We start from the raw sequence: 144,179 nt of genomic DNA, 5'->3' as shown, positions 1-144,179 counted from the left end.
TGAAGCTCAGACTTCATCCCACTGTAGGACCTGATCCAAATGTCAGAGCAGAAGAGCAGGATTTCTCTTGCAGCAAATGAAGACGGATGTGCTCTGCCTTCATTACTGAGCTGAGCAGAGCTCCACTGAGGCATGGAGATCAGTCTGCTGTTGCAACTCTGCCCTCAGTCAAGGTGAGACAGCATTCTTCCCTTCAGCTCCTCACTTAAATCATTATTTATATTCACATACTTGTACACGATTGCACAGACCACAGAGTACCATATTTCATACCAATGCCCCAAATCTCTTGGCTGCTCATTGTGAAATACCTCTACCTCTGCTATCGCTACAGACTGATGTCTTGCTGATGTATTAAAGGACTGTCTGTTCTGTGACATGACTCAGTTCCTGACATTTTTCCTCCATCTGTAAACGGAGCTAATAATAGTTTCATCAACAGCTTGTTGTGCATTTTAATTGCTTAATGTCTGAGAAATGCTTTAGGTTTCTAGAGTGCAAAACATATGATAAACTTTATTTTATTTTAATGGTTTTTATGCTGATGTTTGCTTCAGTGACATCCCCATAACTATCTCAGTTGTCTTAGTTTGGAAGCCAAACAGCTAAAGTGCAAACTTGGAAAATCCTTTTCCTAATTGGTGCACTGTTTATATCATGAGTAATAACTTCTGTGGCTTGGCTGGAAGAAATTAAGAAGGCAATAAAAATGTCAAGCAAAGTTGTAATGAATTTAGAAATAATCACTCATAATTTAGAGTTCATCATCCCAAAGCGTTATTTCATTTGATAGGTTTAGGTCATTATAAAGAATGTGCTCCTTCTTACATCTGAAACTACATAAAAAGGGACAGTAGTTTATGGCTGCTATATACTTGATGAGATATTAAAATTTTGCAGCACAGCAGAAGATGAGCAGGGGGGTGGGGGAGGGTGACTACCCATTTGAAGGTTGTATTTCCCCTGGGCTTTTGTGGTCTCTGCTCTAAGTAGGCACAAGTCTCGGGCTTTCTTCTTTCTTTTTTTTTCCTCCTTTTTTTTTTCTTTTATAGCTTGCTTTATGTGCCTGTGTGTGCTTTGTACATAATTAACTTGGACAATATTATGGAAGATGCAGTTAATTGATTTTTAAACTTCAGTTCACATAGATCTCTGTGTTAAGATGCTACCAAGGAAAGGGACGCTCTATGTATCTTTTCACAGATATCTCTCACCTATGTTTTCTTTTCCAAACAGCTAACAGACCACTATCCTCTCTGCTAAATATACCACCTTCAAAAATCTTTCACGGTCTGCTAAGATAGCGCTTACTACAAGAACAAATCCTCCAGAGGTCAGCCCTTCCCTTCTTTCCCTTTCTCTTCTTTTTCCTATCTCTTCCCCATCAACAGAAAAGGGGAATAATACTTTCCCCTTTCCCTTTCCCTTTCCTTCCACAATTCTTTTTCTTTGCTAATTCTGAAAAGGCAGTGGATATGTTTCAGTAGTCATAGATTTTAAATATTGCAGTCAAACAGAACAAAACAAACTCTTCTGTCCCAGCAGGAAGCATGCTTTTCAGCTAATCATTTATTGTGAATGTCATTCAGGTGCTTCCATTAATGTGTAACTGCCAAGTGCACTGATTCTGTCACGAAAGATTATCAGGTTTCTTTTAGTTGAAAATTCTCAGGGTTATGTTTTCTAAGTATTTTTTAAGTTTAGAGTTGAAGTATATATATGAAATTAATTGGATTTTCCCTGCTGGAAAGTAATGACTTACTCTTTATTTTTCAGTCACTTTATGTCCATGAGGTTTTTTTTTTTCATTTTCCCCTCAGTGATTCTCCCCCATTATCTCTCTATTAATGTGTCTCTTTAGGAAGCCTGTGATCTGATGCAAAATGTAGTTTTATAAAGACTTCATGTAAATATCCAATGTAAGTCTTCAAAACTCTTCATTTTTAAATTATGTGCAGAATCCTAAGAGCAGCTTATGATTCTGTTTCATTCTGCAGGGTGAACCTCCAGAGGGTCTTGGAAGAATCTCTTCTTTATTAAGGTTTTTGGGCCAGTTCCCACATGGGTAATCTGGTCAAACCCTTGAGCTCACTTCAAGGGCTAGTTAGGAACTTGGAAAAGATTTATTAAAGTTTTGCTTTTGCAGCCAAAGTTCTGATTGTCCAGCATAATAAAATACAGGTGTACCTGTGGAAGAGTATTCTCTTGCACCATTATCAGGTGTTGAAAAGACATCTGGTTCTTCCTTCATTAAAAAAAAATAAAGCCTGCAATTGATTTTAACAGTAGCCAGAGATGGTCTTGGGTAAGCCCAGAGCTTGCACTTCTACCAATCACATAATTGGAGGGTTTTCACCACAGGGATCCTAGGAAATCTTTTCTAAGGATTAGATGCCTGTAACATCACTGCTTAAATCTGTAATTTATTTAGTTTGTCCTCAGCCCGGTTATGAAGCACATTTTCTTTCAGAAGCTGGTCCAATATTTTCCTGTGGTTTACTGAAGCTTAACTGCTGGCACTGTTAAAAAGTATAATCAGTTTTCCCCTGTCAATGACAGCAATTTTACTTTTATGATCTTCCTAAATCCTGTATCTAAACTTTAAGTAAGTCAGGATGATATTCTGCAATATGGGAGAAGCAAACCATGTCATTCTCACCTGTGGTTTTCCATTGGCTTCCTCTGCTTATCTGAAACTATTTTTAAATCACCTACCCTGTCTTATCCTTACCCCGTGCAAGCCACTACAACCACCTGCTTGCCTTCTCCTTGAAGGTCAGTCAATTATTTTTCCTACCAGGCAATCAATCTGTGCAAGTAGGGACATTTTTGGCCTAAGTCTACCGGGCTAAGAAAGCTCAGTGAAATACAGACCAGGCTCAACTCAAGTGGTTTCAGATGCCATCACAAATGTCTTCTCAGAGCACCTTCCCTGACATTCTGAAAACAGTTTTTGTTATGACACACCATCATCTTTTTGTCCATCCATAGATATTCCTGCTAAGTGTAGGCCGATGTGCTCATTAGTCAGTTTCCAGCTCTTGTTTATGTCACCATATTTTTTGAGGCTTCTTAGCACCTTCCTCTTCCTTCTTACTTCCCTTCATACACCTGCATCTCATTCTCTGCTGAGCCATGTTTTAGATTTTGCCTGCTTACAATTCAGTGGAAAAGACCAAAAAGATTCTCTTCTCTACTGCCCGGATGGGCTCCAAACTTGGTATGTCCCAAGACTTTAGCTTAAAAAACAAAGGCAACAACATCAAATTCTAGCAAACTTGTTGAACAAACTTTCCTTGGAGTTTCTGTTGTGGGAGGAAGATGGAAGATTATTAGAGGGAATGAGGACATACAGAAAATTCACAGTTTTTTTATAAAATGATCATATAAACTTCAGTTAAAGGCTCCAGTTTTATACAGTGTTGAGACTTAAATTTAATCTGAAAAGCTATGAACTGCTGCAAATCTCATCTGTTGGTCAGGTTACAAATCCCACATGAACTGAGGAAAACAGCCTTCACAGAGCACTGTTATGTTATCAAGAATCTCTTCTATACATATCTTTTAAATTTACTTTCTTCTTTAGCTTATGATTAACAAAGTAGTGTTCCTTATTCAGCAGGGGCATTATCTATTAAAGTGACATTATTTATTAGGAAGCTAATGAATCAACCCCAAGAGATTCACACTTAGGTAAGCACTCACTGAACTCCGTAAAAAATGTAAGAGGTGAGGACCTCTATTAGTAATTCTTGTTATTTAAGGAATATAAATATAATTTCAATTTACCCTGAACAAATTTCAGAAAAATATATAATGTATATACAGGTGCAAGCTAAAAAGAAATTTCATCACTAGGTAGTGTAAGTAAACGTCTAGATAACAAAGTAATGAAATATTTAAAAAAAAAGGTTGGCAAAAATTTCCGTTTTTTAATATAAGCAGGTTTTCCTAATATATTCTAAAAAATATATATATATATGAGTTCTAGTAACGCTCAGCACAATTAAAAATAAATTTTGGTAGTAAACTCCAGTTAAACTGACCTAATTGGAGAAATGAGTAATGCTTAAAATGCATCAAAGAGGCTTTTAACTCACATTTATGAGACAGTTATTGTGAGTAATTATAAGTTAATTGAATATTGATTATTACAAGAGTCTCTTTGATTTAAAATGTAATGCTCTAAGATAAACCTTGTTACTTTATTATTTAAAATTACATTGGTAATAAATGTTCAATTACACTTTATTGTTATTAAGTAGGATTTGTCTCATTATTCAGTTCTAATTGGTATTAAACATTAAACAAGTTAGGTATTGTTGTTAAGCATTATAAAACTGTTCTAAATATCTAATATATCTTGCAATAGTAATCATCGTGATCATTCAGAACATTTCTTTCAAGTTTGATGATGGCGGGATGTTTATTACCAATTGATTAATTACATCATATTAATATCCCTAACCTATTTTAATTTCATAGCCTTGACAACTTGATTTATCTTCAATATTCCCGCTGGATATTGAAGTCAGAAGCTTTTTTTTATGATCAATCAATAGTAAATTATTATGCAGCAAGTAGAAATATTTACTTTCTGTGCTGTGTGTTAGTTTTTAGAGTCAAAGAGCGAACTGGTAAATTTCCTACCATTCCTTCACCTGCCAAACAGGAGAAACATTTTTTAAGGTATAGATTAAGCTACTGGATATTTTTGACACTTTTTGTTTTGGTGGAGAGTCTGTTAAATATTTATGAAGAAAGATGATGGAAAACATCTGGTTTCCTTAAGTATCTCTTGAAGCAATGTTCCACATCTTTAATTGTGCTATATACCTATACAACTTCTATTCCTATCTGGATCCATTAATTTGCCATCAATAAATTCCAGAGTTAGTTTAAGGTAGTAAACTATACTTTTCCACTGGTGAAATGGGGAAGTCAAGGCACAGAGAAATATGGAATCTCAAGACATTAATAATTTTAGCAAGAAAAAGAATAAGAACTTGAAACTGCAGACTCTGGGTGAATTGGATTACTCTTCCTCTCATTCTTAATAAACACAGAAGAACCAAGAGGCAGACAGAAGAAACTTAACACAGTTGCTTATAAATCACATGACTGAAAGCTGTGTGAGAGCAGAGCTGGCTCGTTTGCTATGAAATCTGAAGATAATTAGTCTTGCATGTTACCACTCATTTCTACTGTCAAGGGTAAGGGAAGCACAGAGAAGACATTGAGAGGGGCATGCCTCTCTACAGAGAGGCAAATGTTTCCTTCAGACTCTAAAAAAACAGGCTGGACATTTCTCAAGAATAACATTGGGTTTTTTGAAGTTTCAGCTGCAGAAATGACAAATGTTGGATTCAGTGTAATGTTCCAATACCTGTTTCAGGCCCATCAGGACCAAGAAGGGCCAAATAAAATAATGTAGGAAAGGTGTGAAGGAAAGGGTGATTTTCAGCATCTGGAAGAGATTTTTTTTCTTTTTTTTTTCGCGGAGGAAAGATGAGATCAGAGTTATTTTTGCCAGATTACTTTGACCTAATCAGAGCTGAGAGACAAGGCAACACTGGCCTGAATTTGAATCTTCAGTGTTTCTCATGAAGAACCTGCAGGGAATCAGTAGGTGGGTAGGCTACATGGTATGAGGGATGAAGAAAACAGTGTGAAGTGCCCCTCCTTCTCAGAGAGTAAGTAGAAATGTCAAGGAAAAGCCCCACAAACACCCAGATCAGAACAGGAGTGGAACCACCTTTACATCTTGTTGGAGAAAGGATCCTGCTCTGTCGCCGGCGGGGTGTCTCCGGATGCAGGTGAACAGGCAGCGTACCCAGCCTGGTCCTCCAGGCTGGCTCAGAGGGATTCGTGGGTTATTGCTCACTTTTGCAAAAGGAACTCAAAAAGAAACAAGATCATATAGCCAAAGCCTTCTTCACGGTCCACCTCCTCTAGGAGGTGTCCCCGAGGACCACCCCTGTTGCAGCCCTACAACCCTGGCTGCACAGAGGTCTGCTGTGCACAGGCAGGATCAGGAGCAGGGTCATCCGTGCAGGCACACTCCTGGCCACCCTCCCCTGCTCCAGCAAAACACAGCCCAGTTTTTGAGAGCACAGCTGTATTTCCTTTCAACGGTGCTGTTGTTGCTGCTGTGGCTGCTGCCAACATTCATGAAAGCTGGAAGCCTGGTAAACAAATGTGGCTGTAGGTTGTTCTTACACAGCTGCTTTCACATCCTGGGGCTGGCTGGCATCCTGCAGGGCACTGCTATCCTCTCAGCGGTGTCTAACTGTGGGAAAAAAAGTGCAGGTTAGAAGAGAGGAGCTGGCCTTGTCCAGTCAAGCCTATGAACACACAGATGCTGGCAGACGTCCGTGTATTATTCCTTTGTGCAGGAGAATGTCAGAGCCCTTGGTACATAAACATGTCAGAGCATGTGGTACATACACATACGTAGGTGTATATATACACACACACACACACACAAAAAGCAGATACATAGCCCTGAGGAGTGTGATCAGCCACTGGGTTTATCAAGAAGAGCTTGTATCTCTGTTTGTACATCAGCAAAGCACCTTTCAAGTATGGACTTTTCATGTTGGTATTTTAAATATTAGTTTTCAATGCACATTAATCTCTGTAAGCTTTTGCTTTATTAATATGCTGCAAGCTTTAAAGTATTTTTCCCCCAATATAGTCTCAAATACTAAGGAGGCACTTGCCCTTGCCTAAGCACATCTCCAAGTGGGCAAATATTGGCAAAAAACCATAAATATAATTGTTCCCTAAAATCAAACTTTGTTAAATTTGGTGGCCATTCTTGCCATTTATAAATATGAATCACAAATACATGTTGCCTCAGGGCATCATAAATAGACTTTCTCCGGGAAAAAAAAAGACAACCAAAACCCAAAGAAGTCAAAAGCTCAAATTCAGCTGATGGAGAGATGCTAAAATTAACAATAGAGCAAAGATTAGCTTTGGAACGTTTTTTAATGTCATCAGAGTTGCCCTGAAAAGCTTACATCAGAAGAGAGGGCAGACACTTTCTTTACTGGTTCATATATACAGCTGCAAGTGGAATTTCCCTCACATGTCCAGTGTTCGTAGGGAAATTATGAATAAATGTCAAGGCTATGAGCAGCAAAGGGGGGAAAATAGTACTGAAAAAGTAAACAAACAGCACTTACTGATGCAGGTGGAATTTAATAATTGGGGAAGTTAATAGATGCTGTTTGGTGTTATTCCAGGCAGGATTTTTGTAGACTTGTCCCAACTGGAATTCTCTGCGGCTTGCATCACCAGGCAAAAATTGCACAGTTCATTGTTCCCAGCTCTCCCATTTTCCAGCCTCAGAAATTCAAAGGCTTTGTGTTTGAATTCACAATAGCAACCCAGAAACATCATTGCCAAGCAAGAGAACCGGTTAATCAACTGGGAACGTGTTGATTTCAAGACTCCACCAGTTTTTCCCCCTTGTAAATCAATGTCCTTGATACTACTAATTCTTGTCTACCCCAAGGCTACTAAGATGTGGTAAAACCTTACTAAGACATGCACCATGAACACCAATGAATAACATGTGCTGTACAGTGGACATTTACAGAATTAAACCACACCTATTATTTTCTTTACTACTGATAATATTCACTGGCCAGCCCTGGTGTTTGCACTTTGTACTGTCCTGCATGACATTGAATCCAGCTTTTATTGTGGCTGGGGCTCTATCGTTCATCCTTTATTTAGTAAACCCATGTGTAAGACTACAACACTTAGATTTATATGACTCATATTGTATGCATCTCTGAGCATATCCTTGAATGTTGTTTTGCTTTTTTGGGAGTTCATATGTGTTTGGTTTTAACATGCACTTTTCATTGTGCAGCCTATCATCATGTATTTTCTTCTGCAGCTAAAATTCTAAAAGGAAGGGTGAGTTCAGCAAGGAAAAATGCTCATGCTGATGACAGAGTGGAGAGCATCCTGCACAAACTGACAGTACAGGACTTAATCCAGGAGGGTGCTGAATGTTTTCAGACAGAATCAATAAAACACATCAAATCCTATACAACTCAGAGCGTATAGTCAGCGTGATTTCAAGCTAACTACCTAAAATACCGTAACTTGAACATATCAGAGCTTTGCACTACCTGGGCCGAACAGGTCAGCCTCTTTAATGACTGAAGTTACAGTGGTAAGAGAGAATTTGAAACCACATCTAGGCTGGTTGCGAGACCTCTCTGCTGCTTAAGATTGTTCACAAAGAGATGAAATACTCTTAAGGATTAGGTTCTGGCAGGAGAAATAACTATTGGCTGTTGGAAATATGATGTTGCAATACTAGCACTTTCACTGGGGTAAAAAACGAGAGAGGTGACAAAAATGATAACAGGAAAAATGTGAAGACTAAGGATATCAGAAGGAAAGACGTCCCCTAAGACACAGTTAGGGATAATATGCACTTAAGTACAGATAAGATTTTCCAAATAAAATTCAAGGAGTTTTCTATGTATATACCTGAGCAAAAAAGTTGGCCTTTGTAAAGCCATGTTTGGGAATATGTAAAATGATTCTTCTGAAAAATGAAAACATTTAATTTCTGGAAAATGTGTTAGCTTTGCGGGAGTTTAAAAGTAAGTGGCTTATTGCAATTCTGCTGTCCCTAGTTGGAAAGCTTTTAAAAGACATCAGTCCAGGAGACAATTTAGGGTATAAAATAGGTTTTTAAGAAAATGTGGAAATTATGGAAAGATGGAAAAAAAATTCAGCAATTTTCAGTGCCAAATTTAGAAAATAAGTGTATGTAATTCTAGGAAATGGTAGCAAAAAATAGATTTAAAAAATCAAAATTATAAACTGTAACAATCTGAACTGCTTTCACGTCTAAAATGAATGACAGAATATATTCATATTTCAAAGTAAACAATGTAAAATAATGCAAAATGACTCAATGTCACTTGGAATCAAATTAAAATATTGGCTACTTAGAGTCACATTGCTAGCACAACTTTCTTTGTGTCTGGCACCCAAAAGTTGTTTTTACCTTCAACTGGCATAATATTTGAGGTAGGCAATGCTTGCAGTGTAATTTACAGACATACCGCTATGTAAAATTTGTGGACGTTGGTCCATTACATGCCATTCAAGTTAAATGCACTAGGCTTGGGTGCATCTCCATGGTAGTTATTAATAGAATAACATGACTAAGAATAACTTGTATTCTGAAATTCTTCCCTGGAGAACTTAACATTAACTGGCTAACATCTATTAATGTAGCTTGTTCTTTGCTTATTAGACAAATACTGTGTGGCTGGACTCAAGTATTTTTGAAATCAGCAACATGTCTTTTTTGTTACTCTGAAGCTTGAGGGTCCTAGCTAATGGACATATTAACCCTATGAACTATGCATGAATAAGAACAAAATTTTAGTGACCCCACTAAGACTGATGCACCTTCTTTTTATTGCTTTCAAATGCATTTCCTCCCTTTTGTCTTCTCCTTGTTATGTTCTTTTAATAAATCAGTTCTAACATGTTGAATTTTCTTTTCTTCTTCTCCATTTTATTCTTTTTTTAAAATAGATTCATCACCAAGTTGCTTTGGGACTATGAAACCTTGCATTTGTGACAGTCCCAAACATCCTAAAAACATTTCTTCCCTCTTTCTATTCACAAATTTGGCAACTATCCTCCTTGCCATTTTACTTCTCTTACCACCATATTGCAAGAAACTGAAAAGTTAAAGTTGCCTCATTTGTAATTCCACAAAGTATGTAGAGTCAGCTAATGCTTCAAATGGTGGTTAATGACTTGACGAAAGTGTCCCAGTGCATCTGAGGCCACACCAGGAAAGAGCTCCATGCCATGCTCTTTAGGCTGTCTTGTCCTTCTTCTGTCTCTCTAGTCCTAAAGTGCAAGAAAACTTTTCTCCTCACTCCTTGCCTCGTTATTTTTAGGTCTCCTCTAGTGATTTCTTATGGGAACTATTTCAGCTTGTTCCTACTGGCCAGCAGATACCTCCAGGGATGCTTCCCCTCGGGGCAGCTTCAGGGATCAGAAGGGCTCTCTCACTGCTCAGTGCTGTGACTAAGCCTCGCCCCACATTCGCTGACTTCAGACTAGCAGGAATAGCAGTCCTGGGTTAACTTGCCCGCACCTCCCTGTATTTTTAGAGACTGATTCATTAGGCTGTAAATAGATGTAAGGCTTATGCTCTCAGTTTTTAAAAGCAGATAAATATAGTGGGGGATATTACCTTTAGAATTTGCAGCAAGAGACAGACAAACAGGTCTCTAGGTTGTAATTCTTATCCAGCTATTTTAGGGATATTTTTTTATTTTTCTCAAGCTTGAACTTGCCAGGCTGCATAATTACCAAAACGACTGGAGGTTGATAAGTTCAGAGATAGGGCAGAGGGATTCTGCTTTCTCTGTGACTTTACTAGGTCTCACAAAGAGCAGCGTCCTGTTGGTCTGACAAGGACAGTAAAGAGCACACAGCAATAGGATGTGCTATGGCAGCCTGTCTTTGTCCCAAAGAGGTGTTAAAAAGGTACTTCACAGGACCTTTTCTCCCTCTGCTCCATAGAAGTAGTCGCTTCTGATTCTTCATTGGTGCAAAACACAGTCCCCCTACTGTACCACGTTGCACTTTCTTCCATGGAAGCGCAACAACTAAGAGGACTAATCAGGGAGTGACGGAAGAAAGAACAAACCCTACAGTCAGTTAAAATATCATATGCAGACATAGAGCCATAACAAATCCAGCACGATGTCTGTGGACTTACAGCCAGGTCCTGTGCTCCCTGCATCAGTACTGTCAAGCATCAGTGAATGCAGCCAGCAGGTCTCCTTCATCCTGGCAAAAGGAAGGCCTGCGGACAAAGGAGGAGTGGCCAGAGCACAGCTGCATGTGCTTGGCTCTTTTTTTGTGGTGTGCTCCATTGCCCCGGATCAAAGAGCGGACACATCCCAAGAGCCAGTTTTGCCTGCCACCGTTCCTGAGCCAAGCACGGTTCAGTCATGGCCCACAGCCACAGGATTTTTATTTTTTTTAAAAGCCTGAGATGCCCAGACACATACATTGATTGTCTTAGAAACACATATGAAAAAATTGAAACAGAAATTGAAAGGGGTCGTTCGTGCTCATTGGAGGGCACAATTTGCCTCCATGTGGTGTTTTGGGGCCCCAGGAGGAGAGTCTGTTGCATTGCATTAGCACATGAAGATGGTTGGCCAGTGGTCTGGCAGGCTTACCTAAAAATTTCACTGCTTTTGTGGGTTTATGTCCAACCATAATGTTATTTGAACACATTTAATTAACTACTGTAGCTGTTTGAAGTCTCTGACATTATTATTATTTTTATACCACTACAGCCTCATACTACTGCTTGCTGGTCATTAAAGCAGCTTCCAAGATCACTGCAATTCATTCTGGACTCAAAGTTAATCTCATGGAAAATCCAATCAGTAAATTGATTAAGTATTAAATTACATTCTTTGTTAACACTCTCTATTCCTTCCCTTACAGTACAAAAAAACCATTACTTTTTTCCCCTCTTTTTCTCCCTTCCCTCTCCCCCATTTCTATTAATATTACTCTGCTGTCAAATTCACTGGTATGACGTAGATGACCTATGGATTATACGTTACCGCTTTTTTTCTTAAAAAAAAAAAAGGTCATTGGTTGGGTAAAGCCAGAAATTAAAAACATGTAAAAACATGTCTGGTCCCAGAATACCTTAGAAACATTCTTTTGACAATTTTTTAGTGACAGCTATCCAAAATATGCTTCTGCCACTAACGTCTGCAGAAAATACTGCTGGCATTAAAGTTTACTGCAGCAGTAAGCCGCTCTGAGTTGACTGCCACTGTACTTTGTAAATGCTTTTTTACCATAGGCCGGCCATTCCTAGCAGTCAATGTTGGATAACAAGCGTTTTCTACGAGAACGTTTTGGGTTTTTTAATGAAAACTCATTTTGACAAAAAAATAATCAACTACACTGAATCCAGCAATCAGCGGGAGTTGCATTGCTGTCAGGACCAAATGTGGTATGTTGAATAGAAATTCTGGAAGTCACATTAAAGAGACTGAGCTAACATCAGGTTATTGCCGCCTGCGTTTGCCAGACAGCCTACAGAAATACGGCTGTGATCATGGTGAGGCAGGAGATTAGCTGTGATTCCTGTTATTACTAATAGCTCTTGCACACTGTGTGTGCATCGATAGGAAGTCTGCCATTGCATTCAATGTGGCCAGGATTTCATCCTCGTAATTTTGTTAGCCTTCCTTACACCTTGAAGGTAGATTGCTCGCCTCACATACACAGTCTGCTATTTCAGTCTTCAAGCTCTTTGGGCCAAGTTTTACAGTATGTATATTTTTGTAAAGCACTGAGCTGTATTTGGCCCAATGCAGCAACAGCTGAAGTGTTAAAATAGCCACATATAAACACGTTAGATAGCATTTATTACTGCTTCAGAGAATTCCCACGAGTGTTTTGAAAAACAGTGGTTTCAGTTTGCTTTTGGGTTGTACTTCTTTAGTGTTGCTAAATGTACTTCTAAAACTTTTAGTCCAGGTATCTTAAAATCGCAGTGCAAAATTCAACCACTATTTTGAAATGCATTTTGATACACTATATGAACTGATGCTTATAACATGAGACTAGGAATGAGTCCCTCCCTATCCTATCAAAACTAGGTCTCACTCCAGCTACTCGGCAGGTTTTGTTTTTCCTAGTTTTTAATTCGGTAATTTTCAACTTTCCTTCTCCTTCCGCGAATATGATGTAGCTCCCCAGTTCTTCTCATCTCAATGAATGTGCCATTTTAAATTGCTCATGACATCTCAAAATCAGCTAGGTTGAAACTCAGCTTCTCGCATTTTCTTCTGAATGCTCCCTTCTCTATTTTGGTGCCACCAACAGCTTCGCTATTCGCAATGTGGCCTTCCAACCTAGAGATGTTTCTGAGTCTGTCCTCTGTCCTCTCTCCTCCTCATAAGCCACAGGAACAGGTCTCCTGCTGCAGTTCTCCCTGCAGCTGTGTGGGAGGGTGCCTGCTTCTTTATGGGAAGTGTTTGCTTGCTTTGCCCTGGCAACTGCAACCTCCCTTTCACATTCTTCTTCACACATATTTTGCTCCTTACAACAGATTTAGGCCCCTCAGTTAAAACCAGCCTTTCTTATTTATCAGAATGAGGAGTTCTTCTCTGTTCTCGTTTGGGGATGATTTCTGCAGAATTTAAGCTCAAATTTTTGTCCATGCTGCTGGGCGCTTCAATGCTTAACAATTCTGCCCTTCTTTTCCTCTCTCCCTTTTTGATCACACAGACATCCAAGTCATCCCCTCATACATTTCTCCTGTAGCTTTTTTCCTCAGCTTTTAATTCCTTGAACTGTGTCCTCAAACCAATTTGCCAAGGCCCCACATTCATCTCAGTCAAATTCATCCTGAAAAGTCTCATCCTGTAGTCTGCCCTGAAGACTACAAAAAACATAACAGTTAAATCAAGCTTTGCAATTCTGTTTTTGCCTTGTCACAGAATATTATGTGCCACCGTGTCCCATCTCTTGTCTCTCCTTTCCTTTGTTTCTTTTGCTGTGTCTGGGTTCTAGACTTCAAGCTTACTAAAGGTTAAAACTCTATAATTATTTTGTGAGGCACTTAACTAATCTATTAGTAGGATACAAATATCAAATAATATTCATTGTTCCAAGGATGGATTTAACAATACAGAAAGAAGCATTAAATGACATCTCCCCTTGCTTACTGAGGAGATGGCTGCCTAGGAGGTTCCCAGGAAGCTACAGGAGCAAGATCTGCGCATAGAAATTAAATATTAAACATTAAACAAGTAAGAGCTCCCATTGAAATGAGGGATAAGTCCCTGAAGCAATGTTATTTACTGCTCTGGATGTCTGCTGGATCGGGACCTTAGGTTGCAATGTGATAAGCCAAATCTTCCTTGCCAGAGCCCCTTCCAGAACACCTGACACAGCACAAACACCATTTATTGTCAGTCATTAAGCAGAGCTGTCAAAACTGGTGGGAGGGATTAAAAAAAAAAAAAAAAAAAAATCAATGTAGCACCAGTCACTGGATTCTAACAATAATCTCTTACATGTCACTGATTACTTTCTCAGAGATGCAAGAGATTACTGATTACTTTTAAATTACTAAAGCATGTATCTGTGAACATGGAGCCATATTTCTTCACAGAGATGTGGTTCAGTGAGTCCCCACATTTAAAACTGAAAAGAAAACTAATCCAGTATCTAATTCATTCCTACAAAGAAAACAAATTGGCAATTCAGGCCTTAATTATTTATTTAATGCTTCTTTAGCCGATAGCAAAAATTGTTGCAGTAGCTCTTGCTAGACATTAACTGAGGGAAAAGGAAAAAGTTAGTAGCATATTGATTAGGCACAGCCTGGATGCCATGATAACATTATAGCCAATTGTTTGTTTCTTTGATCTTAGTCACTTAGACAAAATTTTTAATCTGAAAATGTAATAAATAATTATTTCATAAAGTGAGTATGATAACATTACAACAAAAACAATAGCTCACCTTATCATCGCAGACAACGTATAATGAGATTTCACCACCACTCATACAATCCTCCTGGATTTAGCTCAGATACCAGGATTAATGTTATACTAGTCTGAATGCATAATTCAAAATGCCTAATTTACTGGGGCCATTAATTGGCATCAGTTGCTGTGAATTTCATACTCTGAGACTAAACTTTGTTTTCAGACTATGTTGAGTTACAAAGAATAGAATTTCTAGATTCTAGAGGAAATATGTAATGTTATTTTGTTTTGTTGTGCTCTCCACAGAAAAACTAGTGTATATTGTTTGCAACCCCCAATATAAAGTCAGTATTTTTAGAGCTTAGACCTTAGAATCTTCCGATGCTGGCGCCTGTAGCAAAGTCAGAGATTTCTCAAATAATATGTCTCATAGTTATGCACATTACTGTATCTGGGCAATTCTCACTGGGCATTGCAGAGGAAAGAGCTAGACAAAGGACATCTCTAAAGAATGTGGCATTTATTTGCAATTCCAGAAATAATTTTTCGCACAAAATCATCCTTTTTATTCTGCCACATGCTTGTAACACAAATCCCAACATAATAATAAGTTAACACATAGCAAAGCCTGTTAGTAGTTTCAGATCCAGATGTCTACCTTCCCTGACATTCTGGGATAGATTTTAGGATACCACAGCCAAAACAGATTTATAGTTCTGTTGCAATTCCTTAGGTTCAGCCATTTATCTGAACTTTTCCTCCTCTATCTTTCCCGACTATTTGAAAAGGTTTTCAAACTCTATTGAATAAGTTTTGGCTCTTTCCTTAAATACCTTCACACTCAGATTTGTGTACAAAGTGGATTGATAACACTGGCGGAAAGGAATTTTAAATCCAACCACCCCGTTCTTTTTTCTTTTCTGCAGTGTGAGTTTATTTTGCTCACTAAACTCTGGGCTAAATGGGACCTTTGAGATAATTTTTGCATTAGTTTATCTCTCCAGTTGAATATTACATGATTCGGTATTTAATGTCATGGGGTTAGCAGTTACCCATGCACCTGCCAAGATATTTCCACCACCTTGGTGTCAAAATTCAAAATTAGTGATTAATAAAGTGAAGTGAAAGGGGAGCTGTAAGTTACTGAAAGTGATGGGCATGATATAGCATTAGCTTTTCCTTAAAGAACATTTATATGATTGTATAAATGCAAAAATGCAAAAAGGCAATGCAGTATTTTAGTCTTTCTCTAGTCACTGGAACGCTCTGAAGCAGATGGACTGTGTGACTGATGATTCAATAATTGCACTCATTAAAAATGTTCACGCTTTTAATTTTTCCCCCCTCACATTCTGTGAAGAGCTGAGGAATGAAATGGTTTTGTCATTGTCAGCAGATAGATAATTGAGTTTGCTTTGATTTCCTGGGGTGCCCCTTCCCCACCCCCATGCTGTTGGATTGACATCTCCAGAAGTGTAGCAGAATGTTTGAATCAGACCCAACTGTCTTAAAGGAGAAAAACACTACGGAAAGGCTCCTGTCTCCCTCTCACTGTTCACTTTTCTGCACTCAGCCGGCAACCTACCTTGGTAGAAGACAGTATGCATTTGCTTTTCTGCCAGATTACCTCCCCCCATGACACAGTTACCTACCTTTGGGGCTCAAGGAAAAGAAAGATATTTCTACCTTGAACATATGCACAGAATGCTTCTCCTGTTTATTGTAGCCAGCTAGAATCAGCCTAAAGGTGATAGAGGGGAGAGGATGTCCGGCTGTGCAAGTGCCTCATGCCTGGTATTGCAAGAACGTGAGATCAAAATAGTCTCACAGATACCCAAGCAAAAATGGCATCAGGAAGAGCAGTGAAAAAAAGATCCATCCTGCTTTCTCTGGAGACAAGAATAAAAGTATCTCCCAGCGCTGCTGAAGGGATGCTTCTTTTTGTTTCTGGCATTAGGATTTAAGTTTAGAGCTCGCATTTAAATTTAAACTGCATAATAGCAAAAGCATTCTCCAAATGAGGCATTACATTCACTCATTCTACCTACCCTATTCTTTGGGCACCCATTTTCCAGATGTTACTCTGGGAACAAATATAGTAGAAGTTGTGTAATCCATGGCTTTCTGACAGTCTCCAGCTGCTCCAGGAGACTCTCACACTATCCATTATTTGTATTTTGCAAACATCTATCTCAGATCAGAGCATCACGGTGCTCAATCTTCTTCAAACACAATATGACAGAGACCTTTACAACTCCGATTAAGGTCTCTGAGGGGGACTTTCCTTGTTCCTATGCTTAGTTTTCACTATTCTGTACCTGTGAGCAAAAGAAAAATATTTTTTCTGCAGGACATCCTCTTTTTTTGACTTCTTGAGTACACTTCCTAGACTTGGGTGCTCCATAACACAATTTTGACCTGCTGCTAAGCACTTAGGAGTCCTGGGCAGACTATATAAGTGCTTAGACACTTCTACAGCCCTTCCTCTGTGTACACCTTCTCTTAGATTCTAGCCAGCTGAAGCATGCAATACACAGACTTTTACAGAAAATACAGAGATCTAAAAAAAAAATTAGTAGGTCCTTATATCATCTTTTGCCTCAAATTCCCTGCACTCTGTAACTCCTTATGTCTGTCAGGTGTGAAGATTTTTACACAAACTTCAGGTGTGGGTATTATCTTCTTCATATATTGTTTCAACAGATGAAAAGATGCCCCTGTCAGAAAAGCAGGCCCTCTTCCTCCTTGTTCACCAACAGTCTTTTGTCTTTGTGAACTTCCTGGGCTGTTCACGTTGTCCTAATGACTGGGAGAAGGCTGCATCTTCAGAACAGTTCCTTCCTCTGCATCTAAACCACAGTTATTCCTTTTTCTCCTCATATAGATGAAAATATTCCATGCTCCAAAGCTCCTTAGCCAACAATCTACGTTCAAAGTCATAACTGTGAATGCTACTTCACCTTTTCCTCCCAAGATGCAATACAGAGTGAAGGCTACACATATGACACAGTGGTATGTGTAGTTCATAAAAACAAACTGTAATGTTTAAAGTGCACTTACATCTTCTAAATCATGACACTATGGCAACTTTAAATGGGCTTCCCGCTTAGCCAGTGAAAAACAAACGGCAGAATTAGAGTGCACACTTATACAGGGAAGTGACATGATGTGCACAGTTATATAGGGAAGTGACATGATTTGCACACAATTCAGTAGTGCTGTAATTTAACTAAGCCATTACAATTAACATTCACAGGAGCATTTTTAAGTCTCATGCTCAGCAATGTCACCACAAATGCTTAGGGAAAAGGATCCTTCAATAACTTTTTCTTTCAAGGAACAAGCAGTCCAGTGAACGCGGAAGTTTCTGAGTGGATACCACAGGAAAGGATGGAGCAGCACGAAACCCTTAACAAGCAAGTTGGGGATTCAGGAAGATACCAAAAACTGTCTTAAAGTATAGCACTTCACATAATTAGCTACATTCTGATGGCATCAGGAGATGACCATCAGTCAAGAATGCACAGCTCTTCTGGAAAGTAAAGGTATGCTTAGAAAAGAGACTCTGTGGCAGTCACACACCATACAGTGCAAACCAAAGCTTCCTAGGCAAATAGCCACAATATGCAGCTTCATATTTTTTATCTGGAGCTAAGCATTATGGCTAGACTTTTTTTTTTTTTCCCACTAGGATGGATGGACCCAAGTTCATGTACTGTACTAATCTCCTACTAACCAAATACTGGAAAACTTTGGATACAGACCCAGAGCCAGAGCAGTTCAGAGTTACCTCTTATTCAAACAAGGTCATAGACACATTTCAAGCAAAACATTTCCCTGTCAAAGTAGGATGTTACATTTTAGGAAGCAAACACACCACACAGCAGGTCTGTATTTCATTTTGAATGCATGTCTGATCCCACGCTCCAACCCAACTATGTGCACTGACCGGCTCCATCCTGCAGCTTGGGCTTAGGAGAACACCTCCCTGCCATCTGCCTGCCGTGTGTCCTGCAGGATCATTACGTAGCCAAAGATAAGTTAGATGTCCTAATAAGTTAGATGTCCTAAAAGTAAGCTGTGACCATAGGTAGCCAGATCAGTGGTTGCCCTTAGATGAATATGTTTTTGACTACTAACCCACCGATCTCCCACATCTGAGAATCTGAGTGCACAGCTTCTCAGTGTCAGGTCAGTAAGGTGGTTGTTTTCATCCACTTCTTGGCCAAGCCTGTAGACAACCTCCTTAAGTCTTAAACCCTTCAGAGGTTGTCACTTCATGTTTGCCTACTTTCCCTGTCTCCTTTCTTTTTAGAGCCAATAGTAAGATGCTGCCCTGCTGTGAAACACACCACTGGGAGTACAATAACTGCAGGGACATGAAGTGAAGCAGCAGATGGGTAAGATGAAAATTGGCCCCTTTTCACTTCAAGGGAAAATGCCAAGATGATGCACAAGACAAAAAATAAACTGATGCAGTCGTCAGGTATCAAATGTTTAAAGGCACTGTTCCTTTTTGAATTCAAGCACTGGAACCATTTTCTTCTTAAACTGTTGGTGACTCGTTCATAATTGGTATCTATTTATCATTAAAATTATTTTTGTGCATCACTGCCCCACACGAAAAAGGTGATTGCATTTTACAGCCAGATGTGACTATTCTATTGTATAAATTGGACAGAGGCAAGGAAAAAAAAAAAAAAAAGAGAAACATTGTCAAAGCAAAGAAAAATATGAAAGCAGTTCTACTAACAGCTAGCTTTAGATTCAGTATGTGCCAGACTGATGCCTATTGGATCTCGCAGTGCCCACATACAGTGTGAGTAATGTGGATAGCTTTCAGGTTCTCAGATGTCAATTTCAACAGTTCAGTTGTAACATGGAAATCAAAGCATGTTTATCCTCCTGGAAGTTACACTTGCCTGTTCTGGGGCAACTGAGGGTGGCACATCTTTCAAAGCACTGTGCTTTACCCTCAAACAGCTACAATACAGCTTACCTGTTGTTGCTTTGCTTGGGTGTCCTTCCATGGATCCAGCTCCAGGGATCCGAAACATCAACAGAAAGACTGTTTAGGTCAGCCTTTAGAATAGAGGCTATCTATCTGCTGCATTTTAGAGTCACACACCTAAGAAATTTTATGAAAACATTCTTTGTGCTCAGGATTCTTTCTCCCCATGTCAAATAACAAGTCTTTTGATATCACTTCCTTTCAGTGCTGATGCAGAGACTTCAGTGTTCCCCTTTATTTCTCCAGGAGTATTATGCAACTGTAGTATAACCCTGCTTTAGGGTAGCTTTCCTTTTCAAAAAAAAAAGCAAACCTAAAACCAATATAGTTTCTCTGCTTTTGCAGCTATTAAGAACAGACTATTTTCTTCAGGGCTTGTCACTATTTTAGATAGCTAAAGAAAAAAAAAAAAGCTTTGCCTGGGTGGAAAATTTCTCTTGTAACTGATAGCAAATACGAAAAGTCTAATTTGCATATAGATGTCGAAGCTTGCAACAATATACTCCCCTGAGAGAGCTCTTGTTGTTTAACTGTGTACACAGTCTGGCACTATGCTGCCCAGCACCTAATAAAAGCTAAATTAAAACTTTTTTAAAACTCTGAGGCTGCAAATATCCTTATACTATCAATTTGCATTTGCAAAGTAAAGGCAGAACCATACCAAGCTAAGCCTCATTTAAGCGGAAAAACAGAGGGTATGGCAGCAAGGGCAAGAGGGAGAAATAACTTTATGTGAGAGTAAACATCAGTCAGATGTACTAATGCTTTAATTCATCAGCCTAGATCAGCTTTATTACAATGTTGGGATCAAGCAATACCAAGGAGATAAAAAAAGCACAGTGTAAAGGAGAGAGAGACTAACTGAAGATTATTAACAGGGCTGAAAGAAAAACAGAGCCAGAATAGCTGGAGAGCAAGGAGAAGATGAAATGGAAGGTGGAGAGAGCAGAAGACAAACACAAGTGGAAGACTGAAGTAGAATCTACTTTTTTTCTTACTGTCAGTCCTGGTTTTATTTTAATTTTTGGTGTTGATCACAGACTATGTAATCATACAATACTGTGCCAAGGGAAAACTACAGGCTGTTAGGGGAAAAAAAACCAATAAGTTTGCTTTCATAATTTCATGAAACTAAACTATCTTAACATTCTAAATGAAAGTGTATATGGTAAATATAAAAGATAAGTAACATAATCTCAGAACTATAATTGACACAAATTTTAAGTTAGGCAAAAGAAATCTATGATTGATATGAAAAGGTTTTGAATTCTAGGAGGAGCAGAAGCAGAACATAAAAAGCACAAAACTGGCCACACTGTCTCATAGCTCTAGAGACAGATTCTCCTAGCAGGATACTTATGGCTCCATTGACCTACACTGCAACAAATTCCATACTGTCCCATGAATTCTTCCACCTTGAATTTCAATTCAGTTCTCCCAACAGTCGTTCAAATGAATAATGTCCGGTGGACTTTTGTTTGAACAGAATTGTTGCCTTTAGTTAGACCTTTAGTCTGAACAAGAAGAGAAGTGATTGAGGGCCTGAAATACAGAAAGGGAGAGAAGACCACAGAGGGATGCTTCTACAGCTTTGTTCTATGAGGGCATGAAGAATGGAGACTTTCTAAATGTGCGATTCTCCTTCACCTCATGAATTAGCAATACAATTAAGGGGAGCATGTCATCTCTTCCTGTTATTGTTTTTTTAGAGGGTATTCTGCTTCTAGTCTTGTCTTTTGCAGTGTGTGTCCTCCTTACTGCCCAGTTACAGGGACCGTCTGGATGAAAGGAAGCTAATGTTTATCACTTATCGTTTGATTTAATGTTCATTCACACAAGTGCTGTTTGGAATTTCATTTATGTATTTAAAACTGAAATTCTCTTCTTACTGTTCCTTTCACTTATCCATCCCTATGTTTGACAAGAAGTATTTGCCTCTTAATCTTTTTCACTCAGGTTTCCAGCTCTGGTAACATAATACTGTCTCCCATGCTTCTGCTCATCTCCAGAGAGTCTGAATAATTTCCAAAATTAGTGTTTCCTGGCTAGTGTCTATGAAGTTCGCTTAATCATTTTGTCAAGCATGTGCAGGAATGGTGAAATTAGCATTTATAATAACATATTCTAAAGGAACAAGGAGATCAGCTTACAGCCTAGAGGCTGTTTGATAGTGGGGCTGTGATGCTCTGCAGATTTTTCAAGCTGTAGGAACTATAGGGGAGAAAATAAAGCTTTCATCAGCAGGTGAGAGCCAGATCCACCTCAGTGAATCTGTGTGACATGTGTGCATTACTTTGGTTCAGATCATGGGTGCACTTTTGACTCAGATCTCTGGATCACTCACTGTGTTCTGGTTCGTATCACCAAGCAGTTATAAAGTGCATGAACTTGTTTTCTTTCAGGCAGGGCTAAACCAGAAGCAGTGGTCAGAGAACACATCCAACGTGTTCAAGCTGCTGGTGGACATTGGATCCATGGGTCAAGGCAACAGGGAACCTGACATAAACTCGCCTGATATACTTATTGCATGGGCACTGAACCCTCTGCATCTGCTTTTCTGTGCTTTAGATCCACTCCTACAGGGTTGCACTACACACAAATGCAGCCATCATATGTATCCACTCAAAAAAGCTGAGTTCTGAACATGATAGATGCCAAAAGCATTGATGGTCCTTGCAGGAAAATCCAAAGTCATTATCTCCCTGGCTTTTTGACAAAATCAGACACAAAGTAATGAATCATTACTCCTTTAAAGCAGTTTTATTTTGACTGTATTTAATTATGTAAAAACTAAATCTGTTTTTTCCTCTGGTACATTAAATATGCAGTCTCTTTACATTGTGTACATTGTGTACATTACATCTACACAAGATTACATATTGTGCTAATTTGGGATCACATTAGCCAAAGAAGTCTGTATGTTATTCTATTTGCAGAATGCGCTGACCTTGAGGAAATTTATTTTAACCCTGGTGAATTTGTTGGTTTGAGGATAATTCATGGGCATCAGAATGTTCACAGATAAAAATGCTGCTTTGACCTACAAAGTGCTCATCACTAACCTGTCATTATGCAAGTTGGGAACTTTTCAATCCCTTCAAAATGCATCACCTAAGAGCATCCTCTTTGCTTGTCACTCTATATTATTCCTATCTGAATGTCTTTATTATCTCCTCATTTTCCATAGCACCATATGCAAATGTCTCATGCCCACCTTCAATGCCCTTCACAACTATAGCCTTTCTGTTTAATCAATTTTTTTTGCTTTTCCCTTCAGGTCTATAGTGGTAAACCCCTGAGTGACTGAGTATTCAGTGGTACCACAACTCTCTATGCTTCTGTACATGATAGTGTCCTTTTTTCTTCCCGGTATTAGCTCCTGAGGCAAACCATATCATACCATCCCATCCCATCCTGCTGTCAGTCCCTGCAGCACTATGCATCACAGTTGCATGGTCTGTGAGGAATCAGCCACCAATCTTACTAGGTGAGCTGCGGTCTGACAGAGATTATGTTTCTTTGTTTAAGGAAAAGATACTGATTCAGATTGTATCAACAGCGCACAGAACTATTAAGATTTGCTCCTGCCACACTTCCTCCTTCATGCCTGCTGCTGGCAATAATCACTTATGCTCTCTTTGTTTCACATTAGATTGCATGTTCTTTGCGATCAAGATCTGGTTCATAACAGTGCTCATCAAACAGTACAGTGTCTGTGGGCAGTGCTATCAGTCCAACAGTAAACCATGTATTGACACTGTATGAATTCCAGTACCTGGTTTGTCCAAATAGGTTAATCATACCATATTGTTGACACATCACTTCTGAATACAGCATATAAACATTTATCTCTGAGTTTAATGCTTCAAAAAGTCACAGAACATTATATTTGTTTACATCCATGCACTTCCATCCTGAAAGAAAGTGATGTGTTGGTAGGAAGACTGGCCCCTGACAACTGGTACAAAAAGTGGGCAGTTAATGATACCAGTACGGCAAAAGTTTGATTATTTAAAAAAGAATGAGGGCTTTTGAATTGAAATTTGCAGTAGTTGGAGAGAACATCATGTTGGACTCACCCCAAGGGGCAGCACTCAGGTTCAGTGTTCAGCATCCAGGCTCCTGGATGCATATTCTCCCGTCTCCTGGAAGGGATGTGTGATTTAAGCAAGTACAGAAGCTCTGTGCAAGGACCACTGAGGTGCTGGAGCGTTTCCAGAGAAGGGCAGTGGAGCTGGTGAGGGGTCTGGAGCACAAGTGTTGTGAGGAGCGGCAGAGGGAGCTGGGGGTATTCAGCCTGGAGAAAAGGAGGCTGAGTGGAGACCTTCTTGCTCTCTACAACTCCCTGAAAGGAGGGCATAGCCAGGGGAGGCTGATCTCTTCTCCCAAGCAAAAGGTGATAGGACAAGAGGAAACGGCTTCAACTTGCACCAGAGGAGATTTAGGATGGACATTAGGAAAAATTTTAGACTGAAATGGTTATCAAGCATTGGAACAGGCTGCCCAGGGAAGTGGTGGAGTCGCCATCCCTGGAGGTATTTAAGAGACGAGTAGACATAATGCTTAGAGACATGGTTTAGTGGTGGGTTTGTCAGTGTTGGGTTGATGGTTGGACTTGATCTGAAAGGTCCCTTCCAATCTAGAGAATTCTATGATTCTATGATTCTATGTCTGAGAAGAGAAAAGTGCATGTAGGCACATATTTTCCATGCTGGCAGTCCAAAGTGCCTTTCTTATTGCCCTTAGACAGAAAAGTGATGAGCTTGTTTTCTCCAAGCATTATGGTAAGTTCACTAAGCCTATTCAGAAGCTGTCACGTGAGAAAAAAAACAACCTACTGACTTGTAAAAGAAACAGGCTGAATTTGCCCACCCTGTCCTTTGGTATTATTTTTATTTTTTGAAAGAATTTGCAGGCTGATGACTTTTTTTCCAAAAAAAAGAGACCAGTTTATACATTTGGATATTAGCATTTTGCTGGATTACATGCATATATACATACATATATATATTTTTTAGACAAAAGAGTTTGCTTTAGATTAAAATACTGCTCTTCTGAGGCATTATAAAAATCATCAATATGATTTTCATAAAAGGAATAATAAGCATCCCCACATTTGTCCTTGTATTTTCTTGCATTGCAATTCTTCATATTTTAGGAGATTTCCTATGTGTTAGTTCTCGATACACAACCTAACGTCTGCCAATCAAAAAACAGGATACAAAGAAAACAAGGTACAGAGCCATAACTTGGTTCCCATTAACATTAAGAAGAGCAACTTCATTTGGATTTAGTTGCACAGCTCTTATTCATAGAATTGTAGAATCATAGAATGTGTTGGGTTGGAAGGGACCTTTAAAGGTCATCTAGTCCAACGCCCCTGCAGTAAGCAGGGACATCTTTAACTAGATCAGGTTGCTCAGAGCCTCATCAAGCCTGGCCTCGAATGTCTCCAGGGATGGGCCTCCACCACCTCGCTGGGCAACCTGTTCCAGTGTCTCACCACCCTCATTGCAAAGAACTTCTTCCCAATGTCTAATCTAAACCTACCCTGCTCTAGTTTAAAACCATTGCCCCTCGTCCTATCGCTACATGCCCTTGCAAACAGCCCCTCCCCAGCTTTCTTACAGGCCCCCTTCAGGTACTGGAAGACCACTATAAGGTCTTCCCAGAGCCTTCTCTTCTCCAGGCTGAACAACCCCAGCTCTTTCAGCCTGTCTTCATAGCAGAGGTGCTCCAGCCCTTGGATCATCTTCGTAGCCTTCCTCTGGACCCCCTCCAACAGGTTCTTGTCCTGCTTGTGCTGGGGGCTCCAGAGCTGGACGCAGTACTCCAGGTGGGGTCTCACCAGAGCAGAGTAGAGGGGGAGAATCCCCTCTCTGGATCTGCTGGCCACGCTTCTTGTGAGGCAGCCCAGGATGCAATTGGCCTTCTGGGCTGCAAGCACACGTTGTTGTCTCATGTCCAGCTTTTCATCGACGAGTACCCCCAAGTCCTTTTCTGCAGTGCTGCTCTCTATCACATCATCCTCCAGCCTGTATTGATATTGAAGATTGTCCCGACCCAAGTGTAGGACCTTGCACTTGGCCTTGTTGAACTTCATAAGGTTTGCTTGGGCCCACCTCTCTAGGTTGTCCAGGTTCCTCTGGATGACATCCCATGCCTCTGGCCCATTGACCTCACCACTCAGCTTAGTGTTTTTGGCAAACTTGCTGAGGGTGCACTTGATCCCACTGTCTATATCATTGATGAAGGTGTTGAACAGCACTGGTCCCAGTACAGATCCCTGAGGGACACCACTTGTCACCCCTCTTCACCTGGACATCGAGCCATTGACCAGCACTGTCTGGATGCTACCATCCAGCCAGTTCCTTATCCACCGAACAGTCCACCCGTGAAATCCGTATCTCTGCAACTTAGAGAGAAGGATGTTGTGGGGGACCGTGTCAAAGGCCTTCCAGAAGTCCAGATAGAAGATATCCGTAGCTCTTCCCTTGTCCACTGATGCAGTCATTCCATTGTAGAAAGCCGTGAGATTGGTCAGGCAGGACTTGCCCGTGGTGAAGCTGTCTTGAATCACCTCCATGTCTTCCCTGTGCCTTAGCATAGTTTCTAGGAGGATCTGTTCCATGATCTTCCCAGGCACAGAGGTGAGGCTGGCAGGGCCTCCTTTCTACCATTCAAATCGATATGAATTCACTCATCTGAATTAAATGGACTGGAATCATGTGTGAATACCTGCATATAGAAAAACTATATAAGAATCCTTTTATATTAATACAAGAGTTCTTTAAATGGACAGTATATGAACCACTTTTTATGTGCCAGTACTTTCACATGTAACCCTTTTGCAGACAATGTAGTGAAATAAAAGTAATACACTCTTCAAAACAGCTTTAGGAGCAGGGAGTTAAGGCAAAGTAGTGAAAGTGTTTGGCTTGGTCAACAGAATAAGTGTTGTCAGTTCTCCTAAAAAGAACAGTCTGTCTCTAGGAAGACCAACTAAAGTTCTAATCAGACCATGCACATCTTTAATAATGCCAACATCAAGTAGTCAATGATCTGCTTCTGCACCTAGACAAACATAAGTTTATGGGACCAGATGGGATTCACCCAAGAGGACTCAGGGAGATGGCGAGAGACCTCACCAAGCCTCTCTCCATCATCTATCAACAATCTTGGTCAACAGCGGAGGTACCAGATGACTGGAGGGTGGCTAATGTGACACCCATCTACAAGAAGGGTCGGAAGGAGGATCCGGGAAACTACAGGGCTGTCAGCCTGACCTCGGTACCAGGAAAGATCATGGAGAGGATCATCTTGAGTGAGCTCTCACAGCAAGTGCAGGGCAGCCACGGAATCAGGGCCAGCCAGCATGGGTTTAGGAAAGGGAGGTCCTGCTTAACCAACCTGATCTCTTTCTATGACCATGTGACCCGCCTTCTGGATGTGGGGAAGGCTGTGGACGTTATCTGTCTGGACTTTGGTAGGGCCTTTGACACCGTCCCCCACAGCATTCTCCTGGAGAAGCTGGCGAATCATGGCATAGACACGTGTACTCTTTGCTGGGTTAAAAACTGGCTGGATGGCCGTGCCCAGAGAGTTGTGATTAATGGGGTGAAATCCTCTTCATGGCCAGTCACCAGTGGTGTCCCTCCGGGCTCAGTTTTGGGGCCAGTTTTGTTTAGTGTCTTTATCAATGGTCTGGATGAGGGGATTGAGTGCACCCTCAGTAAGTTTGTAGACGACACCAGACTAGGTGGCAGAGTTGACCTGCTTGAGGGTGGGAAGGCTCTACAGAGGGACCTGGACAGGCTGGATCGATGGGCCAAGGCCAACGGTATGAGGTTTAATAAGGCCAAGTGCCGGGTCCTGCATTTCGGTCACAACAACCCCAAGCAACGCTACAGGCTTGGGGCAGAGTGGCTGGAAAGCTGCTCGGCAGAAAAGGACCTGGGGGTGCTGGTGGACGGACAGCTTAACATGAGCCAGCAGTGTGCCCAGGTGGCCAAGAAGGCCAACAGCATTCTGCCTTGTCTCAGGAATAGCGTGGCCAGCAGGAGTAGGGAAGTGATCGTGCCTCTGTACTCGGCACTGGTGAGGCCTCACCTCGAGTACCGTGTTCAGTTCTGGGCCCCTCTGTACAAGAGGGACATTGAGGTGCTGGAGCGTGTCCAGAGGAGAGCTCCCAGGCTGGTGAGGGGTCTGGAGACCAGGTCATACGAGGAGAGGCTGAGGGAGCTGGGCATGTTTAGCTTGGAGAAGAGGAGGCTGAGGGGAGACCTCCTTGCCCTCTACAACTACCTGAAAGGAGGCTGGAGAGAGGTGGGTGTTGGCCTCTTCTCCCAGGTGACTAAGGACAGGACCAGAGGAAATGATCTGAAGTTGCGGCAGGGGAGGTTTAGATTAGATATTAGGAAGAATTACTTTACTGAAAGAGTGGTCAGGCACTGGAACAGCCTGCCCAGGGAGGTGGTTGAGTCACCATCCCTAGAGGTATTTAAGAAATGTCTAGATTTGGCACTTCAAGGCACGCTCTAGTGGCAGAGATTGTAGGTTGGTGGGGTTTTTTGTGTATGTATGATTGGACTCTATGATCTCAAAGGTCCTTTCCAACCATGAAGATTCTATGATTCTCTGATTCTCTGATTCTATGACTTACTCTCCTGGTTTGAGGTAGAACAGTACAGTAACACAGATGAAAGTTCTTTGAAAGTTCTTCCATCTTTCTTCAGGTTCTTTCCTATGGAAGAAAATCTGAATTTTTCTTCATCTCAGTGACAGTACAAAAGGAATTGCTGAATTCTCTACTCAGATAAATCTTGGCATAAACCTTAGCTGTTAATTAAACATAACATGAAATGAAAAAGTTAAGATGCCAGAAACAGTGAGTTAGTTGCATGTTACATCAAATGAATTAGGTACTGTTCATTTGAGATTAGCACGACGGTGTTATATCTGGCCTAAGTATTACTGAAAATGTATTTAACTATTTTTTGATTTCAAAATGGGTAGAATCAGGTTTTTACAGCAAGGCAAAAGTTAATTACATTGGTGATTTTCCTCCTTTTTCTGTCTTGTACCTTTCATGTTGCACCCGTATACAATTGTTCATCAGAAATCTTCCAGTTGCACAGTGGCCATTTCTGATTTTGTCTGCAAGTCTAAGCAGATTCTGACTATTCTGCAACTCAGTACTGGAAATAAGGGCAAGGAAGGAAAAAAATTATTTTCTGTAACAATTTATAAATATGTGAGAAGATGCTAGGAGAGATAATGGACAACTTTTTCACTCCATGCAATTTTTTCATGAGTGGTGTAATTTAAATGTAAAATAGAATATGTTGTCAAACCTGTCATCATACCTCTTACACTTATCGTTTCTAGCACCCTAATGTCTGCTATACAGCCATTGTTCTCTAAATCTTTACTCTTGTAAAATGTCTCAATTTTTCCATTTTTGGACAGTAATTTATGAACAGTTTCACAACTTCTTTGAGCAAAATCTTTAAATCTTTTCCATGCACTGGAAGATGATGGTAGAAAAGAGAAAAAAAAGAAAAAGAAAAAAAAGAAGATACTGTGCCAAGTGAAAACGCTATAGTCACCCAGAATCACACTTAAAATTAGCTTGCCTCTGAAACTTAGTATGAAGACAATTCCAATACAGCTTTTTTGGAAGGCTTGAAGGAAAACTACATCTCAACCAAAGCATGAGAAAAAAAGGATAGAATCATAGAATAGCTCACGTTGGAAGGGACCCATAAGGACCATTAAGGATCCCTGCTCCTCGTAGCATTACCTAAAACTAAACCATACCATCCAGATGGTCCTTGAACTCTGACAGGCTTGTTGCCATGACCACTCCCCTGGGAAGTTTGTTTCAGTGACTGACCACCCTCTCAATGAAGAACCTTTTCCTAATCTCCACTCTGAACTCTCCCTGATGCACCTTCATTCCATTTGCTCATGTCCTGTTGCTGGTCACCAGAGAGAGATCAGCACCTCCCACTCCACTGCCCGCCTTGAAGAAGTTGTAGACTGCCTTGAGCTCACCCCTCAGCCCTCTCATCTCCAACGTGAACTGACCAAGTGACCTCAGCAGCTCCTTGTAAGTCTTGCACTTGAGACCTTTCACCACCTTTGTGCCCCTCCTCTGGACACACTGTAGTACTTTGATGTCCTTCTTATATTGAGGCACACAAAACTGCGCGCAGTACTCAAGGTCCAGCTGCATCAGTGCAGTGTAGAGTGGGACAATCACCTCCCTCAATCAGCTGGCTATGCTGTGCTTGATGCACCCCAGGACACAGTTAGCTCTTTTTGCTGCCAGGGCACACTGTTTACTCATATTTAACTTGCCATCAACTCAGACCCCCAGATCTCTTTCCACAGGGCTGCTCTCTAGCATCTTGTCCCCCATTTTGTACATATAACCAGTATTACCCCATCCCAGGTGGAGAATTCTGCGCTTGTCAAATTTCATATGGCTGGTGATTGCCCAGCTCTCTTGTCTATCCAGATCTCTCTGTAAAGTCTCTCTACCCTTGGGGGAGTCCACAGCTTCTCCTAGTTAAGTATTGTTGACGAACTTAGTTAATGTACATTTGATCCCTGTGTCAAGATCATTTATAAAAATATTAAAGAGCACTGGCCCTAAAATTGAGCCCCAGGGAACCCCTCTGGTGACTAATTTCTCAAACACCTTCATTACGTCAGGCTTGGTGGAGAATCAAAGTTTACTTTTGATTTCTATTTAAAGGAAAATTCAGACCTAGTCTTTCCATTGTCATTCCAGTGTCATGTACATTTTTTCGATGATCTAGAAGATTATCCAAGTAACATTTTCAAAGTTTTTAGTTAGATATAGGAAGGGGAAAAAAAAAAAAAGAAAATGGACCAAATGGACTGAGTTAGTAGAAAAAGAAAAAAAAAAAGAAACAAATCAGAGTAATGTCACCAGCTGACACTAGTTCCAACTTGTATGCTATATGTTGCAACTTCAGTATCCTAGAAACTTCAAGTTTGCTTTATTTAATTGCTTCCAAGAAGACTGGTATCCTTTCGGTAACTCATTTTTAGAAAGTTTGGCTGCTATTTTTTGAAATATTCAGTCTGAAATCTATAAACCTGAAATTATTCTTTGTGATCTGATACAGACAACAGAAAATTTTCGGTAGATACAACACTGCAGACACCAAGGTCAGTTAAGAAGGAGGAGGAGGAGGTATCCAGGTGCCAGAGCAGAGAGTCCCCTGCAGCCCATTGTGAAAACAATGGTGAGGCAGACTGTCCTCCTGCAACCCATGGAGGTCCATGATGGAGCAGATATCCACCTGTAGCCCATGGAGGAGCCCTCACTGGAGCAAGTGGATGCAGAGGAAGGAGGCTGTGACCCCATAGAGAGCTGACGCTGGAGCAGGTTTGCTGACAGGACATGTGAGGCCATGGGTGACCCATGCTGGAGCAGTCTGTTCGTGAAGGACTGCACCCCATGGAAAGTTTATCAAGAAATGCCTCCCATGAGAAAGACCCACATTGGAGAACTTTATGAAGGACTGTCTCCTGTGGGTGGCACCCCATGCTGGAGCAGGGGAAGATTTTGAGGAGGAAGGAGTGGCAAAGACAATGTATCTTGAACTGACCACAACCCCCATTCCCCATCCCCCTCTGCCACTCAGGGGGAGGAGGCAGAGAATTTGGGAGTGAAGCTGAGCCCATAAGAAGGGAGAAGCAGGGGGAAGGTGTATAAAGATTTGTTTTCATTTCTCATTATCCTACTCTGACTTTTGATTGGCAATACATTAAATTAATTTCCCCAAGTCAATTCTGTTTTTCCTGTGATGTTAATTGCTGAGTGATCTCCCTGTCCTTATCTCAACCCATGAGCCTTCTGTTATATTTTCTCTCCCCTGTTCAGTTGAGGAGGGGGAATGGTAGAACAGATTAATTGGCAGCTGGTGTCCAGACAAGGTCAATGCAGCACTCTCTGAAACCACAGAAAATTTAAGTGAACCCAAGAGATTAAATTAGAGCATCACTCAGTATATAGTTTTACATAAACCACCCTAGAACTTTCAAGTAAATGAATACTGGATTCTCATGTCACAACCCAGAAAACCGAGATAGCCAATTCTTAAGTGACTTGATCAAGATGACACAACAATTTAGTGCTGGATCCAAGATTAAGACCTTCTCATGCTGCTTTGCAGGTGAGATTTGCCCATCTCCCGTGTTCGTCACCGAGGCACTTAATTTCATTGTTCTCTCCCAGACTAGGTCTGAACTGGAGCTGTTATAAAGACTGGTGGAAAACAAGCAAGTGTGAAGGGTTTAACTGTCATTTAATTGTTTGATTAAAAAAGGCAAAGTATTATCACAGAATCTTTTAAATGTGAATGATCTTTCTGTCTGAAGGAGAATACGACAAAATGGAAGAGGAGCAGGAAGTATTTGTCCTCTATCTCAGACTCTTCCACAGAGCTCCAAAGACCTGGACAAAACTAATCCTGGCTTTTGTTTGGACTAGAACTGAAGTTGGAGATACTTTTCCTGTTGAAGGCTGGGGTCTCAGTCACTGACTTACACCAACATTTCAGCCATAATCTAGACAACATGGCACTCCCCAGAGACAGAATTTTTTGCACAAGTTTTCCAAAAGGAGTTAGGATTGACTGGCATGGAGATTTCTTGACTTTCGCAGTTCTGCAGTTGAAGTGTTTCCAAAATATATGCAGGCAGCTCTTGACTGTCATGGACAATAAAGAATGAATCTCAATTGCAAGAACACAGTATATTAAGAGCCAGTTTCCATAACAGATTATTAAGGCTGAAAGAACCACACTCTCTATGCTTTTTTATAATACAGTCTCTTTATTAGTTAATTTTGAAAAATTTTATTCCAGGATTTTTATACAAGCTAATGAATGTTATTTGAAACAAAAGCATACACTTCTACAGTCATCTGTGCAAGGTCAGTTCTCAAAAAAGAGTGTGTACAGAAATCACTAGGTATCAATTACTGTGTGTGCAAAACTTAGACTTTGTATATATGAAGTACTAATTAGCCCCTCAAATCCTATTTAGGTGAGCAAGAATTAGATTTATAACAAAGCAATATTTTGTGCAAATATATTTATGTGTCGCTCAGTTTTGCTGTTTTGAAAATATGGCTTATGATGTGTGTGGTAGGCAAGGCCAAGGATGAGTAACATGTCAGTGGTGGAAAGAAATAAAAAAATATTCTAGCAATTTCCAATGACTTCAGCGTTACGATTTGAAGAATTGATGCGAGTAAATCTTATTCATCAATTCTGTTTGGTCTCACAGTATGTAGCAATCTCGAGTCACAATTTCTGTTTAATTTCAGCTATCATCTGTCTTGCCTTATAAACACCGTAATTGTGAAGACTGAAAAAATTAGAATAGTCAGGAACAATTCTGTCTTTTGGGATTAGAAAGATAGCTGCATTGACATGCCTCTACAGAAACACCCTCAAACTAGAGCTTATTATCCTCCAGAAAAAGTAAACTAGTGTATTAGCTTAATGCCAAAGGTCTACTTGAGCTGCTCTAATACAAAAGATAACAGTGATTTGTACCACATGTTGTTGGCTGTTCTGGACAGTGACTTGCAGCAGAAGTTTATCTGCTGCTTCTGTTTAATACTATGTTTCTTACAGTGTGCCTTTCTTCAACAACCATGCAAGAAAAATCAAGTGTATCAAAACATGCTCTTTTCAAGGCTGCGTTATCTCCACAGATCTTCATAGCCTACTCAGAGAGCTTGCATGAATCATCAGGAACATCTGGCCTCATGCAATGAAGTGCAGTGAAAAACTCTTAAAGCCAACACCAACTCCAAACTAACAAGTTGATAAGGGGTAACCAGCAACTATTGCTTATTTGTGAGTAGTTTTTAAATGTACCTCCCAAGGATGATCAATAAGTAAATTATAGCCCCCAATTCATGGATAATCTGACAGAAAATTATGATTTTTGCCTCACGAAACATCTCAGGAAGAATTTTGGACAAAGTAGTGGTGATTCTTTGTGGAACAGAAACTCAGCAAGAAAAGAGATGCTCACTGATTCCAGGAGGAAGTGTCAGAAATATCAGGACTTGGACGAATACAAGGCAGGACTGTCCCAGAGCCAGAGGTGCTGGAAAACATACATGATAGAGCTGCCCAGAACTTGGGAACATGGACATCTGGGGTTCCTGGCTTACTGATAATCCTAAGAAAAAACACCCGAAAGCTTAACTCATAACCAATCAAGTAAAGAGCTGGATAAATAAAAGGAAAACCTGAAAGTTTGTCAGAATAAGTTGTATTGTTCTGAAAGCCTTTCAGTTTCCAAAAGAAAAAAACTAGTGGTGTTCCCTACCCCCCAAAAAAACTTTTAAATTCAGAAAAGTCCCAACAAGCTCCATTTGTGAGAGTTTAGTGAGTATGGGCATTGACATCCTCTGACTGAATATGCAAAACATTGTTATTATATTAATTCTATGAGCAAACAAGGCAAAATGTCAAATGTATATAAGAGATAGAGAACTAAGCACACAGGAAAATTACAGAGAGGGATTTTCCTGCATTTTCTAACACAGTAATCTATTAATAATACTTTAGATATGATCATATGATGTTATGCAATGTGCAAGTCCTAGTCCTAGATAATTAAAGGAACATTTAAAAAATGCATTTTGGCTAGCAGGGAGGGATTATGCACGGATTGGTTTTAATCTTCAGAAGATCAGATATAAAAAAATTAATCTTTCTATTGCTTGTATTTAACCTGATATAAAATTTAAACTGACATTTTTTCATCTAAAAATATAAAAATACCTTATATATCAAACAATTAGTTTGCAAATTTCCATCAGAAAATCTACACAGTGCTAGGATAGCAAAGCAGGAAAATGTCTTATTTACTAAAAGAATCGGCAGTTTTCTGCAGGCTTGCTTAGATTCCTCTCTGCAGGAACTATGTCTAATTCAGATTAAAATGTCATTGATTTCCCTGTAGGATCTCAGAGAATCTGTGAAGGCCCTTTCCTGCAGGGAATTTCACTTGTCACTGGTCACCACAGCACATCAAAATGGTGCGTACGTTCTGTGTGATTTAATTAAACACAATTATGCAAGTTAAGAAACACACTTAAAGGATTGTACTTCGATCAGCCCTTTGCTCTACCTTTTAACAGTTATCCGCATCACTTCACACAATGTTTATGTGATAAATAGCAGATACGATACAACTGCACACAGAAAAGACTTGCACAAAATGGAAGCACATGGAGGAAGATATGCTCTCAGCCCGTAAAATAATTCAGAACATACAGGAACAGCTAGGTAAGGATTTTAGTTTAATAGCAAAGCAAAACCTACTTTTAAATTAAAAAGTCTTTTGCACCCATAATGTCCCAACTTCTCTCTGCTTTTCTTTTTCAACAAGAATACTTTTTTTTGTTATTATCCGCACCATAGCTATCGTCTGCTGGCTTTTGACAGATGAAGAAAACCCCGCCCAGAAGTACTAAAACAGTACTGTTTGGGGGTCCAGGTGAAATGAATAACCTTTTTTATAAAGGTCTAATATACCCACTCAAAAAAACCCCAACAAACCAAACCATGGACATCCACAACTGTCGGCTTTATAGGGCCCCTGCGAGGCAGCCTTGAAAGCAAACTTCAGCATCTGCTCCTCCAATTTGCATAAGTAATTGGTAAGTGATTAGGAGCACACGCTGACAAAAACAAGCTCAGCATGTGATCGAGTGGGTTGATTCTCTTGCTTCAAATTACATTGAATTTCAGAAAGATTTTGAAAGAATGATTTTTTATTTAAAGAGTTTCTGACCTTCAGGTTAACAGACATCCACGACCTGTCTCGAGATTTATGTTCCTGAGGGTGATAAAACTGCCAGTGACGAACACAGAGCAAGGCACAGAGCTTTCATTGCAGCCAGGGCAGGTTTGGGGGACTTATTTCCACAGGAGACCACTGTGACCTCCAGCTCACCCCACAAAATGCACAGGTTCGCTTTCTGAATTCATTCTTACCAAGCAATATGATGGGATAAGAAGAAACAACACAAAAAGGGAAGCATACTAGACTACCGCTCACTCCAGGGAAGAGAAAGGACTGTGTGAAGGCTCTTGTACTAATCCGGAGCTACAGGTTTGTGACTGATACCTTCAAGTCAACCCTGGGAAGTTCGTCAGTAGAAAGAGGATTTTATTTTATTTTTTAAGCATCCTCCTTTCTCAGTGCTGTCTAGGCTAGGTGTATCTCCTCTCCAGCGCTTCCTACTTGCACAACAGTCAGCCTCACCAGGATGGCCAGCACCACATTGCAGCATCACAGCCACTCTGGAGTCCTCGTGTGACACTAAGACATCTGGGCTGTGACTCCAGCTCCTTGCAACGAACGTGAAGAAACTTGATTTCTCATTGTGCGTCTCAGCAATTGCTTTTTCTTCCTACAAGGGTAGACTTTGAGGAGTCACACAGTGGTGTCAGTGCCTTGACTGACATTGAGATGTCTTTTAAAAAAGTGGTCAACAGGTACATAGTATACCCTGATCTCAGTAAGGCAGGTGATACCTTTGCCAGACTGCAGCAGGGCTCTGAGAGGCTGAGGCCAGCCCCCTGCACTCTCCTGCAGGCTTCTGTGGGGAAGCAGGACCCGCAGGGTACTGTCAGTGGGAAACATGTCACTACTCCTTTCCCCCTTTCCCATTATGACTGGTTACAAAGAGAAGATAACAGAAGAAGTGGGTGCTCCTGAGATGGGACAGGTGCCCTGCTGGTCCAGTTCTCACCTCAGTTGCCTGAACTTGTGTGGAACAATGCTTCATTTGCCTGAGGATGCAATGAAGTTGCACGACAGGCCCTTTAAACCAGTTCTACTCCTGGTAAAAGGCAAATGGCAATTGAACCTTGAGCTGGGTTTGGAGGAGAGGAGAGGAGAGAGAGAGATAATTCAACTGAAGGATGAAACAATCAGTAATTAAAATAGCAGGATTTTCAGGAATCTAGTTTTGCAGTAGAAAATTGTAACAACAAAACAAATTTGAAGACATTATCTACATAAACACAAACTGAAGTGATCATTTTATTTTTCCGTCCGACATTACTTCTTCTCACAATATTCAAAGTCAAGACAGAATTCCTGAGAGTACTACTAACCTGCTGTAATTACTAGATACAGTCACATTAAAATGATTTCATCACCTCAGTGGGAACTGAGGGAACATTGGTTTAGTTTAATTTGGGCAGATTCATATCCCAATAATTTGCCCTTGAATTTCGTTGAAAAATATGGACAAGAAATATGCAAATAAAGTTTCTCACAATGCAATAGTTTGCATCATTTACACAGAAGCATTGAGTTTCACAAGTTATGAGAAATCTAAAAGCAGAATCTTTTTTTCTTAGCTTGCCACTTATGACATCCTCTGCTCTCCTTTGTACTGCAGCAGAAATTCTTGTTCTGCAAGTATTCCTTCCACTCATTACATCACGGTCTATAGAGTACCAAAACATATAACAAACCCACCTCCTCCTGGTCTTTCTCTTCCCTTCATCATTGACAATCTGGTGCTTGTGTGAGAGACACAAACATGAGCAGGGCATAGGATGTAAAATAATTTCTCTTGTCCATTGCCCCAACTTTGGACCATGTATACAACCGTCTCCAGAAACTGTGTCGTTCATGTGTTTGCTTACATGCTGCTTTCAACCATATGAAATTACACAGAAAAAATGTGGTAGCTCCACATACTCTGTAATATGTGCACCAGGGAGAGTCTCTGATTATTCAGTGGGCAAATTTTGCTACTTTTTAGTTGCCATTCGAGGCAGCTGGGGTGCAAAGACAGCTGCAGGCACAACGGAGGCTGCATTTCAGTGGTTACACTGGTTAATTCTGCATCCAGAATACAACCATCCCGATAAATTAGGTACTGAAAAAAGAGAAGGGTTATAAGTCAGCATGAAATGGCTTCAGTGAACATCTGCTGTAAGCTGTCTGTGTGGCAGTAGATGAATGTGAACTCTTGGAATTAATCAAGCAGGGCATGACCTTACTGAAACATTTATGAAAAAGCAGTTGCACACCATGGCAACAGAGTCTCTTCTCTCCCTCTCTCAGATGCAGAGGGTGGCTCTTCACCAGACCCAGCTCCCACAGTTCTCTGGGGAACAAAAGGGACAAGGAGTGCTATTGATGTAATTGTTTTTCTGAACTGCACAGGTCACTCTCAAGCATTTGGGCTGTTGAATACCTGGTCTTCCTGATGGTCTGTAAATGGCTGTGTAGAGCTCTCCCGGTGTACTGTATAATTTTGCTGATAGTGACAAGCAGACAGGCTTCCTTATACTCACCGTGAAAAAGAGAAAACACTGTACTTTATTAATTTGGTGTCAAATAGGACCACTTCAGAAGAGCAGTCTGTATGTTGTGATGTTCTTTTTTATTTCATTTCGCCCATGATATAATTTTCAGTGCTTTTTGGAGGCCAGCAGATCGCACTGAAGGGCAGGGTTGAGTTGATGCTTATGCTGAGCAGACACCTCTTGTCCTGTGCTAGAGGGAGGCCCTAATCTCAGACCCTTATTTTCATGCATGCTAAACTTGCACCATCGCCAGAGATCTTGTCATAGGTTAAGCTTGTTCATACAGCCACTGATTTTGTTTTCACTGCAGCTTTTGATACTGTTGACAGTCACTCTTCTTTACTAAACTGAAGTTGTCGGTGCTATTTCTGCCATGGTACATGAAATGTTTCTCTTGACTCTCTGTGCAAGCTCGTCCATGTATTCTCCAGCTTTCCATAATAGCTTTCCTACTGATCTTCATGTTATACATGTTTATTTTATACTATGTCCCTATCTTCATCAGTAAATTCAAAGAGGAATAACAGGTCGATTGGCACTTGCCTCGAACTTGCAAGTAGCAGCATCCATTAAAAGCTCACATTAAATTGGTGGGTGAATAGCAGGGAAAATCAAGACAATTCCTTTTTCACCAGAAAAAAAAACATACTAAAAGTTACGTACATTGCTAGAATAATCAATACTGGTTGTTTAAAAGTAGATCTCTTCCTAAAAATATACAAGGTACAGATCTTCTAGTTTATGACAGTGTTTAAATGCATGTTTTCATACATAATCAGGTTAACCACTGTCCCATTCTCAGTTATGTTTTGTGACTATTAATCACTGCCAAGTGATACTTTATTTGTCCTCCTCCAAAACATCACTCTTTCTTTCAGAAGACCAGGCAAAGAGAGAATATAATTATATGTTTGTGTTCCTACCTCAGGGTTTTGTACGCTTTCTGAACAATGTAGGCAAAGTGTTTCAACAGAAATAGTCACCGTGCATTTTCTCCTTTACACCTCCCTTCCAGCCCCCATATTTTCTCCTACTGAAAATAGAAGGTACCAAGGTAAGCTGTAACTCTGAAGAAATGTCTAGTTTGACTTTGAAGGAGTTAAGGTGACATATACCCACTAACTCTGTCCCTGGTTTCCTACTGCAATAAGATACCTTGTCTGAACTATAAAATAAACGTGTATAACACAGAGATTGGTGGATCTTGCCTGGTTAAATTATCCTGTTTCTCCCAAAATGACTAAACTCAGCCTTTTCCTCAGTAAGGACACTAATAACATTTCTCACATCTATCCAGCCTCTTCTTTTCACACAATGCAAAAAAGTGGGTATTGGGACTCTGACCATGTGCATACCTGTCACACTTAATCATCGACTCCCCTGATAGTTTCTGTATAATTAGGACAAAGGACTGATTTGTGGCAATTGACTGGCATGAGACCCAGTGATTGACTGTAGTCCTAATTACCTTCATACCAAAATATTTTACTTTTTGGTGCAGTAAACCTCCAGGAATAACATTATGGTCAGTCCTGGACATTCCTCCAAGCAGCCTGGAGTACTGTGTCCAGCTCCAGAGCCCTCAGCACAAGAAGGACATAGACCTGTTGAGGTGGGTCCAGTGGAGGGCCATGAAGATGATCCGAGGGCTGGAGCACCACTCCTATGAAGACAGGCTGAAAGAGCTGGGGTTGTTCAGCCTGGAGAAGAGAAGGCTCTGGGAAGACCTTATAGTGGTCTTCCAGTACCTGAAGGGGGCCTGTAAGAAAGCTGGGGAGGGGCTGTTTGCAAGGGCATGTAGCGATAGGACGAGGGGCAATGGTTTTAAACTAGAGCAGGGTAGGTTTAGATTAGACATTGGGAAGAAGTTCTTTGCAATGAGGGTGGTGAGACACTGGAACAGGTTGCCCAGCGAGGTGGTGGAGGCCCATCCCTGGAGACATTCGAGGCCAGGCTTGATGAGGCTCTGAGCAACCTGATCTAGTTAAAGGTGTCCCTGCCTACTGCAGGGGGGTTGGACTGGATGACCTTTAAAGGTCCCTTCCAACCCAACACATTCTATGATTCTATGATTCTACAGATAAACTGATTGGCATTGTGTATGTAATTAAATTGTGTTGGCAAACAACACAGGGGAATTTGACCATCCCAGAAAGTTGCTCTTATTGCAGAATGAACCAAATTATATGCACAAGTTTAAATAATTGGTAGAAGCTTTTCCTACAGATGCATGATTTGACGCATGCCTTTTATGTAATCTGAAATAATTGATAGAAATGGATGATATGTGTGCTGGAGTGGTCACATAAGATTGCAGGTGATCTGAACTATAAATGTCTGGCTGAATGACAGAGAACCTCCTCTGAACCAGTTGAAGATGTTGTATGGACCCTTGCATTGGAGGCTCCCAGCACCATCCACACAGTGACCAACCACTTTGAGAGATTCAGTTCCCCATGTGACCCTTATCCTCTGCAAAATAGCTCGATAAATTAAGGATTTTCTTTTCATCCAGAAACTGTTTCTGTACAGCAAAGAACAGGTGAAACCACACAAGAGTTCCATAAGTCTTTAGGGAGTATCAGACACAGAACACACTAACTATAAAGTTATCATATATTTACTGTAAGAAAGTATTATCAATTATGCTTGTAGTCCATCCTCAATATCAGAGTTAAATCTACATGGGCATCTCTGTCATGTTTAAAATGTTATAGTTTGTATAATCATCTATCCTTGCTGAAAAAATATGAAGAGAATAACTTTCTGCTGAATATAAAAATATTCAAAATAAAAATATTTTTCAGATATATGCTAATTTCAGTTTTTAAGGGAAATGTAAATGTTAATGTAAATGTACTGTTTGTTCTTTTGTGTTAACTTCATAAGTATCAAAATATTTGGTTAGGATTAAAACCCCTTTGCATGACTAAAACAGGGTTTTTTTGGTTTAATACTATTGTGTCATCTCATTTTTGTTTTATATTAGTATCATTGATTTCAAAATCTTTGTTGCACATTGGAATGGATAAAAAATGTAAAATATTTTCTTGACTTGAAATGGTGTTAAAATTATGATTTCATTTTACACATTTTTTTTCCTTTTTGTCTTTTTTTTTCTTATTTTTTACAATCTGCAAGTGCCTTCTTTCTCTGTCTTGCTCAGTCTCTCAATTTATTTTTGTCACGTTATTGTCAACATGAATGGGGAAAGTCAGTTGAAAATGTCCCACTTATCTAAAAATGTCATAGAAATCACTATGCCTTTTTTGGCTTCAGTGAAGCATCACATCTTTCTATGAATGATCTACCATGCTTTACCCATAACATAAAATTAGTGTTACCTTTAGACATACATAATATTTACTGCAATGTTCCCTACTGGAGAGGATTTACTGAAGAAAAGTGCTTTGACATAGTTGAGGTAAAATAAGGCAAAATATTTCCATAATTTCAAAATCATTGACAGGCAATTTTAAAAATTTGGTTCTATAAAAGATTTCAAAACAATGACTTTTTCTACCTGAGGAGAAATGGGAAAATGGCACAATTTCCTCAGTAGACATATTACATTTTCTTAGCAGATTCAAAATGTATTTACTGACAGACACTAGTGTAAGTGGTTGTCACACAACATTACATGGGGAGAAGAGATTTCTCATTCTCTTGGAAGAATACAAGTAAGCGGCAAGTAAAGTTTCATTTAGCTCTGATACAAGCCAGACGTGTAAGGCAAGAGAAGAGTGAAAGAGGGCAGAAATTTCCATTCCTTACTAACAGTAAGTAATACAAGTAACTGCAGGAAGGCTTTGGACACCAGCATCCCTTGTGGTTTTTTACCTGTGCTGGAACTGATTCTCATGAGATCCTCATTTCACCATTTGAGCAAAGGGGTAAATCATGGCCATGTCATATTTCATGCCACAAGAGTACACAAAATAACACCTTTCACACTCTTCTAAATGTGCATCTAAACCAGTAGAGAATCAATATTTTATGATCCCATACACTGAGACTAAAAAGACTTTCTCTCCAGCATGCTTGACCTAAAGGGAGGAAATGAAAAATAGTCTCTAGCTTATCTCTAACTGCCTGCCTAGCATACTAATGCTGAATCTGGAAAAATGGTAAAACTTAAAATATGCATGAAAGTCAGCCCCTGGGTTGAAGCAGGGAGAGTAATTCAATACTCCATAACCAGCAGTGCCAATTCTGCAATGGACAATCATCACTAGCAATTGTTGCAATGGGAAATGGATCCTTGAACTGACAGCTTGATAGGTTAAAAGCTTCTCAGCTCTCTCTGAAACTTTAAAGCCTGCAGAAGAGAACATATCCTCATTCTGTTTTACTTTCTGATAATCCTTCTTCTTCACTAGGATAAACTGCTGGTACTCAGACTCACTGTTTATACATCCATGTCATTGTTCATTGTCTTACAAAACACAGAAACTCTTCAAAGATCATTTAACCACCTTCCAGTCCCCCTCCAAAAAAAAGACTCACACTCCCAAAATGTTTCTCGGCATACCTGAAAGCTAGCACATAAATGATAGATGTGCAACTTCTCTACAGGAGTTCTCTCTAGAACTGTTAAGATTACTAAATTTTCTAATGGACCTGTTTTACTGACTTAGAAAAAAAGATGGATTGACATAAACAAGTAAGATCTTACTTTCCTTGATATGGCTAAGAAGGATTGTATCAGCAAAACAGATGAATGTCAAGCCAGGTAGAGTTATACAAAAATCTTGAATGCTACTGCTCCAAAAAATGTAGAAAGGTCACCTTTTTGGGTAAAGTGAAGGTTAACAATAAAACTGCACCTGATTCCAAATGCTATGAATTATAGGGCACTTCCAGGAATTTAACTGTTCCTTTGTATTCTATAAATGTATGAAGAAAGTTTTTCCTCTTCATTTCTTCCAAACTGAGAAAGCCCCACACACCTCTGCCTCTTACGGACTGGAGAAACAAGTCTTGCTGATGAAGAAGCCTGAGGCAGAAGCAGTAGATAAGAAGTTTCTGTCTCACTACATCTTCCTGCCAACAAATGTGCCTTTGCAGGGAGAAGAAAGGTAGTCTGCCTCTAAACCCCTTTACCCTTTCCTGTAGGAATATGTCAGACTCCTGTGACCTGAACACAGCATAAATATTTCCTGACTAGTCCAGGATTTTGATCCTGAGATCACCTGAGAAGCAGCCTTGATACCTGAGGCCAACCCACATACTTACTTACCATTTGAATCAGCTTCTTTTGCAAGCACACTGTTTTATATCAGTGTAATAAGTTCAGCACTGAAATATCAAGGGAATATGCAGTAATCCCTAAGTATATTTTAGACCATTAAAGTACATACTTTGAGCTTTGATTCCCATAGACGAGACTCACTACTTTGGTGAATGCAGACTGGGAACGAAAACATAGACTTACCTATCAGATTTTAGGAACAGAAAAATTAGTGAGTTAATGCCCATTAAAAATATTTTTAAAAAATCAGATCTTTTATTAATCTGTAGTCAGTTGATTTTTCACCAGTGGAAAAACATTTGCTGCTTGTTCCTTTTTTATACCAAATGTGAGCAGACATTCCTGAGAATAACGTCTCAAAACAATGTGCAGTTCAGACGTTTGAATCTGAAATCAGTTGACAGAGTGAAAGGTTTGCCTCATGAGCATAGACTAGATTTTTTGGAAAAAGGTGAAGCATGAAGCACCCTCTCCAACTCACCACTGCATTGATTAATGGACATATTCAGCCTTCATTTTTAACAGTGGAATTTTCCTTCAAATCCTGTTGAGATCCTCCTCTCTCTACAGAGCACAGAAACTCACATAAATTCTCCTTCTGAGTGAAATGGACTTCAGGGATTTTCTTTTTTAATGCTCTTTTCATAGTCACTCTATCTTCTGTTTTGAGTTTCTACTTAAAACTCTTCCTCAGATCATGTTCCTCATGTCTGCTTTAGGGCACATGAAGAAACGATAGTCCCCTCCTTTTGGCTTATTTAATAATAGACAGGAATGACAGAAAAACCTAAATGATTCTGAAGGGCAAGCCAAAAGGAGAAAGAAACCTGACTGTCAGGTGCAATGTTTGTGTCCTAATCACTGCTGAAACATTGAAAAACTATGAAATAAATGTTCTTTACAAGGTGTAGATGTGACTGAAAGTTTAATAGGACCACTCATTTATTAAGATCTTATCAGAGACCTATTAGCAGTAATAGGTAGACTGCTAAGCCTTTGCCTACCCCAAACGGTACCCATTATCTAAATATCATTTGAATTAAGATAGTATAATAACTCTAGCTGCCTTATCAACTCTGTTAAAATACTCTCACTTGTTCATAGCATATTATGGGAAAAATAATACGTGCTTTAAAAAACAAAATTCATAGCAAAGCAGAAAGCCCTCTGCCCCACATGAAAGCCACTTATGGAATTAAAATGAAATGCTTAGGCTAGCCCAGATTCAGGATTTAAAAAAATTCTTTCTTCCTACACTGTATTTACCATGTCATGAGCTTGTCTGTCCAGTCATTTTGCATCGGGATTCTTTGTAGAGAGCTCACCAAAGTGAGTCAAGATTGCAACTTTATCAAACTGTTATGTTTAAGTTGATTAGGATCTGAAAAACCAAATCCTAAAGAATCAGAAACAAGTGTACCTATCTAGCAGGCATAAATTTTAGAGAAATAAACAAAAAGCTAGAAGGAGAATTTATTAAAACAAAATTCCCAAACATCAAGCAGCAAATATGAAAACAAGCAAAAATAAAAATAAGCCTGTGGCCCCCGACCTGCTTCCTTACTTATTTGCTGTTCTCTGTGTGTAACATTGGCAACATAAGGTAAAACAGCTGAAGCTTTGGGGGTAAAAATTTTACCAATACTAGCAATAACTGCTGTTGAAAAAGTCAATAAACAGGAAGGAAAAATAAATAAAAACACACTTTTAATATTTGGATGTAGTCCCTAAGCAGACAAGCTGTAAGAGAAAAAAAGACCCATCAGCTACAGCGAGGTTTTGGCTCTGCAGTTGAGATTTCCATGCAAGGTCATCACATTCCAGACACTTCTCCATAAGCATATTGCAACTCCTTGATTCTTTTTCCACTTCATAAATAATGTTATTTATATTTCAGTGGAATAACAGAGTTTACTGGTGGCAAATTGGGTAAGCATGTAAATAAAGTATAAATATCAAAATATCTTATGGAAAAATTGAATGCTCCTGAGAATTGAAGGCAGGGGCAGAAAAAAATGTAATGGTGCAACGAATAAAGCCCTGTATTTAGTCCTTAGTTTGCTTTTGCTCTAAAGGAAAGAAACAGATTCATTATCTGGAACCAGAGGACAGAGAAGAGATCAGAGTGAAACATCTGATCCTAAAACAATCAATGTAGATGAAGTGAATATATAGCAGATGAGGTATTTCTATTACAAATAGGAAGGTATTAATGAAATCATTCTTGCCATTACCAAGACCTCACGTGGGATATAATTTTGTTCAACCCTATTTGAGAAAGACATATTTAGAGTTCAAAAGCTGCCAACAACAGAAATTAGGCAGACCCAGAGAATGAAATTTCTCTGCTATGGGTGGAAACTGAAGGGGATTGGCTGTTTTAAGCAGCACAAGGAAGACTAAGAGAAGATGTAAATCTGTCTTAAATGTACATATAGGAGCTAAAAACATGGCAGGAGAAGGTCTACTTAGGGCAGAGGATAAAGGAGTGTGAGGGAATGAGGAGAAATTGAGGCTGGAAGCAGGAAGCAGTTTTCTATGAGAGGGCAACCTTCTAACTCCACCCTCCTTCCCATGTCCTTCCCTTGGACACCTACCATATTACAGAGTTTGTTCACATCTGTTATGGAAGTGAGACTGCATGTAACTCTTTTTATATTTGCCCTGCTTTGCGACGTGGTTCTTCTCAGTCTTTATCAGCTCATGTGATGAAGTAGACTAGACAAGCGGATCTGAATTAGTAGAAATCTCTCTTGGGGGTACTGAATAGCAGGTCAACAACTTATTCTGCTGCTTCTTTTCAGTGCACCCTTAGACATAAGTATCTCTGAAAATCTTACCCCTACAGCTTCACTGTAAAGTTTCACCTCTTATGCAAAGTTGTATCTGCAATCAACATCTTGTATTGGCTCTTTACATATGTGAAGAGATATTGTGTTCTACTGGTGGTTTAGCACAAGTTAGATCAAAGGATTAATAGAGCACTGATAGAGTTGTGTTATCATTTGTGCATTTATTAAACTTCTGTGTAATGCTAGCTAACATAAAGCTGGTTAATTTGGTTTATGTAATTGTTAAGCCTACTTGTTAACCTTACATCTTCCCAGCTCCTGAGTGAAAAATTAATGTATGAATTTAAGGGTCATTTGACTCTGAACTGTGACACAAAATTAAGTTATGATGATACTTTTCTGCAGACTACAACATCCATATCAAAGACATACTCAAGGCCAAATTATGAAGGCTTTTCTCATGAAGATCGTCCCATTGACATTTCAAAAGGCAGCATAACACAGATTACCCATATGGGGGTTGGGGGAGAGAATCAGAAGAGTAAAAGTGAGAAAACTTGTGGGTTGAGATAAAGTCAGTTTAATAGGTAAAGAAAAAGCTGTGTGTGCAAGCAAAGTAAAACGGGGAATTCACTCACTGCTTCCCATCAGCAGACGTGTTCAGCCATCTCCAAGAAAGCAGGGCTTCATCACACATAATGGTTACTTGGAAAGACAAATGCCATAACTCTGAACATCCCACCACTGCCTTCTTCTTCCCCCAGCTTTATACACTGAGCATGACATCATATGATCTGGATATCCTTTTGGTTAGTTGGGATCAGCTGTCCTGGCTCTGTCCCCTCCCAGCTTCTTGGGTGCGCCCACCTTCTGGTTGGTGGGTCAGTATGAGAAGCTGAAAAGTCCTTGACTGCTTAGCAAGAACTAAAATATTAGTATGTTATCACATCATTCTTATCCTAAATGCAAAACACAGCACTATAGCAGATGCTAGTAAGAAAATTAACTCTGTCCCAGCCAAACCCAGGACAAGAATAAAAGAGAAAGCTTAGCAGAATGCATTGGAAAAAAGGTTGCAAGCCCTCACAACCTACTTTTTCTTTTAATGAAATCCTGAGGTGGAGGAGTACTTAATTCACATTTTTTGCTAATGGCACTCAAAAGTAGCCTACGTTTCCAACCATAAAAATGTAAGAACATCAAGAACCATGATGTCTCCAGAAGAATAACATGTGAGTGACTGAAATCATATATTTCAGTGCTGCTGGAACACAGAGGACTTGTTTTTCTTCAGCAAATACATTAGGCATAGGGAAACAGGAAATTAAAAATGTAGTCAGTTAGCCCAGATGAAATCGTAATTTTGCAATCACAAATATAAAAGTAAACTTCATTTACAAAGGCAAAGTGGGAGGAAATGGAGTACTACTCACAAATCCAGCTGTTATTTGCTTGTATGTAAATCCCCAAGCACATTTTTAATCTGTACAACTTTACATCTAAGTATTGATTTTGTAATCTTATCCAAAGTCAGTGAAAGATCTATTTTGGTGCTGCAGTAAGGTCTCTGAATGTATAAATTTGTGTGAGTTTTAGAACTGTTAAATAGTTATGATATCCATGTATTTGCTTTTCAAAAGCTGTTTAGAACTCATAAACATTGGGCAAATTAATTGCACACCTTCACATAGGTTTGGATGGCTAATTTAGGAAACCTAATTGAACCAAAGACGGTTCTTGCGGTAAAAATAACGCTCTCAAACTTAAAAGCAGTCTAACTATCACTGCACCTTTTGTACATCAGCCACTGAAGCACGACCATGGTCAGTAAGTAGTATTAACACGGCCATGATAATTTACAAATGGAGTGCAATTAAATTGTTTGTTAACGTCTTGGCATCATGGTGTGATGGAAAGAAGGGCAAGAACAGAGATCACTCATTCACTTTGCAGCTGCCCACATGACTCCAATATTTCATTTCAGAGTTGAAAGGGTTTGCTTTAAAAAGGACTGAGAAACTATTTTAATTTATTGGGGAAGGGAGGAGGAATGGTTTGGCTGTTGTGTGGTTAGTGTATTTTTAATGCCAGGATTAGAGGAAAGTTAGAGGTTACTGAGACTATAACCTTTGTAGGTAGCTTGTTTTCAAGGGAGAGGAGGTTGCCTCAGATGTACAGAAGTACAGGTTTCTGAGGGATGATGTTCTTCTGATGAAGATGTGTACTTTCTTTTGTCCCACTTACTCCTTTTGCCTCAAGAAAGGGGAGAGAAGGCACACTACTGGGGAGGAACAACAGGATCACAAAACAGATTTTGCGCTGTGTCAGGTAGAAGTGCACAACAACAGTGCAATTTTGTCTATGAATTTTTGGCAAGAAAATAATAACTTTAATTATAAACTTTTGACCTACATGGTGAAAATTGGGTTACTACAGGAACAGAAATGAGTGACAGCAGGAGACACCAGCCTACAGTCCAGAGCTATACTGTACCATACGCAAGTGGCAAATTGCAGTTACATGTCTACCTTTATATTTTCTTTTCATGCAATACAAAGTCCTCACAGAAGCAGCTACTTAAAAGCTTTTAGGGAGAAACATTATTTAAACTGCCTGGGAATCTAATTTTCTATTGTTCCACATCTTTATGTCAGTTATAATGCTTAAGCAAAAGGATCAAGAAGCACAAGAAGAGCAGTAACATAATGGAAATTTCTGTCTTGAGATGCTGAATCTTTTGTCTCTCTGTGCTGATTTATTATCTTCATGATCCCTCTGCAACCTTAAAATGGAGTAAGTCTGTAAAAGTTTATTTAATGCACAGAAAGGTAGATGTGTTTTTTGACTTCACAAAACTGTACTTAATCTAAATGAAGTACTGGCATTCTTTTCACCACTAATTATGTGATGCCTGGTAGTTTGCCAGAATAATATTTGTCACTTCTGATCAGTGTTCTATCATAAAACAACTAATTCAAACACTTAGAGAGAAAAGACCATATAAAATAGATTACAACTTATTTTCCTTTATAAGAAGTATTAAACTCTGTAAATACAAGAAATAAATTAATAGTATAAAGATATTATAAACCAAAACATAACTCATTTGAATGATACAAGGCAATGCAACATAAAAATGCATGCTGACTGGATGTCCGCATTTACCTACCTACCTACCATATCTTTCCGTTGCATTCTAGTACCTTTCCTCAAGCTGAGATTTGATGTAGAGAAATCAAATTCCACACATTTTTCTATTCAGTTTTATATTTGTATAGTTTTAATATTTAACTAAATAAAGAACAAAAATCCCTCCACAGCTGGGTTAACAGTCTACTAACATATCCAACAGGTTCTAAATTGGTCCTTCTTAGGTGAATATGGATAGCCATCTGTGACATTTCCTTTAAGCTTTGCAAAATTTCAGGAAAAAATCTTTAACCGGAGAGCTACAAGGGCAAAGATTGTTATACGATCAGAACAAGAAACTACTTTACAGGTTTGTTAGGCTTTAACTGGTTCTACTTTTTTTTTACTTTTTTTTTGGTAGATGAACCACAACAACCCAGAGTGATAAAGAGTATTCTGACTTCATCCTGACTTCATCTCAGTGCAATATAATAAATTAAAGTGTGGGTTTGTTTTGGTTTTGGTGTTTTTTTTTTTTATAAGTCAAAATCACCTCTTATACTGTAAACAATGTGAAAAATTCAAACTAGGATTGGGCATCTTTTGTGCACACAGGTCTCGTGGATGCTTCCTTATAGATAATGGCAAACCACGTTGATGAGAGCATGAACTAGACATTTGGGGAAGCTGACTAGTGCAGGAGAGTGGTGCGTTTATAGAGTTGGCCAGGGTTTTTTCCTCAGTGTACTACTTCACTTATACAGCAGAAAGAAGAACAGGAGTGGAGAGACTACAACATGGGAGTTTCGTTTCCATGAATTCACCACCAAGATATTTTTACAGTAGTGCAATGCCAGTTACTTCTGATTCACAGAGATCAGAATAACCCGTGTTTTTCCATCGAAAGTGTATTATTTATAGGATCATAGAATACCAGGTTGGAATGGACCTCAAGGATCATCTGGTCCAAATGTTCTTGCCAAATGAACCACCTAGACAAGATGGTCCTGGACACTGTCCAGATAAATCTTAAAAGTGTCCAATGATGGGCAGTCCACCAGTTCCCTGGGGAGATTACTCCAATGGCTGATTTTTCTCATTGTGTCCAATCAGAATCTCCCCAGGAGTAACTTGTACCCATTACCCCTCGTCTTTTCCATGTGGCTCCTTATAAAGGGAGTCTCCATCTTCTCTGCAGCCACCCTTTAAATACTGGAACATGGTGACAGGGTGTTCCCTAAGCCTTCTTTTCTCAAGGCTGAACAAACTCAATTATCTCAGCTTTTTGTCATATGGTAGGCCTCACAGTCCTTTGATCATCTTTGTGGCCCTTCTCTGGACCCCCTCCAGCCTGTCCATGTCTTTTTTGTATAGTGGGAACCAAAACTGAACACAGTACTCAGGGTGTGGCCTGAGAAATGCCGAGTAGAATGGGATAACAACTTTATCTCTGCTGGTGATGCCCTTGTTGATGCAACTCAGCATCCTGTTGGCTTTCTTTGCTGCAGCAACACACTGTTCACTCAGCATGTTTTTGAGCTTGTTGTCCACCAAACACCCAGGTCCCTTTCCACAGAGCTAGCCCCTAGCCAGGTAGATCTCAGTCTGTGCTGCACTCCTGAATTATGTTTTCCCAGGTGCAAGACCTTACACTTGTCCTTGTTGAACTTCACAAGGTTCTTGTTAGCCCACTCTTCCACCCTATCCAGGTCTTCGTGCATGGTGGCTCTCCCTTCCCACGTGTCCACTTCCCCACTCTGGTGTCACCAGGAAATTTTGCCATGGTACACTTGATCCCATCATCCAGATAATTTATGAAGATACTAAACAGAGTTGGGCCCAGTATTGATCCATGGGGACCCTACTTGTGACAGGTTGCCAGTTTGAAAAAGATCTATTTACCACTACTCCCTGGGTACAGTCTGTCAGCCAGTTCCCCACCCACCACACAGACCACTTGTCCAGACAGTAACCATTTCTCGGGCAGGAGGCTGTATCAAAGCAAAATGTGTCAAAAGCCTTTGAGAAATACAGGTAGACAATGGTCACTGCTCACCCCACATCAACTAAGCAGGTTACTTTGTCGTAGAAGTTGATCAGGTTTGTCAAGCATGATTTGCCCTTGCTGAATCTGTGCTGGCTTTTTCCAATCACGTACTTCATTTGACTTTTGATAGCCTCGAGGAGGACTTGTTCCATAACTTTTCCAGGGACCCAAGTAACACTTATTGGCCTAAAATTTCCTGGATCCATCTTTAAGCCCTTCTTGTAGGTGGGGTGGCTTGTGCCTTCTTCCAGTCTTCTGGGACATTCCCCAATCTCCATGACTTCTCAAAGATTATGGGGAGTGGCCTCACAGTGATACCAACCAGCTCTCTTAATACCCTCGAGTGGACAGCATCAGGGCCCATTGATTTGTAGGAGTCAAGATCCTGTAATAGTTCACATACCAAGTCTTCCTTCACTGACAGTGGGTCTGTGTTTGCATCAACCTGGATTGTTGTTCCCAAGGCTTGGAGCCTAAGAGTGCTGATAAAGACAGAGGTGAAGAAAGTGTTGAGAACCTCGTCTTTCCAGAGTTGTTGGTGACTAATTTACCTCTCCTGTTTAACAGCAGGCTGATATTTTCCTTCTGTTTCAGCTTGTTATTCATGTACATGAAGAAATCTTTCTTGTAGTTTTTGACATCTCTGGCCAATTTCAATTTGAGCTGAGCTTTTTCTTTTCTAACTGCATCTCTGCAGAAGCTGGCAATGTCCTTGTAGTCCTCAATGGGTACTTGTCTGCTTTTCCATCTCTGGTACAAAATCACAGAATCACAGAATGGTAGGGTTGGAAGTGTCCTTTGGAGATTATCTAGTCCACCCCCCGTCAAAGCAGGTTCACCTACGGCAGCTTGCATAGGATCGTGTCCAGGCAGGTTTTGAAGACCTCTAGAGAAGGAGACTCCACAGCCTCTCTGGGCAGGCTATTCCAGTGCCCTATCACTCTCAAAGTAAAGAATTTTACCCTCATGTTCAGGTGGAACTTCCTATATTCTTGTTTGTGCCCATTGCCCTTTGTCCTGTCACTGGACACCACTGAAAAGAGTCTGGCCCCATCCTCTTGACACCCACCCTTTAGATATTGATAAGCATTGATAAGATCCCCTCTCAGTCTTCTCTTCTCCAGGCTAAACAGACCCAGGTCTCTCAGTCTTTCCTCATAAGAGAAGGTGCTCCAGTACCTTGATCATCTTTGTAGCCCTCTGCTGGACTCTGTCCAGTAGTTCCTTGTCTTTCTTGAACTGGGAAGACCAGAACTTGACACAGTACACCAGATGTAGCAGGGCAGAGTAGAGGGGGAGGATGACCTCCCTCCACCTGCTGGCCATGCTCTTTTTAATGCACGTGGCCACAAGGGCACATTGCTGGCTCATGGTAAACTTGTCCACCAGGACTCCCAGGTCCCTCTCTGTAGAGCTGCTTTTGAGCAGGTCAGCCCCTAACCTGTATTGGTGCACGGGGTTATTCCTCCCTAGATGCAGGACCCTACACTTGCCTTTGTTGAATTTCATTAGGTTCCTTCCTGCCCAACTCTCTATCCTGTCCAGGTCTTGCTGTACAGCAGCACAGCCTTCTGGTGTATCAGCCACTCCTACCAGTTTTGTGACATCAGCAAACTTGCTGACGGTACACTCTGTTCCCTCATCCAGGCTATCAATGAATATGTTGAGCAAGACTGGACCCAGTACTGACCCCTGGGGAACACCTCTAGCTACAGTCTCCAACTAGACTCCGCACCGCTGATCACAACCCTCTGAGGTCTGCCATTCAGCCAGTTCTCAATCCACCTCACTGTCCTCTCATGTAACCCACACTTCATAAGCTTACCTATGAGGATGTTATGGGAGACTGTGTCAAAAGCCTTGCTAAAGTCGAGGTAGATAACATCCACTCTTCTCCCCTCATCTACCCAGGCAGTCATGCTGTCATAGAAGGCTATCGGATTGGTAAAGCATGATTTCCCCTTGGTGAATCCAGGTTGACCACTCCTGATAACCTTCTCTTCCTCTACTTGCTTTGAGATGACATCCAGGATGGACTGTTCCATCGCCTTTCCAGGGATGGAGGTGAGGCTGACTGGCCTGTACTTTCATGGGTCCTCTTTCTTGCCCTTTTTGAAGACTGGAGTGACATTGGCTTTCCTCCAGTCCTCAGGCACCTCTGCTGTTCTCCATGACCTTTCAAAGATGATGGAGAGTGACTTAGCAATAACATCTGCCAGCTCCCTCAGCCCTCATGGGTGCATCCCATTAGTGTCCATGGATTTGTGGGTGTCGAGTTTGCCTAAATGATCTCTAGCCCGATCATCCTTAACCAAGGGAAAGTCTTCCTTTCACTAGACTTTTTCTTTTACCTCCAGGATCCAGGGTTCCTGAGGGCCAGTCTTAGCAGTAAAGAGTGAAGAAAAGAAGGCATTCAGTAACTCCAGCTTCTGCCCTCCATCACCAGGACAACTACTTCATTCAGCAGCAGGCCCACATTTTCCCTAGTCTTACTTTATCTACTGATGTACTTGAAGAAGCCCTTCTTATTGTCCTTGACTTCCCTTGCCAGATTTAATTCCAAGGGGGCCTTAGCCTTCCTTGTTGCATCTCTGCATACTCTGCTATACTCCTGCCAAGTGGCCAGTCCCTTTTTCCACATTCTGTAAACTTCCTTCTTCCATTTGATTTTTTTCAGAAGCTCCTTGCTCATCCATGCAGGTCTCCTGCCTCTTTTACTTGATTTCTTACTCATAGGGATGCACCGATCTTGAGCTTGGAGGAAGTGGTGCTAGAATATTAACTAGATTTCTTGGATTCCCCTACCTTCTGTAGCCCAAACCCATGAGATTCCTCCAAGTAGGTCTTTGAAGAGGCCAAAGTTAGTTTTCCTGAAATCCAGGACTATAATCCCACTTACTGCCCTGCTTCTTCCATGCAGGGTCCTGAACTCCACAATTTCATTGTCACTGCATCCCAGGCTGCCACCAACCTTCACACCCCCAACCTGTCCTTCTTTGTTTGTTAGTACAAGGTCCATCAGCACACCTTTCTTCATTGGCCCCTCCACCACCTGTGTCAAGAAGTTATCATCAATGCTCTGCAGAAACCTTCAGGACTATGTGTGCCTGGCTGTGTTGCCTTTCCAGCAAATATCAGGGTCATTGAAGTCCCCCATTAAAACCGGTGCCTGTGATCATGAGGCTACTTTCAACTGTTCATTGACTTCCTCTTCCTGATCAGCTGGCCTGTAGTAAACACCCACAACAGTGTCACCCATATTAGCCTGCCCCTTAATTCTTACCCATAAGCTCTCAACTCATTCTTCATCCACCCCTAGGTAGAGCTTGATACATTCCAGTATCTCTCACATAAAGAGCAAGTCCATCACCTTGCCTTGCTGGCCTGTCTTTCCTAAAATGTACATAGCATCCATGACAGCATTCCAGTAATGCGAGCTATCCCACTGTGTCTCTGTAATTACAATGAGACCATGACCCTGTGACTGCACACAGATCTCTAGTTCTTCCTGTTTTTTCCCTTTCCCCCAATTTTTCACACTTCTCTTTTCGTTTTGATCAGACTCAGAAGCTCACAGTTAAGACACAGGGGTCTATTGCTCAACCTACTTTCCTTATCTTTAAAGTGGATTAACTGTTTCTGTGCTTCCAGGAGAGAGTTCTTGAAAAACTCCCAGCACTTGCTAACTGCTTTATCCTCCATGGAAGCTTCCCACAGAATCCCTCCCAACTAAGCTCTGAGCAAGCTGAAGTTTGCTCTTCTAAAATCTAAACCCTTTGTTTTAGTACTAACCTTCAGTGTGCTCAGCAGAATCCCAAACTCTACAATGCTGTGATCACTGCAGCCAAGGCTATCACTAACTGAGATATTACAAAGTGAGATTTATTATTTTCTTACAGCAGAAGCTGCTTTAATGCCTCTAAAATGTAAGATCAGCTGAAATGCTATATTCCACAGTTAAATCACAACTGACACATTCCACTTCAGGTATCATCTTGCATTTACCAGAGGGCCTTACAGCAACTCAATTTGCTATGGTCTGAGAAGTAGGAACACTGAAAAATAAAGAGGCAGAAATATTTACCCATGTGCATTGGCTTTGGTTATATTTCTAATAGGATCAATTGCTCAAGGAACCTTCTCTTTCTCTCTAAATCTTCGTCACAGTCAAATCTAATTTTGATGCCCTTTTGCTCAGCTAAGAGGCAGAGTGATTGATCTGGGATTGGGGGCAAAGGACTGCTGAAAATGTTTTCCCTCTTGTCATTTCTGTGGTAGCTTATAGCCTTGGTATTTTCCCTTCCCTTTGTGAAGGGAGTGAAAAGCAAAGGACAACGGTCCCAGCCTTATCTACAAACTGCAACCCCTCTTGTCTCATCTGGTCTCTGCAGCTTTGGGGTACAGTGATGAGATCTACCACTCCTGTGCGAGGTCTGAAAAAGTCAGCTGTTTGTGAGCTCTCGTATATCTGCTGTAGCAGGGCAGGTGGGCTGAGAGAGGCTCTTGGTTTTGGAGCAGAAGCATGTCACTCCAATTCTGCTTTGCAGTGGCTAAACCAGCATCAGTCAAAGAGCTTTCTCCTCAGTCCTGCTCCCTGCTCCCTGAATAAGTCTTCTAACAGCAGAGCTCATTTTCACCAGGGCTGTTTATTCCCTCAGTTCATTCCTATTTCCTTACCTTTAGAAGAGGATAGGCAGAGAGAGACCTCTCAAAACACTTCCTATGAACCTAACTCCCTTTTGTTTCAGATTCCTTCTCAAATTTTAATTCTTCAGTGAAAATGACAGGAGTATTAGTAAATACCCTGTTACTCTCATAGAACATAAAAATACGTAGGCGTTCTTCACACAGTTGAATAATTTTTTTTTGCCTGAATGAAGTGCAGTTTTGATCAGAAATACGATTGATATTTCTTCTATAAATCAATAAAAACAACTTTTTTTTCCCACCGAGATAGAAGAATTGAGAATACAGTGCAGCTTGGTACTTTTATTTTTTCTTTTCTTTGCCTTTATATATATGACCCATGCTTATACTGTGGTAAATAATATAGGCTTATAAGCCCTTTGAGGCAACCAGTGCATCTCTTTGCTTCTGTGAGGAACTTGGCAGCCTAGGGAGTACTCATGTAATAAGTTAAGTCATCCACACCAAACAGAATCAGTATTTTATGGTCTAAGGATTCTTACATGAAAAAAAAAAAAAAAGAGCTATAGATGGTGCCTTGGCTTATCCAATGAGTCAAGGAAGAGTGAACCCAGTTATACCAGTCAGGCTGGAAAAGACTAAGTATTAGGCCTGAAGAGATTGCACTTTGAAGGGACAAATATGGGGGAGATTTTATTTATTGTCCTTTTGTCATTGTTTAAAAACCTACCAAATCTTTATGTTTTGGTGGGTTTTTTTGCCTTACTGAATAATGCATCTAAAAAGAATGTGAAAGTGAAAAGCATGAATAATAAAAAAGCTTCCTCACATTTCTGTGTTTGAACTTCAAACCAACCAGGAAACACAGCTTCTCCATAGACATGGAGGAGCTCTGGGAACAGCGCGGACAAACACAGCATGGTGCATCAGCCAGGGTGTGGCATGGCAGTTTGCACAAATGCGTGCACAGGAAGGGTGCAGTCACCCTACCACCTCAAGACCTGAGTTCAATTGGTGGTCATCATCTTCTCAGAAAGAACACAGCTAAGGTATCCGCCCACTGGAAAGCTATTTTTTCTGCATTTGGCAGAAAGGATGTGGCAACCCAGAAAGAGCTCCCATGAAAACATGCAGCCATCCAGGCCTCAGGCTGCAGAGAGTGCCAGAGCCTTTCACTGGTAATGGATGGCAGTAGTGAGAAAAGGTGTGTGAGGTGTGACTGGATGGACAATCTGCTCAGCCTAGTAGCAGAGGTGGAATAGGAAGTAGAAAAGCTAAGGATCATCAGGAAGTCTGAGAAAGAGATAGAGTAGTGGAAGCATGCTCTGCCCTCCCTGAGACAGAAACAGTAGCAACAACCACCATGAAAAACACAAGATCAAGAGGATCCTGTATCCTTCCACCACAAGGCAGAAGGCAGTAGCTTAAAGGAGAGGAGTGAATGGAGGCAAGTCCATTCTTGGGGTGGCAGGTGAACTCTCTCCTTGGCCACCTTGCCTTCCCAGGTGCCTCTGTACAACAGGTATGAGGCTCTGGATGTGGGAGGACAGTCAATGGATGATGATGTGGATGACAGTCCATCTTCACTAGAGGTGCTGCAAGGTCAGAAAGGCTTACTTTCTGTATCATAACCACCTCCATGAGGAAGAAAAGAAGGGTTATAGTTGTAGGTGACTCCTTTCTGAGGGGAACAGAGGGTCTGATATGCTGGACACACCCTCCTCTTAAAGAAGTCTGCTGTCTCCCTTTGGCCTGGGTTAAGGACAGCACTAGGAAACTTCCTAGCCTGGTACAATGCTCGGGCTATTACCCATTAATGCTTTTCTATGTGGGTGGTGATGAAGCTGCAATGCATAGTCCAACAGTGATCAAAAGAGACTGCAGGGCCTTGGGAAGGTTGGTAAGAGATTCTGGAGCACAGATTATTTTTTCCTCTCTCCTCCCAGTTGTGAGCAGCAACACTGGAAGAAACAGAAGACCAGTCTAATAATAGATTATGTCTATAGTCTAATAATGGCCAGTGTCACCGACACAATTCTGGGTTTTTTGATAATGGGATGGCCTACACAGTGCCAGGCTTGCTGGAATCAGATGATATCCGTCTTTCTCAAAGGGGAAAGAGGGTCTTTGCTCACAAGCTAGAAGGGGTCATTGACAGACCTTTAAACTACACTTGAAGGGGGATGGGGGTCTTGCCCGCGACAAGCTGTGGCGTGACAGGCAATGGTTAAAGGGATGGGTCGCTAGCAAGGTCCCTCAGCCTGTTGCTCTGAGGCATGCTGGATACACTGCAGCTCATTCAAAGTCTTAAGGAGATGAGCCAGGGGCTCCTGAGGTAATAGGAGCTGACAGGGAAATACCAGTGAAACACCCTAAAGGAATTAAGGGATCTTCCTCTAAGAAGGTGACACAGCCTGCAGCCCAGATGAAGTGCCTCCACACCAAGGCATGCAGCATGGGCAACAAACATAAGGAGCTGGAAGCCACCATGGTGCTAGAAAGCCACAACCTAGTTGCCATCACTGAAACCTGGTGCGAAGAATCCCATGACTGTAGTGTGGCTATCGATGGCTACAGGCTGTTCAGAAGGGACCGGCAAGGAAGGAGGGCTTGAGACGTTGCCCTCTAAGTCAAGAAATGGATAGAGTGTGAAGACCTGTCTCTGAGAAATAGCCACAAGTAGGTTGAAAGCCTCTGAGTAAGAATAAGAGACTAAAGCAACAAAAGAAACCTTGCGATTGATGTCTACTACAGGCCACCCAATCAAGGGGAAACTATTGACGAAGCCTTCTTACTCCAGCTACAGGAGGCATCACACTCACAGGCTCTTGTCCTGCTGCAGGACTTCAACCACCCCAACATCTGCTGGAAAAGTGGCAGAGTGAGCTTTAGGGAATCCAGGAGACTCCTGGAATGCATCGAGGATCACTTCTTAAGCCAGATAGCAGACAGCCCCACCGCAGGGGACGCGGTGCTGGATCTGTGTTACCAACACAAGTGAGCTAATCAGTGATGTCAAGATTGGAGGCAGCGTGGGCTGCAGTGATCTGGTGGAGTTCACAGTCCTGAGGGATATGGGTCAGGCAAAGAGTAAAATCAGTACCCTAAATTTTAGGAAAGCAAACTTTCAGCTCTGCAAGGAGTTAGTCAATAGGACCCCCTGGGAAACTGCCCTCAGGGACAAGGGAGCAGAGCAGAGCTGGCAGATCTTTAAGAACGCTTTCCATAGAGCGCAAGAGCTCCTGATCCCCAGGTGTAAGAAAGCAGGAAAGGAAGGCAAGAGACAAGAATGGATGCATCAAGACATGCTGGTGAAACTAAAGGGCAAGAATGAAATGCACAGGCAGTGGAAGCAGGGATGGGTATCCTGGGAAAAGTATAGGGACACTGCCTGGTTGTGTAGGGATGGGGTCAGGAAGCTCCTCCCGCTGTAAGAGAAGATCACATTTGTGACCACCTGCAGAACCTGAACATAGAGAAGTCTATGGGTTTCAACAAGATGCATCCCAGAGTCCTGAGGGAACTGGCTGATGTAGTTGCCACTCTCCATGATATTTGAAAAGTCATGGCAGTGAGGTGAAGTCCATGGTGACTGGAAAAAGGGAAATATTGCACCCATTTTTAAAAGGTAGCAGGGAGGAGGACTGTAGGAACTACTGACCTGTCAGCCTCACCTCTGTGCCTGGAAAGATCATGGAGCAGATCCTCCTAGAAGCTATGCTAAGGCACATGGAGGACAGGGAGGTGATTTGAGACAGAGCAAGTCCTACCTGATCAACCTACTGGCCTTCTATGGCCATCACTGTTAAATATCTTCATCAATGACAGAGACAGTGGGATTGAGTGCACCCTCTGCAAGTTTGCAGATGACCCCAAGCTGAGTGTTGATGTTGACATGCCTCAGGGATGGGATGCCATCCAGAGGGACCTGGGCAGGCTCAAGAAGTGGACCTCTGTGAGTCTCATGATGTTCAACTGAGTTGTTCAACTGAGGCTGACTGAAGGGTCCTCCACCTGGGTCAGGGCAACCCCTGGTATCAGGACAGGCTGGAGGATGAAGGGATTGATTACGAGTAACCCTGCTGAGAAGGACTTAGGGGGACTAGTGGATGAAAAGCTGGACATGAGCCGACAATGTGTGCTCACAGCCCAGAAAGCCATTTATATCATGGGCTGCATCAAAAGAAGCACGGCCAGCAGGTTGAGGGAGGTTATTCTGCCCCTCTGCTCTGGTGAGATCCCACCTGGAGTACTGAGTCCATCTCTGGAGCCCTCAGCACAGGAAAGACATGGACCTGTTAGAGCGGGTCCAGAGGAGGGCCACAAAAATGATCAGAGGGGTGGAGCCTCTTTCCTATGAAGACAGACTGAGAGAGTTGTGGTTATTTAGCCTGGAGACCTTATTGTGGCCTTTCAGTACTTAAAGGAGGCCTATAGGAAAGATGTGGACAGACTTTTCAGCAGGGCCTGTTGCAATAGGACAAGTGGCAACAGCTTTAATTAAAAGAGGGAAAAATTAGACTAGATATAAGGAAGAAATTTTTTACGATAAGCATGATGAATCACTGGAAGAGGTTGCCCAGAGAGGTGGTAGGTGCCCCATCTCTGGAAACATTCAAGGTCAGGTTGCATGAGGCTCTGACCAACCTGATCTAGTCAAAGGTGTCCCTGTTCATGGCAGGGGAGATTGCCCTAGATGACCTTTAAAGATCCCTTCCAACTCAAACTACTCTATGATTCTATGAGAACACCCATCCATGTCCTAAAAAAAAAAACAAAACAAAAAGTCATATTTTGATGTTATACTTGCTGGAATAAACCAGTCCAGTTTTCAGTTTTGTAACACCATCAGCAGGTAAGTGGGTAAACATCCCATCACAGACGTACATGGATATGTGCAAGCCTGTTCAGTTCTTTAATTGAAACTCTGAAATAAGCCACTTGGCACTAAGAGGCTTTGCTGAACTCCCAAACTGACTCTTGAATTAGCACAGCTGACCCTGCTGTACTTAGCTGCTTGCATACTAACTAGGTGATCAATTTTCTTTTATTGTAATGCTTAAAAATGTGTTGTCCTGCTGCTGTGTACTCTTGTTCTTAGTCTTTCATGAATAATTAGCAATCAAAAAGGAAAGGTAGTTATTTTTTTGAAGTCGCTTCCCCAACTCCCATTAATCATCTGTGATTAGCTGCAAAATCTCCAGGGCCACCATCATTCTTTGAAGCTCTACTTAGTATCATCTGGCTAGTTCTCACCTGCTAAGTATGCCAGTGATAGGATTGACATGGCCCTTTTCAAAAAACTTGGTCTGCTTTTTGTGCTGAACTTTCATTCACAGACTGCACTTACACACATGGACAGACGTAGAAAAAGAATCTTACTATATTACAGAAATTTTAGAGACAAGACCCTACACAGGAGATGCTAATAAAGTAAAAATTATCTCATGGCACTTTACACATTGGAAGTGTTGTACAAACATTAACTATATTATCTACACAACACCCTTGCAAGATGGGTAATTATGAGTTATTCCAATTTCACACCCAGTATAAGTCACACATGCATACCCCTGAACCTGCAGTGTTCTGAGCACCAGCAATTGAACTGCAGTGGCTATTAAGGGAGCCTGTCACTTTTGGGAAGCCCTTAATAGTTCACCAGATCTGCACCCAAGTGTTTATTAAATGGCTAAATTTAATAAAGAAATACCATCCTGAACCTCCTGTTAAGAGCAACAGGGTGTCTGCGATTGCTTAGTGGTTGTTTCTATTAGACCCTTAAATATGAACAAATCTGTTTTGAGCACCCTAAGATATTGGAATTAACGTCATGTCAAAATGGGAAACTGTAAGATCCTGTCACTGTCTTGGTTTGCTCATGGAGCTGTGCCACCCACTCCTCAGCACTTCTTCAAACCTCTTCTCTTCTCTGCACTTCTCAGTACCAACAAGAGACCTTAGAAGCAAAAATGACCCTAAACCCAGGACTGTTTTGAGGGAAATTCATTCTTGTTATCAGCACTGGAAATAATGCTGACTACACTGCTTATAGTAAGCTTAGAGATGACTTATGATTCCGTCAATTGAGAAGTATGAGAATCATAGAATCATCTAGGTTGGAAAAGGCCTTTAACATCATTAAGATGAACTGCAAACCTAACACCAACAATTCCACCATGAAACCATGTCCCTGCGTGCCACATCTAAGCATCTCCAGAGAATAACACTTCAAAGAACATGAAATTTATTTATTTTTTTATTAAATATATGATCATCTCCAGGCTAATTTAAATCTAAACTGAAAATTAGCTTAAATATAACTATTAAATAGTAAATGATTAAAAATCATGGCTGAAGTACAACGACATAAGTATCCATGTGGACTGACATGATATATACACTGTATATGCACATAGCTGTCCTACAAAGTCTTCACTGCTAAAAGATTACAGTTGTGCTTCCCTGTGCTAAAGTCATATCTTTCCAGAACTGTGTAGATAGCCTTGGGGTAAATTGATGAAGGGTGTCTGTACATCTGTGTTGCAGTCACCTCTGGAACTACAAGCAGGTTGGTGCCTTCCCTTTAAAGAGTTTCTGTAGAGAAGACATTCACAACCTCACACTCTGCAGGAAAAATTCCCCAAATATACTGGCTCCAGCTTAGAAAAAAAGTAATACCTCTCATACTTAAAAAGGATAGAAAATCTAAGCAGTGAATATACCAACTAACAGTGAGACCCAAAGCTTTCAGTCAAGTAAGATCTTTTTCTGGCTATGCCCCCTGATCTAAAACAACACATTACTTCTGTTCCCCAACCTTGTTTTACCAGATCAAAGAAGGCTTTCACCTATTTTTAACAACCTACTTTTCAATAAAATTATTATTTTGAAAGCCTAAATTTGTATATTTTTTTTATGAAAAGTAAACTACAGAATAGATTTACATTTAGTAACTTAAAAAAAGCCTAAATTTGTATATTTTTTTTATGAAAAGTAAACTACAGAATATATTTACATTGTGATAAGGACCCCAAAGAGTCCTAAAATATTTGAATAGAGTACCAAATGAATGATCTCGCCAGGAATGGTTTCTTGCACCAACACGGATGCACATCCTCTACAAGAACTAGAGAAACTTTCAGCCAGCAAAAAGAAAACAAGGAGCAAAGGAGCCAGAATGCAATTCCTCCAGTTTGAGTTTGGCCTGAATACAGAAAAACCCTTACATTTTACAAAAAAAAAAAGGTTAGGTTTTTTGTTTCAAGCTTGATCTATTCCAGGCACCCCTTTTCCAAAAGCCAGCCAGCCCACAGACTAACCCAGTACAGAGCTATTGGCAGCTAGATGAAGTTCACACAAAGGACATGTTTTGATTTTATAGACACTATTTTTGAAAGGGCATTTTGGGGAGCCACAACTCAGCATTTTTAGTAACGTAAATGTGAAATAAAATTGTTATACTTAGTGTCCATTTGCCCAAATTATATTTTCAAAGTGCAAGCATTGTGCATACTAAGTATAAAGGTAGAGACATTTAAGGAAGCTCTTCATGCAAAACAAAATCTGGAAAGTATGTTATGCACCCTTCTGATAAACAACATGTTTTCATAAAGGTATTTGTTCTCTTTCATGTAAACATAAGTCTTGTAAATTAATACTAGTGATAGAAGTTCGGGGTCTTGATTAGGGTTATTTTAATTTGTAATTGTAGAGAGAGGATCTTATATTTTTGATGCACTGTAAAATACATTCAGCTGCCCAGTACTGGTGCCAAATGTACAGATTTAGAGGCTAAGTTTTACTCTTTTTTCTTTTCAAGCAGTATTTAATGACATTACTTGAAACTAAGAAAATATTTGTTAGCAAGCTTTCTGCATCTGCTAAAGAAGACAACACTTGCACTCAACTCTCAACACTTGTGCAATTGACATAATAGCCATGTTTCTATTAACCCTGCAGAAGAAAGTTAAGAGTTGAAATGTCTGTTTCATCTGTGTCTACCAGGGTCTTTACCAGGGTGGAACTTAAATCAGGATACCTTGGCTTCATAGCCAGCCAGTGCAGACGGTTGGGCATCTGAGATCCTAATAGCGTATCTGAGTAACAGATCTATTGAAATCTCATTTTCCATGGGGCTGTGCATAGCTTCTCGTTAGCAGATTCTCTTCTGTCTAAAAGTTTGGAAACACCCCACAGAGCTAAAACATTAGTAAGTTCTCTCGTGTAGTCTTCCTGGTGCCTAAGAAACTGCAGGATGGATCCTGCAGCTTTTCTAGATATATTAACAGGATATGTGAAACTTGCACTGCTTAAGACTTTGGAGACCTCCCATCTGCTTGATGTTAAAAAGTACTCAGTGAGCAGGTTCCAGTGTCACTGTAGAAACATGGTAGGGGAGAGGTGCAAGGACATATCTTGGCCACATAAACCTGCTTCTTCGGTAAACTGGGCTGAAGAATGAACATCCAAACCACTACGCTCATTATGAAGGGACTTGCATTACGTTCATTACTAAGGGACATTCTTAGGGGTGTGAAGAAAAAAAGTCCTTCCCTCTTTAATGTTTCTTCATATTATCCCAGACAGGCTGTGAAGTCAGCTTTCAGACCATGTTTCTGTCTTTCTCAAGAAGGAGAATGTTTTGATGACCAAGCAAGCACTCTGCTCTTCTGCCTCTGTCACTGCATGTGGGTGAGTCACACTGCCCAGGTTCCCCAGATGTCTCATCTCTCTCTTTCCCACTAACACACATGCACTGCAGTTGAGGTGGAGCACTTGCGATGTCGGTATAATTCTCTGACTGTGAACAAATAGGCAGGCAGTAGGAGTTTTGGCCCTATTAATTTCTTAGACATAAGTACACACAGAACAGGGCCTGACCTTTTTAAGTGTTCTTGATGCCTTTTCTTCCAACTTTTATTGCAAAGCCTCAGAATGCAGAAGGGTTATGCAAAATTCTCTCTAGTGTCTGACAACATTGAGCCTCACATTTCCCTGGAGGAACAGATCTGTCTACCTGCAGGCAAATCTGGCATATCTGCTGGTGAAAGACTTGGTGACATCTTGCCTATTTGCTAAAATATCAGGACTACATTCAGAAAAGTCCTTGTCTCAATACTCAGATATTAACCCTTGGAGAGGACCTCAGTCTAGAACAAAAGTTCAGGGGTGTCTCTTACATTCGTGTATTTTCAGGAAAGATTTTTTTTATTCCACAGTAACATATCGTACTTACATACTAAAAGGACAAAAATAGATTGAAGGAAAAATAGAGCAGCCATCCTTTACACTCATTAGAATGAAGCAGTGAACATTTTTAGAATGATCTGTGTTGACCCAAATCCATAAAATCTCCATCTTATTTAAACTAAAATTAGATAAAAATAAGTTATGCATGGTTTTCCTCATAACATGCCTGTTTTCATCTCATACCACCAAGAACTAAGCCAGTGGCATTTGAAAACTTATCTAGAAATATTTGTTTGTAACAAATGACTTTGATATTTGAATGCTGACCCGTGCTGATACAGGTGAAACAACCTTGTGGTTGTAGTCAATGGCAATACTAATGATATGCACACAGGCGGACCCAAGTCTTAAAAGAAGTAGAGAGGTCTGTCACTCGACATAAGATGTCAAAGGTATCATTCACCTTCTGGATCTCCCCAAAATGAAGAGTATTTCTGCACTGTCTAGATTTCACCCAACATCTCAGAAAACTGTTAGTTGAATAAAACTATTTCTTTTGCTAAGACTTAAGACACTACTTCTTATGTAGCTTTGCTTTTCCCTGTCTTTGCAGGACCATTCTAGTGGTCCATTCAAGCTTGAAGGAGAAGAAAATCGGACCATAATTAAATTAAGAGCTACAGTCCTTACTGTGAAGAAATATTTAGATCTTTACAAAGTCATGGTGATTATACTTAAAGGAAATTGTGGAAAATACGAGAAATTACTAATTAATCTTTTAAGAAGCTATTTTACTGTGTGCGAAATTGAAGGAATGGTGAATTCAGGTTTACCTGCCAAGCACGTTTTCATTGACTGTCTGGATGAATGTACAATGAACAGAACATCAGTGAATAGGGAACTGCCATTTCATTAAGCTACCTAACCAAATTTATACTACTTAATATGACTAACTGTTATTGTACACACATGCTTCATGACACTTACTGAATATTTATGCAGAATCCTGGGATTTACACAGAATCCTGTGCTGTTGTGAAGGCCTGTGTTATGAGCCAAGGAAGTCCAAGCCAGACAAATTAATGAATCTCGTTACAGTACTCTTTTTTTTTTTTTTTGACAGAAGTCAGAGTTCACAAGATTCAAGGCACAATATTACAGGATAAAAACTCAGAATATCCCCTGAAACAAATATAATGGTTTCAAACCATTAGTTTCTAATAGTTATTTAGTACTTGGTGAAAAAGGAACATATGTTATAAACCAGGAATAATATCATACCTCTACTCCTGATTTGTCTCCACCATTTAGCTTATCATCTTCTGATACTTGATAAGGGTGCATAAGGATCTGCATCTCGCAACCCTTTTTGAATGCCTGTTCAGGTTTTCTTTTAATTTAGGCTTCAGATTTGTACACTGTTGCCATAAACCATATAACATGTCTCCGAGAGCTGATGTTTACAAAGAAAATAAGAAGCAAGAGGCAATTATTTAAATTTTTTTAATGCAGTGCAGCCATTAAGGAAAACAATGAAGACAAGAAAAAAGAAAAAGGACAAAAAAAAAGAAAGACAAGAGAGACAGGGAGAAAGAACAGCCTCTGAATATGAAAAATGCTGAATTCAAGTCTGATTCTTTTTATTCTCTCAGAAGTTTCTTCCTTCTCTCCTTCTGCAGTGTAAGTGCTAGAATGGTGCTAACAGCCCTTTGTTTCTTTGTAAGCTATTAAAAATGGTTTGTTGATCTGGGATCACGTAAAGGTATTCTTTCGTGGAACTAAGTAATCACTTTGATTTTTAACTCCAAAAAATGTTAGAACTGTTCATTTCTATTTAATTACCATGTATAGTTCTTTTACAGTTTACTAATAATGAATACATATTCCTACTGAAGTGGAATTGATCACAAATTTACACTCTTGCCTAACTGATTCAACATGACAAATGTCACAGACCAGACTTTCAAAGCCATTGCTCTTGCATATGTACAGTGAAATCAATTTATAAGTCAATCTATACTACATATGTAGAGATCTAGTTATTAACACAATATTATAAAAAAGTCAATCCCTTCAAGAAAATTGACTCCTGCTGAGCCGAAGTATGCAACTTATTTCATTAATTTAAAAGAGATGCACTGACTTCTTCTTCCTCCCATATTACTTCTTTCCTAATCCTGCATCTCCACAGTGAATGTCATGAAAACTAATCGATCCATTTCAGTTTAGGAGAAAATGCCCCCAATTGATGTTTTAGCTGTCTTTTTAACAGTGTTAAATGGTTGGAAACTGTTGAAGTGAAAGACTTTTACTGCTTGCTGCAAGTGAATAGTGTAAACGGTATTGATCTGCTATGAAGGCTTTACAGTAGAGAAACATTCAGCACATTATTTAAAGTGTAAATACCTATTTGATTTATTTTTGGCTTTTATCCAGACATTTATAAGGTGGCTTTTCCCTACTTTGCAAAGCTTTCTTTAAAAATACAAATGGCATTCAGGCCTCTCTTACAGATGGAGTTGCTCCTGTTATTGTCAGCAAAAGCTGAAATCCTCTCAGGGAGAAAAAGAAATAAAGTGGAGGAGGGAGGTTTGATGTTCCTGTAAGTGATGAAACTGAGAACTGAGCATCAAGAAGAGGAAGTGAGAAAAGATTCACAGCTTCGAAGTTGGAGCCAGATGCCAGAAGGCAAAGCTAGAGATACTAGAAGGCATAGCCTTGTATCTTCAAGTCTGCTACACCTTTGCTTTTGATAATATTCATCTGGAAACTCTTAAAGGGACAACCCAGAGATCACAAACCTGCAACAATGAGAGCTAAATGAACCCCAGGAACTGCGATTGTGACATGGGGAAAAAATCAGCATGCCTGGTTTTTCACATACGAGGATATGAATACCTATTTCCCTTCTGTCATGACTTGTTCAATGCTTTCCAGAGAAAAGAGAGGTTTGGTTGCTTTTAATATACTGCATCTAATTTCTTTATTAATAAATATGTATAAACAAAATGGCAGAAAGTGCTGTTAGTGATTGTATGATTAGTTTATATTATTTTATGCTTTTATTTGTATTACCTGCTTATGCACTGATTCACTGACCTCAACCAAAAAGCCACTACATCGAAGATATGTTTTTCTTAACTGTTTGCAATCGTGCACTGCAGACTGCACAGCAAAATACTTTGAAAGCCTTCACACAGGCACACAATGATCAGATCTTCCTTCAGCTAGTGTCACAAAAACAAGACAAAGTTTTTTTCTCCTCTCAGAGCAAGCCAAAGTGTGCCCCAAAGCACCTAGTGCAGAAGACCAGATATCTACAAGATTTCAATATAAACTGATAATAAAAGAGATGAATTAGCATAACTGACTGTTTCACTTATGAAGATTAAATAGCCTTTTACTGCAGATGTTTGCCAGAGAAAATGCTCCCTAGTGGAAGACTATAAGCAGTTGAGATAGATTTGATGAGGATTTTAATTGCTGTTATGCAATCGGTAATGGAAAGTTTTTATTAAATGTCATGGAAAAGCCAATCGATAGTTTGGAGCAAAAAAGCTCTTGGTTGCTCAGTGCTTGGGCATTTTGCTAGCAGTATGTCAGGCAGCAAGGAGGTGCCCATTCCTGCTCCCTCACTTTTAGAAACAATCTCCTTAAGAAGGCCAAGTCACGTTTCAATGAGGTAAGGACAACTGCCTAAAAGCAAAAAAACCTGATCCACAGCACCTTTTTCTCCTGAATGCAGGTAAAAAAACTGTGATGTGAACACTTGCCCATCTCCCTCTTCAGAAAGTACTAAAGTGGTTTGAGCACTCCTTTCAGGAAGGACACAAATAGATTAATCTAACTTGTTCACATGATGGTAATTTGCTTTACACAGGAAACACCTAAGAGCAGTGCTATAGGGTGTTATAGGTTTTTTTCAACCCCTCCTCTAGAAGTTGTTCCATTTTGCATGAAACTATTAAATATTCACCACCTCGCTCACCAGAAGGGGAGAGGGAGGGAACATAGCTGCATAACATAATGGCTAGCTCTAAGAGACCTGGCTTTCTTGCTTCAATGGATACTTCAATTCCCTGCTCCAGTTGGTTCAGGAGCTGGTACCCATGTCTTCTCCCTCCCAAGTGAATCTAGTAACAGACTATAACATCATGCTTAGCTTCTCCTCTGGAATATTTATTTACTGGGCCTTGCAAGGTGCAATAACAACATTTGGTTAGTAGAGCACTCACAGCAGAGCGTATTCAACTCTTCCTTCTCTGCCTGCCCGTCTCTCTGAAGTCAAAGAAAGGATCCTGCTGTCCTACCAGCCCAAGAACTGTAGCTACAAGTACCAAGAATAATAAGAAAAGAGCAGTACCCTCCTGGTCACACGTCGAGTGCCTTTGACTAAGTGCAGTGATGTGCTCTCCAAAATTTTGCCTTAAATAATATGTGTGAGGACACTAGTGTGATTTATGTGTAAAAGAGGAGTGCAAATGCTCAGCACTGCCATTAGCCTGGAATGTCCCACAGGCACGGGAGCACTGAAGGGGTATAAACTCTGTTGGGTGGGGTTGCGTCTGAGCAGGGCATTTAACTGAAAGAAAACTACAAAAGACCTATTGCACATTATATAAGCTTCTTCCACAAATATGAACAAGAAACTATGTTTACTGAGATTGCATCATGCTGACTGCTTTGGGGGAAAAAATTATAATTTTAAACATGAAAACATATTGGAACAAAACAAACAATTCAGCGATGCTTCTTCTAAGGTGGACACTTTCTTGGTAGGCAGCCCTAATTGCTGCAATAGCTTTTAGGTGTTCTAATGCACTCAAGTGAATTATGCACCACACTGATTCTGAATGACACAGCCATTTCTGACTCCATTAATATGGAAGATTTCAGCCAAATGCTTTTAAACGATAGCTTCTCTTTATTTGTAATTTCAGACTCTATTGATTTCCTTCTGTTCCCTTCATTATGATTTCAATTGATTACCTTGGCAACTGCAATAACAATGATTGCACTTGACACTGTCTGAGACTCTCGAGATGGTATTTGAATAGGAATGGTATAATTTGGGGAAAAATGCCTACAAGAACCTGCCATTAACAGTACACTTACACTTTACTTTTATTGACTTCCCTCTCTTTCAAACAGGCCCTTGTCAGGTAATCTGTTGCTAGATATCGGTTAGGATTTCAGTGACTCCTTGAAGTAAAAGATTTTTATTAACAAAGAAAGCAGGTTTTATACTAGTGGGCTTTTTTCAGCACTGTGAGAGTTCAGGGAAACCTCCCACCCTAGATGAGATTTTTGTCACCTTAGTAGCAGGACTACCAAGTCTTTGTAAACAGTGTTCCTGGCCAAGGCTTTCTTTTACTAACTGTATTATGTTCTCACACACAGAAGAATTTCAAGTACAAAGGCATTACTTTGGATGAAAAGTTGAGATGGCTTTATTCAGTTTTATTGCAGTTTTTACCTTGTAGAGGAGCAATTACATGTGCTTTTCTTAGAGGAAAAATGGCTATTTAGCTTATTTGGCATTTGTATTCTTCAGTTTGTAGATATACCTTTTAGGTTTATTTAAGAGCTGTCTTCAATGTAGTAGCAGTATCCTTCCTGTGGAACTAATATTATACAAGGTAAGTCAGAACTGTATTTATGACAGAGCAAACATCACAAGGAATAGCGGGTAAAGCAAAAGAGGGACATCCTTCTCTGCAAATTACAAAGGTAATTCACGTTTATGAATATAACATTAGAAAGACACTGCTTCAGTTTACTCTTTGTCACTGTGTCCATGACCTTTGATTTTAATTTTATCCCACATCGCCCACAGCATCTTTTGATTAAAAATGTGTTCTATGAATGTCAGTCATTTGGTACTTTATATAATAATACCATTCCTGTTTCTAAACCTACTACTTTGGTTTCAAAAGAAAGAAAGACCAGCCTGAAAAATGGATATTTTTGCTTAAAATCTAGGGAATTGGATGTGATACATCGCAAAGGATTAATTTTAGCAATCTGCCCTTCTGTTATCAGCTGTGCACTTGCAATGAAAAGCTGCACTCTTCCTCCCCAGCCACTATTTTATAGGGAAGTTGCATAATTACAATTAGTGACTATTGATAGCTTGAAGTCATAGGATAGAAGAAGAACACTGGAAGTCGGACATGATCACTTTCTTCAAGATGATAGCCCTCTTCTGCCATCTGAACAGCAGATTCAAGTACAATGAGAGTCAAGAAAAGGTAATTGTAGAGTAATGAATATTGCATGCTGTCACTATACTTTCTACTGAGAATATTTATCCATAATTATCCATATCAAAAATGAAAGCGAACCTTTCCTTTTATCCCTTGCCCTGATATGCTTGGTAAAATAAAAAAACTCCTTGGTAGCCCAAGTCACCCTTTGATCAGACTTTATAGACATGAGCTTCAACTATGCAGAAATTTTCAAAAGTGATTCAGTCTGTTTCTTTATCTCTGTCTACTTTATCTCTGGTGTCATTCGGGGCAATGCAAATTTTACCTTAACTCACACGAAAACAGCTTTAGAAACTGTGTAAAAGGAGGTCCTGTGTTAAAAGGTCCTGAAAATTTCTGACTCAATCTGATAAAACAAGCCCAAGAAGAAAATAAGGAAATAGTCTTTGTATTGGTATTTATAGTTGTTTCACATGACCTATGAAAAGACTCGAGAAGGAGGTTTATTTTATAAAATGTCATCTTGTTTTCCAACCAATAGTAAGATGTTACAGCCAAATCCAGAAAAAAAATGGTGACGTCAGTAACTGGGTAGGCAGACTTCATAAAAAGATAAGGACTTTTGGAGAATAACTAGAAAATAATTACATAAAAAAACTACAGTACAATAAAATACTGTACAGAGTGACATGATCACCCAATAGGAAAAACCCATATCTTTTGCAAAACCAGATATGTTGCCCAGACATCCTACTTTTATAATTCATTCACTTATGAATCCTAGAGGAGTTCTCAGCCATATGGCCTGACATGATCCAGGGTTGATCAGAATAACTATTTTCTGAACAAAAGAGAGGGATAGCTAGCTGCAAACCTGTAAGATCTTAGAAGGAGAGAGGAGGTAAATTAAGAAGGAGAGAGAGTGAGAAAGAATTTCATGGTAATAAGTGGATGTGGCATCTCATTGTCGCAATGAGAAGGAAAGCACTAAATTGAAGTGCCTTAAAGAAATAGTGTTGGTGAAGGCCAAAAGAAATGAAATGGTAATAATTACTATCATGAGTAATTCAAGATTAAACTAGATAAACAACATTAAATATTAATTAATTTTTTTTACGTGGATGAAAATTTTCTAAAGGTCATATGGCCTTGCTTCTCTTGAACAGTTCTCGCTGCTGTGTTACTGGAGTTGAACCCTCAATTTTCACCTCACTGATGACCAAGGAGGTTGGAATAATAAGGAAGGAGGAAACGATAAACAGCAACATACAGGGACACAAACCTAACTGTCAAGGGAGACAGTGAGGAAAATCAAGCCTGGTCATTTACACTGGTTGATGAAGACATGTAACAGCATAAGAATGTTTATGTCAGCAAAATTGTCTGATGAGGGACCTTGTCAATTCAAAAACTGAGGGAAAAAGGGAGAAGCTGGAAACAAAATATACAGCGACACAAATCTAACAAAAAACTATAGAGACAATGACCAGAAACCTCACCAAACACAACCGCAGGTGCCCCTTCCAGGAAGATCAACCTGGACTTTGGAAATGATATGATTGTAAACCAGGGGAGATCCTGGACACTGGGGTGGGAGGTGTGAGGGAATTGGTAGAGCTATACACACCCAGGAAGGGATATGTAAAGGAAGGGGGAACCATGAGGACAAAGAGAAAGAGGTAGGCAGAAAAGGGTAGTGGTCGCGTGTGAAACAAGGCCAATCCGTATGCTTGTCTGGCTGAGTCTTGTGCTTGATCACCACAGTGTGTCCTATCTTCGCTTGTTTTCTCACTTAATCTTTTCTTAATTATCTCTCTGCAAAATCTCATGCTCCATCCCATGAGTACATGTGCAGCAAAGCCTAAGTGGCAACTGCTAGTGAGACCTCTATGTGTGAGTGAAATTTGGGGCCAACTACAAGAGTCAGACTGGGGGTGTAGGTGACTCTGGGCTGTGGTGTCAGCTACTGGAGTGAGTGGACTGGGGCAGGAATGGTGGGTGCCTCAAACACCAGCTGTCAGGGAACTGACATGAGTGAGGCAATTGAGAGGTTCAATGCTGGTGGCTGAAGCAGGACTGCCAGTCACAGCCCATATGCCTGGTGCCGGCTGCCGGGTGTCAAGTGTCTGTATCTTCCCTAAACCCAGTGAGCCTGTGTGTAGGGGTGTGTTCACTGACAAACTTCACGCTGGACTAGCTAGCCAGGGGCACTTGTGAGTGTGGGGTGTCTGTGGGACAAAGGTGTGAATGCTGCGTATTTCCTAGTACCTATCAATCTAGGTCAGCCAGCCAGCAAGGGGCCCATGAAGTGGGTAAGAGGGCCCAGGACACAGGCAGGGGTCCCAGGTGGACAGGGGGACCATGCCAACGTGGAATCTATGAATGCGCCTGTGCTTGTGAACCTGGACAATGTTGTATGTGTGCTGCACTAGTGATGTTCTGCCTCTGCCAGCCCAAGAGGAGGAGGGCACTCGCCTGTCTGTGTTTGGTTGTTGTTATACGAGTCCTGTCTGTGCGTGCTGTTGCAGGCAGCACCTGGTCTGTGGCAGCCCGTGTGACCAGCTGTGTCAGTGTCCTGGCTGTCCTTGTGTGTGTGTGTGTGTGTCTGTGTCTGTGTCTATGTCTGTGTCCCTGGGACAAGTGCTGAGCTTCACCACCGGTTGAACCAGCAAACAGGAGAGTGGCAGCCACGTCCCTCAGCCTGGGCAGAGACCTCGCATCCCTGGGCGCACCCGCCTGGGCTCCAGCAGCCCAGTGGGAGAGATGCTTTGGTCCGGAGTAACTGGATGAGGTGGCCACATTCTTAACACATCTTAACAGCCAGTACAGGTCCTCCAGACCTTTTCAAAGTTCGCCAGGTCTGTCCATTAATCTACATCCATTTTGGTGCTTGTCCTCAAGCAAGGGCCCTGCGTTTGCCACATAGTTACTAGACACTGTCAAAATGTCTGCAGCGTACCATGAATCCTGTAACAATTGCCTTTTTCCACCCCCCCAAAGGTTGCATGGGTTATACTTATGCCAATATTTGGCATTGATCAATTTTAATTTATTGCTAGCCAAGCAAGGACCAGTTCACCCAGCTTCCCAGATAGGATCTATGCATTTTCCCAATACATGCATGGACAGAAGGAATCCCAAAACTGCGGCCCCACACAGCACAAGGTAGGATTACAGGGGACACTGTAGTACCATAACACTGTATTGTGATTAATAGTAACAGGCCATAAGATTTGTAAGGAGTTTGCAATGGCTGAGTTTGCAGAGACTTGCTGTGTCTGAGTTTCTTCAACTGTCTGAACACAAGCTGGTGTAGCTGAGAAAGCAATTTTTCCAACCAGTTTTATACAGATAACGCTAATGAGTAGTTATTCTGTGCAGAACGAAATATTTATGACTCTGACACAATGATATAGAGCAAAGGCCCAGTACAATAACAGAGGCCTTGAGAAGTGTTGACATGGGATGTGGTATAGAGGAGTACAGTCATGGCACGTGTCATGGTTTGGCCTCAGACAGCAACAAAGAACCACTTGCCGCTCGCTCGGGCCTTCCCAATACAGGAAGAATTGGAAGAACAAGGCAAGACTCTTGGGTTGAGACAAAGGCAGTTTAACAGAACAGCAAAGGGAACAAGAAAACAACAACAATCACAGGGATAGAGGAATATACAAACATGCCCCCTCCCCCAGCAGCTCAGGGTGGGCATGGCTCACATGGCATGGAACACCAGGAAGAATTAACCCTATCCCCGCTGGAACCAGTACAGCATGATAAGAGATAGGGCACAGGCTTGTCTCTGAAGCCCCGACAGCCTTAAAGAGCTCACTGATGGTCAGTTAGAGAAATGTAGACATGGAACTGTATGAAACTGGTATTAGGGTTAGCAAAAAAACCAAAGAAATAGAATTCAACACAAGTAAAAGCATCACATGGTGAATTCTTATGCAATGTGGGGCCGGAGATCAGTGAAGAAAGGGAAAGATGTAAAAGCATGTTAGCCAACATTAAAAAAAATACTCCAAGCGGGTCGCAAAAGAGGAAGAAGAAACCATCAACATGAATATCATATTCCTCCTGGTAGAGGACTCCAGATGCTGACAACTCACCATAACATCTCTCACCAAGCATAGGATCTAGAGAAGCTGAGGAGAAAGGTGAGCATAACACCACGAGAACAAAGAAACAAATGTGTGTACCAATTTTAACTGTATTACTATTCTTCCTTATTCTGCTACAGTTACATCTGGACTAATAATGATTTGTAGCTAGTTTTCAGTTCTATTAACAAGAATTTCTTTGCTTTAGTTATATGTAAGGTGGTCTTCCTCTATACCTGTAACAATATTTTGAGCATAGCAGTTTATTACTGAAAATAAATACTTTTGGGAACTTATTTTCAGACAACTGTGTGGCTAAGGTTTATCCCCTGAAAACTTTCCAGTTCTCTTCTCTTTTGCCAATTTCTTTATTTCCTTTCTCTGGTTCTTTCTACCCTTTAACATCTTTCTAATCTCTCTTTCTTTTCCTCTCTTTTCCTTGCCCTTTCCTCTTTTGCAGCTTCTTACTGTTGTGTCTGACAGTCTGCTTTTTTACATTCCTTTTTTCTCTTCTTCATCTGCCCCCCCTCCCCCCCCCAGCCAAAGTGTTTACCAATGCTGCTGTATGAAATCTCTGGGTAGAAAGAAGCCAACATTCTTTACAGGACTGCAGGACAATGGAGTAATAGGAAGTAATTCCCTTTCTTTGAGACTACAGTAACAGGACAGTGGAATTGCCTGCTTGGAAAATCCTCCAGTCCTTGATGCTCACTTGTTTACTTTGGAAACCTTTGCTGCCAGGCTTTCCTGTTCATTTTCTGGGCTGACCCTTGGTTCCCTTTTCCCAGCATTTTTATGAGAATGGTTGTGTTCTTTGGCTTCTATGCATCATTGAAAAAACTCCAGATCATTGCAAAAGCTTCGAGAAATAACTGATAATACTAGTTTTAAAGGCTAAATGTATTATTTGCCTCAACTTCTAAATTTTAATCTCTTCGGTACACCTAAGCAGACAGCAAACATCAAAAATATGCTTGCTGCAATAAAGTTTTGCCACCAGTCATTAGTAACCCCACTTTGTTGGAAATCACATTTCCATAATGGTTTTATTGTTCAAAGATAATAGCACTTTGTAACCCTCTTGTCAAATCACATTTCCATAATGATTTTATTGTTCAAAGATAATAGCGCTTTGTAACCCTCTTGTCTGTTCATGCACCTTTAGCAACATTAGTAGTTCCCTATACAGGCTTGTGCAGACCTGTGACACACAGTACTGACCTCATGATACAGAAAGTTTATACGGACACGCACACACATACTCTCACTCACTCACTCACTCACTCCATCTACTTTCTTCCAAGTTCTAGCCTTCTCTGCATCACAGAGGGAGTACCATTCTGGGTTGTATATGAGTGGTGCAAGTACAAGATTTAAACCTGTATGTAAGTATATGCAACTTTTTAAAAGGCTAGGTAGAAACAGATGTACTTCTATGAAGAAAATGCACTTTTTTAGAAGTCAATTTGACTTTAGTGGAAATATTTTAAGGAAACATACCTTTCAATATAGGGTATTGTATTCAATTAATGTATCGAGACTTGCCTCTTAGGGTATTGCAACAGAAAAGTACCACTATTTTCCTAAATGCAGTTCTTGTCTGACAGTTCAATCATAGTGTGCAATTGTCACATACTTCTATGACAAAAAAGATAGATAGAATATTATAGCTAACATAGTTTTCTTTTTTAAAGCAGAAAAGTTTTCAAAGTCCCTAAAGAGTGAGCTTGTTCAGATAAAGATTTTTTGGTTCAGCCTCATTTCCACTTTATATATCCTATTTCTTATTCTCTTTCCAAAAAAGGAAAAATTATTGAATTTCATTCTGACTTGCCAATTTGCTGACTACAGTGGAGAATATCACTTCTCTGAATAACATTCTAACATTTAAAAAACAGCCTACAGCTGCATTTTGTCTAACATTTGGTGTGACAGAGCAATCATAGTATCTTATTACGTTGAATTCTATACCGTACCAAGAATTGAATATAAAGTTATTTTTTTCCTTTTCACCTAATTTTTTCTCATATTTTTCTCTGGTCTGATGATACATTGCAAATATTGTTAAGCAAATAAATTGCTATTTGGTTTTTGGTGAAAGGTAATCTAATAAAAGAAAAAAAGAAATAAAAGTCCATAATGGCAAAATTAATGGAAAATTATTTGCCTGATAGAATAAAAAGGTTGTTATGAAAATGGTAACTCCATTACAGGGCAGTACTTGCTCTTAGCTTGTAGCTTAAAATGTATTTAAGAAACTAATAGAATTAGCTGACTATAATTAGGGCTGATAGGAACAGCAGATTGAGGTTGGCACAATGAAGTATCTAATTCAGTTGGGCAGCTTTTTAATGCTTCCTTCTGTGGTTAGGAGTTGTCTAATCAGGTATCTGCGTGGACTATGTGCTTCATATAATGGATGTCATGAACTTTCTTGCTGTGGTTCCCCTTATGAAACATGCTCAATTATGTGAAAATCTGGGAATCAAAGACATTAGTCCTAAAATATCATTTTAAGGAGCTTTGAGAGCTGAAGAATTATACTTCCCTTTGGTTGCTTGGTTTGGAAAAGTGAAAGTGCTGGCAAGCTGTAACTACCACCAACCCCTCTGTTTGCTCTTCCCAAATTGAACATCAACACTTCATACTACTTCTTCCTGAAACCCATCAGCTATTTCTTACCCTTTCAACTCATCTTCCCCTTGCAGCAAAAAAGGTGCAAAACTATTCTGCCCTGATCCTCCCCAAATCCAAAAACTAGAAAGGCAAATAAGTTTAGCATTCTGCTTTTCTTTATTTTTGTTTTGACATATTTTTTTAATTTTCAGCTGAACCTATTGGCACATCTCATTCAGCTGCTCCTGTCCCTTGGGTTCTTTTTGTTTCCACCCAGCCCTTCCAACACAGGAGCTTTGATAGAACTTCTGAACAGGTGTGACATGCTGCCTTGTCACATATTGCAAAGGAAATAAGTAGGAGAAGACTTCTGTTTCTTAACAGTTTTCCTGGAACAGACATCAATCTTATGGCTGAAGCTGTCAGTGTGAAGATACCTCCCTTCCTAGTTGTACTTGATCACCAGCCATACATTATTTACCACGAGGGGATCCCACCCAGTATAGCTTTTACTTCCTTGAGCAATGTACTGCCTGAAGCAAATCCTAATATTGTATATCATGGCCGCCCAGGGGCAAGTCAGAAAGGACACCTAGAGTATGTGGACAGACAAAACATGGGGTAACATACAATGCCAAAATGCATTTCAGAGTCATGAAAGCATGATAAATTCGCCCACTTTCATTAAAAGAACATTCATTAAGGAAAAGAGTTTACATACATATATATACAACCTTTTACCTAATAAAAGTGCTACAGTACTGAAATACATTGTCTTTCTGTAAGGGAAATGTCAACCTGGACTTTTTAATTTGGGTTAAGACAAGGTAAAAGCATATGGGAAATATTATGATACAGCCCCAGCATGATCGCATAATAAATATGAAAACAGTTATAAGATCATAGAACCATAGAATTTACTAGTTTGGAAAAGATCTTTAAGATCATCGGATCATCAAGTTCAACCATCAACTTAACACTAACAAACCCATCACTAAACCATGTCCCTAAACACCACATCTACCCATCTTTTAAATACCTTTAGGGATGACAATTCCACCACTTCCCTGGGCAGCCTGTTCCAAAGTTTGTCAACCCTTTTGGTAAATAAATTTTTCCTAATATCCAATCTAAACCTCCCCTGTTGCAACTTGAGCCCATTTCCTCTTGTCCTGTCACTTGTCACTTGGGAGAAGAGACCAACCCCCCTTGCAACAACCTCCTATTAGGTGGTTGTAGAAAGGGATAAGGTCTCCCCTGACCATCCTTTTCTCCAGACTAAACAATCCCAGTTCCTTCTGCTGCTCCTCATAAGACTTGTGCTCTAGACCCCTCACCATCTTCATTACCCTTCTCTGGACATGCTCTAGAATCTCAATTTCTTTGTTGTAGTGAACGGCTCAAAACTGAACACAGTATTCAGATCAATTCTTATGGAACCAGGGACATTTCTGGAAATACAAGAATTTAAACAAAATAGAATTAAACCTTGTAATTTGTTTAGTGTTTTTAGTAAAAAATAAATAATATTCTCTCATCACTTTTGCTTTCAGTACTTCTTACAGTAGTTGCAAGCTGGACTATTCAGTGTGAATAAAACTGCTCAAATTTCTCAGCTTAAGCTATTACCAAAAAGCACAGCTTCATATTGACCGAATTCTTTTGCAAATTCATTTCAGTTTTGACAAGTTTTCCTGAAAGTCAAAACCACTTAATTAAAACACAAGTTGCTTAAAATTTATCTTCTATTTATCTTTCTTGTTGCTGGCTTCACTTTTATGAGTGGTAACTGAGTTGAAAAATGTCAAAAAAACCCCCGACAAATAGCAACACCTGACAACGTAGAGCACAGCACAGCTTCTCAGTCAATGCTCATGTGTATCTGTTCTTAGATCTGACCCGAAGCCGTATGTGCCTGCAATTTTGTTTGTTTTTTCACCAGTTAGAGCAGCTGGTCGAACACAAAGTATTGTCACTGCTACAAGTCTTGACTTGGAGTCTTACAATAAGAAATATTCCTGTATAGGAACCTCTCTCCCATTGGCTGCTAAACACACATATGAAAGTACTCAGTCAATCAATTACAAAGGATAAGAATATTAATAATTTTTTTATTGTTGACTCTGTCTGGAACCATATCAGCAATGAGCTCTGTGTAGACCCTCAGTCAGCTCTGAGAAGGCCATATGCTCCAGTTGGAGAATTGTTCATCTGCACGTCATTAAGGAAAAACTCTTGAAAGCCCAAACACCACGATATTCAAAACGTACATTTTTCTGTTATCTGATTGGCATCTACACATGTAAAAGATGAAATAAACATTTCATGCAACAGGAAGAAACAACTTTTTGTATTAAAAAGCATTCTTTAACATTTTTCTTACAAGCCAAATACATTTGTTATTTTCCTTCTGCTTAAAGTGAGTCAGTTAAGTCACAAATTGTCACAGTAGATTGTGAACAAGGACAGTGAATTCTTTTCAGAGTAATAAATGTATTTGATGTTTTCCTGGAAAGCACCTAAACGATGCTGTTCAAAAAGAAATTGTAAGTAATTAGACATTTGTGGACCTAAAAGCCTCACTGATGCAAAGTTTATGTGACTTCCAGCCACTGCCCTAGCTGATTGCTGCTCACTGAACAGCGAGTTTGCAGCCCTTTACCAGGACAGCAGCAGCATGTCAGCAGGACTTAGACATATGCCTGATCTTCTCATTCTTGATATACTGGAGGAATTTATTTTTTAGGCAATTGTTAAGATTCAGACAAGAAATTAACAGGATCTTTTAACAAACAAAGTGACCAAGCTGGGAATGTCTCCACGTCATAGGCTTACCCAAGGACATGGTGTAAGCCTTGAGAATCCTAAGAATAATTGCATCTTCCTTGGAAGTGAGTGGCATCTCACTAAATTTTGGGTGGTAAGCTATTGCTGTCATCAGTAACGTAACGATAGTCCAGGTGTCAAGAACCCTGGTGTGAGCAGTTGCATCAATGAGATTGAAAGCACAAAGCATCCACCAAAGGCTGCTGCTGAGCATGCAGAGACATTGTACAATGCATGGAAAGTCTGCCTGGCACTTACTAACATGGCAGATAGGCAGCTACAGCAAGGGTCTGTTTCCTTAGCCTGTTCTGCATCATTGTCACGACTCAAATCAATTGTAAATCCCATATAGAATTCTTCCAGCCAAAATATTTTGAATGGACACTAAATGAAGTGTTTCATTTTAGTTTCCAGGGTTGCTTTATTTTGTTTTTCTTCAGTATACTTTAAAATTTAAATGTAGGTAACTTTTATCCTTCCCTTCCCTTCCCTTCCCTTCCCTTCCCTTCCCTTCCCTTCCCTTCCCTTCCCTTCCCTTCCCTTCCCTTCCCTTCCCTTCCCTTCCCTTCCCTTCCCTTCCCTTCCCTTCCCTTCCCTTCCCTTCATCTTTCCCCTTTCTCTTTTCCCTTCCCCATGCCCTTCCCCTTCCTCTACCTCTTTTCTTCTCTAAGTTACTTTTTAAAATTATTTCTCTGGCTATTTTTTGCTCCCCCCCTTTTTTTTTTGTCTTAAAAGTTAATAAAATTTACAGTGAGTCAAATCATTCTGATAGAACCTATGCACGTTATGTTCAGTAGAAAAACTACCTACCAAAAACCTGTATTTCTGATTGTCACTGCAGCACAGACTGTTTTGATTACACATTTCAGTCATATTCACTATTAACTATCCATGCACATTTTCTTCTGCTGCAACCGTCAATGAGAATTTCACTTGGGGAATGTACTACATACTTGGAATATTTGTGCCAGCTCTATACTTGCAATTCTTCTGCAGGAGAGGTGGAGAAGGACTTAGTTCAACAGACCTGTGCAATCAGTGATACTTAAGAAACAGTTGTACGGTATGTCTGTTACAAGATTTTGAGATTTACTTTTCTTAGCCATAATGCTCATTGGATAAGGTGAAGTTCCATATATTAAAAATAATACACTTTTTTTTTTTTTCTGAAGACATTATTGCAATGTTGCACTGATTTTTTTTGATTTTTTTTTTAACTTATGCACTCTTCAGCAGAAGCAGCAAACAGTTTCCGGGTATTAGCCTGTCAAGGCAAAACATAAATTATGCTTAAGGGAAAACCCATTACTGAGCTTCAATCATTTATTGCATAATGAATGTATATTTCAGGTACAGTGAAACATTTATAAGGTGACTAAAAGTATAGCAATTAACAAAGCTCAGGTGAAGTCAAACAGCATTGTATTTGGTATTTAAGAGTTCACTGGTGATATATTGTATAGGATGTTAAATACACTTTAAATATACTATCCTTACTCTCCTCCACCTGCCACAACCCCAAAGCCACTGACTTGCATTACTTTGTTATTGTGAGTAACCAAATGCATTTATTAGGAAGTATTCATTACTAAACCACTAGGTTAATATAAAAACCCTGAATTTTTCTGATTAAGATAATAACAAAAATTAATCTGGCACATAATAAAGGTCAGATAACACATGTCAGATGGTCTTTTTTTTTGCAGTTATGACCGCATCCTTCCTGCAAGCTGTGAAATGTTGTCGTGGACAGTGTTGGGGCCTGGCGGGGGGGCAACTGGTGCTGCTCGGGCTGGTGTCGGAGCTGGTTGGGGGGTTGTTTGTGTCTGTGCTCTGGGTTTTGGTGGTGGGGGTGTTTGTGTTTCTGCTGTCTTTGATTTTGGCCATGGGTTTTGAGTATATCACATGTCACATAATACTCACTCCTGCACTGATATTTGACAATAAACCACCCCCGCAACACATTCAGGAAAACCGACAACAAAATCACGAACTAATGAATGTAACATTCACTCCCTAAACAGCCCAAAGGTTTTCCATCCCCTTATTCTGATGGTGTCACTTTGGCATAATCATTAAAGTGTGAAGTAAACTTCCCCAGTTAAAACCGAAAGTGTAATTAGTAAAAGAATCCATCACCTGATACTTGAGATGCAGGTAGAACCGTTATCCAAACATCCATTTCATACATCCCAAGGCCAATCCACACCAAAATAGCACACTTAGACCACTGCCTCCAAACACAAGAAGAAACAAACCATGCAATATATTTGTCCAGTTAAACACCACTGCATCAATTAACTTCATACAAAGCTCTCTAAAACCACAATATAACATTTTGCATAAGAACAACATGATGTGAGCTGTCTGTTCTCCCTGAGCAAGCTGGAATTCAAACTATTCAGGCAATCTATCAGAGCTCTATTTGAGCTCCATTCATGCCCAACGTTGGGCACCACTAAACCTGTCATGATTTTGGCCAAATAGGCCAATGAGGCGGCCAATTTGGCCTCCTCCAAAGAGAGGAGGAGGAGAGACAAAGAGGTTTACAAGTTTAGAAGGAACTAAATTACTTTAATAAAATATTAATAATAAAATAAAAAGAAAATAATGAAATAGACGCAATATATACAAAACCATATCAAGCTCCCAGGATGACGTCCCCAGCAGGCACTGGGGAAGTCACAGACTGGACTCAGCGATGGCTGGGAACTGGATTCCAGAACTGGAGTCAGGAACACAGGGATCGGGATCAAAGGCAAATGAACAAACAGTTATACGTAAAAGTTCACTAGAAATGCGCAACTGACACATGAGAGAGAAGAGTATAGCAGATGGTGGACAAAACCCCTCTTCACACAATGTTTTCGTTTTTAATGTAATTGCTGGAAATCTATCCAGTACAACCGTTTATCAAAAATGTGCAGTGACTGTAAGAGAAGACAAGTGTGATAATTATGAATGTGCTTGTTTGTGACACTTCAAAGGAGGAGCCAATCATTGACACTTTGCCAAGAAACATCGCTGCACAACCCTGCTAAGGATCAGGTCTTCTTACAGATAAAGGCAGGCAAGCATCTGGGAAATATAACTTGAGCTGTACTTTCTATAAAGAGAACAGAAGCAAACACTTATTTCACACAGTGGTGTTTGGCTCATAAGCAATTCTTGGTTTGCCAGTAGTAACAAGCATGAATGTGGAGTCAATATTGTAAAGCAGGAAGAAGTGAATGCTGACATGTTTACAGCATACCAGACTGTATTTGAAGGGCTTGGGTGTGTTCCAGGAAAACAAACCACAAAAATGAACTCGAATGTTTTACTAGTAGGAAAGTACTGGGGAAGGTAATGGTGAAATTACAAAGCAAAGTAAAAAAACCAGCTAAGCTGTGTTGGAGAACAGCAAGTTAGAGAGAAAGAGCAAGAACATATAAATTGCAGAGACTCAATGACTGAAAGGACTGAGATAAGGGCATGTTTGGGTCCTTGAAATCTGACTGTGGATGCAAGGCAAGGAGAACATTGAGTACATATTACTGGAGAAATAAAAAGCAATAGAGAATGTAAAATTATACATTTATGAACTAGTAGTTTCGGCATTTTTACTGGCCAAAAAGAAAAGCAGAAAGCAATTTGTAACTGTAGACTTTTGACAAGTTTTTTAGAAAAGTCAGGTTAGCTGGACAGCCATTTGCTATGCAGGAAACAGATATATATCCCAGTGTGCAGCAGCAAAACTTTGTATTGTATTAGCTTGCCTTAAATCAAGAGAGCCAATATAGGGGAAATTCTTTCAAAAGACTCAACTTTACAGTCATATTTTGACATAGCAAAATTTGCAATCAGAGATGCATAAAAACATCTCAAAGTGAATTTAGCAGCAAGCAATATATTTTTGCAAAGACCTTTTGAAATACTTAACACTTTGGATAAAATTTACAATTAAAATGCTGCACTGCAGTCATTAGTGATATCATTCCAGCCTTTTCTGGAGACAAGTATAATAGTTTATCAAAATGTCAGTGCATGAGAAAGTGCAGGAGGTTCTAATATTTCCTTGCTTTTAAATAGTTGAAAAAAAAAGAGGTTTTTGGTTTGTTTCCTCAGATTTCATAAGATCAACATATTGACCCAAACTTCCTAATAGTGTAAACCATGCCTTCACTAGTATTTTGCAAAAAGTCTGCTTATTTCTCAGTGCTGTGTATGCAACACAGTTAGCCCAATAACAAATCCTGCAAAAGAAAGGAAAATACCATGGGTTGTGTTTGGCCCTGGTCAACATCATCAGTATGTCTGTAAGAAAGATATGAATGAAGAAATGAACTGCGAGTCACTTGGTGCCACTTTTTATAAACACTTTGATAAGAAATGCTTTACCAGCAATATAAAGAAAGCAAGCTACCACTACAGAAATACTAAATGAAAGCTTGATACAAGCCATGAAATTGTTCAAAAGTGGCAGATGTCTTTCTCAGTGCATATTTGCATTACGGAGAAGACTTGAACATGGAAGTCAAACCATAGAGAAGGTATGCTTGAACAACTGGGACTCATTGTGGTGTATTCTATGTCACCATGACTAATCTGTGATCTTCAGTTCCCCTTGACATGTACAATTGTGACAGAGAACAGACATTGGCCCTGTGACACTTCAGTCACAACAAATACTAAAACATTGCAGAGACTGAGACACACCACATCTTAAAATACTGCCCCTTGATAATATTTTAAAATAGTTGTTTTAGTAGAGCTTCATAGGAGAAATAAGTAAATGAGGCACCACAGTGGGCAGTTCACTTTCATAGAGACTTTGTCCAGTGAGGACACACCTGTATTTTTCATATATGTACAAAACACACTTTTGTAGACTAAATGCAAAACATAAAGAGCTAGCAGGTGAGGGGCTGTTACTTGGCTCAAGGGAAAAGTGAATAAGTAGACATACCCCAATACACTATTCACTGCTGTTCTCTAAATCCTCCCCATGCTTTTTCTCTCCTTAACACTAAGAATGTCCTAGATTTCACTTCAAAGTTCTGTCATCCTACTCAAGTGAAACATATAATTTCAGTGCTATCTGTACCATGCTATCAGGAATTAGTAGGATATGCATTAAAACTCCCTAAAACTGTATTCTGTGTTGGCCCACATCAAAGGCTGGCAGCATAAATAACCACTCTATTTGCTTCATTCATTTGATTAATTAATCCATTTATAGTTTGGGATTTAATATTAAACAAAGCCATCACCAAATTTCTACCCTCCACTGCAGAGGTGACCCCAGATCATGGGTTTGCCCCAGTGTATACAGAATTTTCAATAAGCCTTCATTACTTTCCTTTGCTATCAACTTCACTTACTGTCACGTCATTAAAATAATGCCTGCCTGCCAGGTTCATGATGCCATTTCCCAGGACTGTTCAGCTTTATAATATCACCTCACACAGTACCTCTGAGTTTAACCTGCCATAAGGCAGCATGTTGGCAACATCTTTATGGGATTGATATGCAAGAATGCAGAAGTTTCAGCAAGGGTGAAGGGACAAAGTACCTACAATAATGATATTAATGATCTCACTAATGTATTTATTAGTCAGTGTGTAGAGTCGAAATGAGAATTGATTTATCTGTCATTATCACTTCCTCCATCAACCTGGTTCTACTGCAAAGCAAAATGTCAGATTTGCTAAGGAAACTAGTCTTACTGAGCAGGAACGATGTACAGCTCTCACTTTCTCTCTAGTATTTTGTGTTACAAATCAACATGGTGCTCAAGAACTCGACAATCTCAGGAGGAAAACTGCAAGATAGCAAGGGTAAAGTTTCAAGATCATGTGTATGACATGGGAAACTAATCACCTCCTAAACAATGCAGGTACTTTTTGAAAATGTATGCTCATATGATTTTTGTATGCCAAAACAGCCAGGATTGCTTTATGCAAACCTGTCCTCCACCTCTTTTCTTTACTACATCTGGGAGTCAAATGCACTGGCCAAAGTTTCTGGAAGGATATACATAATACTGTCTCTGATATCTGATGTTTCTCCTCTAATTTTCAGCTGATAACTATTCATGAAATTGCTGCTTACATTCTTTTTCTCTGGGGAATAAAGCTAGTAAGAGCTAAAAAACAATCTAAAAATTTATTCTGAAGTAATTAGTTAAAAATTATCTGTTGCCTTTTTAAAAATATTTCTTAGTCTCAGAAGGTTAGCAGTGTCATTCTGAACTGAGACATAAAGAGACTGTATCAATATTAATAAGCTCAATGGAAGTGCCACTCGCTCCAACATAGTTTTGACACCATGCAACCTGACTAATAAAATAAAAACTAATTTTAAAAATAATTTACCTCCTGGAGACCTTAAAATGGATTTTGCTAATGAAAAACTAACATGGATTTTTCCTGATAGATGAAGCAAATGAGACTGTGGAAGCATGTGTATGTTCACAAGGGCAAAACTAAATATCCAATAAGATGGTCTACTGAATTAGAAGTAATTATGAACATTGTCCATCAGTGTTTATACACAGAGTTTTTCTACTGCAGCCTAAGCAAAACAAAAATTTTTTATATAGCAAGATGGTCATTAACAATTGTACTTATCAGAACTATTCTTTAATGATGAATGATATTGTCTAAATCCATAAAATAAAAAAGCTCTATATTTTTTTCAGCTGGTGGATAACTAAGACTAATCATTCAGTGAACTCTGTAGAAGCAGCTGGTACAGATCCTCAACCTGACTTTTGCTGCATAGAGTACTAATTGAGCCATAGGTAGAAACGTCCACCTGTACAGATGTCTTTTTAAAATTATGGCTTCATTTGCTTTGCTTGTATTTTAGTAAAGGTTTATATCACAAAAGGAATTTCAGGGAATCAAACCAGACAATCTGTCTGAAATCCTTTAAAGGACAGAATGGCAAGGTCTACTGGCTTCTAAGTATTAGTAGGTTGTAGAAGTGGCTTCTCCATAAGAAGGAAACAAAGCTGACACAGGTAACATAAAATACATGCTATATACTGTATATAACATATGACCACAAATGTATTTTGTTTTCAAAACATGAAATCATAGTAAGTGGGATAAAATCCCAAATAAGAACTAAAGTTTCAGGGTTTGGTTTTCAAAATTGCTTGCATATCTGAAGTTATATATTTAAATCCCATTAGAGTCATTTTGATATTAGAGTCAAAATGCCTCCCACTGCAGGAGGGCAAAGCCGCTTTTTTAAGACAGTTTTCACACTTGAGAACAAAATAAAAGGAATATTACAGAGACTAAATGTCTAACTTGGCAAGATACAGATTGGATAGGTGGTCTGTGAGATGGGCAGGAACTTGATTAACAGGATGCACTCAGCAGGTGGTGATCAGTAGTTTTTAGTCAGGCTGACAGGCTGTTACAACTAGGGTCCCCCAGGGATTGATACTGGGCCCCACACTGCTCAGCTTCTTCTCTGGATGATGGAATTGAAAGCACCCTTACAAGTTTGCTGATGACACCAAACTGGGCGATGAGATGGACACATCAAAAGGGAGAGCCATCTTGCAGAGAAACCTGGGCAGGCTGGAAAAGTGGGCTAGCAAGAACTATGCGTAGTTTAACAAAGACAAGTGCAAAGTTCTGTACCTGGGAGGATGTAACCAAAGAGCTCAGTAGAGGCTAGGGCTGTGAGGCTGGGGAGCAGACTTGCTGAAAGGGTCCTGCTGGTCCTCATGGACAACAAGCTGAAGATGCATTAGCAGTGTGCCACTGCAGCAAAAAAGGCAAATCAGACCCTGGGCTGCACCCCAAGGGCCATTTCTAGCACAGATAGAGACATAATCATCTCTCTCTTCTCAAAGCTTGTCAGGCCACACCTGTAGTATAGTATCCAGTTCTGGTCCCCACAATTCAAGAAAGTCACAGACAGACTGGAAAGGGTCCAAATAAGGGCCACAAATATGATCAAAGCATTGAAGAACCTGCCCTTTGAGGAAAGACTGAAGGAGTTAAGCCGTTTCTCCCTAGAAAAGAAAAGACTCATGGGGGACCTCATTATAGTATTCCAATACTTAAAGGGCAGCTACAAAAGAGACAGAGGTTCACCTTTCACAAGAATACACATGGAGAAGACAAGGGGCAATGGGTACAGGGTACACTGGGAGAGGTTTCATCTCAATATAAGAAACTAATTTTTTATAGTGACAACAAACATTCACTAAAACAACCTCCCTGGGGATGTGACAGAGTCCCTGTCACTTGAGGTTTTCCATATGCAATTGGACAGGCTCCTGGATAGTCTAATATGGGCTCCCTTTCCTACAAAAGGCTGGACCAGATGGTCTTTTGAGGTGCCTTCCAAGGTGGGCTATTCTATGATTTTATGAACCGTTCATGACCAGGCCTGAAAATTTCTGTCCACATGATTTTGTGTTGGGTAGTCATTAAGTAAAATATACAGACTTACGGCATGTGAAAAAAAGAAGCAATGGTCCTACCTTAGTGGTAAGCAATGGCTAAAAAGGTGTGGCTGCCAAAGTCTGTCAAGAATTTCTTCTCCACGCAGTTTCACAGATCACTTGCACTAGGATAAAGTGGAAGAGACACTTTCACATCATGAGACGTCTGTCTCAGTTGCAAAGCCATAACTGATGGCCCAGAGGTGACAAACAGCAACTTTCTGAGCAATCTCTTAGCTTTAACTGACTATGTGGCCACTCCTCAGCAGCTTCAAAATACACTTGCACAGGCTGTTCTAAAGGCGGCCTTCGTACTGAAGCAGGCTGGTCACACCTTTATATGGTCAAGGGTAACTTTTTTTTATTCACTCCCATCTTGCCATTACCTGACCATGCCTTGGCCACTTTTTGTCACATCTCCAGATTAGATGTCTGGTTTCTCTCTACTGTGTCCACCTCACAGGAGTCAAGTGTCTAATTTTTAGTGTTATTATGTTTTCAAGCAGAAGATAAACTCTCCTGTCTCTGACGCTGCAGGTTTGGACACAGAGGGGATGCTTGTGGCCATGCAGTACCAGATGAAAGATAGTGAGTGGCTCTTGAAGGGTTGAGTCTGCTGCCTAGCATGGTATCTTCTTGTCTTTCAGCTACTGGGGATCAGAACTGCTGGACATAAAACAATGGCTAATTTAGATCCTATGGGAAAAATAAGAAGTTGATAAAGGTGATCACCAGTTGAGGATTTGAGAGAACTGTAAATATGCGAGATACATAAAAGACTGATCCCTTTGCTAAAATAAACTTTCTATTTGCACTCAGACATTTTACCTCTGCGGCCGTCCTTTCATGTTAAATTGGAAAGCTTTGCTGGTATTACAATTTTGTTTATTATACTCCAGATTAGGTAAATAGCTTGTAGCTGTATTTTGCTATTTGCCATGAGAAATGTGACCTTCAGAATTCTTGGTTCCCCTGCCAGAAACAGAAAAAGAGTTTTGAATGATTTCCAGAGAGATTTAGAAAGGGTGAATACAAACCTGAATTATGATCCTTGTAAAACAATGTACATGGTAAGTACACTGCACATCCACAGGTCTTTCTGTTCTCTGGGGTGGTGTTGAAACCAAGAAGTTTAGACATTAGATCTCCTGAGAGATGTCTCAGTTCAGACTACCCTCTTAAAGTCCCAAAGGTGTGTCAAATACACAATCTATAAAACTGGGGGAGGGGTTAATTTGTATTCTTTCTGTTCCCACCCACTCCTCTTAACAAAAATACTTAAAAAATATTTTGATGATTTTAAAAACAACTATCTTTCTTTCTTTCTTTCTTTCTTTCTTTCTTTCTTTCTTTCTTTCTTTCTTTCTTTCTTTCTTTCTTTCTTTCTTTCTTTCTTTCTTTCTTTCTTTCTTTCTTTCTTTCTTTCTTTCTTTCTTTCTTTCTTTCTTTCTTTCTTTCTTTCTTTCTTTCTTTCTTTCTTTCTTTCTTTCTTTCTTTCTTTCTTTCTTTCTTTCTTTCTTTCTTTCTTTCTTTCTTTCTTTCTTCCTTCCTTCCTTTCTTCCTTCCTTCCTTCCTTCCTTCCTTCCTTCCTTCCTTCCTTCCTTCCTTCCTTCCTTCCTTCCTTCCTTCCTTCCTTCCTTCCTTCCTTCCTTCCTTCCTTCCTTCCTTCCTTCCTTCCTTCCTTCCTTCTTTTCCTCCCTTATTTCTTTTTTTACCCACCTCCAAAGGACATGCCAGGATCCTGAAAAAGCAGAGCTTCTACCAGCTACTTAGCTGATAAAGAGGTAGGTACTTCTGAACACCCATAACAGCTTGTTCCCACCACTACCACCTTCTCCTCCTCCAGTGACAAACTATTAAAGATATGAATGCTGATGCATACTTCCTCCTCTCCCCTTAGACACACAGGATCGCTCATAATGGGTGTTGGAACTAGGTGGTTTTTAAGGTCCCTTCCAACCTGAACCATTCTATGATTCTATAATGCTGCAACTGCTCATGCCTGCTGTACTGAATTTATACCTTAGTATTTAATCCTGGTTTTGGTTATCTGGTTCTTGGCACTCTTTATCAATACATACATATATAGAGAGAGACTGTCCCTGGCTCCCTTTCAATTTAGGAGTTCATAAATGGCGGGATCATCAACTGCATTGCCTATCTCTTTTTCGAAAAGAAGGTAGAAGGAGAGAGAGAAGGGAAAATACAAAAGAAAGGATAGCTCTGCAATACATGCATTCAAATACTTGATTAATTCTCTCCTAGGAATAAACTTGGTTCAGTGAGCTCTGCTGCTAGTAAATTACCTTCTGATCTATTTGTAATACTTACTAGAAAATATTTTCTTCTGTAAACGTGAAATATGAATCCCTGTGTTTTGTTGATTATTCTGATGCACACCTAGAAATGCTACAAACTCAAACAACATCCCTCACCTCCATGAATCATTTTTGAACTCCATGTTCGGAATTAGGAGTAAATTTATGGGGAATTACATACAATGCTACATTGTCTGTTAAGTGGCATGTTCTCACCTGGCTCTAACATGACGTGCCGTCTCTTCCAATATGTCCTTAATTATCAAATATTTGTTGTTCTTCAAATATGAACATACTGTTTGGCACAGAACCCCCCAAAATTCTCTAATAAATAAAATCTCTAAGGTTAGATCACACAGTACCCCAATGGAGACAGCTGTACAAGTCTAAACTCTATTCATGAAAATAGTTACAACTTTGTGCAGTTCAGGCCAATGCTCTGAATATGGGTTACCAGATTTCATGTGAGTATCAGACAAGAAAGCTTTTGGTTATTGAGGGGTCAGATGTTCCTTTCTTTCTTTTTTTTTATTTTCTTTTTCTTTCCTTTTTTTATCTTTTATTGCATCTTTTTTGTTTGGTTTTTTTTTTTTTTTTGTTTGGTTTTTTTTTCTATCTCAGACTATCTCAGTTTTTCTATCTCAGTCTCTCTTTTGTGCTTTGTCTTTTTTTCCTTCTCTCTTTCCTCCTTCCTTCCTTCCTTTCTTCCTTGCTACCTACCTACCTGTGTATGTATAAATATATATGTAAGTATACATAAACTTCATATAAATGTATAGGAAAGCTATCCAGACAGAAAAAACATGCTTGAGTCTGATAAGGCTTGTTAATGAAGAAATGAGGTGCAGATATATGGAGAAGAGAAATGACCATGCTACAAATAGCACTTGGGAGGAACTGAACTAGTAGTCTGAAAATATTAAGAAGTGAGATGAGAAATATTTCATTGAACTGTTTCCGCAGAACTCTGCTTATCTATAATATGTACTCAAGCAATAAAAAAAATTCCAGTGATCTTAGTCTCTACCTCAAATCATACTATGTATATCTTACCAGAAAGTGTGTACTATTTTCAGCAATGATGGCTGGGTATTACAGTCCATAATGACTGGACGTATTGCAAGCCATTTCCCATATTGGCCAACAGAAAATGCTTCCATTGGTTTTCTTAAAACAAACAAAAACCCCACCATGTCAAAAAACAACCCTCAATGCCCAATCCACCTATGAGCTGTTACAAAGGTCAGCTAAATGTCACTCAGAGGCCAAATCAGTGAACGTTTAATGAAAGACCTCCAAGTGTTCCAAGCACATGGCATACTTGAAAAGTACAACAAAGGAGTCATCAAGGGACCACCACCCAAGCTGAAGGACGCCAGCAGGCAAATGCAGTCTGAAGGCATCATAAATATCTGATGTATCAACCAGCATTCAGTCTAACTTGATACAGCAGGAGGAGAAAATATTAGTAATGTATTTTGTCATCAATTAGTGTAGGTCATACTTTGGTAAAAGGTGGTGCATAAAAGGTATAAATCTATCTATAGAGGATACAGAGGGTATGCTTGGATAAACATTGCTATCTTATTTCATGACTGTGCCCATGAAACTATCTCTTCATTGGGATGAGTCTTCGTGGTGTGACCTTATTTTTTAAAAAATATGAGCCCTTTTCACAGTGCATTCCATAGCAATAATGCTTATATTCTTATAGAAAGTTCTTTGAACTAGCAGTGAGGCTTTTGTTACTAATTTTTTTAAGCAGTTTTAATATTTTTTCACTATTGCTAGAACAATTGATAATCATACTATCGTAGAATCATAGAATGGTTGGAAGGGACCTTAAAGATCATCTAGTTCCAATCCCACTGCCATAGGAAGGGACGCCTTACACTAGACCAGGCTGCTCAAAGCTCCATCCAGCCTGGCCTTGAACACTTCCAAGGATGGGGCACCCACAGCTTCCCTGGGCAACCTGTTCCAGTGCCTCACCACCCCCACAGTAAAGAATTTCTTCCTAATATCCAATCTAAATCTACCCTCTTTCAGTTTGAAGCCATTAGCCCATGTCATATCATTACACTCCCTGATAAAGGGTCCCTCCCCATCCTTCCTGTAGGCCCCCTTTAGGTACTGGAAGGCTGCTATAAGGTCTCCCCGGAGCCTTCGCTTTTCCAGGCTGAAAAACCCCAACGCTCTCAGCCTGTCCTGATAGAAGAGGTGCTCCAGCCCTCAGATCATCTTTGTGGCCCTCTTCTGGACCCATTCCAACAGGTCCGTGTTCTTCTTGTGTTGAGGACTCCAGAGCTGGACGCAGTACTCCAAGTGGGGTCTCACCAGAACACAGTAGAGGGGCAGAATCACCTCCCTCAACATACTGGCCACACTTCTTTTGATGCAGCCCAGGATGCGGTTGGCGTTCGGGGCTGCAAGTGCGCATTGCTGGCTCATGTTGAGCTTCTCATTCACCAGCACCCCCAAGTCCTTCTCTTCAGGGCTGCTCTCAAGCCATTCTCTGCCCAGCCTGTATTTGTGCCTGGGATTGCCATGACCCAGGTGCAGGACCTTGCACTTGGCCTGGCTGAACTTCCTGAGGTTCGCGTGGGCTCACCTCTCAAGCCTGTCCAGGTCCCTCTGGATGGCATCCCTTCCCTCCAACGTGTTGACTGCGCCACATAGCTTGGTGTTGTTGGCAAACTTGCTGAGAGTGCACTCAATCCCACTGTCCATGTCGCCGACAAAGATGTTATACAGCACTGGTCCCAGTACTGACCTCTGAGGAACACCACTCGTCACCAGTTTCCATATCGACATTGAGCCATTGACCACAACCTTTTGAGTGTGGCCATCTAGCCAGTTCAAATCCATGCCTTTCCAATTTAGAGACCAGGATGTCGTGTAGGACAGTGTCAAATGCTTTGCATAAGTTCAGGTAGATGATGTCAGTTGCCCTCCCCTTATCTACCAATGCTGTGGCAACATCGTAGAAAGCCGTCAAATTTGTCAGGCACGATTTGCCTTTGGTGAAGCCATGTTGGCTGCCACCAATCACCTCCTTATTTTCCATGTGCCTTAGCAAAGATTCCAGGAGGATCGTGCTCCATGACCTTGCCAGGCATAGAGGTGACACTGACTGGTCTGACATAGCTATCTAGACAAATTATTTGTACGAGATGTCATATGTGTCCTGGATAATGGTGACGTGAAAAGGGATGAAAGCTTGTCAACAGCATTTGATTTCCATTATGATGTGTTCGTTTCATAATGTTTTACAATGTTTTTAATTTAGGTCACCGCCCCAAAAAAAGTTATTTTGGTGCAAAGCACAAATTTGGCATTGCACCGTCCCCTTTCCAAAAGGATAAGATCTGATAAGTCAGTCCAAGCAGACGTTATGCATACATGCACTTTAATTTTTTTTGTTGCTACACAAACAAAAAGAAAATTTCCTTTCCTACTTTTTGTTTGCAGTATGGATATGGAAAATCAGAATATTCAAAACCAGACTAATCCTCTTATGCTTATATTTAGTGCTGTGTTAACGGCTGTTCATGATCAATTTGGGATAACTCTATAGCGTTACTTTCCTAGCTTTACAGATTAAACAGTGAATCTGACAAAGTACTCACTAACCATTTCACTCTAATTGTCTTATTCTTGATATGACTGACATCAACTTGATTGGCTTAAGTAACTTTCAACACCTTCAGGAAAACAACATCCATCCCCCTCCATGCCGTCCTCACCCCCACTTTTTCTATCGGCAAAGCTGATTCCATGCTGGAAAGACATGACAAAGAGCTAACTCCTTCTTCAATACAGGTTCACCCACATGTGCCAAATATTTTTGTGTCTCATTCCATGCCTTTCAGGTGAGACAAGGAGGAAGTACACATTCTCTAGTAGCATTAAAAACTAACTCCTCCTGAAATAAAGATCTTCCAAATAAAATGTCAGATTATTTGAAGATAAAAGCTCCTATCATATCTTCCTAAAGATTCCCTTCGAACTTGAAAGTTGACTATGATCTGTGGGCTAAGTGTGCTATTTGTCAGCAAATATGAAGATACTTTCAATTTATCTACCCAGCGCTTTAGCTCTGGCAGTCATAGTGGATATCTTAGTTGCTTGTAAACTAAAGGCTAAGGATAGAAAAGAAGGTTCAAAACAAAACATAATTTTTCTTTTGACCCATTGGCATTTTGTTTCCATTCAAGAAGTGACTGTGCTATAGGAAAACCAGGCATGGTAGTGGATTTAGAATATTTTGTTACAATCCGCTTGATACCTTAGTAGGAAAAATTTGTGGGTTTTTTTATAAGCTGTTCTAAGCAGCCATACCATAAAACCTTTCTTTCACTTGTTTAACTCTTGTATATTATTGCTGACATCTTACAATCACATTTTCTGGGGAAGGGAAAGGAAGGGCAGGGGGGAAAGGGAAGGGAAGGGAAGGGAAGGGAAGGGAAGGGAAGGGAAGGGAAGGGAAGGGAAGGGAAGGGAAGGGAAGGGAAGGGAAGGGAAGGGAAGGGAAGGGAAGGGAAGGGAAGGGAAGGGAAGGGAAGGGAAGGGAAGGGAGGGGAAGGGAAGGGAAGGGAAGGGAAGGGAAGGGAGGGGAAGGAAAAAGGACTGTATGTCATCTCAGGAGTCCCACTTCTGATTAGAGCAGGGCCAGTTACAGCAGGTGGTTCAGGGAGGGGCATGTCCAGACAAGCTTGGCTACGTCCAAGAATGGAGGTTCCACAGCTTCTCTGGGAGACCTGTGCCAGAGTTTGACTCTGCCATCACAGTAAAGAAGTTTTCTTGTCTTTAACTGGAATTCCCCTTTTTTTAAGGAAAGGAAAGGACTACATTCATGAGAGTTATAGACTTACATTGTCTATAACAATAGCTCACATTGTCTCATGACTATTTAAAGTCAGTTGAAAGCCCACTGGCTTCCTCAGTGGCTGAATTGTCATTCTCCTATAATTTTGAATTTGAGGATGTCACAGAATCTTTTGAAGAAGCATAACCACTGTCAGAGGCTGACAAATTATCATGCAGGCCACAATTCTGCATAGCAAAGCACTCAGCTTCTCCCTCATTAACATTCCAGATAAGGAAACACCTTCACTTCTGATTTGCTTAAACCAGACCAGCAGGCAGTGCACTAAACTCTTCAAAGGCAGCTGCACTTAACCTTTTACATTTCAGCACTTTGCTTTTATCATCCTTTTCAACCAAACTTAAAAGTTGCTTCTTACTCCATTGCCAGTCCCAGGGCAGTTTTGATATACAGCACATAAGCCAGAATCTGTTTTGCCCTTCGTGACCATCGACTTTTCCAATAAGGCTCCAATTCTTTTGACAATATGCGCACACTTAGAAATACACATGCACACACATCCACACACATGATCATGACAGATCTACTGCACCACAGCACTGTATGTCATCTCAGGAGTCCCACTTCTGCTTAGAGCAGGGTCAGTTACAGCAGGTTGCTCAGGAAGGGGCATGTCCAGACAAGCTTGGCTACGTCCAAGAATGGAGGTTCCACAGCTTCTCTGGGAGACCTGTGCCAGAGTTTGACTCTACCATCACAGTAAAGAAGTTTTCTTGTCTTTAACTGGAATTCCCCTTTTTTTAGTTTATGCCCATTACTTCTCGTCATGTCACTAGAGCCCACCGAGCAGAGTCTGGTTCTTCTAATCCCATATTGATATACATGTATAAGATTTTCCTGAACCTATTCCTCTCCAAACTAACACTCCCAATGATCTCAGCCTCTCCTCACATAACAGATGCTCCAGTCCCTTCATCATCTTTGTGATCCTTTGCTGGACCTACTCCAGTATGTCCGTGTCTCTCTTGTAGTGGAGACCCCAGGTTTGAACACAAGACCTGGATGTGTCTTACCAGGCAGAGCAGAGAAAAGGAACCAAGTCCCTTTATCTCCAGACAATGGACTTCCTAAGGCAACCCAGGAGGTTGTTGGCCTTCTTTGCTGCAAGGGGACAGTGCTTGCTCATGATCAACTTGGTGTCCATAGGGATTATTTGCTACATCACCTTCTTAGGGGTTGAGGTGAAGTATACTTCCCTGTAGTTCCCTGGATACTCATTCTTGCCTTTCTTGAAGACAGGAATGATATTTGCATTCTTCAAGCCCTCAGGAACATGGCATTTACACTGAGGGATATAGGTAAAATCCGTAGATATGGGAAGTCCATGATGGTACAAGTAAGCAATGACAGTGTTATGTGGACATAAGTCAGGCTGTCAAGGATGTTCTGGATGACAAGGAAGTGGATGATAAAGTAGTTCCTTTCATTCCTCTCTCCAGAAAATTCAAGATTGTAGCTTTGAAGAATTTCTCATCCTTCCTAAAGGCAATCACATATGTGGACTTGAAAGCGCCATCTCTTCTCACTTCTTTATGATATTAACTACACTTGTAAAAGTACATATAATATAGCATCAATTATGCAGGTTATTGCATTTCCCAGCCAAAAAATATCAGTTTTAAACTGTAATTGACATTGCAATTTTTCACAGTTCACTACAGATTTTTCAGTTCCAACATATTGCTGTCAGCACACGGGCAATATTTTTCTCTTACTTTTCATGAAAGCTAAATCCTACTGCTTCATTATGTCTACCATGCCTGTAGAACTAAAGGTGGCAGATCTGGGTTCTTTTTGATCACAAGTATGACCTAAGGGAGCTGCTACACTGCAAGGAGCAGAGAAGAGTTTTTTGGGGTTTAGATTTTTTTGAAGTCACAGTATTTGTGGAGGTAAAAATGGAATTGAGGTTGAAAGGGCTCAGATTTTATATTAGGGAAACTAGTAGTTCTGTAGAAGGAGGAATTAATGAAATATCACTTCCTAGGTGGTGGACAGATTCTCTGATGTCTAATTGTATGTTATAGCTGATTGAAATTTTTTTTTCAATTAAATTATTAATAACATCTCTGTCTTATGTGGCTCTTCTGTTTCTTAATAAGGCTTAAGTGCATTCTACTGCCTTAATCAAGGGAATATTTCTAATTCACATGTTTTCGGTAACTGCACTCTCTTTGAATTCTCCAATCCTTTGGTGAGTTTCAATGATATTTGGCAAAAGATTCAAAAAAGGAAAGAAAAGAAGGGGGCTACACACATGCTATGAAGAAAAAAAAAGCAGCTTTGTAGTTGAACCACAGATTTTTGCCTAAGGAAACTGAGCTGAGAAATGGCACATCTCTGTTCAGGGACATACCCTCAATTCAGGGGGTAAAGACCAGTGCACACTGTAATGCTGTACACAAAGCTATAGCACTTTTGGAATGAGAAGGGGCAGAGTTTTCTTCTCTTTCTTGTATTTCTACTTTGGTACTTGTGTCAGCTTCTGCAGGAAGGAAGAAAGAAAGAACATAGCGGGCTCTAGCTCATGCCTTACTGTGTGCTTTGGAATCCAAAGGGCTTTGTGTGCTTATGGAATGCAAAGACAATGCACAGGGTCCTTCACACATACAAAACCAGATGGCAGCAGAGGTGGGCAGCTTCTGCTGGCGGTCCGAGTTTTGGGTATGTATGAAAAGGGAATGTGAACTTAACTTTTGCAGTGTTTAATTGTGTTCATTACAAGATTATCCTCAGAGAAACATCTGCTAAGCTTACAACAAATACTTGCACCCAGTGCCTTTGGACTGCCAACATTGCTTCTCAGTGTTTGTTTCTCCTCGCAAAAGCCAAATGGATCATAGTCATGATCAGTGATACATCCTTTCCAACCATGTATTTCAGCTTCCAGTTTTCACTTTTCAGTATCATCTAGTCTAAAAAGGCTGCATGTAAGCAGGGAATAGTGCTGTCTTCTCTGAAAAAGCAGAACCTGTGTAGAGTCAAAATCTTATATTTCCTCCACTGTAGCTCCGTTTACTAACATCTATCTTGTGTCTGCTACTTCTGGTGGTATAATTCATATTTTAATAATAGGAATACCTATTTTCAAATTTCTGTCAAGCTTTGATTGCTTCAGTATCGTATGTTGCTGACGCTACAATTTCAAGACATCACAGAGACACAAATAAGCTCTTCTGTAGTCAAGAACAAGAAAAAGAGCCCTCAAAACTACTACTGAAGAGATACCAGATATTTCTACCTGGTGTCTGGTGGGAATTTAAATGGATGTAGAGCCAAAAACTCCCAGAAAAGAAATGACAATCCGAAGCCAGAACATACACTACTAATGAAAGTTTTAAAGATACTCCAGATTTTTACCAGATTACATGTGACCATGCCCGCAACCTGCAAGACATGTCTTAAGCCTGCAAGACACATGAATCTTTCAAATATTAAGAGAGGAAGAAAGGGTTTCTTTAATGTCCAAAGCAACAGCGTTGGTCCTTGTGCATTTGTTCACATGACTGAAAATAAGATCAGATCCACTGAATATTTTAGATTTAGTTCTTCAGAACAATTCATTAGGTCAAGGAAACATGCAGATTTTTCTTAGTTACACAATGCCCACTGATTTGAATCTAATGTATATAAAGAAAAAATCTAAGAAAAGCTGTCCCTGGTGTCCTCTATAACCCTTTTTTCTGTTTATGGTGTTCATAATCATCACTGCATGAACTCCAGGATGAAACCTGTTTAACTTTTTACATTAAGAGATAAAGCTTCAATTACAATGTTGAATTGAAGAGAGTTTGATTTAACAATGTTAAAGTTGCTGTGACTGTGTGACCTAGAAATAAACATGATTACAAAAATGTTTCTCTGAAAACTTAAGGATAAATTAAAGCAATGTCTGATTGTCAAAGCATTCTTTAAAAGACTTTGAACTAAACCACACACCATATTAGAAAATACAGAATCTGAATGACCAGTGCAAGAGGGTGGGCTGTGGACCTGAACTAATGCCAACTGAAGTCAATAAAATGGTTTCCATTCACATCAAAGGAATTACTATTAACCTTAAAACATGAATTTCCATGCTGTAGCATTATTAATAATTAGAAAGCTTTGTTTCCCTACTTATACTTGGAAAATGACAATTTTCCCTACCAGGAAATGCAAGCTTTTGTTACAAAGAACACCTTTCCAAAGACAAGAGCAAGTTGAGGGTGGGGAGGTTTCTATGGAGAGGTGCTAACTGCAGAGCTGTTAAACAGTTTTCAGAAGAATGTGTCTCTCTGGCACCTCAAAGAGAAGGATGTTCATGGGCACAGAGAGTTATTATGCATGTAATTAATTTAATTTAAAAAAATACATGAAGAGGAGTTCAGTAGACCAGAGAATTTTCCACAGGTGGATCCAAGCAAAATGACTGGCAAATACAATAAAAAAGTTGCATGTGCAGTTGCATTTCATTATTGAAAGTTTTGCTAGACTGGAGGGGGGTGGGAAATAGACATCTAGACCTGAAATGGTAGGGTAAATTGAACTGATGTGTAGCAACTCAGTAACTGCCAGATTTAAACTACTGACCCTGATCCTCCTTCTTGCCCTTCTTGAAGACTGACATTTGGTTTCTTCCATTTCTGAGAAACTTACCAGTCTCCACAGTTTCTCAAAGATGATTGATCTTCTCACAATGACATGGGCCAGCTCTTGCAGCAATTGTGCGTGCATTCCATGAGGACACATGGACTTGTGTGCAATCAGTTTGTTTAAGCGTTTGCTAGCCTGATCCTTCTCCAGTTAAGGAAAACTTCCCAAAGTGCCAAACTTCCCCAGTGTTCTCAGGGGCGTAGGAATTGTTGGAGGCCGCTCTTACCAATAAAGACCGAGGTGCAGAAGGCACTGAGTACATTGGCTTTTTATTTATCCTTTATGCCCAGGTCTCCTGCCCCATTCAACAGTGGCCCACATATTCCCTGTCAAAGAGCATATGCTGCTGATGTACTTTTGTTTTGTGCTTGCTGATGTGATTTCTTGTTGTCCGTTAGGTCTCTCATCCCCTTATGTCCTCAGCAGGACAGAGCAGGGATAAAATAAGATGGAAAAAACTCATGGATCAAGATAAAATCCATTTAATAAAGCAAAGGCGAAGGCCACACACAAAACAAAGGAAAACATAAGATTTTATTCTCTACTTCCCATAAGCAGGCGATGTTGCAAGGTCCAGCCACTTCCCAGGAAGCAGGGCTTCAGTGTGCGTAGTTGCTGCTTTGGAAGACAGATGTCATAAATTACAAGTGCCCTCCCTTCCTACTTCTTTCTCTTAGCTTTTATTGCTGTGCAAACCTCATATGATATGGAATACCCCTTTGGTCAGTTTGGGTCAGCTGTCCTGGCTATGTCCCTTTCCAAGTTTTTGCCCGCCCCCTGTCTACCAGTGGAGGATAATTTTGGAGAGACAGTCTCAATGCTGTGCGAGCACTGCTCAGCAGTAGCCAAACCCCTGGTGTGCTATCAAGACCTTTCTATCTACCAATATGAAGCACAGTACTATGAGGGTTGCTATGGGGAAAATTAACTCCACCTCAGCCAGACCACTTAGACCTGGCAATGTGCACTTGCAGCCCAGAAAGCCATCCATATCCTGGTCTGCATCAAAAGAAGAGTGGCCAGCAGGTTGAGGGAGGTAATTCTGTCCCTCTGTGGGACTTCCACTATGGTGAGACCCCACCTGGAATACTGCGTCCAGCTCTGCGGCCCCCAACATAAGAAGGACATGGACATGCTGGCTTGAGTCCAGAGCAAGGCCACCAAGATGATCAGAAGGCTGGAGCGCCTCTCCTGTGAAGACAGGCTGAGAGAGTTGGGGTTGCTTAGCATGGAGAAGAGAAGGCTCTGGAGGCACCTTATAGCAGCCTTCCAGTAATTAAAGGGGGCCTACAAGAAAGTTGGAGAGAGACTTTTTACAAGGCTATGAAGTGATAGGACAACGGGTAATGGCTTTAAACTGAAAAAGGGTGGATTTAGCATAGATATTAGGAAGAAAGTCTTTACTGTGAGGGTGGCAAGACACTGGAACAGGTTTCCCAGGGAAACTGTGGATACCCCACCCCTCAAGATGTTCAAGGCCAGGTTGGATGGGTCTTTGAGCAACCTGATCTAGTGTAAGGTGTCCCTGCCCACGGCAGGGGGGTTGGAACTAGATGATCCTGAAGGTCCCTTCCAACCCAAACTATTCTGTGATTCTGTGTTTCTATGATTCCATTTCCCATAGGGTTCTTCCAAGCAGGTCCTTGAAGAGGCCAAAGACTGCTCTCTTGACATTCAGGGCTGTGGTCTTTCCTTTTGCCTTGCTCCCTCCTCTCAGAATCCTGAATTCCACCACCTCATGGTCACTGCAGTCAAGGCTGCCTTTGACCTTCACCTCCCCAATGACTCATTCCTTGTTTGTAAGTACGAGGTCCAGCAGAGCACCTCTTCTCATTGGCTCCTCTATCTTTTGGGTTAGGAAGTTGTCATTGATGATCTCTAGGAACCTCATGTAGTGCTTGTTTCCTGCTATGCTGTTTCTCCAGCTGATACGAGGACAGTTAAAGTCAGTCATGAGAAACATGACCTGTGAATGTAGGTCAGTTCTAGCCTCATCTACTTGTTCTTCCCAATCAGGTGGCCTATAGCAGACATCCACTATGTCACCCATACTGGTGTGCTATTTAGTCCTTAGCCACAAGCTCCAGTTGGCTCATTATCCATCCTCAGACAGAACTCAGTGTAATCCAACTGCTCTTTCACATACAGGACAACTCCTCTTCCTTGTTATGCTGGCTTATCCTTCCTAAAGAGCCTATATCTCTCTTCTGCAGCACTCCAGTCATGCAAGACATTCCACCACACATCTGTGATCCCAACAGGACTGTAGCCCTGCAAGTAAATAATGTCTAATTTCTCATGTTTATTCTCCATGCCGGATACCTTACTGTACAGGCAGTCTGGAGAGGCAGTCTGGCATGCTAATTTCCCAGAGAAGGTCTGGTAGGTTTTTTCCATAATTGTGCTTTGTAGGCTCTTCCTTGCTTACATGCAAATGCTTGAGGTGACTCTCTTAAGACCTGTTTTATTGATTTTGTATTCCCTTTTCTTCACCTCACCCCTGGCCCTTTGCTTGTCAACCCTCTTTGTCACTCCCTCACAGGTGTTAACTTTATCCCTCCCATGTCAATCAATTAAAGCCTTTCTTACTAGTTCAGACTTACTGGCAAAGATAACTTCATCCTGCTTAGTGAGATGGAACCCTTCTCTCCCAAGCAGATGTCGATCCTTGAATAGGCTCCCATGGTCACAGAAACCCAGCTCTGCAACTAATTGTTGATACACTGTACCAGTGCCCTCCTCCTTACACACTTTTCCCTCACCAGCAGAACTGAGGAAATAACCCCCTCATCCCCATTCCCCTAACTGCCACCACCAGAGCTCTACAGTAATTTTTTATGCACTCCAGATTGCCCCTGACAGTATTATTGGTGCCCACATGGAAGAACATCTTGGAGAAGTCAAGGCGTCCTGTAATTCTCACCTCTCCTGGCAGCAGCAGGTGCCCTGATGTTCTTCAAAGGGTTCCCAGGAGTGCCCCAACAGTCTCCAATGACTTTCCTAGTTGTTTTGGAAGATCTTGAAGCAGGATCAATGAAATGTTGCACAAACTGCTGTGTCTGTTTGCTGACTCTGGTAGCAATTTGGGGAGGGAAGAAGAAAAATGAAAACACTCTCTGATTAAAAGCCTTTTGATACTTCTATCTGACATCCCCTGTACCCTACCCTGATGTCTCCATGCCTTTCCCCCTCATCTCAAAGGACCCTTCCACTCATTTACCCCAGAGGTGAGTGGGTACCCAAAGGGTGATCCTCACCTCCTCTTCAGTGGATCACTACCTCTGCAGTCACCCCACTCACTCTTCTCCCCTTTCAGGTCAACTGGAACAACTTTCCTAAAGTCTAACTACAATACTTGTATTAAGTAGAAACTCCTACTCGCTACTAGCCTGAAAGAGATCCCTTTCTACACAGGAGGGTGTCATTACAGTTTTAATTTTAGTACATTGTTTTCTGCATGTCATTAACTCCCTCAGGATTTCAGAGGATTAGGAACATCTTTCCTACTTTCCTATGTATCAGAGGACTTTCCTGTCTCTCACTGATGATCACCTCTCTCTCACTTCTGACTGATTACACCAACTCCTAAATTAGTCCTTGGAGCTGATTGAGGAAAAGTGCATCCATAACAGACAGCAGATTCATGGGGATTAAAAAAAAAAAAATCAAAAAATGAAAGAGAAAAAGAGTATGCATTTGTTGGACTTCCACCACCATAAGAGATGCATGATCTCTGCCATAGGCACTTTCATTGATCCTGAACAAACATGGTCCTCAGGTTGCATTTCCCCCAGACAGCCCATCCTACTTATCCATGTGTGCTCTCTCTGCTTTGAGACCACTCAGAAATTACAGTCAGTTTCCCTGCCCCTCTTTGTTCCCCACTAACAGCCTATTTACCTCTAACTAATTGAGGAAGTCAGTTTATATGACTGCCAAAATGGAAGACTTGTAGATCTGTTTGGTGAGGTACATGTTGCTGTGGTGAAACAGATGGCATTGCCATGTTTACCCAGCTTACTAATAACTCTGATTCAGTCAGGAATGACACAACTATCCTACCTTCCACAAACACCCACCAAAAAACTTAGTGACAGTAAGTCTACTTACTGACTTGTATTCTATTTACTGAGTCATAAATGCTTATATCAACCTGTATGTTAATAAACACACACTGAAGTTCTCCAGTTGGAATAGATGCATGGTTTATATGCCGACTCTGATTGGGGTGAGATACTTTGAGATAATGATGGCCAATGAGTATCAAACTCCTCATATCCAAATTCTCAATCTTCCCTCCCCAAGCCTACCTTCTAAGGACACTATAAGAGTTCCTGGGTCAAGGTTTTTCATAAATGTTAACTCCTTTTCTTATACTGGAAAACTGCTCTTACGGTAGCTGCTCATATTATTCCCCCAAATCCCACCAATTTAATTATAGTTGCCAGCATCTTTTTAACTCTGAATGAAACTCAACCTGTTGATGCCGTTGGCTTATTTTGTACTACATGCTGCTGCACGACGTTTGCTATAACATCATCTTTTGTAATCAGGTCAAGCAACTGTAGAAAATTTCCTTTATTGACTGATTCTATGGACTCATCATGGCCTCTCAGTGCTAATTCTTTCTCTCCTGGCACAAAAGATAATTACTTCTATTACTGTCCTAAAATAACATATTTAATTGACAGTCATTTTCTGAAGATGCCCATTAGTTCAATGACACCTCAGTTTCCGTGTGACAGGGATTGAGAGTATAATTTATTTATCCTTGAAACCCCAGTCCAGTACTAAAATCTGATGAATAGTAAAGCACAATTTTCTGCTCTGTTTTTCAGTGTGCTTTAAGAGAGGCTAAAGAATGCTAAATAATTTTGCCACAGTAGAGGAACTGGGAGGACAGAGGTACTTACACTGATAGTTGTGAATACCGTAGAAGATATTGATGGCTTTGTCAGTAGTTTCACAAGGACAGGGAAATTTGAAATCCTGCATAGTATAATATGTGAAAAGTAGGGGGAGACAAGCTTCCCTGTAGATGCCCCAATTTATGCACAAATAGTGCCTCTCTCTCATGAGTTCACAGCTCTTGCAATTTAGTAGTTACTATAAGGTAACTATTTAGATTCAGCCGAAGCTTTTACTTTGTGTTGCTGTGGAGATTCTGCCTGCAAAAAAAAAAAAAAAAAGGCAAAAAAAAAAAGCACCCAACTGTAAGAGTTATAGACTGTGTATAATTTCATTAATTCTTCCAGAGACATCCTGTACAATTTTATACAACCCTTTTTCTTTTTTCCCAACTCAGTCCTTAGTCTAGAAGGACAAATGGGTTGCTTTGGTTTTGTTTTTAAATGAAACTTTTCTTTTTGTATTGTTTGTCTTTTAATGAAGCCAAATTCTCCCCGTTTTCTATGATAAATTTAGTGTACTTAAAAATTCAATTTTTCTTTGAAATTCAATTAAAATTATTTTGACCAGTTTTGACCATCCCTTAGTACAGCTTACTTTCTTACTGACTAAAGATGCTTTCCAAGTCTCATGTCCACTGCTCCACACCCAATAGCATAAAAACCATTAGATAGATCCACTATCTAGTATGTGGAAACCTTTTTTATCCTTACAGAGGTATGCTGTTGATTTTTAAGTGCAAGTCAGGCAACCAGTAAAAACTGCTATTTCACATTTATCTGTTTCTCTCTTCATTGAGTCCCTGTGATATGGGAAAATAATATATATTCAGTTTCACTGCGTATTGCAAAAATTAAAATGGAACTACCAGTGAGTGGGTATATGTTTGTAGGCAGGATCTTCTGTTATTTTAGGCAGGACCCATTTATACAGTACATCTTCTTATTCAGAATTCTTGTAATAAAACAACAATAAACAGCAGAAGTATGGAAACAGGATATCAAAATTTTTATTACAAAAGGTGTACCTTGAAATTTTGCTTTCATTTCTGGATTTATAAAGGAAAATATTTATTTTCCTAAATGAGAACAAATTATCATTTGTTCTTTCTAAGTTATTTCTAAGTTTTATGATGTTTTACCTAATTTCCCCTTTACGTCCAGTATTTCTGTGGATACTTAGAATAAACTGGACATCATTGCTTCTACATTCCTTTCAGAAGTCCAAAATTTAGGGAAAATTTTCAAGATAATATTTCTACTGCATATCTGCAGAGACATAAAATGTTTTACAGGTGTTTGACCCAGAGACTGCAGAACAAGAAGTCAGGAGCACTTCACCTTTAAATCCTGACAGTCTTTCACATGACACCTGCTCCTGGTTATCCACTTTGAAAAGATAAGTTGCTGTAAGCATCCAAAAGTATTGGATATCAGGAATTTCTGTTTTCAAAACGGTTACCACTAAAGACTGCTCTGACAAAAGAAACACCCACAGTTTGAAAATTATGCAAAACTGTGTAATTCATAGAGAAAAGCAGCCAAAAGCAAATGTATTTCCTTTGTATGAGTGAATTATTTTGTAATGGAAGAGATCTTTCTGTATTCTCCTTCCTCCAGTTTATGACAAAGCACTGGGCCAGATGCAGTAGTTGAAGAGTGGGTAGTCCAAGTCTGATGTAGTGTGGACAAAGCCATAACTAACAAGTTACTGGATAAGATGGTATGACAGACAAGACTTCCCTTGACACAGTCATATTTTCATGGACTTGATTTCCAAAAAAAGGCTTCCCGAAAAAATAATATATTTAGCTGGTGTGAGCTAATTTTTTCTTAACCTTCTTTGGGGAGGAATAAATAATTAGAATTTATTTTAGACCCTGAACATGGAAAGCACTTCATAGTGACAAATTACATTAAAAAATAGTGCTGCAGTCTGGAAACAATAGTGGTGAACATCTTTTTTTCTTCCTTTAAACTGGAACTGCAGGGAATGCTGATATCGGCAGGCTAACAGCCACATATGAAGTTTGGCCACCTCTTCAAGTTTCAAACAGTGACCCACAGGTCATAGAAAAACTGTAAGCAGTATACCTAACTTTGTAAGACCTCTGCCTTTCTTGTTAGGTGAAAGCTCATGGGGAATGCACAGAAGCTCATATTGTAAGGGATTGCTAGTACAGCTTTGCAGGCTCAGCTGAAAACAAATTTCTAGCAGTCAGTGGAAGGCTTATTAACAAGACCTGCTCTGGACAAAAAAAAAAAATTACCAAATTAATGCCTTTTAATGCCCTCTTGCTTGACATCCTTTGTGTCCTTGGATGCTGGAAATACTGCCTATACAGCAGCTGGTAATCCTCCAGCGGTGATAACAAACAGCACTGGATAAGAAATATTTTTCCTGCCTGTGTAACAGGTCATTGATACTTTCTATCACAACTGTATGACATGATTGATAACTAGTAATGAAAAGTAACTTTTTCTGAACCACTTCAGAAGACGTTGCTGGACAATTCTTCCTTTTCTACAGTCATTCAAAGGTGGGGTGTTTCAGAGCACTCAAGCTTGTTCTTTCCTTTGATATTTTTGTGAAAGGAGAAATTGCACAATGCACGATGGAATGTCATCACGCTCCAATGATACTCATTTGTGTTACTTTCTGCGACCACAGGCAGACACAGGGCTTCCTCTTTAGTTGCCACAAGTGATAGGTGGGTGGGAGAAAGCAGGCTGTGCTCTAATGAGTCAAGAAACAGGGGGGGATGCTAAAAAAGGGTAGTGCTTCAGAAAATCTTGGACAGCAGTGAACTGGCCCCTCAATTGAAGAGGCTTCAGAAGTATTCCCAGTTTGCTTTCTAACTTCTGTCATTCTTGATGGCTCTTGGAACAAAATGTCACCTCAGAGGTTTTTTCACTATTTCACCTTCTTTGTGCAAAGAGATTGTGATCATTTTGTTCTCACAGGGACATTGTCTTGATGTGTGTCGGTCTTGCCTTCCTGCCTCAGTAAGTCCTGCCTGAAACCTAGAGCTGATGAAAATACTACTGTTCATCTCACAAAAGGAATAAACCTAGACTGCCATTACAAGACCTGTTGTGTTCTTGCCTAGTTTTCCATCAATTACAAAACTTGCATTTAGGATCCTCTAATTGGATATATACAAATTAGGATTCTGGAATTTCTAAAACAAGCTGGAGAGAATCAGTTAATTTGCAGTCCAAGCTATGCTGTATAGCTGACCCACTCAAGTTTTCAGGGAGAATAAACATATAGGGAAAAAATATATCAACTGAAGTCTGCCCTGGAAGACTGCTCAATTCTTGAGCATATATTCATGTCCATCCAACACAAGCTATTCTTGACTTGTGTCAAGAGAGTAGAGCATGTTAAAGATGTGCGCTTCTCCCTGTTGAAGGAGTAGAGCAGGTTAGGACAACCACTGACAGCACAAAAAGTGGCAGCAAGGCACTCTTCATGGCTGTTGATTGTTAAGCTGCCAATGTGTACTGCTTGTGGGAATTTACATGACTTCTGATGATACTGTTTAAAGATGATTTCCTAAAGAAAAGCTATTTCACATCAATAGCATAGTAATGACTCATGCCCAGTGTTGATCTCTGTTTCTCTGGCGGTTTAAGTACACAACTTTGAAACACTCCTTCTGAGCTAACACTTCAAACATTACAGAAAATGCTGATCAAATTTTCCAATGAAAATAAAAGAGTAAACATATGAAAAACTGTATAGAGCTAACTTTTATATATGAAACAGGTTCCAGAATAAATGTTTCTTTACAGTATCAAATGCATACAGTGTAGGATGGATGGCATAATTATGAGCATGATGGCAGCTTTGGAAGAAACATGCAACATTACAGAGGATTATAAAAATGTGAGTAGTATTTGTCTTGTCACATTGATCTGAGCTCTTAACCTGCTGGAGAGGTGATCTCTGGCAATCTACAGCACTAACAGAGGTTAAGAATATCTGGGTAATAATAAGATTAAAAAGACTATCTGGGTAACATTTTGCTTATGTTTTAACAATCTGACAGCAGCTTTTTAAAGCAGAAAACTGTTTAAAAGACATTCTCTAAATCATCATTTATTAAAAGGAATATTTTATCTCAAAACCTGCAGTTGTTCTAACAAGTTGTTGCAATGACAAGATTTTTAGCCCTCCCAGAAACAGGGTAGTTTCCATCTTTCACTACTCTTGGGTATTTGGTCAGTGAATGAAAACTTTTTGTTATCTCTGAAGTTTAACAGAAAACTGAAGATCAGTATATTGGGACATGTTTGTTCAAAAAGTGTTCACTATTCAGCCAGCACCATCCATTCCTGTATACCAACAGCTGATGACAGAGGACTAAGGCTTAGAATACTTTTCACTACCTTGCTTTTGGTTGGTTGTTTCATTACCTGAAGTGTTTATCAAATTAAGTCCTATGTGTTTGAAAAGCTTTACTTATTGTTTATAGTGATCCCTTTAGAATCACAGAATCACAGAATAATGAAAAGTGCGTGGGAGGGTGGGGGAGTGGGGAGTGAGGGGAATCTCCAGCCTGACTGGAAATAAGCCATTAAATCGTTATTACTTTAATAAAACATGCATCTACAGTTTTGATTTTAACCACCATTATTTTGAATGATAATACAAAATGGGTGACTGGGATGCAGAGATGGACCTTTCCTCCAAATCTGTTTAATAAATACCCAAACATATAATTATATTTGATATGTGTATCGAATATTCTGAGAGAAAGGGGAATGCATGTTGCACAATCTGCTTTTTCTTCATGAGTGATACCTCAAATAAGATTCATTAGTACCTCTTTTTCCCTGTTTCTGGAAACAAATGAAGCATGAAACCTTCCCAGACCCAAATTAAAAAGTTAAAATGTATGCAGTTATATCCAAGTAGCAAGGCTTATGAAAAAGAAATTAATAATCTTTTATGTATACTCTTGATAAACAGATCTTTCACAATATGCAGGGTTAATTTTGGAAACAGAGGTCGGAGCTCATCCTTAGGTAACTTATATTTAGACAAATATCTGATCAGCAAACACTGCAGAGTGACACTTCAGATAACTTGGTGGGAAAAATTGTACCAATAGCATATACCCTCACTGTGGACATCAGATTATTCACCCCCTTAAAATACAACTCCAGGCAGGATGTTTTCAGGTTAGTTATTAGTTGGGGTAAGAATACTTACACAAATACAAACATAGTGGTTCTAATTAAAGAAGTAGACTTGCAGTGAAGGTAAATAGTAAACTTAATCCTTAAATTGTAACATTAGCGTATTTGATCCCACAGTAGCTGGCAGACAGTCTTCCCTTTTCAAATAAATTCTCAGTATAGATATTACATTAGAATTAAAGAAAACTGAATTTTTATTATTCATTCATATTGTACAGCTTCACTTATATAAGCCTGCATTCTAGTATAAGTCTGTTGTCAGGTGAGATGGGACCCTGCCAGAGTCATTATTCCTATTTATTGAGTAGCAGACTAGTTATAAGAACAAAAAAAATCAATATTAATAGCTGGAACACAAGTTCAGCCTGACCCTGAACAGGTTTTATTAAAGCAATGGCATTTTTTCTTTTTTTTTTTCTTTCTTTTTTTTTTAAGCAAGACAAATTTCTTTCTGCAGCAACACTCTCCTGTTTAATAGCATCCACATAACATATACCTATCTTAAAAAAAATGTATCTGAGCCTTTCATTCAGCACATTCAAATGAAAAGTACTAAGCCTGGGTGTCTGCATTACCCTGATGATTTCATTTAGACATCACATGCTCAATTTTCTGCTGCCCTAGACTTTGTGTCAATTGGGACCATACATGTAATTGATTTTGAGTTTTGGTGACAAACTGAGAAAGAAAACAAAATTAAAATCTACTAACTTTTCCTTGTTTGCCACACCAAAAGTGAAGAAAACTTCTCAAAATTCACTGGTGATAGAAAAGAAAAGCATTCACAATCTGCTGATGCATTCTGCTGAAGCGTAGCCATTCTTTTACAGACAAGAAGAATCCTCGAGGAAGTAAAGAATTTTAAAAGGACATACATGAAATAATTTGCATCTGAACAAAAATCTCCATCTAGAGAAAAAAATCTGAGCCAGAGATCTAGCATGTAACCTTTCTACCTGATATTTCTGTTCTTATCGGCAAAGAGAAAGAAGTTTTAGCAGAAGATATCAGTAATCTTATTGTTTTTACTGATACACAACATTGCATTTAGAAGTGATTTCTTTTTTTTTTTTCATGGAAAAAATTATAAAAGGAATCACATCTACTCATTCTGTTCCTCATGCATGTTGTTTTGAGATTTTTTTTCAGCGGAGGTGTCCCTTTTCAAATCAACAAACAATTTAGAACAGTAACATATGACATGTGAGAATGTTATTGGTGTTTACAAAAATGATTGAAAAATATTAGATCTAGAGTAAAGCTGGAAGACGTATTTAGTCCAGCAATTGTCTGTCACTCCTAATGGCCTCTTTCTGAAGACATTCTTATTATAATTCTTCAGAGAAATTCACTGTGCAGCTAGATTTGTTTATTCATATTTTGCTCAGCTCTATGTGGTGTTCTTTCTATTAATCCTCCAAGAGTCAATTTATTTTATGCTGTTTGACCCATCAGATTCCGGCTCATGAAGCAGCTTAATTTTCACTAAATTAAGACACATCCTCTTGAGAAATACCAGAAGATCTGTTATCAAATTTCATAAACTAAAGTCTAGCCATAGTTAAAGTTAATCTCTTAATAGTAAGGAAGAAAAAAATTCTCATCTCATAACAGAATATGTTAGATTTCTTTCTAATGAGTTGACTTTTGAGAACAGAATTGCTGTTCACAGTATTTACCTAAATTAGACAAATCAGAAGGCCTGCAATTCCAAGCAATGCTTCCCAACTGAAACAAATGCATAGAAACACAAGCTGTCACTGCAAGGTATTTGCATTGCAGATTAGCAAGCAAATCTGTATACTCTCCTTCCAATAACCAAGTATTGACAATTTAAGACATCAATACATTGTGAGGGGAGCTTTAACATTTAAAGTTTAACAATCAGCATTTAAAGTTGAATCACACTTTCCTGATTTATGATGTTGATCAACATTTGTAAGTACACAGGCAGAACTGCAAATAATTTTGATTTTAAATACCTTATTCAAAAATAATAAATAATCTCCCCAGTCTTGAAGGCAACACTGCTTCATTTTGTGACAGATAGCTCTTGCTGATAGAATTTCTTCCCAGGGAAGAAGGTTGAAGGGCTGAAGCCATTAGTCCATAAAACAATTTACATCTTTCTAAACCCTGCAGAGAAACAGCCTACTGAGACTAGCATTAATGCAGTGCGTTTCCTGATCAATTTGGAAAGCCCGAAAAGATGTACACCGAGACGGTCCCATAGAAGAAAATGAGACACAGTGTTAAGGCCCACCACATACCTCTTTAAAAAAGGCTGAAAGTGGAAGCGTGAGGAGGACAACCCTTTGTGTATGGGACCAATATATTTCTAGGTTACGTGACTGTTTCCAATAAAGTTTTTCTCTCTCACACACATACACCCTTCCCTACAGACTTACTGAAAGAGGCACATAGGAAATACAGTGGACTAAAGTACATAACCCATTATGAAAATAAACACATATGTGAAGAAATTCTGAGATCCCACGGCTCAGTTATATGTGTAAAATGGAGACTGAGGGCTTCTCAGGGGATATCCTAATGCTGTTTTAATCGTGAGAGAAGTGTAATTCAAGAAAGTTGTAATGTATGATAAAATAAGACTTTTCAGGTAAGCCAATTGATCTAAGACTTCTGACATTGACATTTACTTCTTTAATTTGATGTGGAAATTTCATATGTAACTACAGGCATCTTAAAAATCACAATACAAAGCCATGAAAGTTACTAAGCAAAAACTGCTAAAGGAAGTCACAAGACTTGCTCTTTACCAGCCTTTCTTTACCTATTAAATCAAATAAGATCAACTGCCTTAGGAGGTTTTATGTGTTTGATACGATAAACTACAGCTTTCTGAAAGTTTTTTAATAGATGTGAAAGAATTGACTCAGTTTCAGAATTTAGCTTGCAAACTGCTAAAGAATACATTTAGGAAAAAAAGGTTTGTTTCTATAAATGTGAATTATTCAGTTTAATTTTTTTGAGAATGAATTCAAAATTTTTAGGAGCAAATAAAAACATTAAGGAAATTAAAGCCTTCTTAAATGAGAATTCTCAGTCCCCTCACATCTAAGTGTAAGAAATCTCACAAACCATATATTCATGTCTATTTGATTTATATTGATTCCTAATGAACTTTAAACAATTTTTAATGGTAAGAACTCATTCAACATTTTCTCCAAATAAGCCCTAACTTATTTAAAGGTATTTGGAGTAGCAGTATCTCACTGAAACAGTGGATTTCAGTGCGTTGGTATCCAGAACATCGGGCCTAGACCAGAAGCATATAGCTACAAAAGAAAGGCAATAATCTATAAAAAAGTCAGATCATTTCTTCTCTGAATGAATGTTTTCATATTGGAGAGGGAGATTACCAGAGATCTTATGAGAGCACAAATTCAAAACTGATTTAACCAGCTGTATACCTTGAAGATCAGAACAAGTCTTTTGCTCCAGGTTGAGAAAACACAATATGTACCACTTTATATGTTACCGGGTCCCATGATTCAGAATTTCAGATGAAAACCAGTGAATTTCAGTTGAATTTGTACTTCTGAGGGCTGTGAAAGTCCAAGTTTTCATTTTCCAAGGATGACATAGTCTGTGCTCAGGAGAAGGTGGACATATTTCCAGAACAAGCTAAACAAAAATGTTGCCCCAAGGTTCATCTGCATCAAGCGAGACTGAAAAATAAACTTCATACAGGTTTGCTCAGTGGTGTGCATTTGCTGGTTTATATTTCAATTAATTGTTGCCATTCTGATAAGTGCATACAAAATTAGAGTTTCCTCATGTGGAAGTTATGGTCTGATGAAATGCTTAATCCTTCTCTGGGACAAATAATTTTTATTATTTGGAGTTTGCTTTTTATAATACAATAGCTCCCATCTGTTTGGGAGGTAAGTGCAGTGGGACGATGAAGAAGAGAGAAACTGAGCCCATCTCTCTGAAGAAATTGTCTGTGGGCAGGCTACTATTGTCCAAGCTGTGCCTTTCCTGCAACAGTGCACTCATACATTTGTCTTTGGTTCCGTCGATCTAAGCATATGGAAGGTTGCATTATGCCTGAGGACTGAATAGGCTTATCTGAATAATAATCTTGAATTTCTGACTTTGAGTTGTATGACACCATTTCTTGCATTTGTATCTAATAAAAGGGATAACTTTCTTAGTCTTTTAAATAATAAGACATTCATGTAATGTTCTTACAATTTATTTCATGCTACTGTAAGTGAAGCATTCTGTCTGGTACAACTTCGTTAGCCAGTTGCCAAATGCTTGCTACTTTCTTAGGACAAATTCAGTAGATAGTGAGTAAAGGAATACAGATTAGGTCATTCAGGGCCCATTTCAGCAAAATGCCTCAGAATATCCTTACTGTGAAGTTAGTAATTATATGTACATTTACCAGCAACATTTGATAGCATGTGTCTAGATGTAAGTTAGAGTACCTACTTGAAGGTATGCCTCAACATGAGGCAATACTGATGCATACTGGCAGATCCTATATCCATGTTTTTCTTACAAAAGCCTTGTTTGTCAAGTAGAAGTTAATGTATCTTTTCTAAACAGCAAAAAAATGCACCAAAAAAACAGTTGACTGACCATACGGATTGAGACAGGAGGTTATCTGAAGGTTATACATAGATACTCCTTCCTTCCCTCCTTCCTTCCTTCCTTCCTTCCTTCCGTCCTTCCGTCCTTCCTTCCTTCCTTCTTTCCTCATTAGTTGTCAGTTTTCAGGTTTTCAGTCATTAGTCTTCTTGAGCAACACCAATAATATTTGCATATTATTATTATCACAAAGTACATCTTTAATAAACAAACAGTATTCTTTTTCTGACACCAAGAATTGCAGCCTGCTCTATCTACCCTACTGGCAGTAACCCTAAGTGATCCGAAGTACCTGCAAGAGCTTTCCAGAGACATCAGCTGCAGAATAATATCCTCAATATTTTGACTACTCTCAACTCGTTGAATACACCTGAGCACTACACTGTAGTGCCTACAGCTTCCAGCCTCAGGGATAAAGTAATTATTGCAGATAGGAAGAAAAGGTGTCTAAAAACAAAGCAATCCAACTTAATTAGTTAGTCTATCAGTTGTGATGGGTGGAAATGGAGGTCATGGAGGCAGACCATCACTGAGGTCCAGAATTCCCAATCTCTGAGGAAGAACAGACAGCACAGAAGAGGGCATTAGCACCAACGTTATGAATGAGGTAGCAAAATGAGCCCAGCACTTCATGGCATCAGCTTTTCTTGCCTCATTTATTTAATCTGTGAACCTTCATCTATTCAAAATGTACTCTAATAGGCTGACCTTCAACTCATCAGGTGCTTTTGTACCACTGTAACATGCTGTATCTTTAAGCAAAGAAACATGAATAAAAAATTCATACCATAAGTGCAAACTGTATTGATAAAAATGTAATAATTACAGTTAGGAGGGGACATATCAATGTCTTCTTTTCTTGAGTCTCTTGCTTAGACTGAAGTCCTCCTGCTACATCCAATAGAGACATTACAAACCTCAGTTTAAGTATGGAAACTGGTACTCTCCAATTGCCTCTCTGTAAGTGGAGGGTTTATTCCAAGGGGCTGTGTACAAAGTATTCAGGGATTTCACCAAAAGGATTTCTATATTCTCTTATTGCAAACTTGGCTGAAAAGCACCAAAAGTACTCTACCTCTACCAGAAAAGCAATATATGTCATACTCACTGCTAAAGCAATTCCAGGATAATTTTCAAAGGTATAGCTTCAGGTGATGAAGCAAACTTTACCATTCAAGAAAAGGATGAAGTCTTGGAGCTCATGTTCACACAAAAATAAGACTTGTTTTAAAAGGAACCTCCTGAGTTGCTCTCATGAGCTTGCATTTAAACACAGCTATTGTAAATTCCTCATAAAAACGGTTCTGAAGAACCATCCAACCAAAGAATCCCCTTTCTCCAAACACTATGCCAAATACCATTCCACTGACAAGATCAATGGACGAATTTACTACCACAGATTAGGTACCCATATGAGCTACCTTGCTATATATTTCTTTGAAATTTAGAGGCAAAAAACTATAGGTAATTCTAACATCTAGAGATTAGATAAAACTTGAAAAGTACAATAATAAACAATAAATCCTAAACCAGCCCTTGAAATAGCAACAGTAAAGAAATAGTAAACTTACAAGGTTTTTTTTTGTATTCAGGGATATTTCCATGTTCCTGGGATGTCCTGACCCATGTGAGTATTGGTGTGACTCCTGTATTTCTGTACAGTAGTATACAATAAAATTATAGTACTATAATTCTGTATATATTGGTTGGAGGGGTTGGAAAGGGTTGGAGGGGTTGCAAGGGACCTCTGGAGGTCATCTGGTCCAACCCCCTGCTCATGCAGAGTCACCTATAGCAGGACTGTTTCCAGGCAGCATTTTAATATCTCCAAGAATGGTGACTCCACCACCTCTCTGGGCAACCTGTGCCAGGGCTCAGTCACCCTTACAGTGAAAAATGTTTCCTGGTGTTCAGAGGAAACCTGTCATGTTTCACTTTGAACTCATTGTCCCTGGCCCTCGGGGCAAGGGCACATTCCTGGATCATGTTCAACTTGTTTTCCACCAGAATGCCCAGGGCCTTCTCTGCAATACTGCTTTCCAGCCTGCCAGCTCCCAGCACATATCCCATATGTCTGGGGCTTTTCTTCCCCACATGCATGACTTTTCACTTCTTGTTGAACTTGACGAGGATATGGGATATATCTCTTAATTGCCTGATCACGTATGAGATATCTATGATTCTGTCACTTTTAAGTACAAAACTAGCCAAGGAGAAGCATTGCAGAAGAAGCATATATGTTTAAGATGTCCTCTCTGAAAAATCCATTTGTAAGAGATACTAAGATCTCCCAGGTGCACAGTAAATAGGAGGCTACACCTACTTGGCTACAGTGGTGTTGTGATTTAACCCCAGCCAGCAACTAGGACCATGCAGGTGCTCACTCACTCCCCTCAGTTCATATGGGGGAAAGAATCAGAAGAATAAAAGTGAGAAAAAACTCATGGGTTGAGATAATGTTAATTTCATAGGTAGAGGAAAAGCTGTGCACACAAGTAAAACAAAACAAGAAGTTCATTCACTGCTTCCCAAAAGCAGGCTGGAGCTCAGCCATCTCCAGGAAAGCAGGGCTTCATCACACATAATGGTTACTTGGGAAGACAAATGCCATACTTCGAAACGTTCCCTGCTTCCTTCTTCCCCCAGCATTGAGTGTAGCATCATATGGCTTGGAATATTCCTTTGGTCAGTTGGGTCAGCTGTCCCGACTGTGCCTCCTCCCAAATTTTTGTGCACTCCCAGCCTGCTTACTGGTAGGGTGGTATGAGGACAAGAAAAGTCCTTGACTGCTTAGCAACAACCAGAAACATTAGTGCACTACCAACACTATTCTCATCCCAAATACAAAACATAGCACTGTACCAGCTGCTAGCAAGAAAGTCAACCCCATCCCAGCCGAAACAATGACAAGTGGTCAGCTGAATTTGCAATTAAGCCCATAATTGATACTGATATCCCTAACTGTCCATTTTCCTGATCAAGCAGGAGACATCTGACTTGGCACAGCCTCTAACCAGACCAGGTGGAAATCAGCAGTTGATATGACCTGACTTGTGAGAGATTGGAAAATTAGATATACAACAGTACTAAAAAATCATATTAACAGTTTGTTGGAGCATCTCACTTCCCTGAATCGAACCGAGATTTCACTGCAATCCAATCCCTTGGAGGAAATATCTTGGAAGGAAACAACATCAGGGTGGAACTGTCACCACATCAATTAGGTCAAAAACTATTACGTGTGTCATTTAAAATGCTATCTGCTTTGTCTGCCTTCTTTCTGATACAATAGTCTGGAGAAGTCGTGTCTATACCTTAAGTTGTCAATAGCTGTGAGAATTCACAAAATTTAACAATAGTTGTAAGTTTTACAAGTAGAAAAGCAATCTGAAACTCAGCACTTCACTTTGGCCAGCCACCAGCTTATATTTTTCTGCTGCAGTACTTTTATTCACTACATTTGCTAGGCATTCCCAACCATTAGTCTCGATTCAGCCTGCCTAGACTCCTTTTCTAAGACACAGGATTTTGCATAATAGCCCTAACACCAAATTATTCTTACTTAACTGGGCAATCAGCTTCCTGTCACCATGATGACCAGATTTTTTCTCTTCCCAAACCAAAGCAGTGGGAAAGGGATTTCTGATCCCATAAACCTCTGCTTCTCAGGAGGCTTGGAGGTGGGGAATGAAGGATTCTGCAGTCAATCTCAATTTTCCACTTTTTAACGCAGTCTACAGCCCTCTCTTCCCCTACTCAGATGGTTGGTTTCAAATGCAGTCTTCCATCTGCTTTGCTAAACTTTAACCCTCTCCTGCTGTATTGCAGTTGGATACATTCCCTCACAACTTCCACAAATTATGAAAAGACAACAGCAAACAGCAAGGTCAAGCAAAAATAGCAAAAAAAAATCTCTCTTTTTCCACTTTATCTGCACTATTATTTATCTGCACAGTGAATAAAATATAAATATCTCGATGAAGAGGGAGAAAGTTCCTAACACATCTTACATTCATTCTCCTGTTTCATACCCTTCTTTCACCTAACATTTTTATTTACCACATATTTCGGATATAAAGATAGGCAAAATGGGAAAATCCAGCAGCTTGTGTTTCCACCCCCATTCCACATACATACTTACATACAACTACGTACTCCCAAGTCTCCCCTTCCTTCCAAGTCACCTTCTTACCCCTTAAATATCTTTTCCTCCTACTCTCTCTCAAGACCCCTTAGATTCTTGCTTTACCACTTCTCAGCCTAAATAGCTGGATACTGAGAGCTCAGACCCTGCCTGGCACATTCAGAGAACATGAGCTTCCTCTTCGGGATGCAGATCACAAAAAGGCTTAAATACACATTTGTAACAGAGGGATGGCATCTGCTATGCAGAAAGTGAGGTGGCAGTGAGAGGAGAAGGAAATACACAGCAATTTATCTGCCTATTACACTCCAGCAAACCTGCTGGTAGACCAGGTGCTGTCTGTGTAAGTAACACTTTCTCCTGATGAGGCATTAGGCAGTTAGAGAACCAACCTTAGACACACATCATCCTCTAAGACCTGGCCCTGAAGCCTATACACCCCCTGCACCTTCTCAGGATAGCCTGTCACCATTCCTCCTGACAGAGTTCAACTCAGCTCTGCCAGAGAGTTTTACCAGCCTGTCAGAAAAAGCAAGTAAATCATGTCCTCCATCAGTATTGCACTCTGCCAATCTATCTTCCAATCCATGATTTCTTTACTTTAAAATAAAAAGTAAAAAAAAGTAAGGTTTTCTTTTTTCCTCTTAAATGTGCAGACTTTTTCTTCTGATTCTGTAAAAAGATCCATGACCTCCAAGCCAAACCTGTATTTCTCCCTGTAAAAGTAAGGAGAATAAGTTCCCTACAAACAACTTACTTGTGTCTTTCCTATAACAGGTCCTCTATACTGATAACCTATTCTAGTTTTTCCCATCAGGTTAAATTTTTCTCTGAGGCGCACAGGACTCTGAGATTAAATGAGTGTCCTCTTGGCTTTCTGACCTCTGGTTAGTGATGAGTTTCCTCCCCTGCCTAGTAATAGGGGGAAAAAAAAAGTGATGGATGGCAGTAAGAGCCGTTAGAAAGGGAAAAGGCAGCTTACAATACCTCTTCAGTGTGAAATGATCTACTTCAGTGGTAGTGTTGGGTGATGGATGCAGGACCCTTTCCTATAATTTTCACTCTCTCTCTGTTTTACACAATCACCCTGAAAAGCACTGCATCAGCTGCCACTGCTTGATGTAGCTTCTCTGTATGTATCTCCTCATTTGTTTTTACCTAGATGAACTTTTCTGACATGGTGGATATACTTGACATTTTTGAAACCTGCATATTTATTTCCTCTGCGTTCTACAGGGAGAGAGACAAGACTAGCAAGGTGAGAGATTGTTCAACAGGACCCTGTAAGCCTTAGTTACATTCTTGAACTACGTAAGTGAAGATACATTTGGCGAAGACATATACATACATACTTACCCATATTCACAAAGTACAGGTATCTTCAGAAAACACTGGGGCAAAGGCAAGGACAAGGGCAAGGGAACAGACATATCAGGGCCACACTTCTAACTCAGCGAGTGAGGTATTGTCCAGGAGATTAGTGACATATATTTCATCTCCTGGTGTTCAGGGAATTTGTGATGTTTGTCTGAATACCTCTCACTCAAAAAGGCTTCCTGTCCATAATACTTGCAGCAGAGTCAATGTGTCCACATCCTTCTTGGCAACATTTAACATCATCAAAATTGCCAGCTATGTTTCATTTTTAGAATCTATTTTTTCTCTGTCTACAAATGAGGGTATGGTTCCTTTTTCAGATGCTGCTCTGAGCTTTCAGTTCTGGCAAGGGAAAAAAACAAAACAGAAAAACCTTGACTTGAACCACAGATGAAGGTAAATGGAGATGGAAACTAATGCTGAAGAATTACTATCAAAAGAGTAAAGTCGAGATGGTGATCATTCTAACTGTGATCATGCTGAGATGGGAATATCTTCTGGAGACCAAGGCTTATTAGTTTAAATATTTAGGACCACCTCTTAACCTATTCAAGACCAGCTCTTTTATGGTGGACTTGATATGCTCTTTCACTAAACAAAGAACATACTTAGCATGTGTGGACCTGATTGGTCTGCCTGTAAATGGTGATCCAAATTGTTAGATTAGATTCCTTTTGTATGTTTGGTGTTTTGTTTGTGTGCTTGTTTAGGTTTTTTGTTTGGTCAGTTTTAACTTTGCAATCAGGTAGGTCTCTACAGACTTTTAGAGTTACAAACTAAGAACTCTTATTTCTTGGGGGCTGGGAGGCAAATAATACTTGAGTTTTCAGGAGGTAATTTTGTTTGGGTTTATTTTGCTTGAGAGGGTTGTTTGTTTCTTTGTTTAGCAACAGTAAAGCTGCTGGGTATCTAGTACACTTTCCTTTAGCAGTCAATGTAAAAGCAGCATTTGTCCTCATGAATATCATGTTTATTGACTTGCTGAAGTCACTGCTTAAATTCCACTTGCATAGAAAGTGCTGTTACGGAAGTGATACAATAGGAAAGAAATAAAGCAAGAAAAGTTCATCCCACATGACAGCTTCTGTTAGTTTCAACAGCACACCAGATCAGAGGCCAGGAAAGAGGAGCTGACAGCTGGATTCCATTGGTTGAGAAGTTTGCTTGCAACTTGCTGCAATCAAGACCAATGTTGAAAGGTAACTGCATGTATAAAATGTGGACGTTGCTCTGCATTCCTTGCAACAGATGAACTGTCAGGAGAGTAGGAAGCATTATAAATGAGGCAATGTGGTTTTGAAATGCAATCCTATTTTAAAAGGAAATAGTGACCTCAGGGACTTGGACAACTCTGGAGATGGATAATTACGAATAAGGGCTCTTTCACCTTTGCCTCTCTAGTAAGAATCCACTACGTATGAGCAGAGACTGAAAGCTTATTAATTTGCGAACTATTTCATATGATTTACGTGAATTGAAGCAATAGACTTTGAATCATTAAATTGCACAATAATTTATGTTGAAAGGGATCTCTTGAGGTCATCTGATCCCAATCCCACCCAAGACAGAGAGAACTTCAAAGTTACATTAGGCTGCTCAAAACCTTGTCCAGTATTTCCAGCAGTGAACGTTCCACAACTTCTCTTTTAACACTGTTTCAGTGGGTAACCAACCCCACTGTGAAAATGTGCTCAGCTTCTAGCTGACTTACAGCTCCTCTGGGTAAGTCACACACTAATTCTCACCAGGAAGGTCAATATTTAACATGCAAAGAGGTCAACACTTCTTGCTTCTGTATCAGATTAATGATGATGCTGGTGCACCACATGCTGCCTTCCCCAACATGGTAAAGTTCTGTTCTAACGAACTTTTCAAAAGCTTCTCTTCTTTTCTTGAATATTCAGTTATCTGGGGGTGGGGGACTGAGAGTAGGGAGAGAGGAGAGCTTTTTACTTTTTTCTCCTTGCCAACTAGCTAATAAAGAAAAGACAATGTCTAGAAAACAAAAGGTTCTAACATATGAACAAAATATCTCTGATCTCTAGGAGACAATCTATCTCACTGAATACATTCATCACTCAAAATATATCTGTTTTGAAACCTTTAATGAGAAGTATCCTCAGGGAAAAGTTTTCTCACATTTTACTTGAGAATTGCAGAGTTTATCATTTGAGTATCCATTGGCCATATTAGAATTCAGGCAAATATCTGCATATTTTAAATGTCTGCCTGAATACTGAGATCATTTGTCAATGTCCTCACTGAATTGTTAGTCAGACAGAGTCATGCACATTATTTGAGACAGAAAATGAACTGTTTGAGTTGCTATGGTTACAGCCATGGAAAAGATAAATTTGTGCAGCTACTATCTTTCTTGAGGGAGTGGGGTGGGGAAAGATAATTGAAAACCTAAAAGTTAATCCAGAACATCAGGACAGGGTCAGAACTGAAACAAAGCTTTACGTGTGCATTTCATTATATAGGTGAAAGTCACAATGTATCCATAAAAGTAAATAAATATTGATGGATGCTCCCATTACACTCCCCTTCTCTAAATTTATGCTGTAATTTGTACCAGTCAGGTCATGACGATCGGGCTGGTTCAACCAACACGGTTTTTTAATATGGAGTTTTCTGATTTAGAATAGCATGATGAGGTGGTGGTTTCCTCTCTGAGAACTACTGCTAAGATATTTTTTTTTCATAGAAATGCAGAATCACAGAAACATTTAGATTGGTAGAGATCTCTTGAGATCATTTAGTCTAACCTCCCTGCTCAAGTAAAGTCACCCGCAGCAGGTTATCCACGACAGTGAGATTGTCAGTATCTCCAAAGATGCAGACTTCTTAACCCCTCTAGGTAATGTATTCCACAGTTTCACAACCCTCAAAGTAAAAAGGGTTTCCCTGTGCTGACATGGAATTTTTTTTTTTTTTTTTTCTTGATTAGTGGTCTTTGCCTCTTGCTATCTCACTGGGCAACACTGAAAAAGTCCTGTCTCTGTCTTCTTCGTTCTCTGTTGCCAGGTATTTATACATAACGATAAGATTCCCCTGAGCCTTTCCTCCAGGATAAACACTCCCAGCAGTCTCAACCTGTCTTCGTATGACAAATACTCCTGTCCTTCCATCATCTTTTAGCCCTGAGATGGATTTTGTCTATTAAGTCAGTATCTTACTTGAACTTGTGAGGCCAGCACTAGACACAGTACTCCAGACTCTCAGTGCTGATCAGAGAGGAAGGATGACCTCTGTTGATGTACTGGTAAAGCTTTTTCTAACGCATCTCAGGATACTGTTCACCTTTTTTACTGTAAGTTTGCATTGTTGTCTCATGTTTAGGTAGGTGTTCACCAGGGCCCCAGGGTCCTTCTGAGCAAAGCTTCTTTCCAGCCAGGTTCCCCCCCACCTCTGGCTGAACCAGTGACTGGGGTTATTCATTGCCAGGGCAGGACTTTGCTCTTCCTTTTGTTAAATTCCTCTCTGACCAACTCTCCAGCCTGTCATGAATGCTTTGAATGGCAGCACACTCATGTGGTGTATCAGCCACTTCTCCCAGTTTTCTATCATCTGCAAACTGTCTGAGGGTGCGCTCTGCTCCATCATCCAGCTCATCAATAAAGATATTAAGCAATATTGACCTCAGTATTGACCCCTGGGATACACCACTACTGACTAACATCCAAATGGGCTTTTTGCTACTGCTCACAACACTCTGGTTGCAATCATTCAGCCAGTTTTCAATACACCTCATTGCACACATATCTAACCCATACCTTGTCAGCTTGTCTGTGAGGGTATTATTGGAGACAGTGTAAAAAGGGTTTATGCTACAGTTGAGGTAAACAATATCCACTGCTGTCCCTTTGTCCATTAAGCTTGTCACTACATTGTAGAAAGCTATCAGGTTGGACAAACATGATTTTCCCTTTGTAAATCTATGATGACTAATCCAAAACACTTTCTTTTCTTTCATGTGTTCGGAAATGCTTTCCATGATTTTCTCCATTATCTTCCCTGGATATTCCCTCGGCCTTCTTGAATATAGAAGTCTTCTTTGGTCTCTTCCAGTCTTCTGGATCTTCTCCCAGTTGCTGTGACTGTTCAAACATAACCAAGAGCAGCCTTACAACCACATCAGCCAAGTCCTTCAAGCACTTGTGGATGCAATCTGTCAGGGCCCATTAACTTGTGTATGTCCAGTTTGTTTGGGTGTTCCCTAACCTGGTCCTACTGCACTGAGGGTAAGCCTTTCTTGTTCCAGACTTCCCTTCTGGTCTCTGGGTGCTGGGATTCCTTAAGGACAGTTTTACTGCTAAAGACTTAGGCTAAGAAGGTACTGAGTACCTTGACCTCTTCCATGTCATTTCTCACCGGTTCTCCTGCTGCTTTCAACAGCAGTCCCATATTTTCCTGAGTCTTCCTTTTGCTGCTCATGTATATGTAGAATCTTTTCTCGTTGCCCTTCACATCCCTTGCCAAATTCAACTCCAGCTGGCTAGAAAAGCCAAGGCAGCTTTTCTGACCCTATCACTGCAATATCACATAGCAACTCCTTTTGGATCACATTTCCCTGCTTCTACCTCTTGTGCAGTTCCTTTTTATGTCCGAGAAAAATTAGGAGGCTTTTGCTCATCCTAGCATGTTTCTTCCCTCCTTTTCTTGATTTCGTAGTTGTTGGGAGCTTGGAGGAGGTTATCCTCGAATATCAACAAGCTCTCCTGGATGTGCCCTTCTTTCCAGGGCTGCAGCCCATAGATTCTTCCACTAGATCTTTGAAAAGGTCTGCGCTCTCTAAAAAAAGTCTGCTCTCCTGAGGTCCAGGCTTGTGGTCCTTCCTTTTGCCTTGCTGTCTTCTCTTTGAGTCCTGAAGTCTACTGTCTTATGTTCACTGTAGCCAAAGCTCCTGTTGACTTTCACATCTCTGACCAGTTCTTCCTTGTTCCAGGTTTGGCCATGCATCTCTACTTATTGGCTCCTTTGTTATCTGGTTTCAATTCAGTGAGTAGTATGATGTATCAACTCGAGAAGCCAGAGTCCCACATCTATCCACTCATGACTGAGTGCTCTAATTACTAAGAAACACAATTTTATTCCCCAACTTCATGCAGATGAGAGGGGTAGGAAGGCAGGCATTCACTTCCTCCCTAAAATAGTCTTTATTTAGGTAGTATCCTACTGAGACACAGGAGAGACTGTGCAAAACCCTTCAGGATGAAAAAAGTCTTGAAACATCTGTGCTGCTTTCTAAGGCTCTAACCTATGTGGTAGCTATAGCCAAACTGTTCATGTTAAGCTGCATGTAGAAGTGAGGCTTCTGCCTTGAAACTGTCTCATGTTCCTGGTACCAGCACCCCAGGATTTCCAGATTCCTAGCTGTGGGCAGAAGCAAGTTAACAGGATCTTCCAAATCCCACCATGTGTTTTGTTTTCATTCAGTCCAGAAGGAAGTCACAGTCATCTCCTTAGCAGCCATCCAGCACTTTGTTTTCCTGAACAGTCTTTGGCACATCTTCAGTATGTAATTGGTCTGGGGAGTTTGATGATCTGATGTTATTACTAGTTTAATGTGAAACAAGGAGTGGCCTGACCACTTTCCCTGATTACATATATGGATAACCGTGGCTTTGACTACTTTCTTAACGTAATGATTTTTAGCATGTCCTGAGTGTACCTATATGGGCCCTTAAGATCATAGCAGAGGTAAGGCAGAGCTAGCTGTCTACCTAGTCAGTCAAGAACAGACTGAACAAGTGCAGACAGGTGAATTCTGGCTCACAAGAAATACCCAGGTCCTCCAAGAAGCACCTACTACATTTGAAACACCTCTGGGACTAACCAGTGATGTAGAGAAAAGTTTACAGATCAATCCATTAAAACTCAGATAGAGTTGGTCTTTCTCTTACTTTCTACCTTTTAATTTAATACCTAGAAATACAAAATTATCAAAGACATGAATGAAGTTTGGGTTCAGTTTTCTGCTGGGAGGTCTTTTCCGATGTCAGCAGAGGTGCTACTACATTACAGCAGAGTAGTAAGGTCATTATTAGGCCTATCATAATCTATAAAAATTAATTTAAATCACAGTGAATATATTATTTGACACATTTATTCCTGCTGGTGAATTATTTATGAATCAGTCCAGAAATCTTACAATGCCAGTCTTATTCATAACCATTCACCAGTGGATTATGTAGGCTAATTTCATTAGTATTTTTGCATGCTGTTCACCACTGGTCTTGCCGATTGCTGATACCCCATAGTTGGCAGCTCATGATTACCTTTCTGAGGAAAAGCAACTATTTCCCAAAATATAAAGGCTGTAGTGTTCCCAATGTTACTCTGGTCTACTAAGCACACTAAATTTTTTGGCACTGTGAGAGAAAATTTTGAAGCTAAGCAATAATTGTAATTGTTTATGTTCATTAAACTTGTTGAATCTACAAAAAAAGATATTGCTGAGAGATCTAGAGTTGTCAAAACATTCCTAAACTCTGAATAAGCACCAGAATAAATGTGTGATCTTGTATCACTATTTCCTCACCCTTTTAGGGATCATATTAACTTGCCCCAGGAATTGTATCATTGGTGAACTATACTGATGCAGTGATTGATACTAGGTTTTCATCAACTCTGGTGTATCAGGTTTTGTAAGAGATTTAATGACCAAGATGGTTTTAAGAAAAAAAAATCTCTTAAGAACTAAATTCATATTAACAAAAACCTCCTTATAGCAGGCAGGATTATGATTAGCCAAATCTAAATTAAAACCTAGGGCCCCTTTCCCTAACACTACCAATGCTTTTAATTTATTTCTTAGGAAGGATTATGTAAGATATCAGATAAAATTAGATGAGACACATTTCTCTTCCACACAGATACAAGATGATAATAACTTTGTTAAAAATCATCTTCAGCGCAAAAACCTTTTGGGGCACAGCACAGCTCAAGAGTGGCAAGGGGTCCCCATGGCAGGGACTGGCAGCTGAGGTCTGTCCCACCACCCCAGCCAGGAGCAGGGCAGCCAGGCGGGTACTGGGGCTAGTAAACTCACAGAGTTATTTAAATGTTGTAGATTTCCAGGGGGCTATTTCAGGGAATGTAGAGCCGGAGCATGGGCAGGGAACTGGGTGCACAGCATGAGAGACCTAGGGGTAGGCTCAGGCTTGCCATGAGGAGCCCTGGAGCCCAGGTGGGCTAGGAGGGGGGTGATGGTCACCAAGTGTAAACCAATAATCCTGCCATTGGGTCTGCACATTCTTTCTCTTTAGAGATTCCTGTGAAAGGCTGAGTCAGTCATAAAAAAGTTCTTCTCCAGACCTTAAACACAAAGTGCCAGAGTTGGGGAAAAATTCCAAACAACATCCTTTTACTCTACTTCAGAAGACTTTTCCTGGTTTTGGTTTTTTTTTCAGGTGTGAAAATAAAGCCAATATGCTGTCATTTTTATGATATTGCATTCCTATCATAAGTAAAAAGTCACATTAATACAATAATTTCATTTTCCAGTTCACTGGCCCATAAAGTGGCTTATTGCACTTGGGTATTTAATGCAAATACAGAAAAGTATTCACTTTGATATATTTTAATTCTGTCAAGAGTTGTGGTGACATTTTAACAACAAGAACTAGCAGATGGGTTGCTTAGTCCATTAGCCTTTCCCTTCCAGATCAGCAGTAAAATCCAGCCCAGGTGAGACCAAATAGTCTCCAAAACAGTTTTTATCCAGGCACTGATGTGCAATAATCTACAGAAGGTTCCTATTTGGAAAATCCTTGCTTCTTGGAAAGCCTAGGATATGCCATCATTCCTGGAGATAGAGGGGCCACATAAGGTTGACAGGGCTCCCTCTTCTGTCATTCAACTTGGGGAACTTTCTCTGCTCTGCCCAGACTGAACCGCATCTGCCGGTGAGCAGAAGAGTCAATAATGTCATCACTGTTGCACTACTCTAGCTATCCTCAGACACTCCATCCCCTCCCAGCTATCCATTTGGCAAAATTAGAGTAATTACGGTAGTCAGAGCTAGCAAAAGCAAGGGACTGAAAAAAATTTTATAAAATCAGTGGTTCAGAAATTATGGCCTCTCCCATGATAAGAAATGATACATGGAAACTGTTGTGTATTACTGCACATGTGGTCTGTTCCCTCTCCCCTACTTCTCACACATTTAGAACAGAATCATAGAACAATTTTAGTTGGAAAAGACCTTTAAGATCATTGAGTTCAATTGTTAACCTAGCATTGCCATGTCTAACACTATTCCACATCCCTAAGTGCCACATCTACATGTCTTTTAAATACCTCCAGGGATGGTGACTCATCCGCATCCCTGGGCATGATATTCCAATACTTGACAACCCTTTCAGTGCAAAATGGCAAAATGTTTTCCTAATATCCAATCTAAACCTCCCCTGGCACAACTTGAGGCCATTTCCTCTTGTCCTATCGCCTATTACTTGGGAGAACAGACCGACCCCCACCTTTCTACAACCTCCTTTGAGGTATTTGTAGGCACCCACAAGGTCTCCCCCGAGCCTTCTTTTCTGCAGGCTAAACAATCCCAGTTCCCTCAGCCACTCCTCAATGGCTTGCTCTCTAGAACCTTCACCAGCTTTGTTGCACCTATTTGGACACACTGCAGCACCTCAATGTCTTTCTTGTAGTGGAGGGCCTGAAACTGAACACAGTATTCGAGGTGCAGCCTCACCAGTGCTGAGTCCAGCAGGACAATCACTTCCCTAGTTCTGCTGGCCTAGGGGCGATCACTATTTCTGATACAAGCCAGGATGCTATTGGCCTTCTTGACCACCTGCGAAAGCATATTCGCTTGGCTGTCCACAAAGACCCTCAGGTCCTTTTCTGCCAGGCAGCTCTCCAGTCAGTCTTCCCAAGCCTGTAGTGTTGCATGGGGTTGTTGTGACCCAAGTGCAGGACCTGGCACTTAGCCTTGTTGAATCTCATACAATTGGCCTCGGCCCATTGATCCAGCCTGTCCAGATCCCTCTGCAGAGCCTTCCTACCCTCAAGAAGATCAACACTCCCACCCAACTTGGTGTTGTCTGCAAATTTACTGAGGGTGCACTGGATCCCCTCATCCAGATCATTGATAAAGTTATTAAACAGAACTGGCACCAGTAATGACACTGGAGAACATCATATGTGACCAGCTGCCAACTAGATTTGACTCCATTCACCTCAACCCTTTGGCCCCAGACATACAACCAGTTTTTTACCTAGCAAAGAGTACGCCTGTGCAAGCTATGAACAGCCAGTTTCTCCGGGACAATGTTGTATGAAACAGTGTCAAAGGCTTTACTAAAGTCTAGGTAGACAGCATCCACAGCCTTTCCCTCATCCACTAAGCAGGTCACTTTATTGTAGAAGGAGACCAAGCTAGTCAAGCAGGACCTGCTTTTCATAAACCCATCTGACTGGGCCGGATCTCCTGGTTGTCCTGTACGTGCCATGTGGTGGCACTCAAGATGATCTGGTCCATAACCTTTCCAGGCACTGAGGTCAGGTTGACAAGCCTGTAGTTCCCCGTATCTTCCTTCCAGCCCTTCCTGTGGATGGGCATCACATTTGCTAACTTCCAGTCAACTGGGACCTCCCTGGTTAGCCAGGACTGCTGATGAATGATGGAAAGTGGCTTGGTGAGCCCTCCTGCAAACTTCCTCAGTACCCTTGGGTAGATCCCATCTGGCCCCATAGACTCATGTGTGTCTAAGTGGTGCAGCAGGTCACCAACCATTTCCCCTTTGATTATGGGGGCTTTATTCTGCTCCCCATCCCTGTCTTCTGGCTCAGGGGACTGGGTAATGGTCTTGCAGGGACTGTGGCTGAGGCAAAGAAGGCAATGAGTACCTCAGCCTTTTCCTCATCCTTTATCACTATATTTTTCCCTGCATTCAATAGAGGATGGAGATTCTCCTTAGCCCTCCTTTTGTTTCTAATGTATTTATAGAAATACTTTTTATTGTCTTTTATGGCAGTATCCAGATTAAGTTCTAGTTGGTGTTTGGCCGTTCTAAATTTCTCCCTGCACAACCACAGGATCTCCTAGTCCTGCTGAGTTACCTACCCCTACTTCCAAGAGTCATAAATTTTCTTTTTTTTTTCCCGAGTTCCAGACAAAGGTCTCTGTTCAGACAGGGTGTTTTTCTTCACCGCTGGCTCATCTTTCTGCACATGGGGATGGCCTGCTTCTGTGCCTTCAGGATGTCCTTTCTGAAGCATGTCCAGCCTTCCTGGACTCCTTTGCCCTTCAGGACTGCATCCCAAGGGACCCTGATAACCAATCTCTTAAACAGGCCAAATTCTGCCCTCTAGAGCTCCAAGGGAGCAGTTCTGCTTACCCCCCTTCTTACTTCTCCAAGAATTGAAAACTATCATTTTGTAGTTGCTATGCCGAAGTGAGCCTCCAACCACCACATTGCCCACAATTCCTTCTCTGTTCACAAACAGTAAGGCACCTTCCGTAGTTGTTTCCCTCATCAGGTGTGTCAGGAAGTTACCTTCCACGCATGCCAGGAACCCCCTAGGCTGTTTCCTCTCTGCTGGATTTTATTTCCAGCAGATGTCTGGTAAGTTGAGGTCCCCCGTCAGAAAAAAGAGCTAGTGATTGTGAGACTTCTCTCAGCTGCTTATAGAATATTTCATCCTTCTCTTCATCTTGATTGGGTAGTGTATAACAAACTCCCACCATATTATCTGCCTTGTTGGCCTTCCCCTGATTCTTACCCATAAACATCAACCCCTCAACCCTCTCATCACCGTCATTAAGCTCCAGACAACCAAAACACTCACTAGATAAACGGGCTACCCCACTGTCACTCCTTGCTCATCCCTTCTGAACAGCCTGTAGCCATAGATAGATGCACTCCAGTTACAGGATTCATCCCACCAAGTTTCAGAAATGACAACTATATCATAGGTTTTTGCTGCACAATGGCTTCCAACGGCTCCTGTTTGTTGCCCATGCTGCATGCATTTGTGCCGAGGCACTTCAGCCGGGCTGCTGGCCGTGTCCGAGGGCCATATATTTAGTCCTTCTTGAACCCAGATGCTTCCGTTAAATTGTGTGAAAGTAATACTCTTCACATCTAAGTATGAAATGGAAGTGTTTGTAAATCATTGCCATATGCAGTTTTGTTTCTTTCAGAAAAAATACTGAAAACTGAAAAGGTTGAGAGAAGGTGCATTTCCCTACAATCTTATAATCTGTTGACAGTGCACATAGACATATAAGGGTTTTTTTTAACTGGAATTTTGTTTTAATACACGGATACCAGGGTAAAGAGAATAGTGGCTCAACTGTGGAAATGCAGATGTCATGAATAGAGCTAAACTGAAAGAGGCCTTAGCACAATGAATCAAATGAGGTTATCTCAGTTTGTAAGACTCTAACCCTGTGTTATCATATTTGGATATATTACAGTGAAGGAATTGCAATGAAATGTGGCACCATTCTTCTTTTGGACCTCCTCTAATGATCCTAGATGCTCCAGGACAATTAAATCAAGGTTGTTCATTTTTGAATTACACAGCAATATATATCCTAATTGCTGGCTATGAGGCAACTTGTTCACCTTTTCTGAAGTGTTCTGAATTATTGACAAAGTCATTAAAATGCTGACCATTATATTGATGTGTATATATGTAAATCTCACACAAAAGGAACTTCCTATTAGTCACTGTGGGTCTGATGGGCTGACAAAAGTGATGTGTTCATACATATAAAGCCAGATAGCAGATCTCCTGATTCAATACAGTGAGTATTTCTGTATTTAGTTTTAAAAATGGGAGCAACTTTTCTTGGGAGAGGTTAAGAATGGGAGTCTGAGTGTGTAATGACCTAGATCTTCAAATACACTAGTCAATAGCATTGCTTAAAATTAAAACCAGCATGAAATCAAAGAGGTAGCAGAACTGTGGATCCCCTTCCCCTCAAATATTTATCTGTGTCAAAAGCAATTCCAAAAACCAAACAAGATTAAAGCTTTTTTTAATGCAGTTATTCTGTTTGTAAACAATTTTTTACATAAATAAAGATTAGAGTCATTGATGAAACCCAAGACTGGTGTTCAATTGGAGTGTAAAAAAAAATGCTGTATACGGATTCCCCAAATTGATCTCTCTTCCCTGTTTAAAAAACCTCCCCTCTTTCCTGCTGCATTTGTTTTACACCCACTTGATTTGCAGGATGACTTTTTATGATTTTTTTTCTGCTTAGCTCCTACAGCTCTTTTCTATGCTGTTTCTCTACTGTCAAAGGAGCAAGATACTCTGTAAAGTCTACCCATTGTCAAGGAATATAAATTTCCATTGTTCTTGCCTCTAATCAAGAGAGAATAAACTAGGAAGAAAGATTAAATGGGAGGATTATTTCTTTTAACAAAAACAGACAAACAAACAAACAAAAAAACCACCATCAAACCCAAGCAAAACAAAAAGAAACAAAGCAAAGTAAAAAACAACACAAAAACCAAAACACATTTATGTTCAAGTCAGCGTTGAGAACACTTGGTTTCAGCTGATGATTCACAGTTGGGCCAGCTGGCACAGGTCTTCTTAAGTTAATGATACCTCTCACCTAAGGAGCTGGTTTCTGGTACATAAGCGTAGGGACTGATTTCTGGCTATAGTAGAGGTGAGCCTCAAATTAAAATATCTGACTAAAACAAGAAAATTACTCAGAAAATTAGAAAGACATTTCATATTATTTTTGGTGTCTGTTTTGGGGTTTTTTTTTTGGTTTGGTTTGGTTTTTTATCCCAAATGCTAATTGTTGAAAAATGACTGGGCATTTCTTAAACTTGTCTTTGCTACAATGGACTTCTGATACTTTCAAAAGTATCTAAATTTAAATACTGCAACATATTTTGAGAATGAGGGGATAAACAATATCTTAGGCTGCTGAGTTAATGAAATTTGGCCCTTAGGCAACAGATATTTGAAGTTTCTCTTGCCCTCTATATACCAATTCTTCATTTATTTTCCTTTTTTTTTTTTTAAATATGTGATCATTTTTTGCAGCAATGTAATACACAGAGAAACGAGTGGCTCTGATGGCTGATTAAATAATAAAGCACTTAATCATTTACAGGAGGCTGTTCATTATACTACAGCGTAAGACAACAAAGAACATAGATACATTTGAGCAACTTATTCAGAGAATGGTCTGATGGAAAAGAGGTCCTGATACTGTTCCTACTGGCCTCTTGTAATCTTTGACACTAGTTTCATTCACTCACTACTTACTGCAATTAAAGTAATTGCAGGTGTTTTGTTAGTATACTAATGGCCAGAATAGTCACATGGCTTTGACAGATGCCATAAAATTTCACAGCAAAATCTGGATTTAGAAAACTACAAAGAAGAAATAAGAGAAATGTATTTTACAATGCTGAGCATCCTTCCAGTATAACCAGAGATATGACAGCTTTTTTCATTGTCAGAGGCAAAACTTGCATTGACTCAAATTCCACCAAGACTAGGTCTGAAACTTCTGGTCATTTTTCCACCCCTTCTGCCTCTTGAGCTGAGCGTTTCCCCCTCATTTCTCAATTTATAGTCTACATTCTTTGCAAGTTAACTATGACTGAGTGTGAGAAAAGTCAGTGTTTCACATCAGATAAGCATGTATAAATGTAAATGCTTATTTAAATCTTAGTTCTTCTTCTTGGGATGGAAAAGATCGAGTTTTCTAAAAATGTTTATTTCCAGAAATAGACAGCGTATCAAAGCCTAGATTTAAGAAATCTTTGGAAACTGCAAGACCCCAAGAAAAGTCACTTGGTAAATTGTTGATTTTCCCCCTTTCAGAAGCTCATACAATTTTCTTGCTATTTACATAGCATGCAATCATGCAATTTATAGCCATGATGTGGTGACAATGAGACTGTATTTGCACCCAAAATGGTCTTGGCAGATAGTCTGATTTTCTTGAAGGTGGGTAGTGAGAAGCTTGAAGGGAGGTGAGAGGCTATGGATTTGAACTGCATAAGCACCCAAGAAAGCAGAACCACTCTTTTGTAAAGCTAAGCAACCACTTAACAAAGACGTAGATGCTGTTATAACCACTTGCAAAAGCAATCATGCTGCTGTTTGTGAGGTGCTCAGATTACTGGGGAAGTGTGTAGTAAGCTCTGTTGTGTGTGTAGTGAGCATCTAGCAGAATGGTTTCCTTTGGAGAAACTTAGGTTGAAGAAGGTCTTGATTCTTGATCAGGATGTGAGAAATGGGACAAGGAGCTGTGCACACCAATAATGCGATGTGTGCTTAGATACGTAATTCTCAGGTGAAACGTGCAGACACCCTGTAACTTCAAGTTTTCATAAAATTGCTCTTAAGCAAACAGGTTGTTGGACACAGGGGTTTTTTTGCTGGTTTTAGCAAACCAGCACCTTGGCTAGATTTGGACACTTGAAATCAGTTCTTTGAATATTCACCTGAAGATGTGCTGTTTTAATGAGGACTCTGGATTCATCTGCAAGCCGAATATGTAGTGGGTATACTTAAATTGAATGGGTAATGAATCTGGGCTTTGGTAAGGCCTTTGACACTGTCCCCCACAGCATTCTCCTGGAGAAGCTGGCGAATCATGGAATAGACAAGTGTACTCTTTGCTGGGTTAAAAACTGGCTGGCTGGCCATGCCCAGAGAGTTGTGATTAATAGGGTGAAATCCTCTTGGCAGCCGGTCACCAGTGGTGTCCCTCAGGTCTCAGTTTGGGGGCCAGTTTTGTTTAGTATCTTTATCAATGGTCTGGATGAGGGGATTGAGTGCACCCTCAGTAAGTTTGCAGATGATACCAAATGAGGTGGGAGTGTTGATCTGCTTGAGGGTAGGAAGGCTCTACAGAGGGACCTGGACAGGCTGGATCGATGGGCCAAGGCCAACGGTATGAGGTTTAATAAGGCCAAGTGCCGGGTCCTGCATTTCGGTCACAACAACCCCAAGCAACGCTACAGGCTTGGGGCAGAGTGGCTGGAAAGCTGCTCGGCAGAAAAGGACGTGGGGGTGCTGGTGGACGGCCAGCTTAACATGAGCCAGCAGTGTGCCCAGGTGGCCAAGAAGGCCAACAGCACTCTGGCTTGTCTCAGGAATAGCGTGGCCAGCAGGAGCAGGGAAGTGATGGTGCCTCTGTACTCGGCACTGGTGAGGCCTCACCTCGAGTACTGTGTTCAGTTCTGGGCCCCTCTGTACAAGAGGGACGTTGAGGTGCTGGAGCGTGTCCAGAGGAGAGCTACCAGGCTGGTGAGGGGTCTGGAGACCAAGTCATATGAGGAGAGGCTGAGGGAGCTGGGCACGTTTAGCTTGAAGAAGAGGAGGCTGAGGGGAGACTTCCTTGCCCTCTACAACTACCTGAAAGACAGCTGTAGAGAGGTGGGTGTTGGCCTCTTCTCCCAGGTGAATAATGACAGGACCAGAGGAAATGGTCTGAAGTTGTGGCAGGGGAGGTTTAGATTAGATATTAGGAAGAATTACTTTACTGAAAAACGGTCAGGCACTGGAACTGCCTGCCCAGGGAGGTGGTTGAGTCACCATCCCCAGAGGTATTTAAGAAACATGTAGATTTGGCACTTCAGGGCATGCTTTAGTAACAGAGATTGTTGGATGCGATGATCCCAAAGATCCTTTCCAACCATGAAGATTCTATGATTCTATGATTCTAAGTATTCCCAATGTATTATGGTGTTTTCAGTGCATTTCCATTTGGGAAAAAAAAACATCAATCAGCAAGACAGTCTTTGTGCCATATTACAAGATATCAGATATTAAATTTATGATTGGCTTTTATGTTGGGAAGGAATACAGTGCTATGAAAAAGCTGGCAAAAAAAAAATTGTTTGGCAATAGAAGATACGGTAAAACAGTATCTTGTGCAATAAAGATTCCTTCCCAGCCTAGGTGAGGTATGGATTTCTGGTCCAGGTATGGATTATTTCATTTATTTATTTAATTATTTTTTTGTTTGTTTAGTTATTTGTGTATTTTAGCTATAGTTACACGGTGACTTTTCCTTAGTTTTCAGGCAATCCTTTCTTTGTGTAAAGCCTAAGTGATTGATAGAAACCTTTACCCATGTCTATTTTGCAGCATAGCCACCATAAATTCTTGACTATGGACAGAAAACTGCAAAACATGGTTCAAAAATGTAGGTATTGTAAAGAATGTGTCTCTTGGTCAATTTTTTGTATGAGATAATGCTACGGGAAAGATACACTATAAGCAGGTATTCCGCAAAAATAGGCTTGTGAAAAGTTGCCTTCCTGCCTATCCTGCCTATCCATTTTTTAAAAGAAAATGACACATTTATTTTATTTTTCTTTTATGACAGACAGGTAGAAATAAAAAAACCTCACGGTGCTAAAAGATTATTTATTTGATTTTAAATAGGTTGCTGGGAGAAAAGAACATATTTTAAGTAATCACAAGCTTGTATCAAGTTTTGACCCTGTTGTATAAGTTCTACAAAAATACTGAAGTTCACATACTACCAATAAAGTACTTAATGAGAAAAAAGTTACAAAGAAAACATGAAAGGAACTATAAATGGTGGATTGAACTAGTGAGGAAAACATAGTTTTACAACTATGGCAAAAAAAGACAACAGTCTTAGTGCAATTCAGTTAAAAGTTCAATAGAGACACATTCAGAGGGGTTATCAGTGAGAACCTGAATTAACAATTTCTTTTTCAAGAGACAAACGATCTGGAGAGATGTACTCTGGGGAAAAGCTAGGATGAAACAAAGATCTACACCTACCACATGATATCTGATGGGACTCCTTCTATTATTACTTTACAGAAAATGTTTTTTATAACCTAGTTTTAACTAATGTTTTTATTCTAAGACCTTCTGCTTCTGGTGTTTATGAAGCAATGCAGCTAGCTTTGCAGAAATTAACATCTCCTATTTTATACAGTTTATTCAACGTTTCTCATACAGGTCATGCTGCATATATATTTTAGAAATCTATTTAACGTGCTACTAGTTTATTACTGTGGATTCATGATTGTTGCAAGAGGTAAATTCTCAGTCCAAAAAGGAACCAGACCACATGTTTGAAGCAAGAATGATAATTTTTCCTGGGGTAATAGGCTCCCCTTGGTGAAACAAATTGTAAATTCTTATTACTTCATACAGCCAAAAATTGCAAATACAAAAGAAAATTAATATATTCTTCCATTATTAGACCTTAGAATTGCATATAAGGTTGGAGGCTTTAGGATGAGGTTGCTTACGAATTGGAGGCTCTAAGTCCATTTAATAGGAAGGTACTAATAGAATAGAGTACTTAAATTATATAATCAGAGCAGTGTTCTTCATCAGTTGACAAAAACCCTGTTCATTTCTGGCTCATATTTAATAATCTTCAATATCTTTGGGTGGTGAGTTTATCATTCTTTTTCCTTATGAGACATAACTGGCTGTGATGATAGAATAAATACCTGCTTCAAAAATACTTTCAAGGAAGTCTATAACTATACTCAGTTCCATGGAGCAAAAATCTGAGGTCTGACTTTTCATAAGATGTTGCCACACACTAAAATGGAATTATTTCAGCCAAACGAAGGTAAAGTCACTTTTTTTCAAGGACAGAAAACTTTTAAACATGGCTCTAAAACTCAAACCAGCCATGCAGATCTGCAGTAACCGACAGAAATTCTGAGGGATTCTATAGGAAGGAAGAGAATTATGTGTGGATAATTTTCACAGATTCACATTACATGGTTTGTTCATTTGCCTATTTGCTTTTTGGCTTTCTTATCTTTGAAAAGCCTTTCAGGTACAACCCACAGACAAAGAAACTCTCTCCAGACATGCGACACATGCAGTGCCTCAGCCATACAATTTCAGTCAGGAGACGTCCTTGCCTTCTGTTCCTAATATCAAATCTAGTCCTCCACCTTGCATAGTCAAGCCTCATTACTCCTGCTGGCAACAGGATCCTTTGCTGAGGAGCATGTCCCACCTCTACCAAATGGAAACAAAGTATGGTATAAAAATAGTCCACAGAATCATTCAGGTTGGAAAGGAAGGATCCTTTTCTTAAACTAAGCTTACATTTATTTATTTATTTTTCCTAACTCCCACACATCAGGAAGTGAATGAAAAGCTGTAAGGTTTCTTTTTGGCCAAAAAAAAAAAAAAAAAAAAAAAAAAAAAAAAGTATTTAAGTATTTCCTTGCTTTTTGTCACTTCTTCTGTTACTTTTTTTGGATTTTCACCCTTTTTATCTGGTAATCGCACAATTAGTCGGATGTCCTTCACTTGAAATTATGTGTTTTTCCAGATCTTATTTGGATCCCATTTTAATTGGCAAAGTTACCCTCTGTTTTACACCCCATTTCACCTCTCTACAAGAAAGAATAGAACTTAACCTTTTAAATAATTAATACCACAATTCTCCTAAAAAAACCCCCAAAAAACGAACAAAAAACTGGGTGGGGGAGGGGTTGGGAAGGGGGCAAAGGTGTGCAGGATCCGTCCTAGGTATATTAAAAAAAATATGTAGGATATTCTGCGTTTTTCTAAATGCTTATTTATGCTTTATGCAGAAGTGTTGCCTGTTTATGAGCTGGAGATATTCTTAAGAATGACTGAATTATGGAAGTGTGCAACTGAATCAGAAATTAATATAGCATTTCTGAAGCAGCAAGCCTTTCTCTAGTTCAGGCTAGGTCATTGTAATGGTCTGTTCAACCTTCAATGGAAAACTTGTGGATTTCCGGTTTGGTTTTGCGGGAGGGTGGGATGGAGTGATATGTCTTTTATTTATTTATTGTCAGCCCTGTTATCAGTCCTACTCTCACTGAACAGGTAACCCCCCATCATCTTCAGTGAATGCAACAGTAACAGCACCCTTGTCTGTCATATCTAACAGAAAGAGACACACTTGACCTGTTTCTACCTGAGTCATCTATCAGTCACAACATGACTTGCCTTTCGTCTTGGTCAAATACCCTAGCCTACCCATTTGGACTGGAAGTAAACAGGCTCCATTCAGTTAGGTAATGGTGCTACAGACAGGTTACTACTGAACTGGGCATCAGGTAAAGATCATAAACTCTCTCTACTAGTTAGATCATATTTTCTACAAATAAGAGAAAAACTAACCAGGTAGTTCCTCCCCAACCTGTTTCTATGGAATATCTCACTTGTCTAGTCACTGCTGAGCATTGCACTGGAAAGACAAGCATTTCACCTAAGTCTATGAAGCCACATGTAGACTGATAGTCTTCCCTTGTTCAACTGTGTAACCATGTTCTTGGTCATATTTATCCAGAACTAGTACCAGCCCAATACTTCACATATTTATTTTAGTCTATGTAGCTAATGTCTTACTGATGATTTTGTGAATCTCCAGCTTAAGCTAAGAACTTAGTTTAAGAAGTTTAGAAGAATCTGATTTTAAAAAGGCTGGTGCCTTCAAGAGTTTTGCAATAAGTGCTTGAAGTTAGCTATGCAAAAAATTCATGAGTTGAAAAATCCCCTGAAAAGTTGAAAAATATCAGTCTGTATTTACAGACCATATTCCAGAGTTTCAGAAAATAAATTCAAGATCAGGTGTGCTAGGAACTATTCTTCCACATTTCAATGCTGCATTTTCATTATCTTTAAGCACAGACATGCAAGACAAGCATGTCTGGCCTAATGTGGTTTTGGAAGAGTGAAAAGTCCCAATGGAGCAACAGTTCAGTGCAGATACTGTTGCTAGCTTCTCAAATTCCTGGATTATGCTACTTCTAGTTGTTACACATGTGTGGATCAGAGATCAGAGTTTGCCTATTGTGAAAAGCCATTTTACACCCATATAAAAGAGCTTATTTCACAAATGAATAAGCCAAAGGTTTAGCTTATTTGAATATCTGAATGAGATCCAAAACAGATTTAATTGAATATTCATTTCACGGAGCTTTAGCCAACTGAGTTGCTTACCTGAATTGATCCCATGAGTAACAGTATATGTATATGGATACTTCATGAATGAATTGACAGCAGCCTTCAGCAGTGTCCTGCATAAAGTGGCAACGGGGTGAGGAAAGACTAATTTGTACCCTAACACACAACATTTTTACGATACAGTATTTAGGTTGTGGAAGTAACACATGGAACTTTACCTTTTACAAGCAGGCAAGAGGTTGTATTTTTCTAATGGGGCACTAAGGAGATTCCATTCCTATAGAGATCACCCCCTAGCCATATAGATCCACTTTCTTCCACGCACTCTTTCAGTTTCTCAGTGAGATTTAGTAACAGCTTCTCATGCACTTACTGTCAGCACGCTTCTGAGCTTCTGTTGTCCTACAGATATTTGCAGGCCCCACCACGGAACAGTGCAGCAGGGTAAGCCCAAGTGCAGCAGTGCAGCCCGAGAGGTACTACTTTTTGCAAGGGAGTACATGAAAACACATTTCTGACATTTTCTACTCTCATCAGTCTTGATCACCCTCTATTTCTTTAAGTTAACTAGACTTCTCAGATGATTGCAACACAATGGGTCTAAATAACGACCTTAATCTTCTGGATCATGGGAAAAAGGAAGGAGATGTACTTTGTGATAGTTCTGTTCTTCATATCATGTAATTCTTGCCTTTTTGAGCTTGGTACAAAATCTACAGGGCGGAAGATACAGTGTACTTTCAAAAGAGTGGCAAAACCTTCCCCCAAATATTCCTCAATTACCAGTGTGATGGATTGGCCTTCTCCAGCTGCCAGACATTGACCTAGCCTCTCTCTCACTCCTACTACTCCTCCAAAAGGGCACAAGGAGAAAATAAGATTAAAAAAATCATGGGTCAAGGTAAATACAGGGAGATGACTTGCCAGTTACCATCATGGGCAAAGCAGATTCAACCTGTGTAAAATAGTTTAATTTATTGCCAATTAAAATACTTTTGGATAGTGAGAAACAAAGAGAAATTAAAACATCTTCCCCTGCCTTTTATTCCCCAGACTCAACTTCACGCCCTCACTCTCAACTCCTCTACCTCTCCTCTTCCCCTGGGTGGCACAGCGACATGGGGAATGGGGGTTTGGGTTCAGTCTATAATTGCTCCTCTCTACAGCTCCTTCCTCCTCACACATTTCCCCTGCAACAGTGCGGGTTCTCCACAGGCTGCAGTTCCTTCCAGAAATGTCTGCCTGCTCCAGAGTGGGGTCTTCCATGGGCTGTAGGGTAGATATCTGCTCCAGCATGGTCCTCTCCATGTGCTGCAGTGGAATCTATGCTTTTGCACCTGGAAAAATTCTTTCTCCCACTCCTTCTTCACTGACCTTGGTGTTTGCAGGGTTGCTCCTCACAATTTTTTTTTTTTTTCCTCACTCCTCACTCTGCTCTCTGGTATTTTGCTGTTTCTTAAATACATTTTCACAGAGATGCCACTTCTTTTTGCCATGTGGCTGATGGCCTCATCTGTGTCCTTTGGTGGGTCCATTCTGGAGCTGGCTAGAACTGGCTGGAATGTGCCGTGTCTGGCATGAGGCAGCCCCTGCTCTGTTCTCACAGAGGCCACCACTGCAAGCCCCCACTGCCAGCACCTGGACACAGACACCCAACTCAGCCTGGACTGACTTTCTGTCTGTTGTATGTTGCCATACTTGTAGCAGATGTAACAGCAGTCTCTTGTTTTGAGACAATATTGGTATTCTCCTCCAGGAGACTGTATATTTCTAAATCCAAATACAGAGACATGCTTGTGAACACTCAGAAATACTGACTATAAAAATAGAGATATTTTTGACAGAATTGTTTGAAGAACTGAAGAACAGAAGCTGAATGTGAAAATGAAGTAACACAGACAAATAAATAGGATGTGAGCCCTGAAAAGATGTAGCTAACGGAGTCTACTCAGCTGTTTGGGTTTTGTGGATTCCAATAACAGCATATAAGTCTCATCCTATGGACTCAAGTCTGTAGACAGGGCTTGAGCATCGTAGGTTTCCATAGGCATGTTGTCACTTTTACACCTCACTTGCATGACTGTTCTCTGCTGGATTCCCACAGCATAGGGAGCACAAAAGCCAATCCTGTGGTACACTCCATTAGCGAAAGAAATAGAAATCTTCAGGTTACCTGACTCGCTCTTGAATTGGATTCATTTCCACAGATGGTACAGTTTAAGAAAGGACACTGAGAAAGAAATCAATCATGTTGATCCATCTTTTCCCATTAATAAAAATTATAAGTTAATTTGGGAGTTTTTTGCTAGCTACCTGTTTCATACCACATCTTCCCTGTTGCAGCCTGTTGTGTCCAAGCTGTAGGTTACTACTCAGCAGCTGGAATTGCCTTTCAGCTTAACTTGAGAACTCTCAGCTCCTGGTGACAAGACACTGCACACAAACTGTCAGTGTTGGGGGAAGAGCTTTCCAATATAGGTATCTCACTTAACATCCCTCCTCTCTCACTAAGAACACCTTGCTTGTATTTTTTTTTATTCCTTCCCTTGAAACTTAAGGACAGCTATACAATTATTTCTTTCCTTTGAAAGATAGAAATAAAGACAAAGGCTGAAAAGAAGCAATTCCAATATATACATTTGGTGCACTAAATTAAGTCCATGCTAGGAATGCTAGACCTACAAAATCTGGAAAACATTGAATCCACATTGCTCTGGGAACTTGTTTGTCAGAAGCATTCAACAGTGAAAGAACACAGTGCAGATGCTTTAATTAAGCAGTGTAAGACTTCAGCTTGCATTAGTCTTGATTTTAGCCTCTGGACATGGCTTCAAATGAGGCAAATACAAAAAAGCTATGGGTCTTCAACGAAGGCAAAAAATACACCTCTAAGGAAATTGCTTTCAATTTTCCCTCACATCTGAACAGGCACATAGCCAGACAATGGCC

The sequence above is a fragment of the Chroicocephalus ridibundus genome, chromosome Z, assembly GCF_963924245.1.
Source record: "Chroicocephalus ridibundus chromosome Z, bChrRid1.1, whole genome shotgun sequence".
In the NCBI taxonomy this organism is placed as follows: domain Eukaryota; kingdom Metazoa; phylum Chordata; class Aves; order Charadriiformes; family Laridae; genus Chroicocephalus; species Chroicocephalus ridibundus.
Note: the sequence above shows the minus strand (reverse complement) of the source record.